This window comes from Trichosurus vulpecula, chromosome 5 (assembly GCF_011100635.1).
Source record: "Trichosurus vulpecula isolate mTriVul1 chromosome 5, mTriVul1.pri, whole genome shotgun sequence".
Classification (NCBI taxonomy): domain Eukaryota; kingdom Metazoa; phylum Chordata; class Mammalia; order Diprotodontia; family Phalangeridae; genus Trichosurus; species Trichosurus vulpecula.
This window is the reverse complement of record NC_050577.1, coordinates 54,425,222-54,569,400: the sequence shown is the minus strand read 5'-3', so window position 1 is coordinate 54,569,400 and position 144,179 is coordinate 54,425,222. Positions and strand designations below refer to the sequence as shown.

General features: G+C 40.0%; 3 protein-coding genes across 6 annotated transcripts; 2 read left to right on the top strand and 1 right to left on the bottom strand.

Moving 5' to 3' along the window:
* The first annotated feature begins 23,217 nt into the window (after window positions 1-23,217).
* NMT2 (N-myristoyltransferase 2) lies at window positions 23,218-112,687 on the top strand. 3 transcript variants are annotated; one of them, XM_036761437.1, is made up of 12 exons: window positions 23,218-23,520; window positions 60,427-60,562; window positions 70,707-70,851; window positions 76,769-76,887; window positions 76,990-77,081; window positions 77,220-77,336; window positions 80,295-80,465; window positions 85,241-85,349; window positions 103,799-103,969; window positions 109,508-109,675; window positions 111,318-111,455; window positions 112,022-112,687. In XM_036761437.1, exons 1-12 carry the CDS (start codon window positions 23,411-23,413, stop codon window positions 112,040-112,042), a joined length of 1,497 nt encoding a protein of 498 aa, XP_036617332.1. In that variant the 5' UTR covers window positions 23,218-23,410; the 3' UTR covers window positions 112,043-112,687. The 3 variants fall into 3 exon arrangements, with proteins under 3 accessions (XP_036617332.1, XP_036617333.1, XP_036617334.1); XM_036761438.1 differs by lacking the exon at window positions 23,218-23,520 and adding an exon at window positions 23,908-23,959; XM_036761439.1 differs by lacking the exon at window positions 23,218-23,520 and adding an exon at window positions 47,726-47,779.
* A 2,895-nt stretch (window positions 112,688-115,582) lies between these two features.
* RPP38 (ribonuclease P/MRP subunit p38) lies at window positions 115,583-118,692 on the bottom strand. 2 transcript variants are annotated; one of them, XM_036761687.1, is made up of 3 exons: window positions 118,596-118,692; window positions 117,910-117,994; window positions 115,584-116,793 (listed from the first exon to the last, which is right to left on the bottom strand). In XM_036761687.1, the coding sequence occupies exon 3, from the start codon at window positions 116,767-116,769 to the stop codon at window positions 115,930-115,932; it is 840 nt and encodes a 279-aa protein (XP_036617582.1). In that variant the 5' UTR covers window positions 116,770-116,793; window positions 117,910-117,994; window positions 118,596-118,692; the 3' UTR covers window positions 115,584-115,929. The 2 variants fall into 2 exon arrangements, with proteins under 2 accessions (XP_036617583.1, XP_036617582.1); XM_036761688.1 differs by lacking the exon at window positions 117,910-117,994 and having other exon boundaries at window positions 115,583-116,793; window positions 118,596-118,686.
* Window positions 118,693-128,053: 9,361 nt separating this feature from the next.
* On the top strand, window positions 128,054-143,020 carry ACBD7 (acyl-CoA binding domain containing 7). Its single transcript, XM_036761700.1, has 4 exons — window positions 128,054-128,117; window positions 142,398-142,515; window positions 142,629-142,691; window positions 142,779-143,020. The coding sequence occupies exons 1-4, from the start codon at window positions 128,106-128,108 to the stop codon at window positions 142,850-142,852; spliced, it is 267 nt and encodes an 88-aa protein (XP_036617595.1). The 5' UTR covers window positions 128,054-128,105; the 3' UTR covers window positions 142,853-143,020.
* The last annotated feature ends 1,159 nt before the right edge of the window (window positions 143,021-144,179 follow it).

Below are 144,179 nucleotides of genomic sequence, written 5' to 3'. Positions count from 1 at the left end.
GGAGTTGTGAACTGATCCAACCATTCTGGAGAGTAATTTGAAACTATGCCTAAAGGGCTATAAAACTGTGCATACCCTTTGAATCAGCAATATCACTGTTAGGTCTATATCCCAAAGATATCCCCCCAAAAAAGGAAAAGGACTTTGTGCAATATTGTGCAAAAATATTTATTGCAGCTCTTTTTGTGGTGACTAAGAATGGGAAATCAAAAGGATGCCCATCAATTGGGGAATGGCTAAACCCATATATGTGGTATATGATTATGATCTAATATTATTGTGCTGTAAGAAAAGACAAGCAGGATGATGTCAGAAAAACCTGGAAAGACTTACATGAACTGATGCATAGTGAAGTGAACAGAACCAGGAGAATGTTGTACACAGTACCAGCAATACTGTTTGATAAAGAAATGTGAATACCTTTGCTATTCTCAGGAATACAATGATCCAAGACAATACCAAAGGACTAATGATGAAGCATGCTATCCACCTCCAGAGAAAGAACTGATACTGTTTGAATACAGACTGAAGCATGCTAGTTTCACTTTTTTTCTTTCATTTTTTTCTTTTATTTGAGTCTTCTTGTTCAAAATGACTAATGTGGAAATGTTTTACATAATTGCATATGTATAATCTATATCTGATTGCTTATCGTCTCAGAGAGGAAGAAATGGGGGGTAGGGGGAGAGCTAGAATTTGGAACTCAAAACTTTAAATAGAAATGTTTAAAAAATAATAAAATGTCTAGATAAGAAAGTGAGCACTGGAAAAATATCAGCTCCCTCTTAGCAGTCATTTTACTGAGTCATATCTGCAGGATGCAAGAAATACATCTTATTGATTCCAGAGGAGCACTAATGAAGCCTGCTACCCTCATCCTGTCAGAGAGGTGATGAACCAAATATGCAGAATGGGGCATATATTTTTTGGACATGGCCAATGTGGGAATTTGATTTGCTTGACCAGGCATATTTGTTATAAGGGTTTCATTTCTGTTTCATTTAATTTTCTAAGGGAAGAAGGGGAGGAAAGAGGAAGAGAAAATAAATTCTTATTAATTGAACAATAAAATTTAATTTTAAAATGAAATGCACTTTATTTGAAGGGATACAGAAAACCCAGAATGGAAGCATAGAATTTGTTTTTAACATGCTGGCATTATGTTTCTCTAGGCCCAGTGTGACTGAGATGGGAGGCCCTGTGACAGGGGGTCCCCTGAGATTCTCAGTTGGTCCCAGATGCTTTTGAGTTTGTTTCAAGGCCAGCCAGTAATTTATCTTCATGGGCTGGAGCCTTTCCGGTTTCTCTCTCTCTCTCCCTCTCTCTCTCTCTCTCTCTCGCTCTCTCTCTCTCTCTCTCTCTCTCTCTCTCTCACTCTCTCTCTGTCTCATCTTGCTAATAAGAAAAGACAGATCGGTTTACTATATATGGATTGTGTCTGGTATAATGTTTATCAAAGATGCCCTGAGAATATAACTCTACTGTGGTGTCAAACACCAGAATTTATATTGTGTGCCAGGCAGCGTTGTACAAAAGGAAGAAACTTACACCAAGACATAAAAACACAGCATCTAAGGCAATTAGTTTATAATCCAGTCATATGAATTTGCCAGTAATGTGGCCTGGACAGGGTTGGGGTTTATCTTTTTCATTACCTATGGAGAAAAGGCTTCCCAGAATAACAGGATGGCAGGGAATATTTAACTTATGAAAAAGAACAAACCTTGACAAAGTACCCAATTCAACAAGCATCTAATTCAATTAAGCATCTGTTATATACAAGATGTTGGGTTAAGTGGGGTGAATACAACGACAAACCCAGTAAATTGTGTGACCCTAGACAAGTCACTGACATACTGTGGGAAGAGCACTGTATTTGGAGTGAGTATAGGCCCAAATCTTGGGTCTGCCACCTATGACCTTGGATAAATCATTTCACTTTCCAGGCTTCAGTTTCTTCATCCGTAAGATGATGAAGTTGGACTGGATCAAAGGATTCTTAAGCTGGGGTATGTAAACTTTTTAAAAATAGATATTTTTATAATTATTTCAATACCATTGGTTTCTTTGGTGATCCTATGTATTTTATTTTAGGCATTTAGAAACATTATTCTGAAGGATCTATGGGCTTCATTGGACTGCTGTCAAAGGAGCCCAGGAAACAAAACAGTCTAAGAATCCTTGGACCACGTGATCTCTAAGGTCGGGTCCAGCTCTATTTCTATTGTAATGGGGGTTGGGAGTGCATGCCCCCACCCCAGACACCCAGATGGTGTCCTCCATATGTGAGACCTAGGAAACTGCTTTTGGGGGAATAAAGGACTGGAGTATGTGACAATGTTCTAGATTGGCCTCCCACACGATGGGAATTTTCCATTGCCTGCAAAACTCAGCCTTGATTCTTGGATTCCTAGATCACTATGACTCAGGTTCTCAGGCCAGATCAGAAACCCTACTTCCTATATCTAGAATGGATCAATACAAACAAAAAAGTCAAGGACCCTTTTTGTTTCAAGGTCAGATGGCCTGAGGGAATGTGGGAAGAAATAGGCCCAAAAGCTTTTCCATCTTACCCCATGGTATGAGTGAAGGACACCCCTTCACCCTCAGACACAGACAATGGCCCAACGCTGAGTCTGATTGCCATAAAGCTGCTAAAAGTTTCAGCAATGCAGCCGGTGGAAAAAGGTCATCCCCAAACACATGGCAGACCAACCCAGCATGTTCACCCATGCTCCTCCAGTCCCCTCCCCAAAGCAGCTTAATTGTTATCTTCCATGTTGCCGATGCCATCTTAGGACATCGAGACATGAGACAAACCTCTGTTACATTCTGATGACAAACCCTGTGGGCCTTTGTTTTCTCATCTGTAAAATGAGAGGATTGGCCTAGATAATTCCGAAGGTCCTTTCCAGATCTAATGATCTCAGTCATGGGTTGAATTCTCTTTGGGTCCAATAAACCTTTGATCTGTTCCCTGGCCACAGACTGCATTCTTAACCCTCAGCCAGCTTTCTCAAAAATGCATTCCATTAGTCAAATGGAAAACCCTTTGAGAGAGTAGATGGATCAAGATGAATTTATCCTCACAAACAACTCAAAGCACATGCCACACTAACTAGTCATGTATAGGCATAGAACCAAAGAATGTTTGACCTCAAAATTCCCTCGGATGTCATCAGTCCAGACCTCTCATTTTATGGCTGGAGCCCAGAGATGGAGAATTGAATTGGTAGTCATAAGAGGATTCTAGCGTGAAGCAAGTCACTTATTCACTCTGGAATTCAGTTTCCTAATGTATGAAATGGGACTATTAATACCTGCCCTACCTATACTCACATGGTCGTTGTAAGGCTAAAAAGGCATAATACCTGTGACAATCACTTGAAAACCTAAAAGAATGGTGAAGTATATTATTATTGATGATAATTTTATTAATTAATATAAAGAGCTAGAATTTAAACCTAGGTCACTTGACTCCAAATTTAGTGCTATTAATATTATGAATTAATATTGATGGAGAGAAGGAAAAAATACTGTCTGCACCAGAGGATTTCTTCAAATGACATGTTAGTTAAGACCTGGATTTTTGTGTCTTTAGAAGCAGTGACAAAAATAGCACACAACTGGCCTCGTTGCTTATCTTTTAATGTAGAATTCTGCTCTGTCTACTAAATAACTGTGGGCTTCACAGGTAGTCCTTCATGACTGTTCTTCTGCCTGTGCATAAAAGAAATAAGCTTTTTGGGGAAGTAGTAAGACAAGTGAAAAGAGCATGGGATTTGGAATTGAGGATATGGATTCGAATCCTCGCTCTCCTACTTAGCGTCAGCATGACCATGGGCAAATCACCTTTTGTCTCTGGGTCACCCTTTCCTCATCTGTAAAGAAGTGGTTGGACTATCTGCCCTCTAAGGCTCTTTCCAACCTAAAATTATGACTGTGACCGATCCTGGTATTTCGGATACTCTCATTCTCTTCAGCTTATGATTTTGAGAAGAGTAAGGGGTAAAATAGATTGGGGACGAGTGCAGAGTTTTTGGTCAGTCAATAAGCATTTGATAAGTGTTTACTATGTTCCAGACACTGTGCTAAGTACTCTGGATACAAAGAAAGGCAAAAATATGGTCCCTGCCCTCAGAGTCACAGTTTCTTTAGGCTGTTTTTGAAGCTTCTTTAAAGAAGTTGATTCTTTTTAAAAGCCCAACCTGCATAAAGCAAGTTGCCAGAAAAAAAATTAAATCTGTTCTTGGCTTTTATTTATTTTCCTAAAGGAAATAAGAACCACAGAGAAAAGAAAATGAAGTTTCTAGTTCAATTACATAATTGTGCTTTTTGTGTTGTTCCCTCTCTGATTTTTCGTTGCCATACTTCAGTATTTCAAGGATTCGTGATGTTGTTGAGGTGGGAAGTCCCTCCAAGGAGATGCATTACAACTTATTACAATAATCCTTTACAACTTAGCTCTCTGTTTTTGAGAATTGCTGTGGTAAAAAAAAAAAAAACTCATGATCCCATGGACAACATGATGACGAGTCTTTCCAAATTTAGGATGAGCCCCAGATAACACACATGGTCCATTCTCAGGCTCAAAGTCTTTATAGCTTGGTGGGACCTGCTAAATGTTGAGTTCTGCCATCAGAGCCCTCTACAGAGACAACCTCCATGGGTTGGTGGCTATTGTCCAGTGGGTCAGAAACAAGCCCCTCTTCTTTGTAATTACCTTCATCTAAAACAATAAGATAATGGTCTGTCAGTCAATATACATCTACTAAGTGACTACCATGTGCCAAGCTCTATGCTAAGCACTGGGAATAGAAAGAGGCAAAAGATAGTCCCTGCCCTCAAGGAGCTCATAATCTAATGGGGAAGAAGACACCAAGCAAATAAATACAATCAATCCTCAACTTTTCAGGAGTAATGTTCCTAGAAAACAGCACAAAAGTCAAAAATGCAAATGTTGATGTGGTGACTCCAAGTGAAATAGGGAGTTAGCTTCCCATAACCATCAAAATCTGTAATCTTTTACTAGAAATTGCCAAAAATACACTTTTCTGTTTATAATTCTTTTTTATTTTATTTTTTAGTTTTCAACATTCACTTTTATAAGATTTTAACTTCAAATTTTTTTCTCCCTCCACCCATTTCCTTCCCTCTCCCCAAGATGGCAAGCAATCCTATATAGCTTATACATCATACAATTCTTTATAACAAAACATTAATTCAGATGATAGGCACTTTTCCTAACACAGTTAAATCATGAAATAACCCATAAAATGCTGGACACAAAATAAAATTAGTAACATGCAAAACATTTTTTCTCACTAGTATTTCCATAGGAGTCTGTGACCTTTTGTGCTAACATCTCAGTAAAAAACAAAAAAAACCCAAGATTTATTTCAGACAACATTCACTTTTCATAACACATGAAATCAATAGTATCATAAATACTGTACAGCAAATAAAAATTGTAAAGCTAAAACTTTTTTTTGACATGACTCTTACCTTTCACTATGTCAGATGGCGGTGTGAGGGCATTTTTCTCTCATCTGCACTTGCGAGATTACTGTAGTACTTTCTGGAGTGGGTTCACCAACACTTTTATGAACACTTTTCTCTTTTATTGCAGATGTAATGAATCTTCAATTGGTTAACACTAAACTCTCAGTAATAGCAGCTGCAGACATCTAATCTGGCCCAAAGTTTATGTGACACCTTTCTTTTCTCACTAAGCTGTACCACTTTCCTTTCACTCTTGGGCTGAGAGCCCAAAGGCCTTGTACTACATTTTAGGGATGTAATTGTAACACAAAACTTGAGTCATAAAGGCAAATAATGAAAAGCTGTAACAAATGCACTGAAAGCTTTTTACAACAATAGGGTCAACGAGACCAGCGAAGTGCCTGGTAGGACACCAGTTGCTCCACAAACTTGCCCACATGGTGCCTCTCTTTTATTTCTCTCCTGAGGATAGCTGTGAATGTGCCCTATTGCCAACCAGAAAGTTAAAGTGAGGTTACTAAAAAAATCATGCAAATGCTTAAAGTCATGAAAGTTAAACAGGCAAATGTCGAAGATTGACTGAATAGGCAAACAAACTATATCCAGGATAAATCGAAAATAGTTAGGAAAAGTAAGGCACTAGAATTAAGATAGATTGGGAAAGACTTCCTGTGGAAGATGAGATCTTAGTTGGAATTTAGAGGCAGCCAGGAAAGCCAGTAGGTGGAATAAGGAAAGAGAGCCTTCTAGGTAGGCATGGCGGACAGCCAGAGAAAATGTTCAAAGCCGAGAGATGGAGTGTCTTGTTTGTCAAACAGCCAGAAGGCCAGTGTCACTGAACTGAAGTGTATGGAGTAGGGAAAAAAGTGTAAGAAGACTGGAAAAGTAGGAGGGGGCTCATGAAGGACTTGCAACACCCAACAGAAGATTTTGTAATTGATCCTGGAGGCAATAGGAAGCCACTGGAATTTATTGAGTAGGAGATAGTGCAATGAAGGAAAGTGACTTTAGTGGCTGAATGGAGGACAGACTGGAGTGGGAAGAGACTTGAAGCAGGCAGACCCACCAGCATCTACTGCAGTAGTTCAAGTGGGAGGTGATGAGGGGCCAGCAGCAGAGGCGTGGAAGTATCAGAGGAGACAATATTGGAGAGATGTTGTAAAGGTGAAATCAGTAGGCCTTGGCAATAGGTTGGATATGGGAGAGCGAGAGATAGCAAGGAATCCAGGAATCTAGGTTGTGAGCCAGAGGGACTGCGAGGTTGGGATTGTTCTCTACAAGTAATAGAAAAGGTAGAAGGAAGAGAGGATTTTAGTGGGGCGTGGGGTGGGGGGAGGAGGAGGGATTAATGAATTTAGTTTTGGAGTTATTGAATTTAAGCTATCTGAATAATGGGGGTACAGAAACAGAGCCCATCCTCAAGGAGTTTCCAATCTACATTATAATTCTTGCAAGTAATTCAGTATGTTATTAACTTGCAGAATTTTGTTTTGTACTAAGAAGATTCCATTTAGGCTGATGTGCATGCAGTACAGTTAATTCTTAGTTCCTGGCTGCTTTTGCTTGCTGGGACTAGACTAGTAACTTGGCAACAAGGCAGAGAAAAGGTAGATTTGTAGTTCTGAAAGGTGGGGGATGTGTCAGTGCTCACAATGGAAGTAACAGCGCTCAATTCAGCTTCCTCCCCCCATTTCATCTCCTCTTTGTGTGCTGTCTTCCTCCACTAGAATGTAAGCTCCTTAAGGGCCGAGACTGTCTTTCTTTCTGCTTGTATTTGTATTTCTAGCACTTAGCACAGTGCCTGGCACATAGTAAGTAAGCTTTTAATAAATGCTGGTTGACTAGTCAAAGAAGCAAACATTACATAGTTAACAACACATTTACATGATTATTTTCAAAAAGGTCTGGTCCAGTTGTAAAATCTAGAAATACCTGCCCCAACACATTGATTCCTCCAAGGGACCACAAGGATGAGACCACCAACAAAGTTCACTAAGTGTCTTTCCAGGAGACAACAGAAGGATCAGACTTATCATACACCAGGAAGGAAGGAACATGTCTCCTCTTGGGAGGTCAGTACCACAGGGCAGTGCACTAGCCTTCCCTCTCTAGTTCTAGATTGGAGCTACAAGGGGCCCTGGGGGTCTTCTAGTCAGTCCACCTTTCTCATTTTACAGGTAAGGAAATGAGCTCCGAAAGGTCACGGGACTCAATCAACTGTCATATTAGAAGTATTTATTAAGCACTTTCTCTGTGCAAGGTATCGAGCACTGAGAAATACAGAGAAAGGCAAAGGTAGTCCCTAGCCTCAAGAAGCTCCCATTCCATTGGGGGAGACACAGAAAAAATGGATAGGAAAAAAAGATACCTTCAGTGTAAATGGACGATACTTAGAGGACAAGACTTTAACAGATGGGGGGAGGGAGGGGGAGAGAGAACCAGGAAAGGTCCTGAGTGCTAAGGGAAGCCAGGGATTTTAAGAAGTGGAGATGCATTCCATGCATGTGGAGTAACCAGTGCCAAGCCAAGGATATAGGGGGTGGCATTTGGGATGGAAGGATCCTCAATTGGATCAGCATATTTAATTACAACCACATAGGACTAAAGTGAGTAGAGAGGAGTAAAGTGTAAGAAGACTGGAAAGCTAGGAAGGGTCCAAGTTGTGAAGCCAAATGGAGGATTTTATCTTTGATCCTGGGGGTAATAGGAAGCCACTGGCATTTATAGGGGGAAGAGAATGACATGGTCAAAACTATATTTTAGGAAAATTGCTTTGGCATCTATGTGATAGACTGGAGAAGAGAGAGACAAGGCAGAAAGGTCAATTAGAAGCCTGTTACAGTAGTCCAGGTGAGCGGCCATGAGGGCCTGAACTAGGCTAGCAGCCATGGTTGTGACGAGTAGGAGGCATATACTAAAGAGATCCTGGAGTTAAAAATGATCTAATTTGGCAACAGGTTGAATTTGTGGAAAGGATGAGAGTGAGGAGTATAAGATGACACCAAAGTTGCCAGTCTTGGTGACTGGGAGGTTGCTGTCTGTCCTTTGTTCTCGAAGAGGACCATGATATCACAGCGGTGATGCTGTGACATGCAAGTGATTTGAGTGAGAAAGAGGTGTGCAAAGTCACCAGCCTCACTCTCTGCTCTGGAACCATCTGGGCCCAGTGGCCAGATATACATCAGGATGACTAGAGATGGCCCAGGATGGAGTGGAAGATGCTGGCCTTTTAGCAGGGCTCAGTTTGACTGAGAAAATGTCCATTCAGGGATTAAGGCAAGGTTAAAAAAAATTAGGCAAAGAATGGCCTTTTTAGCCTAGTCCAGAAAAAAAAATCCAACTAGGAGGGGAAGACCCACAGGGTTTCTTGGTGATGTCCTCAGTAATAATAGGGAAGTTCAGACCAGGGGAAAATAATTAACTCTGTTTTAGTTAAGTTGAATTAGAGATGTTCACAGGAAATCCAGTTCAAAATGGTCAAGAGAGAATCAGTCATATAGAACTGGAGTTCAGAAAAGAAACTAAGGCTGGATTATATAAATCTGGGAATAAGCAAAGATAATAATTGAATCCACAGGAGCTAATGAAGAAGTGGTAGAGTCGGCAATCTAAATCTTGTATACTTCCAAGAACTAAAAGGTGGGAAGAGAGAATAAGTTGGGATTCCTAAGCCAAGGTATTTGTATTCAAATAGGAACTGAAAGCAGACTTATGAAGCTACACCTTTCTTCATATCAGAATGGGAGGGGAATGGCAGAAGGGAAGAAGCTGGGAGGTATTCAAGATTCAATCCTGAAAGGTTAGACTAACATCTCTATGCCCCCTGACACCATGAGGGAATATCAGCACTCTTGTCATTTGTAAATTGAAAAGCCACTTTCAGTTTTTTTTAAAGGAACAATGTCCCAAATATCTCACCCCATTAACTTTTTTCAGGATTGTTCATAGTCCTCCTGTAGTTGGGAGAAAAGCTACAAAATCAAATCCTAGTTGGACCTGCTTACTACCTGCATAACTTGTCTGGACCTCAGTTTCCTTATCAGTTAAAAAAAAGTTAGATTACCCAGAGTTTTTAAGCCTGGGGTCCGTGAATTTGTTTTTTAAATATTTTGATAACTTGTTAATTTTGATAATTTCAATATAATTTGTTCCCTTTCTATTTTATGCATGTAATACATTATTTTTATTATGCCTTTAAAACATAGGCTTCACCAGATTGGCAAAGAAAAAAGATGGGCCCAAAAGATGCCAATCTCTAAGGTTTCTTCAAACTCTAAACCCTGCAATTGTTCTGAATTCTGTCAGTAATGCCAGGATACATGGTGCTACCATTAGATAATACTGTGTGGGCATACAGGTCCTCTCGATGTCATTGTCTCATTTGTTGTAAATCCGCCAGGGCTTCATCTCCAGAAAACAGACTCTCTCATTGCCAATAACGATGAACTATCAGGTCACTCATGGCTCTTCTCTGGAGAAGCTGCAATGTTTGGACTAGGATGGTGACAGAGAGAATGGAGAACAGGCAAGAGAAATGTTCTGAAAGAGGAAACTGATAGTACTTAATGAGCCCAATTATAGGTGATGAAGGCTATGGAAGAGGCTGTGTGGGATGGATTTTACGAATCCAAGAATTAAAAACAGATGCATCTCAAGGTGAAAGTAGAAAGGAAAATTTATTACGATCCCGCGGGAAAGGGCCACCCAGACATCGAAAGGACTGGGGGTCCTCTCAGTGTCAGAGCGCACTGGACACAGAAAATTGGGGTGTTTATATAGGTCCCTAACCGCAATTCCCCCTCCCAACCTCCTTCCTCTCAGCTTGCAGATGTAAGCTTTGAGGGTACAATCTGGACACGATAAATCTATCCCAGGGACAATGGCAAGGAACAAACAGTATGGTTATTTTTGACAAGCAGGTGATGGACATAACCTTCCCACTATTCTTATCCCATTCTCCAATCAATCTGAAGTGATAAATCTATCTTAATGACAATAACAATGAACAAATAGGTTGGTTATCTGTGACAGTTGTTGGTTACCTCATCTTCACATCTGTGGCAAACTAGCCTTTCCCATCACCCATACATCTGTGACGGATATCCCCAGCACCCTTACACCTTGTCTCCCATCATTCATACCTAACTGGTCTTGCACGTCTACATTGCACCTGGCTTTCCGGCTTTTCATCCATTTTTCTGCTGAGCTGAGGGTCCCTTATCCTGGGGTCAATGCACAGGGGGTGAGCATCCTGTGTCCTTTCCTTACTTTCAGAGGATTTTATGGTTTCTGACTTATTCACCTCAACCCTTCTTTCTTTCAGGCCTCTCACCATTAGGTAAATACACAGGATGCGAGCATCCTGTGTCCTGTTCTTAACCTCGGGGGCCTTACGGTCACTAGCTAAGCTTGTGGAGGGGAAAACATCTAAGTAGAGAAATGGCTTTACAGAAAGGAAAATATCTAAGTAGAGAAATGGGACTCACTATCCTACTTATTTCTATTTATCTAATTTGTTCCTTTTTATGAGAGGTCTTCACTCGTCCCACACAAGGCAAAGATGATTCCAGGATTATCTCTTGGTCTGTAAGAGTAGCATCATGGTGGTACCACTAACAGAAAAGAGGTCATTGACAAGGAGAACTAGTTTATCAGATAAGATAATGAGTTGAGTTTTGAGATGTGATAATGCTAATCTGCTCCTCACACATGGGGCACTAGAAACTTACCTGTAAATAAACTTTGCATACAAATGACCATGTTAGATTGATGTCTGCTCTATTACTTAACCTACTTATACCTTTGGCATTAATCAAGGCATTCAATCTATTTATGCAGCCACGCTCAAGGACACAACAAGAGGTCTGGAATTGGATATTAGACTCTTCTGGTCCTCTGGGAAACAAACTCTTATTTCAGCAGGCAATAAACATAATTTAAGATCCTTAGGCAATAAGTCAAGAGCTCCTGTCTTCTTACTCCTGCTGATTCGACTGTGGACGCATGCACATGCAAAGTCATTTAAAAGAGCATGGGCTACTTTCCAATCTAATTCAACAAGCATTTATTAAGTGCCTACTATGTGTAAAGCATCATCGGAGGCACTAGGCACTGGACACAAAAACAAATAGCAAAATAAGATGTGCCCTCAAGGGACTACTATTCAATAAACAATGTGAGTTGACCACAGATTAAGATCATACAGCTGCCAGCTTGAGGGCAAACCGACATGGAGCCAAGGGGTTTTTCTGACAATGCAGATACAAGGGGTTAATCTGGGGAGTTCCTTCATTAACTTGATGAGTTTACACGGTGGTAAACCTTTCTTTGGGACATGGATTATTGCAGGGGTTCCATTGGACTTTGGATCCATTGCAGAGGAAGAGACTTGGACCATTATAGACCAATTGGGCATGCATTAGTTGGTTCTAACTGTAGTGATCAGAGCTATTCTTTTCTGTTTATTTATAAAGTTAGTCACAGAGTCAGGCCTTTTTTCCTTTTTCTATTACAGTAAGATACAAAGGTAAAATGAACTAAGAGAACATGGAAGTGACACTAAGATCATAGGACTCTAGAGTTAGGGCTGGGAGGGACGTTAAGGCCCAGCAAGTCCAACCCCTCCCTTTTACAGATGAAGAAATGGAAGTTGAGAGACTAGTTACTAGCATAGGGTCATACATTTAGAAAGACTCTGAAACAGGATTAAAACAAAGGTCTTCCTGACTGCAAGCAAAGCAGTCATGCCACTGCACCATTTCACTGCCTCTGATGAACAGTGAGGAAAGTTCCTGAATTCCACATTCCTGGCCCCAGACTAGGAGAGACAGATGAAGAGGTGGCATTTGTGGATAAGGGAACTATGTGGCAGAGTATTGGGAATCCTTGGAAGTTAGCTTTCCAAGACAAGTGTTGAGTTCCTAAAATCCAGTATCCTGGATAGAGTTGGGTAGATTTCCCAAACAATATCTAGTGACGAATGCCGGAGTCCAGCCTTCTGAGAAGGGGAATTCCTAGGCAGCATTAGCATGTATATGTGCCTCCCTTCCCCGTCATCTCAAAGAGCATCAAGGGAAAAAAAAGATCTGGACTTTGCCCTCTCTTCTTTCATTTTATGAATTATTTTGATCATGAAGAAGATTAGCTCTCTAGCACTCTGCATGCTGGTTTTCCTCTCAAAAAAATTCAAGCCCTTAAGCTGATACTATTAGGCTAGAGACCTATATGTGTCCTAGAGGTGAAAGTGGAACTCACCAGAACGTCAGAGGGGTTACCCCTCAAACCCAAGTTTGTTCCCTTCCAAGAGGATCCAAACCAAGAGTAGCTCTATTAGTCTGGAGGACTGCATAGGACATTGGGGGAGAAAGTTGTAATCACTGGAGAAGAAAGAAAATTGTTATTAGTTATTTAGGGGCTACTGTGTAACTTGCATCTTTTCATTTTCTCTGGAGTGAAATAAAACTTATTCTGAACCTAATATCCATTGTTACTTTAAGTGCTTGTGTGGGAACTAGTGACCTTTTATCCACATCTCTAAAGACCCAGACTTTATCTATTTTTAAGCTCTCTTCTGAGATTTCCCAGAGGCAATTCTGGGTGTGTGGAAAAAAGGCCAAAGGGGTATCTTTTGGGGGACCAGACTTGCTCCATATAAGCCCTGGCTTTCATGTTAGGCCACAAGTTACATAGAGGCCATAGCTATCGATAAATTCTGCTAATGTAACACCAGTAGAGGGGATTGGTTAGGAGAGTTGCCCCAATCAACTCTGATGGACTATGTAGAAGCTTACGGGGCTATGAACCTTTATGTCTTTTGCAAACCCTTTACCAGTGGATACATGCACACTACAAGGAGAGATGTTTTCAAAGGTTCACAGTCCTGTACATTCATAGCTCATTAAGTTGAATGGGGAACTCCCATGACCAAATTCTCACATTTTAATGAATTCTTAGGCAAGGAAGATGCAGTTATCTGTGTTATACTTTGAATCTCCTCAAATGCCTAGAACTGTAGTAGATATTCAGTAAGTATTTGTTTTAATTGGAAATAAGGATCCTTTTTACATCAAGCTTTTAAAAGTATTGATTCATCTGTGGAGGTGAAGAGTCCTATGTATGAAGGAGGTTGGGAGATCATGAAGACAGGAATTCAATTCAACAAACATTTATTAAGACCTTAGCCATATTCATGGCCCTGTGCTAGATGAAAAGGACAGAGAGTTTAAACAAAACACACAGTCCTTGACCTCAAGGATCTTGCAAATTAATAGAGTATGTGCTGGTAACATGTACGGTAACAGGCAGGATGTAATGGAATAGTGGGGAAGAGGTTCTCCTAAAAATTCATGGCTGCATTTGCTGAGGGAAAGGTTTTGGTGAGATAAAAGACACCAAATAGTCAACAAGCATTTTTTAAAGTTCTCATCATGTGACAGACCTGTGCTAAACCCTGCAGATACAAAGAAAGGCAAAAATACCCTCCCTAATCTGAAGGAGGTCACATTCTAATGGAGGAAATAACATGAAGATAGCTAGGTACGAACATGATATATACAGTGTAAATGAAAGAGAATCAATTGTAAAGGGAAGGTAGTAGGTGGGTGGAGTGGGACTGAGAAAGGACTTTTACAAAAGGTGGGATATGAGTTGAGTCTTGGAGGAAGCCAGGGAAGCTAGGAGTTGGAGGTGAGGAAGCAGAGATAGGAGATAAAGTATCTTGTGTGAGAAAGTAGTTTGGTGAAAGGGACTAGAGGACTGTATACAGTTGAGAGTAAATAGACCAAGATTCAGGAAGAACTGACTTCAAATTCTGCCTCAGACACTGATTGTGTGACCCCAGCCAAGTCACTTAACCTCTGCCAGGCTCAGTTTCCTCATCTGTAAAATGGGGATGATCTTAGCATCTATCTCCAATGGTTGTTGTGGGGATAAAAATGACAATATCTGTAAAGTACTTTACAAATTTTAAAATTCCACATAAATATTAGCTGTTAGGTAGTGCAGTGGATAGAGCACAGTCCCTGGAGTCAGGAAGACTCATTTTCCTGAGTTCAAATCCTGCCTCAGGCACTTAAACTTGTTTGCCTCAGTAAGAGGCTCGTTTGCCTCAGTTTGCCTCTGTAAAATGAGCTGAAGAAGGAAAAGGTAAACCACTCCAGTATCTTTGCCAAGAAAACCCCAAATGGGATCATGAAGAGTCGGACATGACTGAAATGATTCGACAACAACAAATTGTTATATTATATTCTTATTCTTTCACTGTTATTTACCTGTTAGGTCAATACAGACATATCTCAAAGTCCTGGCTAAGAGCAGAGCCTCCCTCTGTACAACCTTCTCAGCTGTGTGTGGGAGAATAACCCAGGTGACACTCATGTTCAGTCTCTCACTGAGTAGGGAGCAGAGGAATCCTCTACATGGGGTGAAGTGGCTGGAAACTCTCTTCCTCTTCATTCTTTCTCTTCTTATCTCTTTCCTTTTCCTTCCTCCCACCTCTATTCCTTTTTTGGTCTCCCTATCCTTCCCTCTGCCTCAATATCCACTCTTCCCTTCTTCCTTGTGATGCTTCCCTTCCATTTTTCTTCAAATAGCCTTTTGCTCTCAAGAAAGGGCCAGAGAGGCACAGGCCTTAACAAATGTGGATCACATCTCCCTGACGTTCTTGTAGTCCCATTGCTGGTAACAAGGCCTCTGACAATACAGCAGGCTGTTGAAAGGCACACTCTTCATCTATAAAGTTATTATTTACTCTACTTGAGGAGGGCATGCTCCAGTGATGCACTGATTGTCCAAGAAATAGAAAAATGAGCCAAAGAGTCCTGCATTTCTTGTGGGAGCTTGGCAGGTGGTGTGTTGCCAAGGTGACCTCAAGCTGAGGATTTTTAAAGTGGTGGTGATTTCAAACCTTTCCTGGGATTGCAGACCTGGCCCTGATGTGGAAATCCCATTCATTATTGTCTTGCATAATATACATGCCTTTAAATGGCTCCACAGATTAACCAAGAATGTGTCATGTCCCTAATCCAGTGTTGGCTGCTTCAGTCCGCTTTCTTAGATGGGTGTGGAGAACGGACAGCAGGCTAGCAGAGCAGAGGAAGTGGGGAAATTGAGTGACAGTGAGAAAACCAAGGAACGGCTGCTGATGCAGAACAATGTAGCTCGCAGAAATTTGAACTGGGGAGACCTTAAAACAAACAAAAGGTCTCAAAAACATGGGGCTGAGGCCAGGCTAAGCAAACAAAAGCCTGTGATTCCAAACCAAAGGATCAGCCACCTATCCTTTGAGGAATTTGGTGATGAGCACTACAGTGGGTCCTACAGGAATCTCTTTGTATTATACTAGACATGTCTGGATAATAGTCACCATCACATCCTCCATCATATTCATCTGTGAAGAATGATGATAACATGTAGGCTTGTGTTCATTAATTCCTCTTTGACTTTTAAGAGTCCCTAATATGGCAAGGAGATCAAATCAGCCAATGCTTAAAGAAATCAATTCAGGCCGTTCAGTGGAAGGTCCACTACTGAAGCTGAAGCTTAAATAATTTGGCCGCATGATAAGAAAACAGGATTCATTGGAAAAGACCCTGATGTTGGTAAAGATTGAAGGCAAAAGAAGAGGGAGACAGCAGAGGATGAGGTGGATAGATAGTGTCATGGAGGCAACAAAGATGAGCTTGGACAGACTTTGGGAGACAGTGGATAATAGAAGGGCTTGGTGTGCTATAGCCCATAGGGTCAAAAAGAGTCAGACACAACTGAACAACTGAATAACAACAAGTCCTGGCAAAAAGATATGAAAGGACTAAAATTAGGTCACTCCAAGTTCTCTTTGGCTCAAAAAAATAAAGCAACTTATTTGTTGTTGATGTTTTTATTTTGACATTTAGATATTGCATAAATATTAGTGTTCTGGTTTTTATAACTGATTCATTTATATTCAGTTTGGCTGTATGAGATCACAAGTGGTGCTCTTGCTAGCTAGGTGATTTTTTCCCTACTGGTCTTATTTCCTTTGTCTCCTCCAGTAGACAGTTTTCTTGTCCTTTCACTTCCTGCCCCTCTGCTTGGCTTGTGCTTCATTCCTGTGTTTTCCTTTCATCTATTATTTCACCAGCAGACTGACACTCCATTGTAGGCACTTAGCCATATGAGCAGATCCCCTCTTCATGCAAGCGAAAAGGTTCTACTTCTTCCTGAAGTAAAAGCAGCATAGAAATACAAACTTATGCGCAACCCTTCATCCTATTCATTTACTCCAGTGGAGCACAACTGCAAAATTAGGAATGTGGCAAGGACCTTGTGTCATGGTTGATGAACTAAGTCTGTAAATAGGTCAGGCTTCTCATCTATCAGTGATGTTTCCTAGTTATTTAGGAGTTGAATCTGGTCTCATGTGTTTATCATATGAATAATTGAAAGGGGAGAGGGGAAGAATGGATTTTATTGTAGGTCATGAAGCACAAATAGGATTTCTTTGTCCTTCTATTCTTCTCTTACAAATGGAAAAGTTACAGATTGAAAAAACAATAACTTTCCTAGGGTTGGTTGGTTAGTCTATTTAACTGCACTATTCAAACTCATTGTTCAGATGGTTTGGGGGGTCTTCCTAATTGTGATGATCTTGCTGATGGATATCAGTCTTATTTTAGCTGATGTTTGAATAGTCCTGTTTGGAAAAACCAAAAACCATCCCCTCCTTCCTCATAATTGCCTCAGACTTTAGAAGTCATAATTTTCACTAAGAAGATATATTTAAAACCATTTCTAAACATACCAACAGAATAAAACTGTGAGTGTATCTCGGCTCAGAAAGATGCCAGCTGTTAACAATTATTATTAATTTTTTACTTGAACTGTTTTCCAAATCCCAAGCAAGGGTGGGAACTGGGAACTAGTTAGTAGGCTCTAAAACCTGGAATGGGAACTTACGGGTTCTCTTTTCTTTAAAATACCGATCAACAATATTTTATAGTATTCATTCAGGTGAGTTTCTTATTATTTGAGTAAGAGACACAATGTGGTATCTGGAGTACTGGTCTCAGAGTTGGGAAGATAGTATCTGGCACATAGTAAGAGCTTAATAAATGCTAATTGGCTGACTGATTGTGGAGTATTATTGTTATCTTATTAAACAAGAAATCAGCCAAGCCAGGGAATATTAGTTGCTCTGAAGAAATATGACTAAAAAGTCTTCGGTTACACTGTTGTCTAGTGCAGACTAAGAAAATGTCTTCCCACTCCAGTCAGACTCATATTAGAGAGAAAACTAGAACAGGAGACAAGAAGGTATATTGGATAAAGTGTTCAACTACAAGTCAGGGAGTACCTGGGCTCAGACCTATCTCTAATGAAAGCTTTTTTGTGCTATGGACCCCTTTGGCCTTCTGATAGAGCCTACGGACACCCCCTTTCACAGAATAATGTTATTAGATGCACAAAATAAAATAAATATCATTGTAAAAGAAGTAAATTATATTGAAATATGGTTCAATTTTTTTTTTAAGTATGCAGATTCCAGGTTGAGAAGTCAGGAAAACCTGAGTTCAAATCCAGCCTCAGGCACTGCCTAGCTGTGTGAACCTGGGCAAATCACTTCACCTTTCTCAGCCTCAGTTTCCTCATTTGTAAAATGGGAATAAATAATAAATAGCACCAGCCTCACAGGGTTATTGTGAGGATAAAATGAAATAACACATGTAAAGTGCTTTGCAAACCTTAAAGCATTATCTAAATGCCTGTTGTTATTGTTGTTGTTAAGAATCTTTGCTCTAATGATAACTTGCTTTGTGACTCTGGGCAAGTCACTTAAACTCCCTGAATCTTTGTTTTTTTATCTGTAACCTGGGGGTGAAAAGTAGCATCTACCTCCCAGACTTGTTATGAGGTTCAAATCAGACAACACCACACATGAAGTGCTTTGCAAACATTAAAGTATTATATAAACATTATTATTTTCAGGTGCTAATGCCAGGTCTACCATTACTTGCAAAACTGTAGGCAAACTACATCTACTCCTCCATTATCAAACTAATGAAATGATTCTGTCTCGTGGTGGGGATTCAAAGAGACACTATGTATGAAAGTACTTAGAAAGGCACAAATTTAACATGAATCTTCATATTTATGTCAACAGAAATCCTAGAATTTTGCAGCTGGAAAGGATTTCTAGAGGTATCTTATTACAGCTCCCTATTTCATGTAGTGACAAGGCCTCTGACATTGTAATAATCAAAATCAGCTGGTTGTCAGTCCAGTTTTTTGTTTGTTTATTTTTGTGGAGGCGATCAGGGTTAAGTGATTTGTGCAGGATCACAATGCTAGTAAAAGTCTGAAGTTTTAGTCCGACTCAGGTCCTCCTGACTCTAGGGCTGGTGCTCTATCTACCGTGCCACCTAGCTGCCTCTGTCTGTCCAGTTTTAAAAGATCTTTAACAATAAAGGTTCCATAACTTCCCTTCCTAAGCTGTTTGTTCTGATGTTTAATACATTTAAGAGATAACAGTTTTTTCTCTTCCCCAAGTGAACTACACCAACTACTAAATGAATTCCCTACAATATAAGTTCATTTCTCCTGTCCACTATAGAAATGGAGAACAATAGGTCAATGTCCACAATCTTGAGCTTGAAAATATTTGTCTCCCTTTAACATTCATTTGTCCAGGCAAAATTGGATGACCTCCTTCGACCTCTCCTTCTGAGTTCTATTTTCAATCTCATTTCATTGCTTCTTTCTAGACTCCTTCCCATTTCTCCATATTCTTAATATTCAGAGATCAAAACAAGACAGAAAAACCTAATGAGTGTCAATGTCAAGCAGAGTGGAAGGATGAATTTACAGTCATTTGATAGCATGCTGCTAATAATACACTGCAGAATCATGGTGGCTTTAAAAAAAAATCAGGACAAGGTTTGTCACTTCAAATTCATCTGTGTTCTTTGGAATCACCTCCAGTCTCCCTTATTGTGTTATCTGTGAGGAATGGCACATGGCCTTTCTTTGGGGGCAATTTTTTTACATATGTATTACAAGGTGCAGAAGTGCCCAGTTTAATTGTCGTTATCAAGGACTTCTAATGTTATTGTTAATATTTTGAGTTGGCAGGGTCTCTCAGAAGAATTATAAGCACAACTTCCTGATTCCCCATGGCTTCAGGCATGGCTGCATAAAATAATTTCAGTAAGACCAGACCAGTCTCCACTGCTAATGGGGTATGAGTCAGTCAGCAGGGAAGATACAAGTGTTTTTCTGTCTGTCTATACTTACTCCCCCATAAAAAACACTGAAACTAAAATCCAAGGAAATCCCACTTTGTTGCAGCATCACAAGCTTAGCACAAAAAAACCAGTAAAGGAAGAAAGAAAAAAATGCAGAGGAAGAGGAGGGAAAAGGAAAGGAGAAGGGGAAGGAGAGAAGGAAGAAGAAGAACAACAACTTTTTGAGAAATCAGGTAAATCTAGTGGTAGGGTAAAGTCTGCTTCCACAATATATAAGTGATGTAAGAGACTGGAGCCATCAGCAAACTTTTTCAGCTTTTCAATGATTAATATGATAAATACTTTATGTAATACCAACCCCAGAACCATAATACTGCTGGGTTGATTTTCTTTTCATTCTGGGGAGCATATGTTCACTATGGTTCATTGTTTTCTAGCCCTTAACTGGTTTTTCACTTTTCAAACATTTGTCTCCTAAGGTTATTTAATTTCTCAATGTCTTTTTGAGGAATCTTTAGCCAAAACTTTACGGAAATTGAGACAAATCACATCTACTGGATTCACTTTGCTCAGAGCATTTTTATCTTTTTTTTAAGAATTGAAAAATATAGGGGGGGGGAAGGGTGGGATTCAGGGTGAAATTTAGGTAATATAAAAACAAAACATGTTGATAAAAATAATTTTTTAATAGGCTGAGTGGCTATGTCTGTTTCTTCAAATTCAGTAGGGTGCTGATATGTAATGGAAGAAGACAAGGCTTGCCTTGGCTACATACTGGCAAGTCACTTAACTTCTCAGTACCCCAAGGTAACCCTGTAAGTCTAAGACTCTGAAGTTATAAGACCCTCTCTGTCCTGCATTGGTAACTGGTGAGTTCCTTACTGGGAGTTCCCTCCACCAATGAAATCAGAGGTATGGGAAAGAAAGAAAGGAAGATTGTTTAAGCCTTCTTACCACCATGGGGGAGGGGAGGCGGGTAAGAGGGAGAGAGAGAGAGAGAGTGATAGAGAGAGAGAGAGAGAGAGAGAGAGAGAGAGAGAGAGAGAGAGAGAGAGAGAAGGAAGGAAGGAAGGAAGGAAGGAAGGAAGGAAGGAAATCATGAGCTCTTGAATCCTGATGGCCTCACAAGTAGGTCTGATGCTGCTGGGTAGGTGTGATGCTGCTGGTTTATTACTCTACTGTATCAGAGCTATGCAGGTGTTTACATCAGAGAGATAAGCTCCAAATAAGTTTTCCTGAACGATAATGGCCTCTGTCTTCGGATTCGAATATGAAGGCCAGGAGTCATTTTCTCTGTCAGTTGCAACTGTGAAAGAGAGAATATTACATTTTCTTCCATGTTTTGCCACCATATTACACTTCTTTTAAAAATCTTTGGTTGGTTCCACATCCACTGATCGTAAGTGGCTGACCTTGTTCAAGGTTTGGAAATTCCTCTTTAATTTTCTTCTTTAGATACCTCTATCTCAGTCCTATTTTAAGGCTCTCTTACTGGCCCCCTTTCAAAAGCACCTGCAGAGTAGAAATATACCCAATCCCTCAGACAGGAAAGACCAATATCAAAAATTTCAGCAAGCCTTCCTTCAATCTTATTTTGTTCCTCCATACAATCTTTTTTTTTTTTTTTGCTTTTTGGCAGGGCAATTGGGGTTAAGTGACTTGCCCAAGGTCACACAGCTAGTACATGTGTCAAGTGTCTGAGGTCGGATTTGAACTCAGGTCCTCCTGACTGCACAGCTGGTGCTCTACTCACTGCGCCACCTAGCTGCCCCTCCTCCATACAATCTTGACAGCTGTGGCCCACACCTCCCTGCCTTGGAGCAAACAATCACACAACATTCTCACTGCCTGGAAGGACCTATGGACATTGTTGGTCATAGCAAAACCTAAGGGAAAATGGTGTCTAAAGGTTGAAGTAGGAAATGGCCAATGGGGATTCTGAATTCCAGACCCCCACCTTCAGCTTTCTGAGACAGTTACTAATTTCTGCTTGGGGAGGACAGGAGGCTCATGTAATAATGATGTAATAGTGATCATAATTCATGTTTTCATAGAGGCCTTATGAGGAGAGGGTAATAAAGGGGTTGCCACTCCTGAAAATTTTAGTTTTTTGGCAAATGACTTAAGGCAAGGAGGAACCTTCAAACTGAGAACCAGATGGAAAGTGCCTTCTCCAAGGTCCTATAGCTCTGAGGGCAAAACCTAAGGGGCAAATCTGGGATTTGAACCCCAGTCCCCCAGAGTTTGTTTTGTTTGTTTTATATTTTACCATCCACCTCTTCATTAACAGAACTTTTTCTTTTTCTCTTATGGAAGTTGTCCAGCCCTAACCAGATCCCACTCCTGATTTTGCCCAGGGCCACTGAGAATCACTTAAAAGATTCCAAGTGTTTCAGGCTCCCTAAGTCAATCATACTTCCCAACACCACTAGGAGGAGAAAGAGAACCCTGCTGCTGCTCTCCCAGGGTCCTTGGAATCACAGAATAGAGAGCTTACAGGTCAGCATGGTCACCAAGATTGTTCTGTGAATTTTGGATTCAGTCAAAGGGCCTCACTTGAGGTCCTAGAGAGTCACATGTGGCGTCGAGGTCGAAGGTTCCCCACTCCTAGTCAACAAGCGTTTATTAAGCGCTTACTATATGCCAAGTACCTAGGGTACTAATGAAGGCAAAAACATGGTCCCTGACCTCAAAGAGCTCAGATTCTAATGGGAGACACACGCAGATAACTATGTATATACAAGATATATTGGTACACTTACACACATATATGTAAATGGAAAGTAATTTCCGAGGGAAGGTACTAGCAGTGGTGGGGTAGTGCTGGAGCTGGAATCAGAAACTGGATTTAAGTTCTGTTTCCAGCACTAACTTCACATGGCCTCTGCTCCTGCCCTCCCTCCTAAACTGCCTGGTATTTAACTACTTTGTTTATATTTGTATTTATTCACATTATGCAGGCTGTCCCCAAAGTCTCAGCGCACTGCATTTTGAGGGATCTTATAATATGCCACACATTTATGATGTGTGTCTGTGTTGTAGAAGATAAACTCGTTGTGAGTAGGGCATTTTCATTCCGTTTGAATGTGCCTCTAAGCCTCTAGTACAGTTGGCGCCTAATAAATGCTTGTTGACTGATTGTGCTACGAGCTTCCGTTTCTTCTGGAACACAGCTGGGTTGTGAGGACTGTGCTTTGGAGCCTTTTAAATCGAATTGCGAAGATTCTCATTAGCCCACCCCCTCGCCTCATTTTTCAGACGGGAAACCGAGAGGGAGGGGTAGTTGCCTAGGGGTGCTCCCTGCGGGCTGGGCTGGCTCCAGGCCGGGGCACCTCGCTCGGGGCTGCGGGTTTCTCGGGGCCCCCCTGATCGTGCGGGCGGCGGCCCCAGACCCAGCGGTCGGCGGGAGGGGCCCGGGGGCTGCGGGGGAGCAGGGCGCGTGTGCGCGCGCTTTCTCCAGAGCTCTCCCCAAATTCGGAGGGGGGGGAAGAGAAGGGGGAGGAGGGGGAGGAGGAGGAGGAGGACGGCAGCTAGAGGGAGCTCCTGGCGGCTTCGGGCGCCCGCGCCCGGGCTGCGCTCACACTCCCACGGGCGGTGCTCCCTTCGCCGCCGCCGCCGCCTTGTCACTCTGCTCTCCTCGGCTCCACGCTCGGCTCCCCTGGCCCTAGCCCTGTCGCCCGCTCGCCGCGATGGCGGAGGACAGCGAGTCGGCCGCCAGCCAGCAGAGCCTGGAGCTGGACGACCAAGACACCTGCGGGATCGACGGAGACAATGAGGAGGAGACGGAGCACGCCCGCGGGTAGGGGAGCCGGGCGGGGCGGCCGCCGGACCTGCCAGTGCCCGTGCCCGTGCCCAGCTTGGCCAAGGCTCGGGCTGCCGGGCTGGCGGGTGTGTGCGCGTGTGTGTGCGTGTGTCTCTGTGTGTGCCCGTGCCCCACCCCCACCTCCTCCGCAGTCCCTGCTGCAGCGGCGGGGGGAGCGGGGGTGGGGTCTCGCCTCGAGCCCCCGGGCCGGGCAGAGCCCCGAGAGGCCGCCGTGGCTGTGACTGTGGCCGTGGCCAGCGCTCTGCGAACGTGTCGGCGGCGGGGGAGGGCGAGCTGTCTAATGTGCATTTGTTTGCCTGGTGCGCTGGGCTGGCCCCCGGACTATTGTGCCCAACTGGCCCTCCCGGAGCTGCCTGGCTTTCACCCCCGTGCAAGCCAATCCTCGGCTCCTGGAGGCGTGTGTATAGATGCATGTGTGAGTATGTGCATGTGTGTGTGCATGCATGGGGTGGGGTGCGGGTGGAAGACACACCGCTGTCACCCAGCTGACGGCCGAGCCTTTCTTCCTGCCTCGGCTCCAGAATAGAAGCTGCTCTGGCTGCCCCAGGGCCGGTGGGGCTCAGGTCGGGGTTCTTTCCTGCCCCTTGGGGAGGGGGGGAGGTGTCTGGCTGGGCGTCTTTATCTTATCCCCCGGGAAAGTGGGGGTTGGGGGCAAGGTTGCTTGCTGCAGTTCCCAGCATGTGATTCTGGCCGTGGGAACCGAAGGCAAAAAAGAAAGATAGAAAGGAGAAAGGAGGATGTGGGGTGTGTGTGTGTGTGTGTGTGTGTGTGTGTGTGTGTGTGTGTGAGAGAGAGAGAGAGAGAGAGAAAGAGAGAGAGAGAGAGAGAGAGAGAGAGAGAGAGAGAGAGAGAGACAGAGACAGAGAGAATATGAGAATGAATGAGAATGAATCAATCCCATTTCCTTTGTGGTCAGCCCCCATCTTCGGTTCTGCCGCAAACGCCTTATGTGTAATGGATCATCCACATACTCTTCCTCTCTGCTTTCTTCTATCCTCATGCCCCTCACCCCCAAGCCTTGGTGTCGTATTGTTTTTGGCTTTTGGCTGGAGGTGAACTATAGAAAGTTCTCCGTTTGACAATAGTGAAGTACCCCAACCCAGAAGCAGCAGCCCTAAGGGGCGTTGGAAAGATGCTGCCCGTTTCCTGGTCTAAGTCCTTGAACCAGGGGTCAGTCAGTCACCAAGCATTGAATTAAGCTTTATGTGACAGGCTTTTAATTAAGTGCTGTGGATGCAAAGAAAGCAGTGCCTGGATCCTAGGTATTTCCCTCCCAGAAAATGCTTCAATCTTTCAATTTCTCGTTCTGCCCTTCTTCCTAGGACGCTCTGAGCTTGTCCTTTGAACATAACTGGCTTGCATTGTGGAGCCTTCTTGTGCATATGTATTTAGTGTAGGCCTTTCTCACCTAATTTGAGCTGTCTTTAGAAGATGGTCTTTAGTCTTGTGGACACCACCCACAGACTTCACCTTATCCTGCTTACAAAGCTTATGTTTGATCTCAACAGTCAAAAGGTGTAAAGTATTTAATACTTGCTCAGAGCTCTGCTTTTTCCCTTTAACTTTCCTCCTGTCGCCCTGAAGATGTGATTTCCTCTTCCCTTTTCCTATGAGAGACCAAATTGTTTCAGAGTAGGCACAGACCGGATCTCTGAACAGGTCTGTTTTCTGAGGCTGGCTGATGGAGAAATTTGACGTGAAGATGGGGGGGGGGTGGGAAGGGTGGCAGTCTTAAATGTATTGCATTTCTCTGGAAGCCTACTGCGTTCAGAGAATGGACAGGCAGGGAATAATTACTGTTGCACCTAGAAGTGAGATTTTGTGAACCAATATGACTAATGTGGAAGTGGGTCAGCTTGAAAAACATGCTCCAGAAGTCTTAGTCAGAGGTGTTTTTTTCTGATTCCCCTGAACCCCGCAGGCTTCTCCAAATGTTTGATGCTTTCAAGTGTGCATGTGTGTCGGGAGGATCTCCATGCTGTCTACTGTCTCTGAGATTTGCTTAGACAAAAGTGAGGACTGAGCATTGAGATGTCTATAAAATACAAAATGAAAAACTCAGGGGAAACTGACAAGTGTATCTCACTTCTTCTTTGGGTTTTGTGTTTGGCAAGGTGGGGTCTGACTTCACTGTTACGAAGTCCATAAAATATTTTGTTTCCAAGAAAGGAAAGGAAATGCTATGATGATCCTGAGCCTGGTTATGCTTATGAAGTAATGGGAATTTGCTTATCATGGCTACCTACAAATAAATAGCCATATGGAAACAATAAGTTATGGGAGCCTAAAGTAAATGCTATGGGCTACCCTAATGCTTTGCAATAACCATTCACCAGAGACGACTTTACTTCTCTCTCTTGCTCACTTGTGGTCTCCTTTTTAATATTCTGTTCATCTCTTGGCTGTGCTTTATTTGATATTTTAGGCAGGGTGTTTGTCTGCTTTAGGATTGTTTACCTAGGTCCTCCTTTCTGCTTACACAACACTTAGCCTTGGTGCCAGGAGTGCCAAGAATTACCCGTCTGTAGGCTGATTGATAAATTACTTTGTTGCTTCCTTTCCTGCCCACCCCCACCCCAGTCCTAGAATCATTGCTATGGGCTGGAGGAGGGTCTCAGAGCAATCTATTAAACATTCTGAGTAGTTCTTCAGGCAGGGTCTTTTAATATGCCTCACTGATTAATAAAAATGAAGGAATGCCCAGGAGACTATCAACTTTTAACTGAGAGCAGTTAAGGTAGTAGCCATATCAGTCACCAGTGGAAAAAATAGAATTAGATAATTAGTTGCTGGCCTATTAAAGTGTGGGATGTTGGGTAACATTCTAAGTTATTACTCTTCTTGTATCATTTTGGGAGGGGAGTATGAAAATCCCTGGGCCTCAGTTTCCTCATTTGCAAAATAATGGGGTTGGACTAGCTGACCACAAGCACGTTGATTTATTTAGTACTTAAGGTTCACCTAGAATTTTCTTCCTCATCCTATGAGCTAGAAAATAGCACAACTATCATTTTTAACCCCTCTCCCCCCATTTTACATTTGAAGAAACTGAGGCTGTGAGAAACTGAATTGACTATATTCAGGCAGCTGGTAAAGCGTGAGATCCAGGATAGCAACATATAACAATTTATAACTTCGCATGGTGGAAGGAATGCTAGTTTGAAGTCAGAGGGCCTGGATTCAAATCCCAAAACTGCCGCCTATTCCGTCACCCTGGGCAAAGCAGTGAACTGCTCTGGGACTCAGTTTCCTCATTTGTAAAATGAGCAGATTGGCTTAGATGATATTTAAATTCCCTTCCTGATCTAAACCTGTAATCCTGTGATTCCATATGAGACTCCCAAGCAGTTCTGTGAAGGTATTATGTATTATAGGTGTTGTTATCCCCATTTTCAGTTTGAAGAGTTAAGGTGATATCTATGATCACCGAGCTAATAATAATAGCTAGTATTTATGTGGTGCTCTATGTTTACAATCTCAGTTGATGCTCACAAATGCCACATTTAACAGCTGAGGAAACTGAAGCTGAAAGATTAAGTGAAAGAAAAAGCTGTTATAATGGAAGGGAAGAGAGAGTAGGTGAAAGGGAATGAGTGAACCTTGCTCTCATCAGATTTGGTTTAAGGCGGGAATAACATACACACTCAACTGGGCATCTTACTCTACAGGAAAGTAGGGGGAAGGGGATAAGAAGGGGGGGATGATAGAAGGGAGGGCAGATCAGGGGAAGAGGTAATAAAAAGCAAACACTTTTGAAAAGGGACAGGGTCAAGGGAGAAAATTGAATAAAGGGGGACAAGTGTTTTCATAATGATAAATGTATAACCTGTATTGAATTGCTTGCCTTCTCAAGGAGGGTGGGTAGGGAAGGAAGAAGGGAGAGAATTTGGAATTCAACGGTCTAAAAACAAATATTAAAAAAAATTGTTTTTACATGCAACTGGGAAATAAGACATACAGGCAACGGGGTATGGAAATCCATCTTGCCCTACAAGAAAGTAAGGGGAAAGGGGATAGGGAAGGGTGAGGAGTGGGATGATAGAAGGGAGGGCAGACTGGGGAAAGGGGCAATCAGAATACATGCCATCTTGCTGTGGGGAAGAGGGTAGAGACAGGGAGAAAATTTGTAACTCAAAATCTTGTGGAAATGAATGATGAAAACTAAAAATAAATTAAAAAATAAAACTGAAAGATTAAGTGACTTGCCCAGGGTCACAGTGCTAGTAAATGTCTGGGTCCACATTTGAACTCAGGTCTTCCTAACTCTAGATTCTGTGTTTCTTCTACCATACCAAGCTATCTATGACATCCATGGCTCCTTCACCTATAAGAGTTTAAGTGGAAAATAGATCATTGGAGGCAGTAGTTTTCTTTCATCTGGCTATAATACATACAATATTTTTCAGTAAAAATATGATTTTCTTTCAACTTGGCTTGAGGTGTGAGGTTAAAAGATGAGACAATCGTTTACACTTACTCTCTTCACTTTCCTTCAGCTCCAGAAAGCCACAAATAGTGAGCCTTTGGGGATAATAAGAAATAAATGGTTCACCTTCTTGAGGTGAGTTCTCTGAGGCTAGTAGGCTAGCGGGGAGGAGTCATTTATTAAATGGAACCCCAGGGGCCTAGAATTATTCAGTCACCTCCTGAGCTTTATTTGCTGATACTTTATGGCATATGAAAGTAGTGCCTTAAATTAGAAGAAAATATGCAATGGAAATTTTAAATTTATACGCCACAGATGTTGCTTTTCTCCTATTTTTATAGACTTTCTGTGAGATAACTAAAAATGTATTTTTTTAAATTGTGGCTGAGGCCTAGAGTACATGAATGAATTATGAAATATTTATAGGATGTTTTCCAGTGAACAATATGGCTCTCTCCAGTAAGTTGAAACCCACTGTAGAGTTATAAAATACTTGAATTGAACTATTTCAGGGGCCTTGTTTTCCACAGAAAATGTGGTTTTACATAGCTTTGCCTATCTAAATACTATGGTAGCATACTACAATAAAATCTTGCTAATTAAAGCTAGATTGGCGACAGGCCTGTCTGAATTAGTGAACCTCAGCCCTTTGCAACTGGCTTTTGACTTCATCACTCAACTAAAACTAAAACTCTCTGCAGAAGTTCCCAATACTCTCTTAATTGTCAGATCCGATGGTTTTTTTTTTCTCAGTGCTCATCCTTCTTGACCTCAATGCAGCTTTTGACACTGATGATCCCCCTTTCCTGGATACTCTTTTCTTTTCAGGGCTCTCTCTTGGTTCTCTTTCTACCTGAGAATTCCTTCTCATTCTTCTTGGAGGGATCATTATTCATACTTTATCCCTTAACTGCATCCTTAGCATAGTACCCGGCATATAGTAGGCACTTATTAAATGCTTTTTGTCTGACTGGTATGTCCCAAGGTTTTATCTTGGGCCCTCTTTTCTTGGTGACTTCATTAGTCCCCATGGGGCCCATTATCATCTCTAGCCCATATCCTTTATACCCAGCTCTAGTCTCTTGAATGCCAATCCCACATTACCATCTCCTTGTTGGACATTTTGAACTATTTTGAAAACCCAACCTGTCCAGTCAACGAGCCTTTGTTAATCACCTACTCTGTCAGAAAGTGTTGGGATTACAAAGAAAGGTAAAAAAGAAAGGGGGCATTCTCTCAAGGAGCTCCCAGTCTAAGGAGGCAGCTGTATACAAACAAGAGGTAGCCTAAGTTAGAGATAGTCTCAGAGGGAAGGCCTAAGATTAAGGAGGACTGGGAAAGGCTTCATGCAGAATCTTGGACTCAAGCAGAGACTGGAAGGAAGCCAGGAGGCAGAGATGTCCATAACACAGCTTAGTATCCTTTCTCAACAGTTGCCCCTCTTCCACACTCCCACGTTTTTTGTCAAGCTATATCACCTAGGTTCACAACAGACTTTCCTCACTCTTGCTCAGGTGCCCAGTCTTGTTTATTCTCCTTTCATGACAAATGTTTACGTTGCCCTTCTTTCCACTCTCACAGCCACCAGCCTATCACAGTCCCTCATCATCTCTCATCTGGTCTATTGTAAACTGTCTCCTAATTGGTCTTCCTAATGTTAGTCTCTCCCTTTCTCAGTCTGTTTTCCATTTGGCTGGCAAATGATATTTCTTTTTTGTTGTTGTTGTTTGTTTTTGTTTTTTGGAGGCGGGTAGGCAGGGCAGTTGGGGTTAAGGTCACACGAGTGTCCGAGGCTGGATTTGAACTCAGGTCCTCCTGACTCCAGGGCTAGTGCTCCATTCACTGTGCCACCTAGCCGCCCCCAAAATGATATTTCTAAAGCACGGATCTAACCCTGACATCCCCTTTCTTAAAGTCCAGTGGTTCCTTCTTACCTCCGTGATCAAATAGATGCCTTTTTCAAGCCGTTGTTTCAGCCTTATCATACATGATTCCCCTCTGTGTACTTTCAAGTGGAGCCAAATGGACCCTCTTACTGCTGCTCACACACAAGATTCCATTTCTCCTCTCTGTGTCTTTGCCCAGAAATGCAATATTTCCATACCTCCATGCTGGAATACTTAGTTTTCTTCAAATGCATCCCCTCCCCCCACCTTAGTGCTTTTCTTCCTAAATTACTTTTTTTGGAATGTAAACTCTTTCAGGCATATTTTGTTTCATGTTAGCCCTTTTATCTCCTATGCCTGGAACATAGTAGTTACTTAATAAATGCTTGTTGTTAGATCTTGGGGGATGTGAGAATTAGGTTGAAGGGACCCGAGATGTATGATTAGCTTAAGATTAGGTCTGGGAAAGGGTGTATTGGCTGTCATCCCTGACCTGGAAGGTTGTCCTTTGGAAGTAAGATTGGATTTGTTTGGTTTGGAGTCTATGGGTGGAAGCAGATCTAGACCTGATGGAATAAGACTTTTCCTAACAATTAGTGTTCTCCCAAAGTGGGATGGGCTTATTCTCTCTGATCCTCACAACCACCCTGAGAGATGGGGGCTATTACTATTCCCATTTTACAGTTGAGGAAACTGAGGTTAATGATTTGCCCAGGGTCACACACAAGCATATGAATTAGGATTTGAACTTGGGTCTTCATCCACTGTGTCACCCAGCTCCCCCTTCTAGCAAAGGCTGCATTGCCATGTGCCTAGTACTTTGGAATAGGGATTATTGTTCTTATGTGCACTAGATTAGATGGCCTTTGAGGTTTCCCTTCTAGCTTGTATTTATGATGGTTAGAATTAGGTTAACAAAGTGTTGCTTGTTTTAAGAAATGGTTGGTACCCAAAATATCTATGGTTTTTGTATACTTCCTCAATATAGGTGCTTCTAAAGTCCTTGAGGGTTGCTTGAAAGCTCTTCTACAGTAACTTAGACATTTTACAGCAAGCTTGTTTGCTTGAATAATTTGATTAGCCAGTCCTTTCTCCCCAGACCATGCTGAGCTAACCTTCAGCCAAGCCCCCATCTGCATCGCTACAAATAAGGGATGAGCCTGGTCCACATGAAGGAGCTTTTTAACTAATATTAGGCCCTGAGTAGCCGAAGTGTTGATAATCCCATGGGCAGTGTTCTAAATAGTCAGGTGATTCCCTAGGTCTTCCAGGATTTGTACAAGAGAATGTACCACATTATAGGTACCAGAGTGCTCAATTCACTTTTATTTTTGTTGGTTACAAATGCCCTGCTATATTCTCCTTCTTATTGGAAAGAAAAATGTTTCTAAAATCATTAAGAAGTCAAGCTGTTTAAGAAAAGATGGAAGTTTTTAAAGAATTGATATCCTTGACCATTTCTATCTTTTCCATTTGCAAAGTATTTTATTACCTTCCTCATCTGGAACTTTTCAGTATGTAATAGTCTCATGCTTTAGACTCTTCTCCAAAATGGAGATCATGATGTTCACCCCCAAGCCCAGGCCTCTTTCCAACTTCCCTGTTTCTGTTGGACTGCAGTCAAACTGATCCACTTGCAGTACCCCAGTCATTTCTGGCCACCATACCTTTGCCTCCATGCCTATAAGGCTATTCTTTGTTATCGGTACTTCTTGGAACACTTGGCCCCTTTTAAAGGTCATCTCAACTGCTGTCTCCTTCAGCAGACTTTTCTGGATGGCCCTAGTTATTAGTGACTCCCACCCCCATGCCTGTGCATTTATTGGGCTTGTTTGTGTCCTGCTTTTACTTATTTGTGAAATGCAAGTTTTTTGAGGGCAGGATTGTTTTACTTATTTGTATCACCATTGCTCAGCAATTGATTGATCAACAGTGGATTAATTTCCTCCTATGGGCCAGTCACTGAGGATACAATAAGACAAAAATAAAATATTCCTGACTCCATGAAGCTTACATTCAACTGGGAGAATTGAACATTCACAGACAAGTAAATATGAGGTATAAATATAATAAATTCGTTGGAAGGGTGTGTGTGTGTGTGTGTGTGTGTATCTGTATACATTAACAACTGGAGCTGTCCTCAGGAAAGGCCTCCAGGAGGAGATGGCATTTGGGGCTCAACCTTGAAGAGAGGCAGAATGGAACTGCAGAGTCTCAGAGTCAGGGATGGGAACAGGAGGCAGGGAAGGTAGTACGAAGGCTAGTTTGGCTGCAGCTTAGTATGTAGGGGGTGGAGTGATGTGAAATGAACCTAGAAAGATAAGGTTTTTGGTCTAGCGCTAAAAGAGACCTCTGGTACTCCATTCCTCCCCCTCATTCCTCCCCCTCAATTTACAGGGAAGTAAATTGGAGCACAGGGCAGGCCGCTCTGGCATCCTAGGCAGGATTTGAATCCAGTCTGACTCCACAGCTAGTGCTCTTTCGTCTGTGACAAGACCTAGATTATAGCACAGAGTAAATGATTAACAAGTTTGTACTGGTTGATCTGAAAAGGCAAAGAATGAAACTAACTTACTATATGTCGAAAAGAGGAAACCAGTAACCAAGTCACTACCACAGCTCTGATCTCTTCTTGGCCCTGCCCTCAGGGGCTCCTAATTTCCTAAACAAAGTGTGTTTCTTATACCCTGGGAGTTCACTGTACTCAGCCTTCTCTTGAAAAGTTTTTTTTGGAGGCCTGGAAAGAGAAGCAGCTAACTGAAGTTTTCTGAGACTAGAAACAGTAAACATTTGAGTAAAAACACTGGTAAAATAAATTCACAGTGGCCAATAAGCAACAAAGTGTTCCCTGGGGCACTTTGATACAAGGGAGTCTGAACATTTGAGCAGTACTCCCTGTAGCTACAAGAAGCTTGTAAATCTACCATAAACATTTTTCTTAGTTCTGTCATTTGTCACAAGTGTAAGACTTGAATTTTTAAAAAAGTGAAAATAGTATGTTGACATAAGTACACATGTAATATTGTATTTATACATGATTTATATGTATGGGTTTGTATAAATCCTTGTATACATGTATTTGTGTATGTGATTTATATGTATAAATATGTATATAATGTATATGTATTGGTATGTGTGTATATAAATATAGATGTATATATACGTATGTGTGTGTGTATGTGTGTGTGTGTGTGTGTGTAGATAATCACTTAGGGCTCCTTGAATAATGTATTAGTATTAACAAGACTGTCTTTAAGTGAACTATACAGAATCTAGTTGGCTCAGCAGATTTATCTAACTACACAGAAATTCAAAGGGGCGTATCAAGCTTCCCAGGCTGAAATTTGATCTGTTAACAGCTTACCAAATTTAAATGGGTAAGTCTTGAAGGGTAGGAAGAAGGATTAATAGCCCCTTCACTCAGGGAAGCCTCTACATTCCAGATTTGCATTTTGAAAATGCCAGTGCCTCCCAGGATTTACGTGTACACTGGGATAGAGTGCTGGTGGTGGCTCATTCTAACTCACAATGAACCAGCTGTTTCTAGAGCTGGACTGGCTAGCTGAATTGGTTAGGATTTAGAAAATTGTTTTTAAATAATAATTTTTTGGGGGTGTGACGGCATTTCATCAAGGTAGGGGACTCCTAGTGTAAAATCCTCTGATTCTGTAATTTATAGCCATGGAAAGTTAACTGGGGGCACTGAGAGATTAGTTGACTTGTCTAGGGTCCTATAGGTGGTAATATGTGTCAGGAGCAGAACTTGAACCCAGGTCTCTTTTACTTCAAAGCTGGTCTTCTACTCACTACTCTATTCTGCCTCTCAAATAATACTCATATTTCTACAGGAAATATTCTTTCAAATCAAAACCATCTTTTGGTGTGGATGACTTTCTTCTTCCTGAGATATTACTCTAAGCCATTTTTAGCTAAAATGCAAACATAACACCAAAACCACCCAGTCGACTACCCTTTAGGAATCCTCCTGCATGTTGCCAGTCAGACAAGTCAACAAGCACAATTAAGCACTTGCTATATTCCAGGCACTGTGCTAAGTGCTGAGGTTACAAAGAAAGGCAAAAACAAGACCTACCCCCAAGAAATTCCTATGGTGGAAATGGGAGGTAATCTCAGAGGGAAGAAGGATTCAAGGAAGGGAGATCAGGAAAGACCTCCTGCAGAAGATGGAATTTGAGCTGAGTCTTGAAGGAAGCCAGGAGGTCATGGTGTGGAGGGAGAAGAATTCTAGGTTTGGGGGAGAACCAATGAAAAGGCACCAAGTCAGGAGATGGAGGGCCCCACGTGCAAGGAACAAGGTCTATGATGATGGATCTCAGGGTCTGTGGAAGGGAGAGGAGTGGATGTAAAAAGCCTGGAGAAATAGGAAGAGGCCATGTCTTGAAAGGCTTTACTTGTCAAACAAAAGACTATATTTCATCCTAAAGGTCACTGGGAGCCATTAGAGTTTTTTGGAGGGAGGCAGAGCTTGTGTCTTGATATTATTAGATGGCCTCAATAGCCCCATAACAGGTAGAAATTAGTCTTATTTCACAGATGGGCAAACTGAGTGACTTGCCCAATATCCCACAGCTAATCGGTGGCAGAACTGGCACTCAAGGCTCTGTCTTCTGGCTCTACATCTAAGTTTCTTTCTCTATAGTATATGCCTTGGCATCTTGAAATCATGGCCAATCCAAAGCTCTGGGCTATCAGAATATGCATAGCAACAGTGAAAGGGTTGAAATCTTTGAAGGACATAGCTGGGGACTGGAGATTAGTTTCAATGAAAACTCAAGGCAAAAAATCTTGGCGGCGGGTCAGGCCGTTGATGAAATAAGCAAAGTTTTGTTTTTAAGTGGGACCCCAAGAATGAGGCCCTGTGACTCGGAGCTTCCCCATGAGCTATTTTATTCCATTCAGATCAATACTGCCCAGAGAAAAGAAAGCTAACTAAGCATGATTAGTCAATGAGTAACCTGGGAGAAAAGGTAGCCACATCAGCCAGAACAGACTGATAAGATACACTTGTTTTTCCTCTTAAAATACCCCTCTGCCAAGTACCTTAGAACATTTGGTGAGCTAGAACCCTGCAGTGGAAAGAACATTAGCTAAGAGTCAGGAGATGTGGCATCAAGTCCTAGATGGAGAAGATTTGGGCAAGCCACTTCATCTTTCTCTGACCCTGTTTCCTTATCTAGAAAATATACAGACTGCCTTCTGTCTTGGGGGCTTCCTGCTGTGGTACACATAGTTACCCACAGGGACTGCCTCAGAGCAAGTAAATATTTGGACTTGGTTAAGAGACAAGCACTGTGTTGGCAACTAGGTGGTCTAGAAGCAAGCAGGACACTGCTGAATGTGGCCAACCAGATTAAAATGTAATTGGGAAATAGTTAATAAAATAAATAAAAATACAATAGAACATTTGTTCTTGTTTAGTCCTGTCCAATTCTTTGTGACCGCATTTGAAATTTTTCTTGGCAAAGATACTGGAGTGGTTTACCATTTCTTTCTCTAACTCATTTTGCAAATGAGGAAACTGAGGCAAACAGGGTTAGTGACTTGCCTAGGGTAAGTGTCTGAGGCAGAATTTGAACTCAGGTCTTCCTGACTCTAGGCCTGGCACTCTATCCACTGTACTGCCCGTCTATCCCTACTATTGAACATAGGTAATGTTAATACATGGTTTTCTAAGTCACTATGTGGCTAGCAGGGATCCCTATGTGTGGTTTAATGGCATCATTTCTATTTGAGTTTGATTTCACTGGTCTAGAGGACCAGGAATTCTTAATCTTTTTTGTATCGTGGATCTCTTTGGCAGTTGCCTTTGCTGAAGCCTGTAGAACCCTTCACAGAATAATGCTCTTAAATGCGTAAAATACAAAGGACTTTAGAAGAAGCTAATTTATGGAAAGAGAGTTATTAAAATGTGAAGGGAAAACAAAGGTCATGAAACCCAGGTCAAGAACCCCTGGGATAGAGCCCTGGGCTTGGAGTCAGGGAAGCCTGAGTTCAAATCCAGCATCAGGCATTTTAATAGCTGTGTGACCCTGTTTGCCTCACTTTCCTCGGCTGTAAAATGGGAATAATAAGAGCACCTTCCTCAAAGAGTTCTTTCCAGTATCTAAAGGGATGTTTGTAAAAGTGCCTAGCATGGTGCCTGGCACACAGCAGACAACTTATAACTGCTATTCTCTTCCCTCCCTCGGTAGCCATACAGAGGCACCAGAAAAATCCTTCATTTCGGGGTGGCGGGGGGGAGGGAGCTTGGGGACAGCAAAGGCATTGCACAGTTATCCAAATAGAATTCAGACTGTTCTCTTCATCCTATTCAATCCTGACATGGCTCATCACCAATCCACTGACTGTTCAAGGAATGTACCCTGATGGACCTGCTCCATGGATGCGTAGCACTGAACCAGCCTGCCATATCCCCCTCCCTCCCTTTAGCAACCTCTGAAACAAAGGGGCAAAAGTGATGAGTTGAAGCAGCTCAAAAAACCCCACTCCACAAGATGTCATGAGAGGGTCTGGTGCCAAGTGAATGGCAGTGAAAAGTTCTGATGAAGGAGGGAAATAACTTTTATTGATGCGAATCTCAGAATCGTGGAGTTAGGAGAGAGCTCAGAAGTCATTGTGCGCAGAGCCTGAATGTCCTTTGTCAAAGCTTCCAGTGATAGGGAACTCACTGCCTAATGAGGCAAAAGCTACAGTAATCATCTCATGGATCTCACTCCTTCCAATACACTCACATGAGAATGGGAAAGGGACAGGCCCTGGGATTTCCCGGGTATAAGGAACTCCAAATGAGGACACCCCCCTCTACCAAGGCAGACAGACAGGCACCTTCTCTGCAGCTTAGAGACCTCTTAGAGAGTCCCTTGGGAGCAGTGCCCAGGGACACCAAGCCACTTTATGTCAAAGGCCGTATTGGAAGCCAGATCTGTAAAGCCCTCAGGCCAGCTCTCTGTCCAGGTTGCCACTGTGTCACATGTGCAGCAGATAACAGATGGACAAGTCCATGTGTTCTACAGGTATACAAAAAGATCAAGACATCCAGAGCAGCATTTCTCTGACTTGTCAGTTTCAGAACTCCTTTACACTATTAAAAACTGTTGAGGACTTCGCCTACCCCAAGTAGTTTTTGTGTGCATCATGGAAATGAAAATACCTCATTATTATAAAAAGTTTTGATGTTGCAGACCCCTGTAAAGAGTCTCAGGGACTTTGGGGGGTCTCTCACCCCAATTTGAGAACCTCTGGTATTGAGGAAGATGCTAGGATGTTTAGTGGATCCTCAGGAAAGATTTATTGGAAGGCGTAGACAAGATGAGATCACAGATACGTAAACAAGTCCCCAAATTGTGGGAATTGCCTTGCTTTTCAATACATTTGGTAGGGGGTCTTCAAATAGGATGTGAACTTGAAGGCAGGAGCCTATCTTATTGTATCCTTTATGTACCTATCATTTACTCCCAAGACATATTTGTTGTTGGAATTCATTCATTTATCTTTCCTAATTCCAGTAAGAAATCTAATTTTGTTTCTCCCCTCCTCTCTCCCCTTGCTCTTCTTTCCCCCCTTTTCCCCTCTGTCTTGCTCTCCCCAAGGACAGACAGTGGATCGATCATTTCTAGAATGTTAAATCCAAATAGGAAGCAACTTGGTCTGCCTTGTGTTCCAACACCTCACCTAGAGCCTAGCCCTAGTAATGTGAATGCCTAAGAAATACTAATTAGGGATGACAATAACTTCAGCTCCTCTTCATCAACCCTTGTAGGAAGAGTGGCCTGCCTGATCACACAATATTTCTCTTTTGTGTTGATCGGAGTTCTTCAGTTATATTATCGTTTTGGGCTCTTCAAAGGATATAGTGCTTTTAATGATTTAATTGATACAGTTTGTAGTGGTAATTTTGTCCTTCCCTGGTCATTTCCTGGCCCTCATATCATGAGCCACGTGCAGTCCTAGGGCCATGGGTTGACCACTCTGGCTTTTGAGGAATAGAGAGTAGGAGCTCAGAAACCTTTAATAATAATTAACAACAACAACCAACACTTATAGAGCTCTTTAAGGTTTGCAGAATGCCTTGTACATATTTGTTTGAGCTTCACAATTCTAAGTGCACCAGAAGTGGTATCTCCCATTTTACAGATGAGAAATCTGAGGCTCAGAGAGGTTTTTGGATTCCCGAAGAGTCATGTTGTAGTTTGGGGTTGTTGGGAACCCTGAAATGTCAGCGTACAGGGCACCAACCCCCTAGAATGAATTCACCCACTCAAACCTTCCAGCCAAGTGACGTGGTCATTTTGCCAATAGTATCTGGCAAGATTCTTAAGGAATCTGCAACCTAATGGGGGTGAGACTGATGCTTATATATGGAAAGGACATTGAAAAGATCTGGAGGGAATTAAGGTGGGCTTAGTAGGCACCTAGATGGGATTAAGGAGTGGTCTGGGGTGGGCCTTGACTAGGTGAAAAGAAAGTCAGATAAGCTAATTAGGTGATCTAGGTGGGCTGGGGTGGGCCAGGGGCCTTGGGCGGGGGCTCCAGCTGGGCTGCTGAAATGAATGGGAAAATTCCAGAACTGGGTTGCTTTCGAAGACGTGATATTTTCCTTTTAGGGGTCCAGGTCCCATCACCCCATCAGTCGCACAGCAAGAGTCTGAAGTGGGATTTAAATCTAGGTTTTCCTGACTCCAAGGCCAGTGTCCTATCCATGCTTGCCATTTTAAGAATCCAGTCAAGGCTTGCTGAATTCCCCTATGTCAGGAACAGTTATCTTCTCACTGATAGAAGTTCTGTGTATGTCCCACCAGTAGGTGGGAGACGCCTTCCATTGGCAGTTGATCTTTCTTGTACCTTGCTTCCTTGGCTGGCTTTGCCAAGATGCCAAAGAGCTAAATCATTTGTAAAAAGTTCATCTGGCCAAGTTGGGGATCAGGGTTCTTGTTATTAAAGGTAAACCTTGTAGAGCACAGACTGCTGCCATAAGCAAAGCCTCCAAATGTGCCAGTACTGCTGAAGAGGTCAGGGAACTATGTTTTTAGGGGTGCTCAAGACTCCAAAATACTAACACGCTGGGTCCTGCTCAAATGAATTTCACTGAAGCCTTCTTACAGCCAAAGAAGAAGTTTATTACAGGTTTGCCATATCGGGTTGTTGTCTTGTTTTCACAAGCAGCCAGATTCCATCTGAGGTAGACGGAATCCAAGCACTTTCATGGAGGCAAGATGAAACTTATGCACACAAAGATTGTGAGAGGGATCTGGGGTGGTCTTAGGGTGGTGGGAGGAGGGGTTTAGGGAGGGTCTTGAGGAGGAGTCTAAGGAGGAGCCTGATGGGACTGGGATGAGGTCAGACTCTAGGAACCAAGAGAATGGATTGAGGGTGGGAACACAAAATGTAGGGCTAGACTAGTTTAAGGGTAACAGATTTGGGCATAGACACTTTGATAGGATCAAGGGTGGAAACTAGCCAGACAATGGAGGGCTAGACTTGGTTAGAGTAACCTAGTTTAGAGATTTGGGCCTAGCAATAATGAAAGGCTTATGGCCTCAGGCAAATGCCTTATCCAGTGGGAAGAGTCAAGGGGAATTCAAGGGGGCTCCCACAATCTAAACCTCACCACTGCTGCTGCTGCTCTTCTTCCTCCTCCAGTTTCAAAGTTATAGAAACAAAAACCTGCTAAATCTATTACTATTATTCTTTTGAATAGATTACAGATGTTTAGGGACAAGCAGCCTAGGGAAGGGTTCTCTTAGCCCGGTTTTTCTGGTTACTTTAACTTGGAGACCTACACCTTAACCCCGAGGCCATCGTGGTCCCATTTTCTACTTGCTCCTACACTTCATGTTTCCAACTTGCCTTGTGGTGACGTTTATTTCTTGTCAGTGGTATTTTTTATTAGTATGTGTATATGTGGCAGGGGGGGAGGTGGGGGGTGGGAACGGGACATGTGAGTGGTGGTGGTGAGGGGAATAGTTAATCTCATTTTATAGATTAAGTAACCAGCAGCCATGCTCTGGTTTCCTGACAGGTCCACAAGTGGAATGAACCTACAGAACTGGGAGTCGGACTTCCAAGCTCCTGACTTTTGTTGCATTCCCTGGGCCACACCTATCCTAGGCTTCTTTTGTAACTAAAGCCATCTGCTTTTAAAGAAAAACAAAGACAGAACTGATTAGGGAAATCTGATCTTTTAGTTTGTGTCCAACTACTGTGCCCAAGGCCTGGTATGAGCCAGGAAGGTCTTTTCCCTAAGAATCAATGTGCCAGGCACTGTGCTAAGCACTGGGGATACCAAAAGAGGTACATAATCTCAAGGAATTTGCAGTCTAATAGGGGAGATTACATGCAAACAAATATAGACAAAGCAAGCTCTATGCAAGATAAATGGGAGGGAAGGCACTAGATAAAGTAATGGTTTTTAGTTCTGGTAATTCCTGCAGTGTCTTCCTTTAAAAAGTCATGCTCTATGGGTGCACCTCTTGGCTCTTCCTGTATTTATTGATATGTCAGAGGCAAAAAAAATGAAAGCACAATTGTTATTACACTTAGAATTTCAAAACTGGTGAAATCCAACAATAAATATTTGTTGAGTTCCTTGCCTAGAATAGCTGGTTTTTATGTAGGGCTTTAAGGTTTACAAAGCATATAACAACATTGTTAAGTAGGCATTATAAAGCATTATAATCATTCCTATTTTACAGGCAAAGATACTGAAGCTTGAAGAAGTAAAGTAAGTCACATGACTAATAAGCTGCAAAGGCTAGACTTAGAGAAAGGGCTTCTGGCTCCCAGGCCAGTGCTGACCTTACTGTGCAAGGTTCTGTTCTAGACACTATGGGAGGGGTGAGGGGAAGGGGAGAGGAATAGTAGCCTAAGTCTTAGGCCCTAAGACATGGGCCCTCTCCTCAAGAAGCAATAACTTGAGTGTTAGAGAAAAAAGGTATGTGTGCAATGGGGGAACCCAGGGCAGGAACAGTCCCCAAACAGACAAATAAAGGGAAGCAACCTAGTCAAGTCAACAAGAATCTGTTAAGTACTTACTATGTGTGGGGTATTGTGCCAAGCTCTAAGCAGAGGTAAAAACAGACCCTGCCCAAAAGAAGCTGATATTCTAAGACCCAACATAAAAGGAAGCCGAAAGGGGTTGGTGTGAGAAATGAAGGTACTCACGTGGGGCATGATAGAGCCTGGAGAGGAGTGAAGATGTGCTTGGACTAGTATCCTCCTTAAAAAGGAAGGAAGATGAGAGGAACCAGCCCATTGGGGGGAGAGGCCACAGGGGGGAAGGTACCACACCCCATGTGTGAAGTCCAGGGTGGAGTGAACTTTCACAGTGAAGAGGTTCAATAGCATACTAGAGAATGTCTAGTCTGAAGTACAGACTGAAGAAGAATGAAAACAAAACAAACAAAAGAGGAATGAAAACCTAGCTGGCCTGGGCATCCTCCTTAAAATGGAGATTCTAGGAGGAACCAGCCAGAAGAACCAAAGGCACCCAAATGCAGCCAGTCTAATGATCTGTCCAAGGAAGTGTGATGGTTTTGTGGTCTGAATCTATTGGGGGGACAACCAGTAATAATGAAGTCACCAAACCATCCAAATACAGTGAGTAAAATCAAGCAAGCATTTGTTACTGTCTCCCTTGGGAGAGGTAGTGAGGTACTTCTAAATGGGATGCAAATTCAAGAGTGAAACCATCCCTGCCCTCAAGCAGCTTGTATTTTAAGAGGGGGATGTAACATATTCAGGGACCTGGTAACCAAGGAGCAGAGTTTTGGTCTAGGCCAGGACTCCTTAACAGAGGGTCCATAGGTAGGTAGTCCAGGGATAGATTTCAGGGGGGTCTGTGGATTTTTCCAGGAAAAAATAGACATACTAATTTTTACTAACCTCTTACTCAAGGCTTCTTAACTTTTTTATGTCTTGAGCCCCTCTGGCAATCTGGTGAAGCCTATGAGCTCCTTCTCAGAATAATGTTTTAAAATGAAGATAATCAAATGGAATTACAAAGGGAATGAATTGTACTGAAATACACTTATCAAAATTATTTTTTAAAATTCAAAGACCCCAGGTTAAGAGCCCCTGCCCCTTCTAAAATTGAGCATTTCCTTCAATTATTTAACAACATTATTCTGATAGGGAGGTCATGTACTTCATCAAACAAACTACTGGTCCCAGAATAAGAATGAAAGATTGAAGAAGGTCTAAAGGTTCAGGGCAGAGATGGCAAGATGTCCGTGCTGGCTATGCCTGGTAGTGGTATCCTGGAGGTTGGTTAGATGGTGATTTGTGAAGCATGGTCTGGGACTGGCTAGGTATAATGGGTTAGAATTTTCAGTCACCCACCGGTCCAAATAGCTCTGCCACAGGGGAGAGAGTTCCAAAGGGAAGTAGATTAGCTGGTCTTTGAAATGTGGTCCATCTTGGAATGTCTCTGTTCCTGGTGACAGCTGAAGGGCAGATGGGGAGATGCCTGCTCTGGGGAGGCCCTGGCTTCCTGATAGACAGCTTTGTACATCATGGTTAGCACTAAAGAGACTTCCCTGCCACAAGCTAATCACTTCTTCAGTCACTTTGTAGCGTGGTTCCTAATACTGTTACAAATGTCCAAAGGGTTTTCCCTTTTTCACTCATTTTCAGTAGATTTTTGGGTTTGTCTATATCCGTTTCAGAGGAATCTGCTGGCGTTAAGGGCCTTTTATTTTCAGGGAAGTCCCCTCCTTGAATGTTAGGAGGATATGGTTTCATAGGTGCCTTTGAGACTTCCTCTGGGACATTAGGCACAGTAGCAGGTCAGAATCACATTACAATAAACTGGGTCTAGAGCCCTGGGGGCACTGCCTTGCTACTGGCTGGAGCATTTTCCCAGGAAGTTGACTAATCCACATTTAAAGCTTTCTGGGTCTATGCCCCCCAAACTAGAAGAGGTGGCCGAGTGAGTCTAGATGAATCTTTTAACTTCTCTGAGCATTAGCTTTCTCATTTGTAAAATGAGTTGAACTTGATAACCTCTTAGGTCGCTTTTAGCGGCCTAAATCTCCAAGGTCTCTTCTAGCTCTCAATTATGATCCTATGAACAGTTCCATTTGGAGCCCACCATCTTCTTGGTATGGCAAAGCTAATAAGAGAAAATAAGCTCCATCTTATTCAATTTGGCCCACCATTCCCCTGCCAACACCTGGGACTCTCATTCTGTCATCTTACATGTTAGCTGTCACTCCCAGCTTTCTGTCAGTGAAAGTTATATGAGCGTGCCTTTTGCACACAGAAGGTGCTTAATAAATACTTATTGATTGACAGATTGATCTATATACCCTTATCTAAGTCATTGCTAAAAATGTTGAGAAAATGAGGCCATGGACAGTCTTGTGACACCACCATAGAGATGTTTCTTGATGTTGCTAGACATTGAGCCATTAATCACCGTTCTTAAGGTCTGTACCCTAAACCCATTAAAAAATCTGCTAACCATACGAAAGGTATTTTAGGAGACTTTCCCAAATGTCACATTGTAACCCAGGTATACTATGTCTGTCATATTCCCCCAAACAGTACCAGTCTGGGTGCTTTCTCTCAGAAAGGAAATGAGATTTGTCTTATTGGAAAAGAGGACTTTCTTTGAATTCAGAAGGTGTACTCCCTACTTGACCTTGGGCAACTTTCTTAAGCTCTTGGGACCCAGTTCCTCAAAGCAGAAGGTGAGGGAGTCCAACTAAAGAGTTTCCAGGTTCCCTTTCAGATCTAAATCTATGACCGTGACTCTACTGATCAGGGTGGCCCTTTCTCAATTCTCACAACCAATTCCTTTAACAAAAGCATTCTAGAATTTGCAGCGTCAGCAGCCTGTAGTTCGTGCCCCCTCCTTAAAAAGCAGAGCTGCTGAGCTGACCCCCTCGTCCTGGGGTACTCTCCAGGGTCCCAGAATGTTTCCATGAATTTTTAAAGCTCCCTTGCTTACCAGTGGTCCCGGGGTAGACAGGAGACAAAATTGATAAAATGATTTGTCATTAGTATGCTCATTGTTTGTATGGAAGCATGTGCCTGAAGAGCCGGGAGGGCTAGAAATTGCTTTCTTCAATATTTTAAGCATTCTTCCCTACAATCTGGTTTATAATCTTAATTTAGATTACCTATAAAGGGTTTACTTGGCAAAACTGAACTCTCACACGCATACACACACACCCATTCAATTATCTTTATTGAAGCTTTATTATAATTGAAACATTTAAAAAGCTCTTTCTAGTTCTTGCATCAAGTAGGCACTCCAGGGCTTTGGAGAAAATGAGATAATCTTTGGCAAAAATGGCTTCCATGATAAGATGTTCCTAAATTTTGCTTTACAGAAAAAGTTATCAACTCTTCTTTCATCATTAGCAAGACATTTTCAGACACTCAGCACTTAGCATAGTGCCTGGTGCGTAGTAGGCACTTAATACATGCTTACTGACTGACTGGCGTGATGCATTTATTTATAACAACCTAAAATTCTTGAACTGTCTTTTTTGTTCTCTTTGGGGAAGTCTATTTACACAAATTCTTCACATCCCTATTCTGTCATATTCCATAGTTCTGGATATGTTGGTACCATTTACCTAGGATTCTGAGTTGTTTTTTCTTTTAAATAATATTTAAATTTTTCCAATTACATACAAAAACAAGTTTTAACATTCATTTTTTAAAATAAAATTTTAAGTTCCAAATTTTCTACTTCCTTCCCTTCCCTCTTCCCTAAGATGGTAAGCAGGTTGATATAGGTTATATATGTGCAGTCATGTAAAACATATCTCTATATTAGTCATGTAAAAGAAAAAACAGAACAAAAGGAAAAAAATCTACAAGAAAATATGAAAATAGTAATGTTTTGATCTACATTCAGACTCTTATCAGTTCTGTCTCTGGACGTGGATAGCATTTTGTATTATGAATCTTTTGGAATTATCTTAGATTATTGCATTGCTGAAAAGAGCTAAGTTAGTCATAGTTGATTATTGTACAATGTTCTGCTGGTTCTACTCACTTTACTTTGCATCAGTTCATGCAAGTCTTTCCAGGTTTTAACAAAATCCATCTACTCATCATTTCCTATAGTATTCTATTACATCCGTATAATACAACTTGTTCAACCATTCCCTAACTGATGGATAGCCCCTCAATTTCTGATTCTTTGCCACCACAAAGAGCTTCTGCAAATATTCTTGTACATGTAAGTTCTTTTTTCCCCTTAGATTAGTGTCCTGAGGGCCTCTTTATGTTATTTCGATGGGAAAATCTCTAGTACTTTTTTTCTTTTGCTTGATGCTTAAATAATTCAGATTAGCTCAATAAAGAGCAAATATTTTGGAAACTAAGATTCAAATTTCACTGGATGTACATAAGGAGGTTTCCTGTCTTCTTGTGGGGCAAAAGCAGTGGTCCATGTGTAAGAAAAGATAGCATGGTATCTGGTTTTGCTCCCACAGAAGCTATCCATGTAGCTGAGTTAAAGTTTTCCTACCAAGACAATGGCCATCCGGGAATCAGGGAAACCAGAGAGGCTAAACTGGTTGAATTAGTCCAAGCTTATCATGTCAGTTCAAGGGTTAGGTCCTGGTCAAGTGTCCAGGTCTACTAATCTGCATAATTTGCATATGTTAAAGAGGGAAGGTAGGGAAGTAAAGAATGTAGATTAATCCTAACTTAAACAAGAAAGATAGAACTAATTAACTTCACTTTTGCTTCTGTATCCTTAGTATCCTATCTATGTAAACTGTATAACTTAAGAAAAATATGTAAAAAAGTAAAGAATGTAAACTAACCATAACTCAAACAGGGGTGGAGAAGCTGGTAACCCTGAGTCCTGCTTCTGTATCAGTGTGAGTGTTCCTAGTGAGCACTCCACTGGCTCTCTCAAGGAGTGTAATAAATGCCTTCCTCTGCCCACTCTGGTCCTGAGTTCTTTGGGTGAAAATGGTCAAATCACATGGATCTTCCTAAGGATATGCTACCCAGAAAGCAGTGAGCTCTGGAAGCATATCTCGGGCTAACTTCCTGACTGTGCCTTGTGGAATCCTGTGGTCCCCTCAGTGGTTTTAAGGGACCTACCACTTTGGACTTAACCGGGGGGAACCCTGTGGTCTGCACAGCCTTCTTAAGGGGCTGTCACTTGGGTCTTCCGGCCCTGTCTCAGGAGCCTTGTGATCTTACTGCCATTCTAAGGGGCCATCACTTGGGCCTTCCTCAGGGTCTGACCCCTAGGAAGCCCTGTGATCCCCACAGTTAGAAGCAGGGCTACCACTTGGTCTTCCTCTGGGAGTCCTGTGATCTGCACAGCCTTCCTTAGGGGTTATCACATGGTTCTTCCTCAGGGCCGACCCTGCCTAGGGAGGTCCCGTGATCCCCATAGACTAAGGGACCATGATCTGGTTCTTCCTCAGGGATTTGGCCCTGCCCAGGAAGTCCAGTGACCCCCCACCCCACCCCAAAACCACGTTTCTCACATAGGGAATTCAAGGGAGAAATGTTGACTGTGCAGTTCGTGTTGTCTAAGAACAACCCAAGCAGAAGTTCTGCTGCTAATGGAAACACTCAGACAGGAGGGACAGGCATGAACAGCCCCCTTTCATTGCAAAAGGGAGATGTATGCAATACTGTTTGAAAGGATATTTGCTTATACAGAGGCATTGTCATTGACCTTGCTAAAATTGTGAGTTTCTTTTCATGTTTACGGGCAACAAAGTATAGTTAGACTCCTTTTCCTATCCATGTTGTTATATTTTAAGTAATAATAATAATAACTTATTTCAAAGGTTAATTTCAAAGAAGGCTAAATAGGAGTTATAGGATCATTATAGCTGAACAGGATCTTAAAGGTCATCTAGTCCATTTTACAGATGATGAAACTGAGGGCCAGAGAGGTTAAATAATCTTCCCAAGGTTGAATGGGTGATAGAGCTGAGATTTTAACCCAACTCCACTTATTCCAAATCCAGGACTCTTTCTGCTTTGCCATGCTGGCTCCTTCGGTTCAAATCCCAGCTCTGCCGCTTATTACCCGTGTGCTCTTGGGTGGGTCATTGCCATTCCCTGGCCTTCACTTTGCTCCTCTACTGGGATTGAAGGAGGGAGGTTCAGACCTGGCTCTAGATCTGTGAGCCCATGTTGAAAGCAGCTTGTTAGGTGATCAAATAACCATCCATACATAACAATATCTTAAGTGGTTGCCAATTGAACTTTGTTTTTGTTTGTTTATAACTTGAATGTTGGGATTTGTTAATGCATATTCACTGATGTCTTGAGATGTTATTGTGCTTCTCTCTGAATCTTCCCCATTCTCACTTGTTGATGACTCAGTTCAAAGGCTGCCACCTGCATGTGGTGTCTCCAGACAAGCCAGCTAGGCTGAATCTCCTTCCTCTGGTCAGCTGGCAGCTGTATTTCTCTTAGGCACGTAGCATATTTTAATTTATAATAGCAAATAACAAAGTTTTTCTGTAAAGGAGTTTCTAATCTATTAGGACTGATAAAACATACAGAGATCATTGTTACTGTTATAACAACAACAATCATAAAGTTAATGATCTGCGTGTGTGTTTTATTGCCTCTAATAGATTGTAAACCTCTAAACTTTAATTTATTCCTGCATCTGCTTTAGCACCTCATGCAGTAGAGTCTGCTTAGTAGATGCTTCACAAATGTTTTTTGAGTGGATGAATAAAGGCCTCACTGTAGAGGCCATTCAGTATCTCTGGTTATAACCTGTGAAATCTAGGCTGTTCTGTTCTTCAGAATCCACACTCAGGATTGGCTAACAAAGAGGCATCAGTTGGATCTGCTCCTGGCTTCTTGCTGATCTCCCCTAGAGCAAAGGCAAGATGTTTGCTTGGCTCCAATACACTAGATTATTCTCCATGGTTTTGTTTGGCTGCCTGATATGGTGAGTGCCTCTTTTTCCTCTAGGATCATAGATTTAAAACTGCAAGAGTATTTAGTGACCTCTAATCTAGTCTTCTCAGTTTATAGATATAAAAACAGAGAAGTTAAGTGACTTGTCTAAGGTCACACAGGTAGTAGCAGAGTCAGGATTTGAATCCAGGTCCTCTGGTTCCACATTCAAAATACAATCCATTGTACCATCCTGCTTTCTCCAGTCTGGGTTTACTAATGGCTTGGCATTTTTGTAGCTGTGTTTATTTTTGAAGGCTAAATTGCTAGACAGAGGTGGCTTTATTGGTTCAAGTCTTAGCTTTGGATAAACCTTAGTATCTTCATAGATTCAGAAGCGCTATTTCTTGGATTGATTCCCCAGCGCAGAATTACATTATTAAAGCTCTTTTTTTTTGTTATTTTTTTATTTAAAATTTTTAGTTTTCAGCATTGATTTTCACAAGATTTTGAGTTACAAATTTTCTCCTCATTTCTACCCTCCCCCCAACTCCAAGATGGCATATATTCTGATTGCCCCATTCTCTAGTCAGCCCTCCCTTCTATCATCCCACTCCGCCCCCCCATCCCCTTTTCCCTTACTTTCTTGTAGGGCAAGACATATTTCTGTGCCCCATTGCCTGTATATCTTATTTCCCAGTCGCATGCAAAAACACCTTTATTTTTTAACATCTGCTTTTAAAACTTTGAGTTCCAAATTCTCTCCCCTCTTCTCTCCCCACACACCCTCCCTAAGAAGGCAAGCAATTCAACATAGGCCACACATGTATCATTATGCAAAACCCTTCCACAATACTCATGTTGTGAAAGACTAACTATATTTTGCTCCCTCCTATCCTGTCCCCTTTATTCAATTTTCTCCCTTGACCTTGTCCCATTTCTAAAGTGTTTGCTTTTGATTACCTCCTCCCCCTATCTGCCCTCCCTTCTATAATCCCCCCTTTTTTATTCCCTTCCTCCTTCTTTCCTGTGGGGTAAGATACCCAATTGAGTGTGTTATTCCCTCCTCAAGTCAAATCTGATGAGAGCAAAATTCACTCATTCCCCCTCACCTGCCCCCTCTTCTCTTCCTACAGAACTGCTTTTTCTTGCCACTTTTATGTGAGATAATTTACCCCGTTCTATCTCTCCCTTTCTCCTTGTCTCAATATATTCCTCTCTCATCTCTTAATTTGATTTTACCTTTTTACATATCATCCCTTCATATTCAATTTACCCTGTGCCCTCTGTCTATATATATGTGTATATTCCCTTCAGCTACTCTGATACTGAGGTCTCATGAATTACACACATCATCTTTTCATGTAGGAATGTAAACAAAACAGTTCAACTTTAGTAAGTCCTTTATGATTTCTCCTTGTTTACCTTTTCATGCTTCTCTTGATTCTTGTGTTTGAAAGTCAAATTTTCTATTCAGCTCTGGTCTTTTCACTGAGAAAGCTTGAAAGTTCTCTATTTTATTGAAAATCCATATTTTGCCTTGGTGCATGATACTCAGTTTTGCTGGGTAGGTGATTCTTGGTTTTAATCCTAGTTCCATTGACCTCTGGAATATCATATTCCAAGCCCTTCAATCCCTTAATGTAGAAGCTGCTAGATCTTTTGTTATCCTGATTGTATTTCCACAATACTCAAATTGTTTCTTTCTGGCTGCTTGAAGTATTTTCTCCTTGATCTGGGAGCTCTGGAATTTGGTGATAATATTCCTAGGGATTTTCTTTTGGGGATCTTTCTCAGGAGGCGATTGGTGGATTCTATTTTACCCTCTGGCTCTAGAATATCAGGACAGTTCTCCTTGATAATTTCTGGAGAGATGATATCTAGGCTCTTTTTTTGATCCTGGCTTTCAGGTAGTCCAATAATTTTTAAATTATCTCTCCTGGATCTATTTTCCAGATCAGTGGTTTGTCCAGTGAGATATTTGACATTGTCTTCCATTTTTTCATTCCTTTGGTTCTGTTTTATAATATCTTGATTTCTCATCAAGTCACTAGCTTCCACTTGCTCCAATCTAATTTTTAAGGTGGTATTTTCTTCAGTGGTCTTTTGGACCTCCTTTTCCATTTGGCTAATTTTGCCTTTCAAGGCATTCTTCTCCTCACTGGCTTTTTGGAGCTCTTTTGCCATTTGAGTTACTCTATTTTTTAAGGTGTTATTTTCTTCAGTATTTTTTGGGTCTCCTTTAGCAAGTCATTGACTTGTTTTCATGGTTTTCTCACATCACTCGCATTTCTCTTCCCAATTTTTCCTCTACTTCTCTAACTTGTAGAGAGTGATGCTTGAGATGATGGAGGAATCCAAGAGGCAGAGGTGAAGGGGGAGGGCATTTGAGCCTATCTATCTGTTCCTCTGTTGACCCAAGGCAGGTTTATTAGTTGTTCTGGGAAAGTTCAAAGAGAGAGCATGGGTCCCCAGCTAATCAACTAGTATTTATTCCCCTCCCATATGCTAGGCACTAGGGATAAAAGAAGTGAAATAGTCCTTGTCCTTGGGGGGAGGGGTTAGAATCTAATGGAGACAACACAGTAATGAAAGTATTTTAATAGATGCTTTACCAAGTGCTTTACATATAATCTCATTTGATTTATACATGTATCAGTATAAACAGAATCTCTATATAATGTTTGGGGCAATGGAAGACACTAACAGCTTGGGGGATCAGGAAAGGTTCCATGTAGAGAGTGATGCTTGAGATGATGGAGGAATCCAAGAGGCAGAGGTGAAGGGGGAGGGCATTTGAGCCATGGGGCACAGCCAGCACAAAGGCCTGGGTCTGGAAATGTTGGAAGCCTTACCTGGTGGCTCTCTACCTCACAGTTGCTTATGGCATGGCATTCTTAACTAAGCTTCCTGTGTGCCCTTATGGAAGGGGAACCTAGCTGGCAGATAAGTTCCCTCCAAGCTTTGCCTCACTCCTGATCTTAACGTTGCCAGAAAATAAAAATAATAAGTTGTGGATCCCTACTATGGACAACCTCTCACGTGCTGCAGGTGATGGAAGACAGAAGATGAGGTAAAACGTGCCTCAGCTAGTTAGCCCTATGTTCATTGCTCCCATAATTGCACCATCCTAATTTGAATGTTGGTGTGAGAGAAACAGCCAGTCATAGGGACACAAACCATAAAAATTTATTAAACTAGAATCTCAATTGATCAGAACCCTAAAAAAACCCGACTAATCCTCACTTGGAATGTTTTTTCTTCATTTACAATAGTATATAGTGAGAATTTATGTGTAGAGTGATGCCCCTAAGGTCCTGTAAGAATTAAAAGCGTTTTTTGAAGAGATTAAATTATGTTTACGTTACTAAGATGGGAAAGTGGGCCAAAGACTTTTAGAAACATTTTCCAAAAAGGTTTGGAGCATCAAGAGCTTTGTACCATTCTATACTCAAGTAACAAAACAAAGTATTCTGAGTACCCTGATCATTCTGGTGCATTAAACTTTTATTGTATAAAGATATAGAAAGTCTAAAGAATTACAGATTAAATTCAGTTCATTTTTGCCTTCTTTACATGTACTATTTCTTAACCAGTCCCAGATTGTTTTGATAATTACCACTTTATAATACAGTTTGAGATCTGGTATGGCTAGACCACCTTCTTTCGCTTTTTTTTTAATTGATTATCTTGATATCCTTTAGCTTTTGCTCTTCCAAATGAATTTTGTTATTTGTTCTATCTCTATGAAATAATTTTTTGGTAGTTTAACTGGTATGGCATTGAATAAATAGATTAACTGAGGTAGAATTGTTATTTTTATTATATTGAGTCAACCTGTCCATGAGCAATTAATGTTTTTCCAGTTGTTTAGATCTGACTTTATTTGTGTGAAAAGTGTTTTATAGTTGTGTTCATATAGTTCCTGAGGTTGTCTTGGCAGGTAGACTCCCAAGTATTTTATTTTGTCTACAGTTATTTTAAATGAAATTTCTCTTTCTAGCTCTTGCTGCTGGACTTTGTTGGTAATATATAGAAATGCTGATGATTTACAAGGGTTTTTTAGTATTCTGCAACTTTACTAAAGTTAATAATTTCAAGTAATTTTTTTAGTTGATTCTCTAGGATTTTCTAAGTGTATCATCTGCAAAGAATGATAGTTTTGTTTCCTTATTGTCTGTTCTCATTCCTTTAATTTCTTTTTCTTCTCTTATTGCTATAGTTGGCATTTCTAGTATGATATTGAATAATAGAGGTGGTAATGGGCATCATTGCTTTACCCCAATTGTACTGAGAAGGCTTCCAGCTTATGCCCATTACAGATAATGCTTGCTGATGTTTTTAGATCAATATTACTTACCATTTTAAGGTAAGCTCCATTTATTCCTATGCTCTCTAGTGTTTTTAATAGGATTGGGTGCTGTATTTTGTCAAAGGCTTTTTCCGCATCTATTGAGGTAATCATGTGATTTCTCTTGTTTTTTTTTTATTGATATGGTTAATTATGGTGATAGTTTTCCTAATATTGAACCAGACCTGCATTTTGATATAAATCTTATCTGGTCATAGTGTATGATGCTTGTGATATATTGCTGTAATCTCTTTGCTAGTATTTTAAATTTTTTGCATCACTATTCGTCAGTGAAATTGGTTTATAATTTTCTGTTTTGGCCCTTCCCGATTTAGATATCAGCACCATGATTGTGCCATAAAAGGAATTTCATTGAACTCCTTTGCCTATTTTTCCAAATAGTTTATGTAATATTGGGATTAATTGTTCTTTAAATTTTTGTTAGAATTTGCTTGTGAATCAATCTGGTCCTGAGGATCTTTTCTTAGGAAGTTCATCGATGACTTGTTCAATTTCTTTTTTTAAGGTTGGGTTATTTAAGTATTTTACTTTTTCTTTTATTAGTCTGGGTTATTTATATTTTTGTAGATATTCATCCATTTCATTTAGATTGTCAAATTTATTGGTATATACTTGGGCCAAATACCTAACAATTGTCTTCATTTCCTCTTCATTGGTGAGGAAGTGTCACCTCTTTCATTTTTGATACTAGTAACTTGGTTTTAATCTCTCCCTTGATTTTCAGGATTTCCAATTTGGTGTTTAATTGGGGATTTTTAATTTGTTCTTTTTCTAGTTTTTTTTTAGTTGCATACTCAATGCATTGATCTGCTTTTTCTCTTTATTGATATAAGCAATCAGAAATATAAATTTTCCCCTAAGTACTACTCTGGTTGCATCCCATAAATTTTGGTAGGTTGTCTTATTTTCTTTAATGAGATTAGCAATTATTTTTGTGATTTGTTCTTAACTTCTAATTAATTTTTAATCTCTCAATTGTCCATTATTGAATGTAATTTTTTGCATTGTGATCTGAAAAGTATGTGTTTACTATTTCTGTTTTTCTACATTTGGTTGTGAGGTCTCTAATGTCCTAATACATGGTCAATTTTTGTATAGATGTCGTGTACTGTTGAGGCAGTATTCCTTTCTATTCCCATTTGGTTTTCTCCAGAGATCTATCATATTAACTTTTCCAGAATTTTATTTACCTCCTTAACTTCTTTCTTGTTTATTTTTTGTTAGATTTAGCTAGTTCTGAGAGGGGAAAGCTGAGGTCCCTACTAGTACAGTTTTATTTATCTATTTCCTCCTGTAACTCATTCAACTTCTTCAAAAATTTAGATGCCACACCATTTGGTGCATATATGTTTAGTATTCATATGACTTCATTGTCTATGGTACCTTTCAGCAGGATATAGTTTCCTTCCTTATCTTTTAATTAGATCTGTTTTTGCTTTTGCTTTGTCTGAGTGCCTTGCACTTGCAACTTTCTTTGCTTCAGCTTAAGCATAATAAATTCTGTACCATCTCCTTACCTTTACTCTGTGTATATTTCTCTGCTTCAGACGTGTTTCTTGTAAACAACTTATTGTAGGATTCTGGTTTTTAATCCATTCTGCGGTCCACTTCCATTTTATGGGTGAGTTTCATCCCATTCACATTTATAACTGTGTATTTCCCTCTATGCTATTTTCCCCTTGTTTATCCCTCTCTTACCATTTACCTTTTCCCTCCTCATAAGTGTTTTACTTCTGATTACTGCCTTCCCCAATATACCTTCTCTTTTTTTAGTCCCCCCTTCTCCTTCTATTATCCCCATCCCTTTTTTAATTCCTTATGGAGTAAGATAGATTTCTATATCCAGCTGAATGTCTATGTTATGCCTCTTTGAGCCAATTTTGATGAGAGTAAGGTTTCCATTTTGCCCACCCCTATCTCCCATCTTCCCCTCCATTTTAATAGCTCTTTCAGGCCTCTTTTACATAGAATAACTTACTCCATTCAATCTCCCCCTTCCTTCTTCCAGTGTAATTTTGTTTCTTACTCCTTTATTTTGTTTTGTGTGTGTCATCAAAGTTACTTTATAGTCACATCCTCTGTCTATGTATACTCCTTCTAATTGCTCTTATAGTACTAGAGTTCTTAGGTGTTACAAATATTATCTTGACATACAGAAATATAAACAGTTTAACTTTATTGAATTTCTTATGTTTTCTCTTTCTTGTTTCTTTTTTACCTTTTTATGTTGCCCTTGAGACTTGTATTTGGAGGTCAGATTTTTAATTGAGCTCTGGTCTTTTAATTAGGAGTGTTTGAAAGTCCTCTCTTTCATTAAATGTCCATTTTTCCCCTTGAAAGATTATATTCAATTTTGCTGGATAGGTCATTCTTGGTTATAATCCTAACTCCTTTGATTTCTGGTGTATCATATTCCAAACCTTGCAGTTCTTTAATGTGGAAGCTGCCAAATCCTATGTAATCCTGATTGTAGCTCCACAATATCTGAATTGTTTCTTTTTGGCTGCTTTTGGTACTTTTTCCTTGATCTGTGAGCTCTGGAATTTGGCTATGATGTTCTTGGGAGTTTTCATTTGGGGATCCCTTTCAGGCTATTGGTAGAATCTTTCAATTTCTATTTTGCCCTCTGGTTCTGTTTATCAAGGTGTTTTTTGTTTTTTTTTTTTGACAAATTCTTGAAAGGTGGTATCCAGGCGTTTTTTTTTTTTTTTTTTTTTAAATCATGGCTTTCAGGTAGTCCAGTAATGCTTATATTATCTCTCCTGGATCTATTTTCTAGGTCAGTTGTTTTTACAATGAGGAATTTCACATTTCCTTCTACTTTTTTTTTTTTTTTTACTTTTTAAATTTTGTTTTATGGTATCTTGGTGTCTCACAATCATTAGCTTCCACTTGTTCAGTTCTAATTTTTAAGGAATTGTTTTCTTGAGTGAGCTTTTGGACTTCTTCCATTTCACCAATTTAATTTTTAGAGAATATTTTCCTTGGTAAATTTTTGAATATCTTTTTCCCATGCTATTGACTCTTTTCATGATTCTCTTGCATTACTCTTTTTTCCCCAATTTTTCTTCTACTTCTCTAATTTGCTTTTTAAAATCCTTTTAAAGCTCTTCTAGGAATTCTTTTTGGGCCAGAGACCAAATTACATTTTTCTTTGAGGCTTCACATGTAGCTATTTTGACACTAGTGTCTTCTTCTAAGTTTATGCCTTACACCTTTCTGTCACCATAGTAACTTTCTATAGTCAAGTTTTGTGTGTATGTGTGTGTATGTGTGTGTGTGTGGGGGGGGTTGCCCTTTTTTTCTACCTTTTTTTTTTATGACTTGGTGTTTTTATGTAAGAGTTGGGTTCTGGTCCTGCACTGTTCCAAGCTTATTGTGCTGGGCTCAGGGTCTTACTGCTAATTTTCACTGGGCTTCAGGGCTTAGATGCTTGCTGTCACTGGAGGGTAGGCTTTCCTTTGGGCTTGTACTAGGGAGTGGGGCCTCCCTTTTGATCTCCCCTGGCTGTGGGGGTTAGCTGTTGGCTTGCCTGAGGGGAGGAGGGGGCGTTTGCTACTGGGTTACTATGGTAACAGAATCTTTCTGGCAGCTGGCCCTGGAGGAGGGATATTGTTGGTGGTCTGCCTCAGGAGATGGACCCTGCTGCTAGGTTGCTATTTTAACAGGTCTCTGCTGGCAGTACCCAGGGGTGGTCTCTCACTGTTGGCCAGCCCCTGGGCAGGGCTTCACTACTGGTCAGCCATGGGGCTGAGGCCTTGCAGGTGGCTTGTGCTAAGGGTGGTATCGCTGGGGTGGGGCCTTGTTGTGCTGCATAGACAGCTCTCTTGCCTTGGGGGCTGCTGGTCTGTAGGAGGGTGGGGCCTAGATGATGGATTGCTCCAGGCTTGGAGCCTTGCTGAAGGCCCCCCAGCTATGAGGCTGGCTGCTGCTGCTCTTTGACCTTGTTCCCTTTTCATCCCAATGAGATAGACCTTTCCTGCTTGCTAGTGAGCTGCTTCCCTTCTCACACCAATTCTGAGGTGTTTTTCAAGTTGTCTGGAGAAGAATTCAAAGAGTTTCTTCCTCACTCTGCCATCTTAGCACCAGAAGTAATTATACTTCATTTTATATTTTAATTTATTTTTCATTCGGCAAGCATTTGTTTTCTTTCCCTTCCACCCCCACTTCCCTTAAAAAAAAAAAAAATCCCTGCAACCAATAGGCATAGTCAAGCAAAAAAAAAAAATTCCCATATTGTTTATGTCCAAAAATGCATGTCTTATTCTGCACCTTGAGCCTATCACATATGTCTCCATTAGGAGGTAGGCACCATACTTCATTTTTAGTCCTCTGGAATCATGGTTGATCATTGCATTGGTCAGAGATCTTAAGTCTTTCAAAATTGTTTGTCTTTGCAATGTTGTTATTATTGTATAAATTGGCTTTCTGGTTCTACTCACCTCTCTCTGTTAGTTGCCACTCCAAAACAAACATCTTAGCTCATTTGTTAGAAGATCCCTACCACAACTTGAAATGCTTCCTGTTTTCCATGTCAAGTATGTCCAGAAAGTGAGGGGTGCCTGCTTAGAATCTCTTACGTTGTAGACTCCTTAAAGTAGAGGCTGGCACATATGTGTCTAGAAAGACTTGTGCTGACTCTTTGAATTTGTAGGCAGCTACACTAGACTTTCGTCTCTCTAGCCACTCAATGGCTAATTACAGGATTATTGGAGATTTGGGGTTAATGGGACTATATTGTATAAATCTGGCCTCTTCATTTTGCCATAGGGAAGAGCCAGAGCTGTTGGCAGTTAGAAAGTGACTGTCAAATGATGGGAACAGGGATTATGCTGGGTTAAAACTTGGTGCTCTTTAGTTCAGGGCAGAAATGCTTCATGTCTTAATGGTCTTCTGTGATCCCTACATTATCTAATATTGTAAATATATAGCTGATGCTCTAACTCTCCTTGTTACCTAAGTAAAATGGAGTAGGGTTCCTTTTGGGATCTCTGGGACATTGTAGGTCTTGGTAGTTTTGCTGCCTATCAATAGACAGCAGGGCCAAACATCAAAAGCAAGATGTGGAATAGTCCTGTTCAATCAATTGGTCAATAAATATTTGTTAAGTACTCAGTATGTTCCAGGTCCTGGATTACATACAAAGAATGTTGTTATTCAGTTGTTTCAAGTTGTGTCTGACTGTTTGTAATTCCATTTGTGGGTTTCTTGGAAAAGATCCTGGAATGGCATGTCATTTCCTTCTCCAGCTCATTTTACAGATGAAGAAGCTGAGGTACACAGGATCAAGTGAGTGGCCTAGGGTCACACAGCTAGTGTGTGTCTGAGGTCAGATTTGAACTCAGGAGGATGAGGCTTCCTGATTCTAGGTCTAGCACCCTATCCAATGTCTTACCTGCATGCTCAGGACAAAGAATGAAACAATCCTCTCACCAGGATCTTACTTTCTAAAGGGGTAGACAATAAGTACATGTGAAAATATAGACAGCATAGACATAAAGCCAACAAGTACAGGCTAGAGGAGCCCTAGGTGTCTGGGGATAAGGAGAGGTGTTGTATAGAAGCTGGTGCTAGAGCTGTGCCTTTGGAGCAGAGACAGACTCTGCACTGCAGAGGTGAGAAGGCTCTGTGTTCTGGGGATGCAGATGACCCTGCAAAGGCGCAGAGACACCAATGATGTGTCATGCTTGAGGAACACAAAGACCAGCAGGGCTAGCTCTCTGTCAGGGAGGGAGAGGAATGTGATAAGGCTGGAAAAATTGGGTTGGGGCACTGTGAAGAAGGGCTTTCCCAGCCAAACAAAGGATTCTGTAGAAAGTCCTTGGAATTGACTGTGTGGAGCTGTTAGATGGTTCTAGCAGTGCTCAGAGAAAATGCCTTTTGACTGCAGGCGTAGGCTGGAGTGAAGAAATCTTCAAGGCACAAACATTTGGAGGCTGTTGTCATAACTTAAGTGAGGTGAGAAGGACCTGTACTCAGATGGTAGCTTCCTGAGTGGAGAGAGAAGGGGTCAGGTGGCAGATGCTGTGAAGATTCCTATACACTGTCATGCTCCTGTGAGAAATGGTGGGAGGAGTTTTGTTTCCACAGGATAGTGATAGCAGATTGTAAGTTGAAGGTGACTGGTTTTAATCAGAGATGTGATCTAGAGGAAACCAGACTTCTGATCAGGTGAAAGATTGGAGGCTTGTGTACGTGCTTAATAAGCTGTTTGAGGGAGGCATGATGTGGGCGGTTCAAGGGGTTGCTTCTGGCCAATGAAAAGTGAGGCAGGAGATTCGAATTGGAAGTCAGTAAAAGGACTGGCATTTGTCTGAGTCCTTGTACTCTCCTGAATGCCATTCAGGGGATGTACCCATTTATTCAGAATGAATAAGTGTAAAATATAATGAAAACCTCTCTGGCCTTCTAATGAGTATTATTTATTCATAGATTTAGTTTATTTCTAACACTCCCAAGCCCTAACACATGGAAAAGGCCTATTTCCAGTCGAAATCCAGTTCTGGATATAGTGGGTGGGATGCTTATTTAAACCCATCTGCCAATCAAGTATTTGCAGTGCTTAGTATTCACCCAGGTAAACTGCAAATGGCCATCCAGATCTGGCCACGGTGGTTAAAGCCCAGCTTCTTGGGCGGAAGGTTTTTAGAGCTCAAAGAAATCATCTAGAGGTGAGGAAACCACTGATGTAAATGCAGTGCATAACTCCCTTTCGGTAAGGCATGAATATTTTTAGGACTCTGGGTTATCATTCAGTGTTCTAGGAAAGGCAGTTTGATAAATAGAGTTCTAATGACTCAAAGCCTCACTTAATGCTTCTCAAACCATCATTGATTTCTACTTTAGGGTAGGATTAGGACCAATTCTATGTGGGTCTACTCTGCTTAGGCTTTTATCACAGTAGAGGAAACCATTACTTTACCAAAAAAAATAAAACAAGGAATGTCATGTTTTTCTCATGTCCTTTTATACTTACCTTACTGTAAGAATCAGTTCTACTAAATTATATCCAGAAATAGAACACAACAGGCACCTTCCTGGTCTCCATGGTTTTGAATTTATATCGGAATGAATTGTTGAGTTTTGAACAATGAAATTCTGACTGTTGTTTTATCCCACAAATAACTGAAATACAGAAGAACTCCCAGAGAAAGTAGGAATAAAGGGATGGGGCTAATACTGCTCCTCCATTTAGTCACTGAATCTAAACTCCTTGGGGTCAGGGAGTGTTCTCTCCTTGGTCTTGGCATTCCCAATACTTGGGTACTATTTGATTCATAAAATCACTGACTAAGAACTCAAGGGACTTAAGAAGTCACTGAATCCCACCTACTTATTTATAGATGAGAAAACTGAGCCCAGAGAGGTGAAATGATCTGCCCAAGGCAATAGATAACTAGCAAAGGAAGGATTTGAACTCAGGTACATGAGATGCCAGGTTTTTCTCTTAATGCATTTATGTTTCATGTTTCAGGTCACATGATTTGGCCCATGTTCTCTCCCAATTTCCTTAATAACAAGTTGTATTATGATGAGAGTCTATTGTCTCTACTTATTTACTGTTGTCTTTTTAAACCTTGGGAAATAGAGTTTACCATATCCCCACCCTAGAAGTATCAGATCCAGTGGCACAGCTGTGTTTAGTGTGGGACAGTTATATAATAAGCCAATGAAAATTTCTCCTAGATTTGAAATGCATCTTCTGGGAATTTTGCAGAAGTGTAAGGCCACATAAAGGGAAATTAAAACTCCTTTTGGATTTTTTCCCCAGGCTTTCATCAAATATGTAAAGACATAGATTCCAGACACCATACAGTTAAGCTAGTTTTTGCCATTAAAAGTTTTAAAAGTCATTATTATTATTGAATGAAAATCTTTATCAGAAATTCTATTTTCTTTTTCCAGCAGAGAAAGCCAATTTCTTTAGCTCTTGTGCATCAAGATTAGGCGTTTGTTGTGCCCAAGAGAAATGTTTATAGTAGAATTTCTTTCTACGAGTGTCTCTTCTTAAAAGGCTCTTGAAAAATTGACAAAAACTGGGTCAGTAGAGCAGTGAAGAATAAGGCTCAGAGTTGTTTACATGCATTGATAGAGTATATCCAGACTGCACAGAATGGCATTCAGACAGTCAGTTAGCAAGAGTAAATGTGGAATTGTCATATATCCCTCTTTGCTTGTTCTCCATTAATTCATTAGCCTGGCTAAATTTTATTTTCTTCTTCCTAACCTCAGTTTTCACAGTTAGAACTTACAGTTTTTCCTCAATGTTTAATTTCTTGCCCTTCAAGTTTTACAATAATGGCTTTTCTCATTTCATCTTCCAACAGAAGTCCCGGAGTGGATGTAGGAGCCAAAAAGAAAAAGAAGAAACAGAAGAGAAAAAAGGAGAAACCAAATTCTGGAGGCACAAAATCAGATTCAGCATCTGATTCCCAGGAGATTAAAATTCAACAGCCTTCCAAAGTAAGGACTTTGATTTATTTTAACTCTTGAGGTTTCCCACGCAAGGAGAGTAACTTTTGCTGTCTAGCCTAACACTGAGAAGAATCAGAAGCTTGGTTTATGGCTTTTGTCATAGCCAGATATTGAATGGTAGTAGTTAAGTGAAGGAGTCTTTATGTTCTGGGACACCTAGATAACATAAGTACATATTTCATCTATGAGGGGGCAGCATAGAGTAGTGGATATAGGAGCAATCTCGGAATCAGGAATAGCTCAACTATAGGGATCATATTGGCAGCTAGGGGGCACCATAGTGCATAGAGTGCGGGCCTGGAGTCAGGAAGACACATCTTCCTGATTTCAAATCCGGCCTCAGACACTTACTAGCTGTGTGACCCTGGGCAAGTCACTTACCCTATTGGCTTTAGTTTCTTCATCTGTGAAATGAGCTGAACAAGGAAATAGCAAACCATTTCAGTATCTTTACCAAGAAAACCCTAAATGGGATGACAAAGGGTTGGACATGACTGAAAAACGACTGAACAACAAATACATATATATGAATATGAAATATGTGCATGTATATAATGCATATGTACACATATAATATATGTTTACACATGGGAGCTATTATTCCATATGTGAATATTAGCCCACACAGTATAACATACATGTATATACATACAGGTATACGTATACACACACACGAGAATGTAAGCTACTTAGAGACCATTCCATTTGTGTCTTTGGCATTGCCTGATACAATGCCTAGCACACCTGTAGCGATTGATAAATAATGTACTTTAAGATTTGCAGAATGATCATTTGTCTCTCACAACAACCCTTTGATGGGTGCTATTATTATCTGTTTTCTAACAGAAGACTAAGACCAAGATGACTTGTTCAGGGTCACACAGCTAGTAAGTGTCTGAGGTGGGATTTGAATGCAGGTCTTCCTGAGCTGGCTAGAGTTCAGCACTCTCCCCTCTGCCATGCAGTCTCTCAGCTGGGCTCAACTCCTGACCTATAAATACTAACCATTTGACCAAAGACAAGTCATTTGATCTCTCAGTGCTCCAGGCAGCTCTCTGAGACTCCAAGTTACAGAAGAGCTGCAGTCTAACAGTGGAAGGAGTTTTCTATACTTATGCTAAGAGTTCTCTACACCAATGAAATAACAGATCCAGATCTAAAGAAGCAAACACACACACACACACACACACACACACACACACACACACACTCACACATACACACACACTGCCTTTGTACTCTTCTTTAAGGCTTTTTTTTATTCCAGAAGTTAATACTTTTCAAAAGAAAAAAGAAAGTCTCAATGTGATAGCTTGAAAGTGTTTTTGGTTTTATTTTTAAGAGTTAATTTATTAATTACTTTTAGTTTAGAAGATAGTTCCACTTTAATTTTTCTGGATGCTTGTCAAATTACCTGAATAAGCACATCCCCATCTGGCAGCAAATTTCAGCAGGTGCAGCCAAGGGGTAAATCCATACCCACTGTGAAACAGACCATTTGTCAGTGTCCAGCCTTTGAATCTCCCAAAGTGGAAAAATACTCTGGTGTTCCCACTGAAGAAGCCTTCATTTCTGGAGTAAACCAGATGTCCGGTGAAGACAGCTGCCAGAAGGGCAGAGGGTTGTACCCAGAGTGCACATGGCAGGACGGACTACAGCTGCCATGTCTTATGGACTAGTGTTTCAGGGAAACTGGGCCAGGAAGGATATTGTCCCGGTGCTCCAACAGAGGGCCCTTGCAATAAAAGGTCTATCAGCATCATACAGGTCAAATCCCATTACCAAAAAGTTCAGGATTAAAGATGGGCACATGTAGGCAAGAAAAATAGAAATGATTTTGTTGATGCTTAAACAAGGGAGTTATCAGCAGGATCTTGTGAATATTGTTCTGAGGAGGCTTTTGTTGTAAGGAGACTAGGCCTGTGTTCCATACCATGAAAAAGAATCTACAGCAGATCCCTACTTTACGCAAATAAGGATTTGGAGTTGCTGAGAAGTCCCTTTTTCGTTCACTTACTTGTTGGGGAGGAAATAAGAATTCAAGCTCTTGGTGGAGGTGTGAAGAGACAGGCTCACAGGATCATAGAGGTCATCAGAGGTCATCTAGGTCAACCCCCTTTTCTAGATGAGGAGACTTAGTCCCGGAGAAGTCAAGTGATTTGCCTAACGTCACACAGGCAGGAAGTGGAAGGGCCAGGATTCTAACTCGGGCCCTGTGATGTCAGGCTCAGCACTTCAAGTTCATCTTCCTCTCCATTGCCATATAGAAAAGATGCTTTTTCCTTGAAGGCAGTAGCAAAAGCATGAGGAGGTCAGGAATTGGTTTTATATCCTGCCTTTTAACATTTAAGACTTGTGTGACCTTTGCCAAGTTACTTAAGCTCACTGGGCCTCAGTTTCTCCACCTGTAAGAGGTGGGAATTGATCTGGATGGCCTCTGCACTGCAACCATGATCCTATGACCTTTGTTTTTGCCTTTCATCCCCCTCCTGGCTCTGATCCTGACTTCTGGACTTCAAAATGATGCCTCAGCTGGTGTCCCATCCTAAAAGTTCTTTGGCACCTGGGGTTACTTACTTACGTCCAACTACCCCTGGGGCCTTCTCCTTGGACTATCCCTCTGCCAGCCCAGCTCCCTTACTTTTTTGGTGAGTGCTTCACGAAGGCCTCTGTTTTGTGGAGGGGTCTGGGTTGGCCAGCCTTCATTCCTCTCTTGATTATGATACTGACTTTCAGACTTCCAAACTGCCCTTCTGCATGTGAGTACCTTCATCTTCCCTCAGCTCCTTGCTTTTTAGCTGCCCTCATTAGAGCTCCTCGAGGGCAGGGTCTAGCTTTCTCTTTGTTTATATTTGTGTCTTCATCACTTAGTGCAGTGCCTGGTACATAGATAGCTCTTAAATCTAGTTTACTTCCTCCCTTAGATCATTTATGGCTCCTGGGCCTCAGTTTTCTCATCTGTAAAATGAGGGATTTGGACTAGATGGCTGCTAAGTCACTTCCACCATGACATCTGTGAATCTGTAGTAGGAGAGAAGATTATGGGTGAAGATTCAGAGATGTTTTGATAGATTAAAAGAACTCATGTTGGAAAGCTTTGATTTTCTCAGCAACATGGAAAGCAATTCTGTCTGCTATGTGTATAGGGAAGTGAGATTAAGGTTGAGGGCTTAAAGAAAGAAAAACTTTCTAGAGTGACTGCTCTGGGATATATTGTAGGGTGTCACTGAGAGTTAAATGAAAAGATTGGCTGCTCAGCAGTGAGACCCCAGCACACGTTATAAAGGATGAAATGAGGGTAGTTCATGGCTTTCTGTTGTAACTCTCAAGTGTAATTGCTAGATTTCTTGCTGATGCAAGATTCAGGTGTAAAAAGATCTTCTGTATCTCAGTACTTCTCAAATTTGCTTCCCTAGTCCCTTTTTCCAGGTGTCTGGCTCTAGGCCTGTGACAGGGAAGGCAGTGGAAAGAGCACTAGATTTGAAATCAAAAGACCTAGGTACCTGTGTAACCTGCTTCAGAGGCTTGTGGTGAGAAGCGAGCGAGACAGCATTTCTAAAGAACCTTGTCAGTCTTTAAGCCTCTGTAGAAATGTCAGCAATAATTACTACCTCCTCCAGATTCAGTTTAGACATTGAGGAGTATTATTAAGTTGATTCTGAGAAATCTTCATAGGCACAACTGGAGAAACTTCATTCTGCAGTGGTGAATTACTTGCCTTCCAGGAATAGAGACTCAGCCTGTGATTTCATTACTGTAGGGGACTCCCAAGTGAATAAACTCCCTCTACCAGTGGAGGTTGGCAGTTTCTAGACAACTTCTAGTCTTAGAGCAGAGGTTTTCAACCTAAAGTCAATGGACCTTCAAGAGATCTGTGGATAAATTTCAGGGAGTCTATAGATTTGAGTGGGGGAAAAATAACATTTTTATCCCAATAGGATTGGTTTCCTTTGTGGAACTATATATTTTATGCATTTAAAAACATCATTCTGAGTGTCTATGACCAAAAAAAATGGTTTACGAACCCATCATGGAGAGTTTCCTAGAGCACTGAGAGGTTTAAAGTGACTTGGCTAGGGGCACAGTGCCCATCTGCCTCCTGAGCTGGATTTGAACCCAGGTTATCTTGCCTTGAGGCCAGCTCTCTGTCCCCTGTGCCATGCTGTAACAGAGTGGAAAACAGTGTCCAGCAAGTCAAAATTGGGCTGACCATCTGTCCACCTTACAATTTAATTCCTTTCCCCTTGGGAAGTGCTTTTGTGCTATAGATTTTCGAAGATGGATAGGTTTAAGAGTTTGTCCTAAACATATCATTCTTATTGCCACCTTCCTTGACTAATTTAAATCCTGTAGTCGACTTAGAATTCTACCTTGAGAAATGTTTTGGATGATGAGAATCAGGGCACACATGGCATTTTGTTTCTTGAATGATGATTTTGTTTTATTTAGTGAATTTTTGTTGGTCAACATGATAGAACTAAATTTAAGGTAAATTATAAATTTCCAAGAGCCCTGTCTTTTAGAGTTGTGATATTGTTAGCAACTCTTGGGACAAAGATGTTGATTCTCACTTATTTCAAAATAGTACAGCTTTGATAGATTTTGCTTAAGGGAATTTTACCTCAAAAGTCAGAGAAAAAAAGATGGCAGCAAGACAAATGCACAGCAGCAGCAACGTACACTTTGTAAAACTGGGTAGTACTTCATCTAACAGACATGTTACAGACATGACAGATATGTTACCCAGGCATGCTTTGTTGAAATGTGCCTGACTCTTTTCCAGCTAATCAATTGCATTGTAGTGGGTTGAATATTTTGCATGGCTGAAAAAGTCACCTTTTTGCATGAAGCTCAGCGAAGACCTCATACTAAAGAAGTAATTATAAGCCATAATGAATTATCTGAGCTGAAGCAATTTGTTCACTTAGCATATGTAAGATGTGACCCTTGTGAATACGATCTCATTAATCAAAATATAAACCAGGTATCTTACAAAAGCAACAGTAATCTCTAAACTGAGCTGTTAGATAAAAATAGGCATGTTTAGCTTTTGACCAGCCTCCAGTTAGACTTAGCACTGAGTTTTCTTGGATCATTTTATAAGCAGGAATCCCCAAGGTACTCAGTAACTTCAGTTGGTCCATTTTAAATAAAATTCATGAAGTGCAGTGTGTCAAATTGAACCAAGGGCATCTCAAGTTAAATAAAGTTCCTTAACTAGAAATAAAAAAATCCAAAGTTGCTCATTCCCAAACCTTATAAATGCCCCCACCCCTTCCTAGGTATATTTATGGGGTATTTGGCACTCAGACACATTGGAGGGTCTTCAGCCTGTAATACCCTCTAAAATAGAGCTCAGCAAGGATTAGTGGCATCTAAACTCAAAGAATTGGAGTTTTTTTTTCTTTTTAACCATAATTTTAAACATTTAAAAAACAATGTGGACTATTAAGTCCTATCTACTGATGTAAACTCAAAATAGGATGTTTTTTCTGTAGAGGTCAACCTTGCTTTCTCTAAGAGATATTAAAAAGGAGCTTGAAGAGTGTTTTCAGACTAAGGAACTTTGATACTTGGTGTATATTTTGCTTTAGATTGGAAAGGAGGGAATGTTACCCAGTCTTTTGGGAGTGGAGGAGGAGGAGGAGATATATGGAAGGAATTACTTGACTCTCGGACTGTTGCAGGGTTTCTGTGGAGAGAAAGAAGTAGGGAGGTTGGATTCAGGCAAGATAACATAGGGAGGAAAGCAAAGTGTGCTGGAGCTGCTGGATACATTTTTAGTGTGAGCATCTACATTTCAGAAACTGGCAAATACTAAAGATTAAGGCTTGATTTATTGTTTTGTTCACTGTTTTTACTTTCAAAAGTGATGGAGAAAATGTTAATAAGTGTGTTGTGTACACTTTTTTTTTCTCTGGAGACCTAGTTGTTAAACATTTACCAGTTATACACCTGGAAAAGAATAAGCAAGTAGGACTTTTAAAAAGTTATTTACAGTTGATTTTAAGGTTGTATAAAGAAGCTTACTTAGTCTAGAACAGGGGTTCTTAACCTGGTTTATGCGAGTTATTTTTTAAAAATAACTATTATGATGTAATTAGTTCCCTTTATAATCCTACACATTTTATTTTATGCATTTAAAAGCATTTTTTTCTGAGAAGGAATGTCCCAGGGCTTCTCCAGATTGTCAAAAGAGTCCCATGATACAACAGCAAACAAAAAAGTCCCCTGAGCAGTCTAGATAGAATTATTCATATTTTTCTTCCACTTTCAAATTTAACAAAACTTTAACCCAGCTGCCATGTTTCAGTATAGTTCATTTACTAAGCAAGATACTATGCTAAGGTATGGCATATATGCCAGAGATATAAAGATGAAAACAAGAGAATCCTGGCCTCCAGGTGCTTACAGTCATTTCTCCATGCCTAGAATACATTTCCTCCCCTCTGTGCCTCACAGAAAACACTTGTTTCCTTCAAGACTTAGCTGTTGGGACCATTTTGTACAGGAAACCATTCCTGATACCTTCAACTGCAAGTACTACTACTCCTCCCTCCCTAACTTGTTTATATTTATCTGGGTATATGGTGTATAGAATGTAAGCTGGGGGGGGGGGGGGGGGGCGGAGCCAAGATGGCGGCTGGTAAGCACGGACTAGAGTGAGCTCCGTACCCGAGTCCCTCCAAAAACCTATAAAAATGGCTCTGAACCAATTCTAGAACGGCAGAACCCACAGAACAGCAGAGGGAAGCAGGGCTCCAGCCCAGGACAGCCCGGATGGTCTCTGGGTGAGCTCTATTCCACACGGAGCTGGGAGCTGGGAGCTGGGAGCTGGGGCTGGGAACGGAGTGGAGCAGAGCCCAGCCTGAGCGGCGTGGACGATCCAGACCGGAAGCCGGGTGGAGGGGGCCCTAGCGCCCTGAATACGTGAGCAGTTACCAGACCCCTCGACCCACAAACACCAAAGACTGCGGAGAAGGTTAGTGGGAAAAGCTGCGGGAGTGGAAGGAGTTCGCGGTTCGGCTTCCAGCCCCGGGGGCAGCGGAGGTGGGGCAGCTACAGCTGTTGTTACTTCCGGCTCCAGGCCCACCTGGTGGGGGGAAATAAGTGGCGGATCACAGCAGGGGTGCACAGCCTGCCGAAGATCTGAGCCCAGTCTGGACTGGGGGTCCTTGGGGAAGGAGGAGTGCGGCTCTGACAGAGCTGGCACCTCCCCCCCAAACGTAGAACATAGAACTCTGTAATCTACAAGCAGTCATACCCCACTGAAAAGCTCAAGGGTCAAGTTAGTTGGTTGGGAATATGGCCAGGACGCGAAAACGCGCCCAGATTCAGTCTCAGACTTTGGATTCTTTCTTTGGTGACAAAGAAGACCAAAACATACAGCCTAAAGAAGACAGCAAAGTCATAGAGCCTACAACCAAAGCCTCCAAGAAAAACATGAACTGGCCCCAGACCATAGAAGAACTCAAAAAGGATTTGGAAAAGCAAGTTAGAGAAGTAGAGGAAAAATTGGGAAGAGAAATGAGAAGGATGCGAGAAAACCATGAAAAACAAGTCAATGACTTGCTAAAGGAGACCCAAAAAAATACTGAAAAATACACTGAAGAAAACAACACCTTACAAAATAGACTAACTCAAATGGCAAAAGAGCTCCAAAAAGCCAATGAGGAGAAGAATTCCTTGAAAGGCAGAATTAGCCAAATGGAAAAGGAGGTCCAAAAGACCACTGAAGAAAATACTACTTTAAAAATTAGATTGGAGCAAGTGGAAGCTAGTGACTTTATGAGAAATCAGGATATTATAAAACGGAACCAGAGGAATGAAAAAATGGAAGACAATGTGAAATATCTCCTTGGAAAAACCACTGACCTGGAAAATAGATCCAGGAGAGATAATTTAAAAATTATTGGACTACCTGAAAGCCATGATCAAAAAAAGAGCCTAGATACCATCTTTCAGGAAATTATCAAGGAGAACTGCCCTGATATTCTAGAGCCACAGGGCAAAATAGAAATTGAAAGAATCCATCGATCGCCTCCGCAAATAGATCCCAAAAAGAAATCTCCTAGGAATATTGTTGCCAAATTCCAGAGCTCCCAGATCAAGGAGAAAATACTGCAAGCAGCCAGAAAGAAACAATTTGAATATTGTGGAAACCCAATCAGAATAACCCAAGACCTGGCAGCTTCTACATTAAGAGATCGAAGGGCGTGGAATGCGATATTCCGGAGGTCAATGGAGCTAGGATTAAAACCTAGAATCACCTACCCAGCAAAACTGAGTATCATGTTCCAAGGCAAAATATGGACTTTCAATAAAATGGAGGACTTTCAAGCTTTCTCAGTGAAAAGACCAGAACTGAATAGAAAATTTGACTTTCAAACACAAGAATCAAGAGAAGCATGAAAAGGTAATCAAGAAACGGAAATTGCAAGGGACTTACTAAAGTTGAACTGTTTTGTTTACATTCCTACATGGAAAGATGATGAGTATGATTCATGAGACCTCAGTATTAGGGTAGTTGAAGGGAATATGCATATATATATATGCATATATATATGTTTATGTATATATATAAGTGAATGTGTATGTATGCATGTATCTATGTGTATATGTATGTATGTGTATGTATGTGTATATATATATATATATATATATGTAAAAGAGAGAGAGCAGACACAGGGTGAGTTGAGGATGAAGGGAAGATAGCTAAAAGGAATAAAATGAAATTAAGGGATGAGAGAGTAACTTACTGAGAGAGGGAGATAGGGAGAGATAGAATGGGGTGGATTATCTCCCAAAAGGGTGGCAAGGGGAAGCAGTTCTAGGAGAGGAGGGGAGTGGGCAGGTGAGGGGGGAATGAGTGAACCTTGCTCTCATCAGATTTGGCCTGAGGGGGAATACCATACATACTCAGTTGGGTATCTTACCCCACAGGAAAGAAGAGGGAGGAAGATAAAAAAAAAAAAATAAAATAAAAGGCAGGGGGATGATGGAGTGGAGGGCAGATGGGGGTGGAGGTAATCAAAACAAACACTTTGGAAAGGGGACAGGGTCAAGGAAGAAAATTCAATAAAGCGGGATGGGTTGGGAAGGAGCAAAATGTAGTTAGCCTTTCACAACATGAATATTGTGGAAGGGTTATACATAATAATACATGTGTGGCCTAGGTTGAATTGCTCAACTTCTTAGGGAGGGTGGGTGGGAAGGGAAGAGGGAAGGGAATTTGGAACTCAAAGTTTTAAAATCAGATGTTCAAAAACAAAAAAACTTTTTGTATGCAACTAAAAAATAAGATACACAGGCAATGGGGCGTAGAAATTTATCTTGCCCTACAAGAAAGGAAGGGAAAAGGGGATGAGAGGGGAGGGGGGGTGATAGAGGGGAGGGCTGACTGGGGAACAGGGCAACCAGAATATACGCCATCTTGGAGTGGGGGGGAGGGCAGAAATGGGGAGAAAATTTGTAATTCAAACTGTTGTGAAAATCAATGCTGAAAACCAAATATGTTAAATAAATAAATTGCATTAAAAAAAAATAATTTACTAAAAAAAAAAAAAAAAAAAAAAGAATGTAAGCTCCCTGGGCAGGTACTGTTTCTTCCTTGTCTTTATATCCCCAGTCCCTAACACAGTGTCCTAGATGGTAAGCTCATAAGAAAGGCTGGTTGCTTTGTACTTTCAACAGAACACACACACTGCTCATCTCCCACCCCCAATACACTACTTTGTAAGTTGCTGAACCAGGAAGTGGTTGACAGACTGTGATGTTATGGTATCTTTTTCACAGTAATCCTTTTTTAGTTCTCCCAATATATGACAAATAGTGTTTCCAATGTGCAAGTGAGTGGCAAACTGAAATAGAAAGTAGGTGATTTGCACAGGTTTATTAAATAACTTATTGTCATTGCTGAATTCAAAATTCTGGAACTGCTAATGTCAGCTTACATCCCAACTGTAAATAAAACTAATGTTAAAATACAAAATTCACTCAGTCGATTCGTGTTCTTAAAAGGTACGTTTCATCTGGTAGGTACCATCTTTGGAAGTACAAATGGGTATATTTGTACCCATCCTAAGACTAGTCACATCGAACTCATTGCTCTCCTGTGTTTTTGTCTACACAGAATCCGGCCATCCCAATGCAGAAGCTGCAGGATATTCAGAGGGCGATGGAACTTCTCTCTGCATGTCAGGGCCCCACCAAGAATGTTGATGATGCTACCAAGCGGAAATATCAGTTTTGGGATACACAGCCTGTACCCAAGCTTCGTAAGTTCTTTTGCTTCTTAAATAAAAGTAAGGCTAAGATAATGAACGTGAGCATTTATTTCAGCCATGAGACTTGCTCTCTTGTAAAAGACAGATTCATTTTCACCGTGATACTTTTTATCCAAATGTAGAACTGTTTCATTTGATTTTTTTTTAACCTACTTTGTGCAGTCCATGGGGCTGGGCACTGGAGGAGAGTCAAAATTTAGCCCAGACAGCATCTCTACCTTTGTGGAGCTCCTAAGTCTGGTAGGAGATAAGATACTACATAGATACCTATGTTATACAATGTTGCACGATATGATGTGATCTCTTATTAGAGAGATACAAAATATAATGCCATGTGAAACCCAAGAAGAAAGATGTTAACCACATGAATTAAGGGAGGCCTCGTGATAAAGGTAGCATTTGAATTTGATAGGAATTCTAGAGGCAAATTCTAGGCAAAGAGGGGATGGCAAATTACAGGTAAGAGGTATGCAGGTGGGAAAGCACTGGTTATGGGGGTGGTGGGGCTGAGTAGTTCACTTTGGCTGGAAGATAAAGTAATACGAGAGTCTGGCAATAGAGCTTGACGTTATATTGTAGAGGGACTTGAATGCCAGGCAAAGGAGTTTGAATTTAACGTAATGAGTAATAAGGAGCCAATTCAGAGTTTTGAACAAAGTTCTATGATGACCCCCTAAGGTCCCTTCAAGCTCAAAATCTGGGATCCAGATCTGTGATTAAAGATTAGTCTGGTTGGGTGTTGTCTTTCATTCTCGAAGGGGACCAAAATGAGATCACTATGTTAAAGTCAAGTTACAGTGCGTCCTGTGGCTGATCAGACCAATACAAGCTCAGGAGGCTCTACTGCAGGTCGGACACAAATAGTCCATGTGAACATTTGGGGTGGATTCTCTAAATTTGTGCATTTCACGTTTCTTTTGAGCTACCTGAATTCTGCTTTGCTCATAGAGCACAGCACCTTCTCTGATGAGGACACGCCATGCTGGGTGGTCCTGCGCCAGTGTCTCCCATGCCATAAAATTCCAAAGTTCTTTAGAGAGACCTTGAGAGTATCCTTGTATCACTTTTGACCACCACGTGAGCATTCGCTCTGTGTGAATTCTCCATAAAAGTCTTTTTGGCAAGCATACATTTGGCATTTGAGCAATGTGGCTAGCCCATCAGAGTTGTGCTCTCTGCAGTAGAGAGCCAGATCTGTGCTCAAGGATTAGTCTGATATCAGAGGAAATGATAGATTGGAGAAAGGGAAGAGTGGAAGTGACCATTTGTTAGGCTATTTAGAGAGGAAAGGTCAGTGAAGCAAAGGATGTTGCAGAAACTTGATAATTTGTGAACATATAAAGTAATAGAGAGGCAAATATGGAAGATTTTAAACATGGAAGCTTGAGTGGATGGTGGTGTCACTGGCAGAACAGTCCAAAGATTAAAGCGTGGACCGGTTGAAATTGAGGTTCTTATAAAATGTCTGCTAGAGATGTCTGTAGGCTGCTACAAATGTGAGTGTGAAATTGAAACATGAACTCAACACCAATGATAGAAAATGAGGAGTTATCTATATAGTGGTAGTTGCTGAAATCAAGGGAGAGAGCAGAGGGAGAAAGAAGGCTGCCAAGAGAACATCTCGCCTTAGGAGGCAAGAAGATTAGGATACAATGAAAGAATAGTTAGAAGGTAACCAAGGGAGAGTGCCGTCAAAAATATTCTGTTCTACAGAGCAGTTAGGCAGTTTTAGGAGTGAAAAAGTGCCACTGATTAGGTGACTGGTGAAATTTTGAGGAGATGTTTAGAATGAGTGCTGAAGGCAGAAGCCAGTGTGCATGGGGGTGAAAAGCTACTGATGAGGAAGGGAAAGCATTTGCTGTAGCATTTTCAGGAAGATTAACAAAGACTTTGGGCAAATAACTTCATTTCTCTGGGCCTCTGTTTCCTCATCTGGAAAATGAGTTTGAACTAGATGACTCCTGATGTAGCCATCGTAGCACTGAATCTTTTAAGGGAAGGTCACAAATTTTGGTGAGGGGGATTTGAAGGTAGGGAAACAACGATGGCTTTAAAAATAAAACAGCATCGAAGCTGTGTGTTGTTTTTGGTTTGGGATGAGTGTTTGTTGGTTTTTTTTATAGAGATGGAATGATGGGAAGTTGTGACTAGAGATAATTTCAAAGTTCAGGATATTTTTGTTCAGTCGTCTCTGACTCTTTGTGACTCCATCTGGGGTTTTCTTGGCAAGGATACTGGAGTGGTTTGCCATTCCTTCTCCAGCTTATTTGACAGGTGAGGAAGTGAGGCAAACAGAGTCAAGTGACTTGCCCAGGGTCACACAGCTAGTGTCTGAAGCTGGGTTCGAACTCAGGAAGATGTGACTCCAGGCCTGGTGCTCTATCCACTCTGCTACCTAGCTGCCCAAAAGTTGAGGATATTGAGGTCTAAGTGTGACACTGCTGGTGTGTAGCTGAACCAAGTGGAAAAGGAGCTCATTGGAGCCGAGGAGATGCAGGATTTAAGAGGAAAGAAGATAGTTACAGTAATAGTAACTTAGCATCATAGGATTTCTCATGATAAGTTCAGGAAGTGCCCACAGTCCTGAAATATCATTCTGTAAATGAATAAAGAAAAACTTCTTCTCTGTGACAGAATTTGGTAGAGTTCATTAGATGCTTGTTCTAGGCGCACTCACATTCTTAGCACTTTGTAAACTCTTTGTGAGGCAAGTTTTTTTCAACCTCAAAACACAATATAAAGGAGCTGCTTTTGTCTGTTATCAGTATGGGAGCTGCAGAGGTTATGGGTGGATGACCTGCTTCATCTGGTTGACATCCTAGAAGGGAAGGCGACTTATCTGAAAAAGATGTGTGGGTTTTAGTGGGTTGCAAGCTCAGTATGTCAGTAGTATGTGATAGGACAGTCCCCAAAGCTAATGTAATCTGTGATGGAATAGCAAAGTGATAGTCCTGCTGTCTTCTGCCCTGGTGAGACCACACCTTGAGTACTGTGTCAAGTTTGGAGTGCCACATTTTTAAATGGACATTGAAAACTTGGAAGGCAATTAAAATGGTTAAAAAAAATCCATGCCATATGGAGAACTCGGAAGCTTTAGCTTGGAGAAGAGGAGACTCAGGATGGACCTATCAGCTGCATTCAAATAGTTGAAAGGATGGAAGGAGGATTAAAATTGTTCTTTGTGACTAGAAGGCAGAACGTGGAGCAACAGATGGAAGTCCCAAAGAGGCAAATTTAGGCCTGATGTCAAGAGAAACTTTCTACAGTGGTAACTGCCTAGAAGTCCAGTGGGTTTCTATCAGATCTAGTGGGTTCCCCAGCAGTGGGGGTCTTCAAGCAAAGGCAGGAAGACTACCTGTTGTTAAAGGGTATTTTTCAGATATACCTTGGGGTTTATTCACTGGGGTCCCTTCTAACTCTGTAATCCTATGATGGGGAATAATTCCAAGGTAACTGACTGATTTCAGAGCTATTTTAAAAAGCTTAAATTGGTCCATCTGATTGCATTTATTCTTGAAGATTCTAGAAGGTAACCCTGTCCTTCACCTCTCCAAGCAGTATTAAATTACACTGACCTAAAGTTAAATTGAGTCTTTATTAGGATAGCTTTTTTTCTTCTCGTTCTGGCATTCTCTCTGGTCTGAATCTGTTGGTTTTAGCTGACCACTATTTGGCTTGCTGCATTTCGTTCCATGTCAATCACCAAGTCTCCGCTTAATAGTGAAGACAGTTTTGCCCAAAAGACACCTAGCTCCCTTGGAACTTGTTTGTTAAATAAATTTAGGTCACTCACAACTTGGTCCTAATCCTAGGGTGGTGCTGGAGGCTCTAGAACCCAAGAGATTGAGGCAGAACTAGAATAGCCCTAGGCTATCTGATGCCACTCTTGGAGATAGGAATATAAGGGTTTTAGCCTAAGCTGGCTCAAAGTCAACAAAATCCCTCATTTGGCATGTGGTCTGCCTTTTAAGAATGGGAATAAATGGCAGGTGGGAAAGGTGGCCAGTTTAATTCATGTCTGTCAGGTATGATTCAAACTTCTGTAACACAGCAGTGGGGTTGCCTCTGGATGCTGTGGCTCAAAGGTGACTTAAGATGGCAATCCATAGGTATATCCCTACTCCACACACACACCCTCTTAGCTCCTGGAGTGACAATGAGGAATTTTTAATACTGCCTCAGAGCTCAAGGGTATGGGCTGGGGATGCCCAGCAGCCAGGCAAAGCTTTATCTTTGGCCCAATGGCAATCACTTCTGGAGCCTGGGTATTGTGTTGATAGGGAATACCAAAGGCAAAGGTGCAGCAAGAGTTCAAATCAAGCTGTGATGATGAGAATGAGCAAGGTAGAAGCAACAGAGGGCTGACCTCTCCAGCCCCTCCTCACCAGCATTCCATGAGGAAGTCAAGTGGAGAGGCTGGAGAACTTTGAATTCCAGAGGTCCTTTCTGGCTCTAAATCCTGTGAATTCCACATGTATAACTTCACTTAGGGGAAGATATTCTCTGATGACGCTGAGAGACCCAGACCCAGCATGGCACTGTGTGCAGACAATGTATTCTGTGATGATTTGAGGACATCATTATTTTGCTTTGCTCCTTCGGCACTCCTGAGCACAAGCCATACAAATGAGTCCTGCTTTCTTCTCTTATCAGATAGCTAGGTGCAGTATGTTTTGAGCCTGAAAGTATAGCTGGTGTGCTCAATCTGATGTTTCCCTGTTGTGACACTCTGGGAGATAATCTTCATAATAGTTGTAATGTTTGGCATGTTAGGTTAATAGAGGATATAACTATATCTCTAAGATACATTTCTAAGGTGCAGTATGGAAGTCAGAACCTTTTTTGGGTATCTCATATTAGGCATGCATTACCAATCACAATGCTTCAGAGCATTTTCCTGGGATGAAATTTGAGGAGCTACTAAACCTGCTCCCTACTTGTAGGTTTTGACATTTCAATAGACTATGAATTCATTTAATCATAGAATCACATAGTTGTAAGGGGCCTCAGGGGTCATCTTCACATCACACATGTGAACAGGAATCTTCTCTCTTACACCATTAGTTCATACAATCAATAAACATTTATTAAGTGCCTACTATGTGCTAGGTACTATGCTAACTGCAGGGGATACAAAAAGAGACAAAAGATAGTCCCTGTCTTCAAAGAGTCAACCCATCCCACTCTAGTAAACTTCTAATTGTTGGGATTTTGATGTTGATATTTTAATTAAAGCAAACCTAAGCCTGCTTCTGCAAAATCCTATACGTTACTCTTTGTGCCCTTTGGAGACAAGCAGAACAAGTCTGATCCCTCTTGCATATGACAGTCCTTCAAATATCTGGATATAGGTGTTGTATCTGCTCTTATCCTCCTTCCCTCGTACATACACATCTTTTCTTCTCCAGGTTACACATAACTAGTTCATCAAACAATTCTTGTATGGCATAGTTTCAAGTCCCATCATCTTGCCCACCTCTGTGTGGGTGATTCCTTCTGCTGGTTTATGTAGTCACTATTCTATGCCATTATAAGGCCGCTCCCTTTCACCACAAAGGGAGCTGCATTTCAGAAAGAATAAAAGTAGATTCAAGTTGACTGCAAATATTTCTCTGCCTTTGTGTGTGTAATTATCTCCAACAACCTAGAAGGTTAAGAAAAAAAGACCCTTCTGCCTATTATTAAACTTGAACAATTAATCAACAAATATTTTTTAAGCAAGTACTACATGCCAGGAACTGTACTAGGCCACAGAGATATAGATCCAAAGAATGAAACAATCCTTACTTACAAGGAGGCTTAAAATATAATGGGGGAAAATATTAAACATTTTAAGTAGTGTTTAGCCAAAATTTTAAATGGCTAAAATGGTCCATAAAGAAAACTTTTCTTTCTCTTTTTTAAACAGATGAAGTAATTACATCTCATGGTGCAATTGAACCAGATAAGGACAACATCCGTCAGGAACCATATTCTTTACCCCAGGGTTTCACATGGGACACCTTAGACTTGAGTAATGCAGAAGTAGTGAGTAAAACAGTTATCACTTTGAACAGTCCCTGTGTATAGCAGTTGTGAGCTGACTTTGAAAGGTGGAGATGTGACACATCTTTTGTCTTCTGCTCACAGCTCAAGGAGCTATATACGTTGTTAAATGAAAATTATGTAGAAGATGATGACAACATGTTCAGGTTTGATTACTCCCCACAGTTCCTCTTATGGTGAGTAACAAGTTACATTTGCTATTCAGCAGGGCTGTGCACTTGCGTTATTATTTTGAGAGGGGAGGCCTCTCTCTCTTTTTTTTTTTAATCTGTAGACCTTAACTTGCTTTTCCTCTGTCTCTGGACTGATTTTAGGGCTCTTCGTCCTCCAGGCTGGCTGCCTCAGTGGCACTGTGGAGTTAGGGTTTCTTCAAACAAAAAACTAGTGGGGTTCATAAGTGCCATCCCAGCTAACATTCGGATTTATGACAGGTATATATCAAATTTTAAATGTGTATTTTTGTACTTTCACAAAAATGATCTGTTTACTGTGATAATTTTGACATCAAGGGCTAGGAAGTACAGGATCTACAATATTGTATCCCACCCAGTTCCTCCAAGCATTTTTGTGCAAAAATGAGGTAAAAATGAGTGTTATGGATAGCCTTGCAAGTACTGAAAGGCCACATGTTGCACAGGCATCTGAATAGAAATGGGAAGGGCAGTTCTACATAATCTGCCTTAGGGGGAGGGTGGTGGGAGTTATGTAATAATTTAGTGTGTGTAAATATGCGTACAGTTGTGTTTATATGTGTGTGAGTGTGTGTGTGTGTGTATTTATATGACACATACCTTTTGAGAGGCAGCATGAAACAAAGTATAGAAGACTGGCCTGAAATCAGCAAGACCTAGATTCTTGCCTCTGACACCCATACTGGCTTTGTGACTGACCCTGGGCAAATCACTTAACCTCTTAGGACCTTGGACAACTATGGAAGACTAGAAGTTGCTTAGCTGAAGATCTTCCTTGGTAGAGGGAGTTTCCTCACCAGGAACAAATTGATGAAACTACAAGTTTGCTATATAGAACAGTTGCAGATCTGCATTGGTAGAGACCAACGAAAAAATAGGTTTGGGCTCTTCCTTTTCTCCCCACCCCCCAAATGTGTGTGTACTTGTCCTCTACTAAATTCCTACTTCACTGCCTCATTGTGGTCTGAGAGTCTGGAGATGAACTCTCATCCAAAGACCAACAGTTAAATTTAGAGGTGTTTATCACAAAAGTTTGGTCAGAACACCTGCTGGTTTTTCATATTTAAATGTTTCCTTTGGTTTTTGTGTGCTTTTTTAATGATGGATTTTTTTTTTTGCCACAGCAATTCAGAAAATAAGGTGTAGGGGGTTTGTGATCTGTACTAGTAGGAATGCCTGCATTGATGAAATCCTGGATGTTTTGTAATGTTCAAGCATTTTCATTGTTCAGTTAAGGGAATGTGTGTGTGTCCTTGATTGAGATTAAAGTAACTGAAGGAACATACTATTGCATTTATAGCAGAAGAGAGGGAAAATCATAACTTGTAAAAAAATAATTTTATAGACAGGTGGAGGAAAATATAAACCTTACATAACTTTAAATGTGAATGGATTAAACAATATAATAAAATGAAAAAGTGTGACAGACTGCATAGGAAAACAAAATCCCACAATCCATTGCCTACAAGAAACACATTTTAAAAAACAAAGATTTACACAATATGAAACTGAGGGGATGCAAAAAAAATTTACCATGCAAATTTTAGAGCCTTTCTGAGCCTCAGGATCCTGAGCTATTAAAATAGTGATAATTCAGTACATTTCAAAAAGTATTCACTAAGAGCATACTGTGAGCTTTAGAACTATCCTGAGAACTGAGGATTTAGAGACAAAAATTAAAATAGCCTCTAGCCTGTAATATCTATAGTCCTACCTTCCAGAGTGAAGTTCAAATGTGTGAAGTTCAAATGAAATTACTATATGTAACTTGCTTTCCAATATTTGAAGAGCTATGTGTTAGCTGTTAATTATTCTTTTAAATATCCCCATGCTGGCATATAAGAAGAGATTTGGTTTTTGGAAGCAGCCAAGAATTATTTAGAGACAAATTTTATAGATGAGGTGGTGACTGAGCTGAGTAAAATTATGTTGGGTTGAAAAACAAAGTGGAGCCATAATTTTTTTTTGTAAGGCTCTGAAAGCAATTCCCAAAGATAAATTCTGGTACATGTCCTGGGTAGTCAGCATTTTAAATGTTTAGCTTCTCCAGAGGATGAGCAAGCAGAATAACTCTCATTTAGATGTCTGGTTTAGGATATGCTTATTAAGTCATCATGCTTTATCAATTTGATTAGCATTAGAAGGATATCCTAGGTCAGGAGTGGGAAACCTGTGGCACTGAGGCCACATGTGGCCCTCTAGGTCCCCAAGTACAGCCCTCTGACTGAATCCAGACTTCACAGAACAAATCCCCTTAATAAAAGGATTTGTTCTGAAAAGTTGGACTCAGTCAAAATGCTGCATCCAAGAACCTAGAAGGCCACATGTGGCCTCGCTGAAGATTCCTCATCCCTGCCCTAGGTGCTAGGCTAGGGTGTGAAAGTAGGGTTAATTCTATGGGGTTTTTGAGCCAAGTGGAAAGGAAACACAATCCAGTTTTCATCAACTCAGGAATGTGTTTTCTGAGAATTAGGGCACCAGGTAGGTTAAGACTGTTACTTGATGTCTTTCTGAACTTGAAGAGAAATGGGTTACCTAGGATTCTCAACTGCCAAAGCTTGGCATCTTTGAAGCTCTTTAAATGATCCAAACTGGGCCATATCACCATCCTAAAGACTTTGCCTTGAAGGCATTTATTACACTATTACACTACGTTCAGGCAAAAAGAATATATAACAAAGGGTTTGTAATAATTTTAAGACTTCAAAACTAGCATTATTAAACTGTGAACATTTTGCAATCAAATTTGTACAAATGTTTTGTAAAACTTAATGAATCCATATTTATTTAAAAAAAAAGGAGAAGTGATTTCCAGGAGGAATACTAAGTTAAAGAAATACTTAAAATTGTAGAATAGTTTTAAAAATGAAATTCAGCTTTATCATTTTTATGTACATTGAGTAAAGGGTTAGTAGTGTTGCTAATAAAAGCTTATTTATAATTATCATTGTATGTAACCCTTTGGTACTACTACTGAAGTTAATGAAAAGTGGTTTCCTATAACAATTTTGTGCCGTTTTGGCAAAGCTACTTTCACATAAAAGGTAAGTTTTCCTAATTGTGTCCAAATTGTTACAAATTCCAAATTGGTAGAGCCTGAGTTAATACACCTGATCCCTTAAAAAAAACCCAATTACAAAAGTTTATGCAAAAAAATTTTCTTGTATTGTCCATAACTTTTGACAATTTGTTTCTTAGTGTGAAGAAGATGGTAGAAATAAATTTTCTCTGTGTTCATAAGAAATTGAGATCAAAACGGGTAGCACCAGTGCTAATTAGAGAAATAACTAGGAGAGTCAACTTGGAGGGGATTTTTCAAGCTGTTTATACAGCAGGAGTCATACTTCCCAAGCCAGTGGCTACTTGCAGGTAAGGAGAACATTCTTTTTCGTCAATTAAAGCCACCATTCTATTTCCATTCCCATTTCCAAACTGAACACACATCTGCTATGCTCCAGAAAAGTAGTGTCTAGGCATTTTCAAGCCATGAGACTTAGTATGACATTTATTAGTGTGTCATTCCTTTGTTTCACCCATTTTCAGAAGCAAATATATGTGGGATTTTTTTTCTTTTACTATTTTCTCCTTTGTATTGTGCTTGGCAAGCAGTTCCAAGGGCCACTGAATACATGGCAACAGTGGATAAAAGAGGTATCGACAACTTTATTTAGTATAAAGGAAAAGTACGTAAGCATTATTCACAGCCTAGTCAGTTAGTAAGCATTTATTAAGTGCCTATTAATGTGCCAAGCACTGTGCTAAGTGCTAGGGATACATAAAGAAGCAAAAGACAGTCCCTTCCCTCAAGGAACCTACAATCTATGTACAGGATAATCAGGAAATAATTAAAAGAGGGAAGGCACAGTTTTTTTTTTATTATGTCGTGTAGATTTTTCCAGGTTGTTATGAAGTCCGTATCATCCCCATTTCTTATGGCACAATAGTATTCCATTACCTTCATATACCACAGCTTGTTCAGCCATTCCCCAATTGATGGGCATCCCTCTGATTTCCAATTCTTGGCTACCACAAAAAGAGCCGCTATAAATATCCTTGTACATATGGGTCCTTTTCCCGCTTGTGTGATTTCGGGAAGGCACAGTTTTTAAAGGGGCTTGGCTTCCTTTAGAAGCCATGATTGTAGTTGGGACTTGAATGAAGTTAGGGAAGCCAGGAGATATAGATGAGGAAGGAGAGCATTCCAGATGTAGGGAACAGCCAGAGAAAATGCCCAGAGCTGAGAAATTGAGTGTTCATAGAACAGCAAAAAGGCCAATGTCACTGGATCGAAGAATACATGGCAGAGAATTAATTGCAAGTAAGAAGTCTGGAAAGGTAGCACAGAGCTAGGTTATGAAGGCCTTTCAGTGCCAAACAGAGGATTTTGTATTTGATCCCGAAGGTGATAGAGAGCCATTGGAGGATGAGGGAGACATGGGCATATTTGTAGGCACTAGGAGCAGTCAGCAGACAGGGAGAGACTGAAGATAAGAGAGTGGGGATGACAGAGGGAGAAATCTGTTGGAAGAAGTGCAATGGAATGGGATCACTTGTGTGGGTGAAGGGGTTTGTGTGAGACCAGGAGTGAATGAAGAAATAGTGCAGAAGGCATATGATGTGAGCTCTGCTCTTACTAAAGCCTAAAGATATTCTTTCAGGAAGTAAATTATTTTTTCCTAGGTCCTATCTAGTCATCTCATTGCACCCCACATTTGTCTTTTCAATTTCTCTCTCTCTCTCTCTCTTTTAAAATATATAAACAAATAAGACTCATAGGTGTATAGTGCACATTCCATTAGAGTGTACATCCAGGTGCATTTTTTTTCAGGGGCATTTGGTTTAAGGGACATTTTTATTGAATGCCCAATCATAAAGGACAATATTTTTATTCATCAAAGAAACTAAAACGTAATAGAATTTTTAAAATTAAACTATACTTAAACATATTACAAAAGGCTCCTTATAATCAAATCCTTTCCCCCAACCTGAAAATATAGATCAACCTCATGAACCTTATCTTCTTAGCTAAAAAGGCATCTCTCTAACTAGACCCTGATCTCCTAGCTCTACATTTTACCATGATAGACTAGTAGTGGGGAGTTCTAAGGACTAGCATCAAAAGGTACATGCTTTTAAAATTCAAAATTTTAACTTCTTTTCTTTTTTGCCAGTCAGAATCCCAGAGCTATTTTCTGTGGGATATAACACAGAAAACAAAATAGCCAGAGGAATCAAAGTGGGGGAAATGTGTACAAAATTTCTCTTTGGCTGACTGAAGTGCCTGGCCAAGATTTGGGGTCTCTTAAGGGAAATGAGGACAAAAAACAACTTACTTGTCTCCACCAGCAAATGGAAGTTAGCAGAAAATTAAGGCAGGATAGTTTGATTTGAGAATCATCTGCATAGAGAGAATAATTAAATCCATGGGAGCTGAAGAGATTCCCAAGTACTACTTACTTGATATAGAAAGATAAGAGGAGAGGGCCTCAGGTGCCACCAAGGAAAATGCCACCAAGCAGACAAAGACAAGTTGGAGAGGGTCTGGAAGAGAGTTGGCCACGGACCACATTACTAGATATAGATCCTTCTTCCTCTCATCCCATACAGAGACTTACAAGGGTGAATGGGGAAATAAAAGAAGTAGGAGTAGCATTCATGGTAGCTACAGAAATTTGGGGAAACTACCACCATCCTAGGTTGACTCTAATTGCTGGAGGCATATTAAGTTGTGCCCAGGTTCACCCCATATGTACACCTATGATCAGAAGAGATAGTTGAGCTAAAACTATGACAAGACATTAATGGATTCAGTTTCCATTACATGAAATAAGAACAAAGCCACATTAATTTCACAAGTATATTTTAAAAACCAGCAATAAAAACCAAGTACACAAATGGAAAAGTGATTGCAAAGGGTCACCAAGAAAATAAGAAAACATAAAAAGTTTAAAATAATAAAATATTTTGGGAGCACACTTTAAAATATAAACAATTCACCTGTTTAGACTTTATAATGTCTAGCCAAAACAAACCTTGATTCTCAAGTACCTATTTTCTTGGGTAACTTGTTTAAAGATGTAACTTTGGGAAAATATTTAAAAATTTTCTAGTTTAAGGTTCTTCCACTGGGAAAGAAATTCCCCATTAAAAAAAAATGTCTGTTAGAAACTTAATAATCTCAATAGGATGAACAAAGTAAATAGTAAAAATAGTCATGAAACCATAAGCTCCAAAACATTGCTAAGTAGAAAATACATGTACACATAGATAAACTCTTATGTCAGTTTTCTGGTACCCTTTGTGTACTTACCAGACCATTGCTTTTAAAAATATAGAATGTGTTTTATTTTTACTGTTTTCTTCACTTTTCAGTCTTCATAGCTGTCATCGTTTGTCATGGTGCATTAACATACACACACATGCCACACTCTATTCAAATATTCCCTTATCATTGGACATACAGGCTGATTAGTGGGTATTTTATGAAGATAGGTAATTTTTACCTTTTAGTAACATCCTTAGGATACAGGTTTAGCAGTAGTAACTCTTACTGTAGGTTGCCAGATTGCTCTCCCAAAAGGTTCAGTTACCTTTTCCCTTAAAAATTTCTTCAGCATGGTATTTTTAACAGGTTTTACCAATTTTATGGGTATAAGATGATACTACTTTTTTTGTTGTTAACAATTCTCTTAATTTCAAGTAGGCTTTTTTGTTCCATCAACACACATGGTTCTTTACCCACTTATGTGAAATGGGTACTAGTCTTATAAATTTGTGTGCTAGGTATATGATTTTTATCAGATATATTTATTGCAGAGAGATAACATGGAATAGTCTATAAGAGGGTTAGAATCAGCATAACCTATGTTCCAATCCTACTACTAGAATATACTGGCTGTGAGACCATGGCCAAGTCACTTAACTTTGCAGTTACCCCCAAGCAATTCTTTAAGACTTAAAGCTGCAGAACAGATGCAAACCTGCACCAGTAGAAGGATTTTCCTATGACCTTAAAATCAAAGGATTGAAACAAACCAAAAAACAATCAGCAAGGATTTTTTTTCTAATCTGTTTTTTCTTTTGTGAACATATTGCTTATATTTCTACAAGCCAGATCCATCTTTATCTCCAATAATTTTTTCCTTTAGTCAGTAAATAAGAATTTTTCTTTCAAATTTGACATTAATATGCCTTTCCTTTTTCTTCAAGTGTTTTAATATTGTATTTACATTGAGGGCATTGGTGTTTTTCTAATTTGTCCAATTATTACCTCCCACTGACAAAGTAAAGTCCTATTCTGAGCTCTCATTATACGAGGGTGGTGACCCTGGGTTCCTGAAGGCTGAGTCGTTGGAATACAAGCCCCTGGTAGTTGCTATTATACTATCAAGGCTTTGAGTACAGGGCCAAGCATTTCTCACCTAAGGAGATATCTAGCCAAGTTCAGAGGCTCATCATCAGCTTAGCCATGAGGAAATTCACTTTTCAGGCACAGCAACTGAAAATGACTATGAAGATATTTGCTCTCTGAATGTGTGAAGGGAAAACTCACGTCTTTGAAATCTGAGATCCTTAAAATAAGTAATTAGGTGGTATAAGTTGTGAGTCTAAAAAACTGCTGTGCAATTTTCTCCAATATTGTTTGCTTTCTTCAGCATCTGATAGTCATGGGTTTTTCAAACACCAATCTGTTGCATACCTTTGTTTCTAAATGTTTTCTCCATTCTGTCCCATTGATTTAGTTTTTATCCACCCCCAAATCATTTTGATAATTATTGCCTTTGCTTTTCACAGGATCAGTGGTAGAGTTAAAGATCTTACTAAGCTCGGTTAATATTGATGTTCCTTCTATAACTTCAAGATTTACTTTTACAAAAGAAAGGAAGGCCAAAATAAATATATGTATGTATATAAACATGTATATACATACATATGTATATGGATACTGGGAAGAATTTAGAGGGAAAAAGTGAATGAAAAATAACTTTCTGATGTCTATAGATTTTAGTAATATACTGTTGAACAGCTTAACTAGAAGGCTTAAAAAAACTTAGTGAAAGCTTTAGAAGAAGCATTGGACAAGAATAATTTATAATGATATGAGAAAATCAGATTTAAAAGTCTTTATTGCACTGTGTTTCCAGATACTGGCATCGATCACTAAATCCCAGAAAATTGGTAGAAGTGAAATTTTCTCACTTGAGTAGAAATATGACTTTACAGAGAACAATGAAGCTATACAGACTTCCTGATGTAAGTAAGAACAATTTGCAATTCTTCTGAGCTCAAACTAATGAAGCTTTGAGCTTAGAAAAAGGAATATTTATAGGGGTATAAAAACATACCGAATGTTTGTGAAGGTGACATAGCGACAAGACCACAGAGGACACCCATGCTAGCAGAGGTTGGCAAGTTTATTTTGAAATACCAGAGATTTTTAATAGCTTGATTATTCAGTCTGTGGTTGGACAGGACCAAACTCAGGAAACAGAAGTCTTTCAGGGTATGAATTTGACTACTGGAAAAGCAAAAGGGTGGAAAAGTCCAGGATCCTGCTATTTTAACTTCTTGGAATAAAAAATAAACCTTTTTTACAAGAGGCCTCTAGGAAGAAATATTTTATCACTCATATCAATAAAACAGCAATGTTCTTAGGGTTAAACTGTTAAGAACTGTTCTCCTGACAATCACTCATACATCCAGGGTTGTGAGCCTTGGCTTTGTGTTCTGGCATTTTGGTCCTTGAGTATGCTTCTTACACAACTATCCTCTTTTAGGTTATTACAAAGTATCCAAGTATTGTGATTTTTATTGGATGGTAAGTGTAAATATAGCCCCTTTCACCTTGAAAATGGTGAGGAATCTTTCTGTTCTTTGCAGTTTCTTTTGTTTTGGGGTGGCAATGACTCACATGTATGCAGCTTTTTTTTTTTTTTTTTTACAATCTATAGAGCCCTCTCCTTACAATAAATAGTCTTATGACGTCGGTAGTACAAACATTATGTATCCATTTTATATACTTGGAAACAGGGGCCCAAAGGAGGCAAGAAGTGACTGGCCTAAGGTCACAAAGCTAGATTTGGACCCAGCCCAGATCTTTGTACTACACCAGGCAGTATCTTGTTTATCGGATAACAGAATTCCCAACTTCTGGGGGAAATGACTAACTAGAGGAGAAGGGATCTAAGTAGTTGGAGAATATGGAAAGTTTGTCACTTTTAGGCCACTTAGCCTATCAAAGGGAAAGGATATTTACTTTTCAGTTAATTCTGTTGCTGGAAGCAGTGGAATGAAAAATGTTGATTCACTGTCTCTGAGTGAGCTGAAGAACAACGGGGGAACTGAGAGAAAAAGAAACCAGCCAGGGATAGGGAAAGTCTCTAAGGCCAGGGAAGGGAGGCAGGGCAAAAACATGAAGGCTTGGGAAGACAAAAATTGAGGTAGAGACAAAGGGACTTCGAAGCAGAAAGAGAAAGACACAAGAAAAGTGAACAGATAAACCCACTAACAGAAGCCATACTTTCATTACTAATCTGATAAGTTTCTCATTGGTCTTCTTTGTAGCTATTTATACACTACTAGACTGTAAGCTTCAGGAGGGTAAAGATGTGATTTTATCTGAAGTTTGTATAGTGCCTCACACTTTGCAGGCAGTTAGTCTACTAAGAGAGTCACAAGGAAACCCTAATGTTGCAAGTTATCAAGGCATTTCACAGAATGCAGAAGGGAAAATCCCCTCTTAATGTATCATTTGTTCTTAGTTACTGTTGTGACCAGCTGTGCTCCCAGACCTTTAGTTCCATTGTGACCGTCAAGGTCTTAGAAGTAATACGTGGGGATACCTGGAATTTTCTAAGTAATTTATTGATAGTACCCAGCTGTTGTGCAATAGGGCTGATCTGCCCCACTTCTGTTCTTGGTTTAGCATCTCCTATTCAGTAACTCCTTTCCTCCCATTTCTGTGACCCTGAAAGATGACTCACTTTCTCTCTCCCACCAGACTCATCACTGTAACATCAGACCTGGAAGTCCTACTTCTGTTGTTCTTCTTTGGGGTTTCTAGTTCATGTGCCGGTTTGGGTTTGGGAGTGAGAAGTATCTAGTCTATTGTTACCAAGAGAAACCTTGTAGCAGTCCCAATTACACTGGTTTATTAGTTCTTAGTTCATCCCCTAGTTATTCTGACAATCTAGCTTGCTTCTGCACTCCTGTGGTCTTCTTGTGGCTAACTCTTCCTTCTATTAATTTGTGATAGCTCTCAGGGGCCATCCATTTCATCTTTTTAGTGTCCTGTCCTTCAGATAACATCTTGTGGCATCAAATTCTTAAAATAAAGCTTACAAAGTTTCCCTTGCCTTTGTTCACATAACCAAGTTAAAGGCATTTTAATGAATAATAATAACTATAACTTCATTTGTATTATGGTATCATTTTTATCATGACCATAAGTTAGTAATCTTGGGTTCTTTCTCACCTTTACCACTCACTGTGTGATTGGGTAAAGTCCCTAAATCTCTTGGGTCCTACTTTGTTCATCTGTAAAATAAGGAAGTTGAACTAGATGGTTCCTAAGAGTTGTTTGGATTTGAGTCCTGCCCTTGCTATTCACTACCTAGGTCCTGCAGCAGGTTACTTCCCCTTTCTAATGTGTCAGATGGGAGGGTTGGACTAGATAAGGTCTCTTACAGTTTTCAGCCCTATGATCACCCCATTTTCCTTCCTCTTCCTTGACCTTACTGCCATTCATCACTTTCTTGAATAGTCACCCCGAGATCCAAGTGACTCAAATAATACAAGCTTAGAAAACATCAAAATCCTATTGGACAGGAGAATAGACAGGACAGAGGAAAAAAGCCACAGGAAGTAAAACCCTCCCCACCCCACCAAGAGAGAGCAGCTCTTGGTCAAGTTTTGCCTGTAAGCTTCCAGTTTCCAGCACTACTTACTGGCAGATAAGCCTAGTCTCAGTCGTGTAATTCGGCCTTTGGTCTGTTTTTAATGAACTTAATAAATTTTAAAATAGATAATAAAAAAACACATACAAAATAAAGAATAAAAATCTTACACAGAACCTTTAGCATTTAGTAAAGTAGAACCAGATAAATTAAAAGCAAGCTACAAATATTTTGTCATAGGTCACTTCCAAGTCTGTCTGTAGGTCCATTCCATTTGTAAACAGGTACATATCATTCTCTGATTTTGCATCACATCATATAGGCCTGTCCATACTTACTTTTTATATACTTTCCATACTTGTATACTTAACTATTTATCTTCTTACTATACAATAATGTTCCAGCATATTAATATGCCATTTATGCAGCCATGCTTCAATTGTCAGACATATAGATTGATTCCAATTTTTTAATTTTTTCCAAATAGAGCCACTCTAAGTATTTTTACACAGATAGGTGCTCTTTTCCTAGTACCAAAAACAGTGGGTCAAAAGACATGGTCATTTATTTTACTTGTAGTGTATATTGCCACGCTGTTCTCCAAACTTTTGTCTGATACATACATCCCCACCTACAGTGCATTATTTAGAGTGCCTATTTCTACATAGTCTTGTCTATTTTTGTCCTTCTGGTGGGTGATATTTAAGGTAAGCTTGATTTGCATTTGTTGAATCACTAAGGAATTTGAACATCTCCTAGTTATTTTTTTTTTTGCGGGGGGAAGGCAGGGCAATTGGGGTTAAGTGACTTGCCCAAGGTCATACAGCTAGTGTGTCAAGTGTCTGGAGCCGAATTTGAACTCAGGTCCTCCTGACTCCAGGGCTGGTGCTCTACTCACTGCGCCCTAGCTGCCCCATATCTCTTAGTTATTAAAAGTTTGTATTTTGTCCTTCTAAAATTGTCTATTCTTGCCCCTTGATTATTGCTCCACTAGGGCATGTGTATTAATAGTCATGAATAGGTATCTTTTTTGTATAGCTTCTGCATATCAGACCTTTGATATATTTAAAGCAAAACATTTTTCCAACCTGCTGGTGAGGGTTGTGCTTTTATTTTTGCATAATAAAACTTGTCAATTTTGTCTCTGATAATTTCTCATATTTGTTTGATTAAAATATCCTTCCTTTCCATATAGAGTTGAGACAACACTTTTTGTCTTCATTTGTTATGGCTTTTCTATGTATATGTGAATCATTGATCTAATTTAGAATTTAGTTTGGTGTGAGATGTGGATCTCAAACCATTTTTTAAAAAATAACATAGCTATCCAGTTTTTTCTAGCAGATTTTATTGAATTCATTTTATTCCCTATTTTTTAAAACGTGGATTTATCAAATACTAATCTTGATAGATTGACACACACGCAGAATTCGGTTCTTGGGTTCTCTGTATTGTTCCATTCATCTATTTCTCTAATCTTTATCAAGTATGCAACTATTTTATAACTGCCTTATTAAGACATTTTGTGATCTGATAATGCTAGAACACTCTTTTCCTTCCTTTTTCATAATTCTTCTTGTATATTTTTACCTGCCTATTTTTCCACAGGAATTTTACTATGACTATCAAAACTGATGAGATAACCTTGTGGTATTTTTATTAATAATGCATTTAACTCTAAGACAGTTTGGGATGTACTGACATTCTTACTGTGCCCTAGTGAACCTGAGCAAGGAATATCCTTTTACATTTCTTTAGTTATTTGATTTCTGTCAAAATCATTTAAAAGTTTTCTTTATATAGATCTTTGTAGGCCGTAATAAATTAATGTATAAGTCTCAGATGCAATATGTTATCATATACTTCTCTATCAATTTGCCTTGCTTTTTGGTTAGGTATAGGGAATGATAATTTTGGTGGGGTTGTTTTGTATCTTCTATAATAAGTCATTTATTGACTGAGTTTTTCTTTAATAGCTAGTCTTTATCTGCAAATAGATAATTTAAGCTCTTTGCTGATGCTTATTCCTTTAATTTCTTTTTTATGTCTTAATGCTATTTCTTAATATTTCTAAAGCAGCACTGGTGATAAAACATCTGCCTTTAAAGGGACTATTTTTAGTGTTTTTCTATTATATATAATATTTGGTGGTTTCAAATAAATCATTTTTCTCTAATGATGGAAATATCCTTATAATCCTACATTTATTGGCTTATTTAAAAAATTAATATAAATGATGACTAAGGTTTTCCCAAAAGCTTTCTATGTATCTAACAATATGTTCACGTGGCACTTGTTTTCATCTTCTTTGAATGATTTATGTTTTTCTGGTAGTAAACCATCCTTGCTTCCGTTTAACTTCTTAATGTGTTAATGTATTCCATTTGTGAGCAGTTTTTTTAAGGTATTTTTTGCATGAACATTCTTTAATGATATTGGTCAACAGTCTTCTTTTTCAGGTTTGTCTTTGTTCAGTTTAAGGATCAGTCAGCATTTATTTTGTGCACTCTATGTACCTGGCACAGTACTAAGTGCTAGGGCTACCAAAAACCCTCAAGGAACTTACAGTCTAAGGAAAGAGAAAACATTAAAACAGATACATTCAGGATAAACTGGATATAATTAAGAGGTAAGGGAGTGGAATTAAGAGGGGTTGGGGAAGGCTTCCTGTAGAAGGTAGGATTTTAGTGGGGACTCAAAAGAAACCTCGGTCAGTAATTGAAGGGAAAACATTCCAGGCATAGAGGACAGACAGAAAAGAATACCCAGAGCCAAGAGATGGAGTATCTGTGTATGAAGTAACCAGGAGGCCAATGGTACTCGATCAAGGACTATGTGGCATGGAGTAAGATGTAAGAAGACAGGAAAAGTAGGAAAGGAGAAGGGGCAGGTTATAATGTGCTTTGAATACCAAACAAAGCAGTTTGTATTTACTCCTGGAGGCAATGGGAATATAAGGAAGAGAGAGAGGCAGAGAGAGACTTGATTGGATCTGACCTTTAGGAAAATCACTTTAGTGACTGAATGGGGAATGGATGGAAGAGGGGAGGACCTGAGGCCAGCAGAGCCACCAGCTGCCGCTATTGTGCTGATGAGGTCCTGCACTAGGAAGCATATTGGAGAAAGGTAAAATTGAGAGGCTTTGGTAACACCTGGGATGGGGTGGGGAGGAGGTAAGAAATTGTGAGGCATTTAGGTTGACTCCTGGGCTACAAGTTTGAGTGACTGGGACTGTGGAGTTGTTCTCTACCATAATAAGGAAGGTAGGGGTGGTGGGAAAGGTTAGGAGGAAAGATAAGTTGTTTTGGACATTCGGTTTGAAATGTCTGAAAGGAGGTCAAGTTTGGAGGTGGACAGAGATAGGTAGGATAAGTAGATTGGACAATCATCAGCATAAAGATGGTAGTTAAATCTGTGGGAGTGATGAGATCACCAAGTGAAGTATTGAAAAGAAGAGGGCCTAAGACAGAACCCTGAGAGACATCTTCCATTAGAGGGTGTGATCCACAGGAGATCCCAGCAAAGGTGACAGAGAAGGAGCAGTCAGAAAGGTAGGAGGAAAACCAGGAGAGAACGATGTTCTGAAAACCTACAGAGAAGATACAAAGTCAGAAATGGAACAGTCAAGAATAGAGGAAAACAACACGTCCACATATGTATAGCCAAAACACAAGGATGAAAACCATCTTTACCTCATCTCCCCCCACTGGAAATGTGAGCTCTTTGAGGGGGGAGACTTTTTTTTTTTTGCCTTTCTTTATATCCTCAGCACTCAGCACAGTGCCTGGCACAGAGGGAATAAATGTAGTAAATCATTGCTAACTGAAGGAAATGGGCAGTTGATGCTTTTTCTTTCTTTAAGCTGTAAGCCTACTTGTTAAAACTTCCGGCTGAGAAGCTCTTTATTGGCCTGTCTTATTTCTCTTTCCAAGACTAGTCCATTCAGGTCATCTACTGCTTGTTTTGTTATTTTGTACATTTTTAGAGAATTGTTTAGTTTTCAGTTTTATATTGTTAGCACACAACTATATATAGTAATCTGATAGTTTTCTTCACTCCCCTCCCTCCATTGTGATCTCTTCTTTCTCACTTTTAAATTTTGGAGACTTGACTTTGCTTTTCAAATATATGAGCCTTGTTAACTGTTTATTCTTTTTACTTGTCTTTTTAAAAAAATAATTCTGGAGCAGCTAGGTGGCACAGTGAGTAGAGCACCAACCCTGGGGTCAGGAGGACCTCAGTTCAAATGTGCCCTCAGACCCTTGACACTTACTAGCTGTGTGACCTTGGGCAAGTCACTTAACCCCAATTGCCCTGCCTTCCCCCCTCCGAAAAAAAAAATTAGTTCTGGGTTTAATCTACACATTTTTTTTTTCTAATTTGCAGTTATTTTTCCCTGCTGGTCTTGGTTATATCTTTTTTCTGTTGGCTTGTTGTTATATTTGCTGTTTTTTTAAAGGATACACTTAATTTGTGCCCCTATTGATAGAAGCATTCCCTGATAAAAATTTGACCTTTGAGAATACTTGAGCCATGTTCCATGGATTTTCATAAGTAGAATTTTTATTGCTATTACCGTTGATGTAATTTGCTCATTTTCTTTTCCACCAAGTCATCATTAGATGAGTAATTTTTTTTTTTTTAATATCCTCACGGACCTACACTCTATTCACTGCATGCATTATTGTTAGTAAATATGACATACAAAATACCTGCTTTCTTTATCTTTCTTAGAGCCCTGCACATTAGTGTTTGTGTCAACTCCATGAATGCTGGAAAAAGCACCATTAAGGTTCCCCTCCCGCCGCATCTGAAACACTCTGCCCCCCATCTCTACCTCTTCATTTCCATCTCATTTGTCTGCAGGTGGCCTTTCCTGACCTTCCCCTCCCCCACCAAATCTTAGTGCCTTCCCCTTGGAGGTTACCTTCCTATATGCTTATTGTATATATCTAAATATTTTGTATATTTTCTCCCTTTATTAGGAAGTATACTATTTAAGAGACTGTCTACACACTTGAGGTCACTAACACACACAACTGCTTTTCTGTATATCCCCAGCACTTAGCATAGTACCTGGCAAGTAGTAAATGCCTAATAAATGCTTGTGGTCTTTCTGACTATAATTTCCTTTCGTATTGATCACATTCTGATAGTCGGTTGTTAAAATATTTCATTATTTTTTTAGTTAGCTATTATTACAAAACTACGAAGTTTTACTTTATTTAGATGTAGTATTATCAGGTACAAAATTTAAAGTTGATAAACTTTTTTTTAAGACTTTTAGCATGAAATAATGCCTTCATATAACCCTTCTAATATTTTTCCAGTTTAGACTAAGTTTTATCTATCATCATTAGTGAGTGCCCCTTCTGCTTTTCATGATTTGGCCGTAGCAAGGTAAAATTCTGCCCACTCTTCCATTTCAGGTTGTTCTCAATTAGATGTCTTTCCTATACTCACTAAGCATTTTAAATGCTTACTATGTGGCAGGCACTAGTGATATAAAGGTAAACAATGAAATAAAGCAACAAATGTTGGGTTATGCTTTCTAATCCATTCTGTGGTCATCACATGTCATTAGAGAATTTACTTCATTTATATTCTTAGCGTTAGAGTTGTCAGATTTGTCTTTGGGGTGTGGTACAGTGGAAAGACCCTTGGCTCTAGGTCAGGGGACCTAAGGTCAAACAGTGCCTTTCTGACCTTGGGCAAGTCACTTAACCCTCATGGATCTCACTCTCCTCATCTGTAAAATGAAGGTGACTAGAAGGCTTCTGAAGTCCTATCCAACTAAGTCCTTTCATCCTCTGTATTTCTAGGTGTTTAGAGTCAAGAATAATTTATTTTTCTAAAGTAGTATGTCTACTTGTGATTGTTTCTATGGATTTTTTCAGGTTTTCTATGATATCTTCCATATTGGTTGTTTTAATTATTTTCTCCTCTTATTCTTAGCATCTTCATTCTCGGGATATCTTACTATCTTCAAACTTTTCTCTTCTTTGATCTTGTAACTTCCCTAGCAGTGCTGATTCTGGCTTAATTTCTTTGACTGTGTCATTTATCCATTTGAGGATGTCTTTTGGGATATCTTGTGGAGTTGGTTTTCCGATCAGTGTTGTTTCAGGCCTTTTAGCTGCTTCAGTTGCTCCATGTTTTGTTTTGCTTTTAATTATATTGGCACTCTGCTTTACTCTGTTAATTTTTTTTGGTTGGCTTTTACTTTCTTGAATGGTTTTAAAGCCATTGTTGGTTTTTTTTTTTTTTTTGCTGGTTTTTATTTGGAGGGATATAAGGAACCTGGCCTTATTCAATTCCTTCACTCTCCCATCTTGACAAGTCAGAACTCAATTAACCATTGTTGAGGGATACTATCCATGAGAGCTGTTTCTTGTGTGTTTGTATATTATCAGATAAAACAGCACCATAGTAAGTTGGATCTGGGGCTTGGTATGCATGGCCTCTTTCAAGACAACCCTTCACCTACGTCACTGAACTCTAGTCTCACCTCCCCCAACGCAGCCCAATGCTGGATAGACTTTTTGCTGTGCTTTAATTCAATAAGACTTAATAGACAGTATGTTCCTATCACATACTGGTAATGCTCACTATAGAATGACTTAAGTCAGGAACAAGCAACCTCTTAAACTCTTCACTGCCACCAGCAGTTGAACAGGGTGGTCTTTGATAGGTTTAAGGTATAAACAGGGAAGAAAGATGAAAGGGAATAAGGTAAGAAAAAAAGTGAATCTGAAAAAGGGAAGAGTAAATTCTACTTAGTATGTTCTCCAGGACTATGAGAAGAGCTGTCACACAAACTTGGATTTCATAAGAACTTAGCAAAAAAAAATGATGCTTAATGTCCTAAATAAAAAGGCTCAAGCCATTATTTACCAGTTGTAAAGAGGCCATGATAAAATACTTTCTCATTTGGCCACTCTTTTAGAATCAAGACATACCAGTGTGGGGTAGCAGAAAAAGTACTGGGCTTGGAGTTGTGAAAGGCCCAGCAGGTTCCAGTCCCAATTCTGACAGTAAATGTATAACTATAAGTCAGTCATTTAATCCTCAATTTTCTCATCTGCAAAATGGTGATAAATAATACTTAGAATATTTGTTTTGGGGGGTAGTTTTAAGGATCAAATGAGATGTTTAAAGTGTTTTATAAACTTAAAGCACTATATAAATGTCAGCTATTATTAATAGGTATTAATCCAGCATTGCTTTATTCTTGCCATGAAGATAACTGTCAAATGTTACATTTCTAGCCTTTTCAGATCTGATGTGATTTTTTACTTCCTAGAGAAGGTTGCCCACTAGAACCCTGAAACAGCCTTCAAAAATAAGCCATTGAAACTCTGGGCACTTATTATGGAGAAAACACTGACTCTAGAGTCAGAAGACAAATCTTTTCTGTCACTTAATTTCTCAGAACCTCAGTTTCCTCACCTGTTAAATAAGGGTTTTGGACTAGAAAGCACGTAAGGTCTTTTTCAGCTCTAAATTTGCGTTCCAAGCTCTAAACTTGTCTGGCTTTTCCTGGGTCAAATTCAATTGAGCAAAAGTACTGAAGTACCTATGTGAAATTCTCTGCTATAGGAACTGGGGCACAGAGATGAAGATGGCACAATGTTTGCCCTCAGAGAGCTTGCATTCTCCTCGGGGGATGGGACAGAATACAGTAATAGGTATAGAAATAATACAAGATCAGTTATGATAATTGCAAGTGATTAAACAGGCAATAAGGAGAGAATGGCAGAATCACTTCAACGAGTGTCTAATGAGGGAGACATTCCATAATGTGAAAGGATACAAAGATGAAAATAAAACAGTCCTTCAAGGAGTTTACATCCCTCAAGGGGGAGATAGGTACTTATGTAAGTATATGCAGAAAAATACAAAGGAATCAAGTGGGAATGGGGAGGTTTTAACAAGAAAGATTAGGAAAGGCACCAAAGGTGCCTTTGGGGGTGTTTTGGCTGAACTTTAAAGGAAACTAGGGATTCTAACAAGTGGAGGTGAAGAGGAAGTACATTCCAGACATGGGGGACAACCTGTGTATAAAGATGGAACATCATGTGTAAAGTATGACATGAAAGTCAATTTGGCTGGAGTAAAGAGTACATGAAGTAATGTGTGATATGGTTAGAAAGATATGTTGGAGCCAAGTTATGAAGGTCTTTTAAATGCTAGACAGAGGAATTTGTATTTTAGTGTAGAAGCAATAGCGAGAAACTTAAGCTTTTTGAGCAGGGGAATTAGAGGGTCACACTTATGCTTTAGGTGTATCATTTTGGTAAGGTATGGAAGAGGGATTGGAGAGGAGGCAGAAAGACCAATTAGGAGTCTTTTTTTGGTAGAACAAACAAGAGGTGATGAGGACCTGGTTTGGGGCAGTAGGTATGTGACTGGAAAAAAAGAGGATGGTTGGCAGAGACAGAATAAAAGTAGAAACATGGAGTAAGGGACAAGGTTCTTTTATTTCATCTTACGTCAGTGATAGCGTTCAAACAATTGCATGGCCAATATTATGGTGTACTGTAGAATATCGTTTACAAAACCTGCCTATTCCTTTCTAACGCTTTCAACAAGGAGGTCTTTGATATGTATATAAATTCTTAAGATTTCATGAAAACTGGAAAGTAGGCATTTGGTGATTATTATTTTTAATTGCCTATCCTTCCCTCTTTCTCATACCTTTGACATCCCTCCATCCCCTGAGAAATATGTCTTCTCTAGCACATTACCACTTCTGGGCCTGCTTAGTCCAGTCCAGCTGCTCTTCCCAATGTTGACTTTAGTGTCATCTCAACATCATATATCATATGGTTGTCATCTATATATGATATATATTAGGGGTGATAAAATGTTGTTAACACAGTAGCCTGAAAGATGCAGAGAACAGAAATAGGCAGACTTCTTACTGCTGATGTCACTGTTGTTATAGAAATCCTGGTAGATCTTCATTTTTCACCTTTATTGTCCCCCATATTTGCTTTCCTGATCTCCTCAGCTATGAGTACCTCTCCCCTGCAACTATCTTTTGGTATTATAGATATCGTGTAGATAGGTATTTTCTCTTCTAATGAATTCAAGCCCCTTTAGACCAGGAAGTGTTTTATTTTTGTGTCTGTATCCCCAGAACCACAGTGTCCTGCATATAGTAGGATTTAATACATACATATGTATTGATTCATAAAGCAGCACAGTACAATGGAAAGAACACTGGCTTTGGAGTCAGAGGATGTGGGTTATATTTCCACCCATGTGATAGTCCCTTAACCTCTCCAGATTACAGTTTTCATAAATAAATATAAAAACATATGTATGATATGTAAACATTTTCTATATGTATATGCATACATATATATACATATATAAACATAATAATTCTTGGTCTTTTGGCTAAGATCAAGCTCTTGTAAACCTTAGACACCATCTAGTTCAATCTTTTTATCACATGTTGTCTTCTGGTGTCAGTATCCTCCACAGGGAGACATACAAAGTACTTGCTTTCAGAAAAAAAGCTGGAGAAGAAAAGCCAACAGAATATAAATATTGCCTTGGGGACCACTGTCTAATAAGTCTTTTTCTGAGCTATGTATAACAGTAGATTCTTTTTCTTGCGCTTCATTTTTATCTTCACAGACTTCTGAAAACCGAAAGACTGTCTGGCTTAATTTATTTATTGATTTGATGAGAACATTTCCAAGCATAGACTAGTTTCCTTCACAGATAGTAGATAGGAATCTGAAGTAGTAGGTGATAAGCAAGAGACAGATGTGTCATACCAAAGCTCGGTGGTGGTGGTGGTGGGGGGCCGCGGGTGTGCTGGGCAGAATCCTAGCCTCCATTTCTGGACCAACATCCTTTATATATTCTATATTCTGCAGAATTTTAAAGTCCCTTTCCTAAGGGTACAATTCGTTTTATATCTAGTCAAATATGGTAGCAGCTTTATCATTATTTACATTTCTGCCTTTGATTCCTGTATCTAGGTTTCAAGAAGTATAATTTGGCCAATGACAAAATTCTTCCTGTTTTTCAGCAGCTTTTTTTAAACTTTATTTTATTCTGTAATTGTAATAAAAATATACACAAATTTTTAAGAATAATTTTTATCTTGTCATTTGATAAGGAATGTTGATAAGACTGCACTCTTATTTAAATGTGGTGACTGTAAAGAAATGGAAAATTACAACAGTGGAAACCAGAAGATGTAATGTCTTATATTCACAAGAATATTATTTCATTGGACCCCATCAGATATGTCTTCTTCTCCCCCATTTTACAGATGAGGGAAACAAATTCAGAACAGTTAACTTGGCAAAGATCACGCAGCTCATGAGTGACAATCCTGGGTTGGGGCTCAAAGCAGGATTGTCTGACTGATGTTAAGTCCAGTGTTCTTTCCACAACACTGTACTTTCTTAAACAAAATGGAGATACTGGAGAGAGTGAAAGGAACACAAGCTAAGTGGGAGAGTCCATAGTAGAGCATCATGTTTTACAAAAGTTCTACCACTAAGCTAGTGTCTTCCTTGAACTTTTGGATACAAGATGTGGCACAGAGTGTGTGCTTAATAAATACAAAATGTTTGTTGAAGGGATAAGTGAATGAATTCTCTTCAAGTAACTTCCCCCTTTCTCTGCTCACTCACCTGTAATATGAGGGAGATACACTGCCAAAGGCCTTTTCAGCTCTAAATTTTAAAACTAGGACTAGAGATTCTTAACTATTACTGCTCCTTAAAAAGCTTTGGTGATCTTTTAAAAGACACTCCCACTTTATACTATCAAATGTTAATACTATTTGTCCTTTATCTTCTTGAAGATAGCAGCTAATGAGTCCTTGGATATGCTTTATAATTTCCATGCCTAGAGATCTTTCAGAGGCTGTCCAACTTAACGATAGCATTAAGGAGGAAGTTTAGGCCATGAAATACCTACTTGTGCCCACACTCTTCAGCAGATAAGTATCCATTATGATCTTCAGGTATTTTCCCATCGACAGACTGAGTCTCAGAGTTGCAAGAGACTTCAGGAGTCATCTCAACTAATGTGTATCTGAACAGGAATTCACTCAGTAACACACCTAACAAGTGGTCACCCAGCTTTGGAGGCCTAGTGAGTGGAAGCCAGTCCCAGGGAGTGAGGCTTTGCTTAGTCCATTCCACTTTTAGATATCTCTAATTGCTGAAAAAAATTCCCTTTATGTTAGAAGTTCTTGGAATGGGGCAGGGTGCGGCACTGTACACTTGGAAGGGAAAAAAATAACATCTTTATTTTCACTAACCCCTGATATTTAGCATTTCCTTCAATCGTGAATAAAGCAAACAAAAAATTGTTCTGGGAAGAGGCCCTATGGGCTTCAAGAGTGCCACAGGAGTCCACAATACAAAAAGGTTACCAACTCCACCTATCTTACATCACACTTAAATGTCATGCAACTGAATTGAATTCAACCACAATTTGTTAAGTGCCCATTATGTGTCAGACACTGCTGATACAAAACTGAAAAGTCCCTGCCCTCCTTTTGCTCAATGGAGCCAGTCAGCACAAGTCTGATCCCTTTTCTCCAAGGCAGCTGAAAACAACTACTCCATCCCTCTACCAACCCCCCTCCCCCCCATCCCTCCTCGGATCTTGTTCTTTCTCTAGGCTAAACATCACCTTATTTGGCACCCTGATCTCCGGGGCCTCTTAACTTACTGTTTGCCATCTTCTGGATATGTTCCAGTTTCTCTGTCTTTTCAAAAAAACAAACAAACCAAACACCAAAACGCGGTATCTGGCACTGAAAATGGCACTCCAGATTTGGCCTAATGAAGAAAGCATGTGGAAACTATATTCTGGACCTTAGGTTTTTCTTAATGCAGTGTAGGAGAACATTAGCTTTTTTCGGCTCCCGTTTTAGACTTCTCAGCCATTGAGCTTATAGTTCAATAAACCCCTTACGCTTTCCCCCAGGAATTACTGTCTAGGCTAGTCTTCCCTCACCCATCCCATATTTGTGAGTTTTGAACTCCTGCTCTTTAGATTCTGTAGTAAACAAGCACAGTGAATCCTACTTAGGTGATATTACCCTATTGTAGTCTCCTTGGAGGTTCTCAAAAATGACTACTGTGAAAACAGTAAGATGGCCTTAGTAATTAAAAACCTTGCTAGCACTATACATTAAAAGTTACTGATGGGAGTATTCTAGAAAACTATTTTGCCCTTGCCAGAATAAATCAATTTTCCCTGATGTTCAAGTATCATTTTGTAACTTAAGTCATCACAAGTTTCAAATTGCTAGAAGTTTGATTATTCAAGAATGTGATGATACTCATCTGATAGGAAGAGAGTATCTTGAGTAAGGATGTTCAAGTCACTTACACAATCTTAACATGGATTTTTTCCACCCATGAAATGAAAGTTTTTTAAAAACATCCAGCAGGATGCATTTGGCTGGTCACTACCTCAAGCCTCTCTGCAGTTCAACTCATCCTCCACTCAGCTGTCAAACTGATTTCCTTAAGTTCAGGTCTGACCACATCACACCCCACCACAACCACCTCCTCCACTTCAGTGAACACTGGAAGCTCCCTATTACCCCCAGAATCACATACAAAATTCTCTGTTGGCATTCAAAGCCCCTCATTCCTTTCTAGTCTTCTAACAGTACCTTACTCCCCAGTCATACACTGTGATCCAGTGATAAGATACTTTATCTTCCTAAGTCATGCATTTCAACTGGCTATGCCTCATAACAGGATGATTCTCCCTCCTTACCTGTCTCTTCACTTCCTTGGCTTCAACTTAAATTCTATCTTCTACAAGAAGTCTTTCCCCCCTTTAATGTTCTGGTTATCTCAAATGGATCATATACACATACAAATATATGTGTGTATGTGAGTGAAATATCTTGTTTGTATATACTTGTTTGCAAGGATTTTCCAAATTAAACTATGAGCTTCTTGAAGGCAGGGACTGTTTTTTGCCCTTCTTTGTATCATTAGTGCTTAGCACAGTACCTGCCATATAATAGAGGCTTATCAAATGTTTTTTTGACTTACTAGTAGCATTTGGATATAGATACACAATATTTCATGTGACAATATTTGCAAATCTATAGGTTTTTTTCTTAAACCAATTTAGAGTGTGAAAATGTTTTAGTATTTTAAAAGTTGGTCTCACTCTCAAAAGCAAAGATGACCAAATTGTCTTAGAGGTACTTATAAATGACTTTCCAGAACAAAGATGGATAGTAATGTCACAAAATATCAACTCCATAAGAACTGATATTCTTACATCGAATACATAATCATACAATTCTTTATAGCCTATAAAAATCAGCCTGTGGCTTAAAATTTTGAATTCAAATTAAATTACTGTTTTTCAACAAAGAAATACTTTAAACTTTAATAGCTTAAAACTAGATGAAGATTTTTGGGACATCCTATATAGTCTCTTTCAGCTCTTTTATGGGTTTATGGGTCTCAAGGTTATAGAGCCAGGAAGAGCCACAGTCTGGGTTCAATATGTCCTTAATCCTTTTTGTTCTAAGCCTTTCAAAAGAGTAAGCTCCTAGTTTTTAGTATCTTCAGGAAAAATGAGGCTACTCTAAGAATCCAGTTTACACTCCTCCTTTGGGGCATTAAATCAAAGGACAAGAACACAGCTACCAGCCTTTGATCAAAAGTTCACCAGAGGGAGCCTGCAAGCAAAGAATACGCTGAATCCTTCGATGTTCTCTGGTGAAAATCGCATGTCAACTTTTGTGGGGCAGGAACACATCTTGGTCTTATATTTAAGAAGCAGTAGTCCCCAACTTATAAAAGGCTTATGTTCAAAAAGTTAGTTTTTGAAACACAGAATAAATTCACCACAGAAACCAAGTTATAAATGCTAGTTAGGTTGCTAGGCCAGACTTCAGAAGCCTTTTTAACCCATAATGTATAGAAACTTCAGTAATAACCTGAAATATGAGTCTTTGTAGTAAGAGTCCACGTGATACCATGAGAGGAAAATGCAGGATATTCATCCCCCTTCCTAGAGAAAGCCAACTAGGCCAAATTTTAAAATAAGATGAAGCCTAGCTTCAACACTCTCCCACCTCCTACATTTGCCCCTCCCCCCCCACTCAGAACCTTCATTTTCCTACTTAAATTCCCCACCGTGACCCACCCGCCTCCTGCTTCAAACACAACTCTTAATTCTCTAGAGTGGTTCTCAGACGTCAGGTAGAAATGACTCAAGTTCTTGGGTTGTAGCCCCCTAAATACCTCCCAGATTATTTGTATTACAAAAAGATTTTAGTTGATCCAAACGAATCTTTAACTTTTAGAATTGCAGGCAAGTTACATGGAACAAATTCAGGCAATATAACAAAAGATATTTTTCAAGCTGGCACATAGCACTCAAGGAGGTGAGTTCTACCCTGGAGTTCAGCTCCGCCAAACTATTCCTATGTCGCATAGTTTCTTCCTACCCTCCAATTCTCTAAAAGGTAGCCTCCTGTTCCCTCCCTCTCCTTTAGCAGTGATAACTCTAGCAATGGGAAGGAGCTAGGGAGCTGGAAGATAGGTGGAAAGAAGCTGCTCACAAATAATGAATGGGTTGTTTGTGAAGTCAAGGGCTGTCTATGATAATGGTAATGAAAATGTGCATAGTACTTTAAGATTCACAAAATGCTTTCCTTATGACAACACTGTGAAGTAGCTTGTACAAGTATTATCTCCAGTTTACTGATAAGGAAACTGAGGCAGAGATAAAATGACATCTATAGTCACCCAATAAGTTTCAGAACCAGAAGTCAAACTCAGTGTCTCTTAACCATAGATCAGTACCGCATGCCATGCTACATTGTGTTATGTACCTTCTGTGCCTGACATAGGGTAGGCACTTAATGTTTACTGAATTAAATTTTATGACACTTATGCTGATCAACATAACCTCTAGTTTTACATAAAACAATCCTATTACCTAGTTTTGATGCCATTGAGTAAAGGTTGGATTGCAATACAATACAATACCTTGAATATATTATTTGATATTCCAAAATAATTCAGAATCTAAGTCCTTGGAATTTTTCAAGAGAAGAGGGGGAGATAGTATTGGAACTGTTCGGGGTGGGGGTAGGGGCTTGGGAGAAGACCTTATTTCTGTATTAATTAGAAACTCAGACACTGTGGAATGTGATTCCTACCCTGACATCCATTCTCAGCTGTTTTCCTCCCTGAAAAAGTCTGTAGGCCCAGAAGCTTGTTCAAATAATTAGCTACCAATAGACCTAAGAGGCAGACTGTGTAAATTCTGTGCTTCAGTTTCTGTTGGGTGAGTTTGGATTTTCCAGGAATCCAAAACGAATCATGCATTTTTCTTCCCTCCTCTAGATTCTCCTCCTTCCTTTATGCAACTCACAGTCCTGCCTCTTATGAGGCAGTCTGCTTCAAACAATGCTTAGCAGTCAGTGAATGTGAATTTTTTCCCAAAAGTAGAGTAGCAGTACGGGAACATTTAGAGGAATGTCCTAGAATTGAATTAATGGCTGCCTATCGGTGGCTTTTTCCAATCTACTATTAATATTCTTGGCATCTGGTTCCATTCAACTTGGAATATCCCCTTTGGATACGTGTTAACATTTGAGTAACTGGGTCATAGGGATTACTGACTGAAGGCTATCTACAGGGAGATAAGGAATAAGGCAGCTTTGTGTGTCCCCTGCTCCAGAACTGAACAGATTACCCAGTGTGTGCTCTAGCCTACTTTTATCCCTCTTGAATTTAACATTTGATCATTTCTTTTTGTTGTCACAATAACAAGGTCACAAAGACTTCGGGTTTGAGACCGATGGAGCCGAAAGATATCAAAGCTGTGCAAGAGTTAATTAACAACTATCTGAAGCAGTTTCATCTTGCCCCAGTGATGAATGAAGAGGAAGTGGCCCATTGGTTTCTGCCTCAGGATCACATTATCGACACATTTGTAGTAGAGGTAAAGATAAGGTGATTAGCAGAAGTTTGAACATCCTAAAAGCTTCAGAGCAAGAAGGGACCTTCAAGGCCATTCTAAGCTAACCCCTACCCAAAGCAAGAAAACCCTCCACAACATGTGAAGTGGTCATCTAGCCTCTGCTTCAAGACTTCCTGGTATAGGGAAACTCAATGCCTCTATGCCAGTTTTATTACTGGATAGCTCTAATTGGTAGGAAGGTATTCTCCTTATCTTGAGGTAAAATCTGCCTCCCTGGAATCTGTTGGTCCACATATTGGTCAATCTTCTATATAACTGTCCTTCAAATATCTGAAGATAAATATCATGTTCCCCATAAGTATGAAGACTTCTTTATGATCCTTAGCTAGAAGGAAGCTTAGAGGTCCAACCCCCTTCGTTTCCAAATGAAGAAACTGAAGCTAGAGGTTAAATGACTTGCCTAAGGTCTATGTCACCTTTAGACCCTAGTTAACTTCCTCTCAACATAATCAATGTCCTTGCTGAGATATACATCATCTGACCCGAGCTGAGGAGATAAAACTATTACTACCTTCATTCTGTTATTGAAGCCTCACATCCCATTAGTATTTTTGGCTGCCATGTCACATAGCCACCTGAGGCTTGAAGTCTCAGAATCTCAGAGTTGGAATGGGACCTCAGAGAACATCTAGTCCAATGCAAACCTAAATAAGAGTCCTCCATGGAGGGGAAACCCATACTACCTTCTCAGGAGCCCACTGCATTTCTGGATAGCTCTAATTGTTAGGGAGTTTAATCAAACCTGAAGGTGCACTGTTCTTCTAACCACTGCTTCTCTAATTCTGCCCTCCCACACAACAACCCTGAAATACTGGAGGACAGCTTTGATGTCAACATTCATCTCCAGGCTAAACATCCCTTTCTTCCTCTTCCGAATTCTATACGGCATCATCTCAAGGTCCTTTACCATGTTGGTCATGTTCCACTGGACATTTTAATGCCCTCCCTAAAATATAGTACATAGAACTGAATACAACATGGTCTGAACAGGACCATCATCTCCCTACTACTGGACACCATGTTTCTATTAAATACCGCTGGGAGAATACATGAAAACATACATACATACATACACACACACAGGCTGCAATATCACATTGCCATAGATTGAGCATGCAAGTCACTAAAAACCCTGGATCTTTTTGAGAGATGAGCTTATCTAGACACCCCTCTCCATTTTGTACTTGTTGAGATCAAATGAGATGTTTATAAAAACACACAGCACAATACCTGGCACATAGCAGGTTCTTAATAAATGCTTGTTCCTTTCCCTATTACCCTGACTATGAAATTGGCAACAACAATTGTCTTTGCTTATAATGCTCTTAAAATTCATTTGCCAAATTTGTTTTCTTCCACAAAAAAATAAATTCCTAAAAGTATTTCAATATTTTTTAAAAAAAAATTTACTAGGAAACTATTTTGGCAAAAGTTTATGTCATAATGGTTATGTAGTTTTTGGGCCTAAACATAAAACTTAACACTTATTCTTTTTATTAAATTTGGCTCAATCTTCCAGCTAATAAAAATCGCTTTAGTGCCTATCATCTTAGCTATCTCCTCCAAGCATGGAGTCCCATATAGGTAAAGCTGTAGCTTTAGCCGAGTTTTTAATAAAAATATTACATAGCAAAAGACTAAGCCAAGATCCTTGGGGCACTCCAGTCAAGAACCCCTTCTAGCTGATACTGAACTATTGATGAACTCTTTAGGGCATGACTTTTCACAAATTTTGAATATAATTATACTAGGTGTAGTAAGATCTGAGTTCAAATCCAGCCTCTAATACTTTTTAGCTGTGTGACCCTGAGCAAATCACTTAACTTGTTTGCCTCAGCATGAAATGGATATTATCCATCTATATATTTTCATCAATTTAAAGACATTGTATGAACCTACAAAATACCTATGTTGTATATCTATAAGAAGATATAAATTTGCATGAAAAGACTATCTTTTGTAAATTCTGCAGACTACCACTTGAACAAGCTTTTACTATACTAATTATACAAGCTTTTTACCATACTATACTACACACTATAGTGCTTACTATATGCAGAGTGTTGGGGATTGAAGATGAAAAGTGGTTCCTGGCCTCAGCTGGGTAACATGGTGGCTATAGTGCTGAGTTCAAATACGGCCTCAGACACTAGCTGTGTGATCCTGGGCAAGTCACTCCATCGCAGTTTGCATAATTCCTCATCTGTAGAACAGGGATAACAGCAGCCACCTTGCAGGAGATATTTATAAAGCACTTAGCACAGTGCCTGGCCCCTAGGAGGTGCTATGTCAGCTATTACTGTTATTGTTAAATATTAGTACTGTTGTCTGGACTATATCACTCTATTCTGTCCACAAGAACAGTTTGGCTAAAATTCACATAAACTATTTATCCATAGTAGTTCTTAACCTTTCTCATGTCGTAGGCCCTTTTGCCTGTCTGGTAAAACTTATGGACACATTCTCAGAATAACATTTTTAAATACTTGAAGGAAATACTAAGTTTCAGTTGGGTACTAGTGAAAAAAGATATGTCATTTTTTCCCCCTGAGCTCAAGAACCCCATGAAAATAAATCACCCTGATCTATAGCCTGATTCACTAGTCAAGTACTCCTGTCAGACAAAAAAAGAGGAAATGAAGTTACCATGGAACTCAAGGGAGAACTCAAGAGTTTGGCTGGAATATAGATTGCATGAAGGAAAATAGCTTCCCCTTCCTAATAATCTTTCTTGGACTTTTGACTTCTAGATCTGACTTGTAGTGCTAGTTCTGCCATTCATGAGTGTGATCTCAGGCAAGTGACGTCACCTCCTTTTTCTACGTATAAAACAAAGAAAGTTTACTAGATGATGATTCTTTCCACCTCTAATTCTCTGAATCTGGAGTCTCTACCTCCAATCAAAGACAGGATACTTTGAATTTAATAGCTTTCCTTTCCAAACTTCAGGGAAGCATTTAATAAAACAAAGAGGTTGAAAGACAGTAAAGAAGAAAAAAAAAAGGATACTCTCTAAACTGGGTTAATCAGATCCTGACTAATTCTGTTTCCTATATAAAACATTAGCAAAGTTTTTTCCTAATCATCAGGAAAAAAAAAATGTAACTGTCCAAATATCTCTGAATTCCTTGCTGTTATACCGTTTTGTGGCATTTCATGGAAAATCAGGAGATGACAGGAAAATGATGTATCTTCAAATTGGGTTTTGGGGTATTTCCCCACCCCTTGGCAAACACTTTCTAAATGAGTGCCTTTCGTGGTAGCAGTTATACCATACCAGAACAACAACAACAACAAAAAACCTATGCACAGAACTTAAGAATCTGAAGCCAAATTTACTGGAATTGGACCTTTGGGTTCATGAAGATGGGTGGACACTTGGTCTTAAAGGGGCAAAAACAATGTTTCTGAGGATGGGCCTCCCCAGCACTTCTTAGTTCAGGACAGGTACACCCAGTTTTGTTTGGGTGATGGGGGCTTTGTTCTTTCCTTATTTATAGAAGACACTCACTTCCTAAGACTAATATACCAAGCAGGACTCAGAGTCAGAGAGAAAACTCAAAATGTAATTTTATAACAGTCTTTGGTTGTGAATGTGAAAGACACACTTACCTGCTATTAAGCACAAAACAGGGAGGAGGGATTTTTCAGATGTTCACTTTTACCTATGAGTTCATAGCTTTTGTCAATCTTAGGAATTCATAGTCAAAAGTTAAAAAAGAAATGACTGGGAGCATTTTTTTTAAAAAACAAAAACCAATTTCCCAATCCTTATAGAATGTTTTTCTAAAATCATATAATAAAACATACGCAAAGGGTGTACAAAAAATTCATCGGCATAATACTTACACCAACCAAATAATCTTTCTTCTTTTAGTAATTGCTAGTAAAATATGGGGCAACTAGGTGGCGCAGTGTATAGGGCACCAGGTCTGGAGTCAGGAAGACCACAGTTCAAATCCCGCCTTACTGGTTGTGTGACCCTAGGCAAGTCACTTCACCCTGTTTGCCTCAGTTTCCTCATCTGTAAAATGAGCTGGAGAAGGAAATGGCAAACCACTCCAGTATTTTTGCCAAGATTACTCCAAATGGGGTCCCAAAGAACTGGACATGACTGAAACCACTGAACAACAGTAAAATGTCTCTGTTAAGAAGAATTATGAATTTTGCTTTCCTTGAGCTTGATGTTTAGGCTTATTTAACAAAAAGCAAAAGAAAATCTCTAACAAAACAAAGTAGGAAAGGTTGGGGAGAGGCATGAGTCAGTGTCGCACTGCCTAGTACACCTAGAGAAATTTTAAGAAGTGCTCTCTTAAATAGAGCTCTCATTCTAAGCTATACAGTGAAGGTTTTCATCGGTAGTTCCTGTGCTCTTATCAGTGCTGCTGATCTACAAATCATTCCCAGAAAGTTTTCACTTCAAAAGTTTTACCTCCCTGAACATCTTATATAAATTCCAGTTTTAAGTTGGCAATGAAGTCAACCCCACATCCTACAAAAGATGTAGCGGACCCTCCTAATCTCGGCTGGCAAATAGTGTTGTATGAATCCTACCTTTACTGGTGTCTCATCCTAAAGTAGTAACGCAAATTAAACCTGGACATTCATGAAAAAACAGGGAACAAAATAAGTCCCCTTCACACAGGTAGAGTGGCATGGGCATGCAGGACTTGGGAGTCAGAAGACCCTGGTTCAAATCCTGTCTCGGGTGCTTAGTATCTGTGTGATCATGGACAATCAATAAATATTTAAGTGTCAGATACTGGAAATATGAAGAAAAAAATAAAACAGTCCCTGCCTGCTCATGTAGGCAATCAAACAGCATAGTAGAGAGTGCTGGACCTGGAGTCAGGAAAACATGAATTCAAATGCAGCTTCAACACTTACTAGCTGTGTGGCCCAGGGTAAGTCACTTAACCTCTATGATTTAATTTCTTCATCTGTAAAATAGGGATAATAGCACCTACCTCACGGGATTGTTGTAAGGATCAGTTAACATACACAAAGCATTTTGTAAACCTTAAGGCGCTACATAAATGCTTATTATTAATTCTACTATCTATTCTGCTGAGGATAGGAATGTGTAGTCAACACAGCAAAAACAGTTTCTGTCTCAAAGAGCAGGATTTTGTGAAGAACTTCATCCTGGAACTGAGGAATTTTAAGATGCAGAAGGGAGAAAGAATGACCATTCCAAACATGGAAAACAGCCAGTGTCACATATCAGAGGCAGCAGAAGGAGGGTCACTTATAAGGCATAGCCAGGCCAGTCTGGTGAGATGGTAAAAAGAAGGAGTAATGTAAAATCAGCCTGGCAAGGTAGAAAGAGTCTAGGATATGATGGGCAAGTCACTTATCTTCTTAAAGCCTGTCTCCTCATTACAAAATGGGGGTTCTTATCTCAGGTTTATGTGCCAAAAGCACTCATCAGACTTAAATTGTTACATTAGTGTGTGGCGGGGGTCATACTTCACAGCTCACATCTGTTTTGTTTTTTAGTGCTCAAGTGGTACATTAACTGACTTCCTGAGCTTCTACACACTGCCTTCCACTGTCATGCATCACCCTGTTCATAAAAGCCTAAAAGCTGCTTATTCCTTCTACAACATTCATACTGAGACTCCACTACTGGACCTAATGAATGATGCACTCATTATAGCTAAATTGGTAAGCAACTTTTTCTTCAAAATTTATTTGCCAAAAACTTTCTTACACAGATGGTTAAACTCTAAAAACATCTCAATATTTTGATCATGAATCAAAGGACAAGAGTTTGACAAGAGTTTCCCCAGAACCTTTAGTGGTTGGTATCTTTCTAAACATCACAAACATTCCTATTACCTTAAAAGAAAAATCTCAGCATGGTTATTTGTCTCTGATTTATGAAATAGCACAGAGTCAAAGCAGTGGGATATTAACAAAGCTAGAAAATTAAGAGGATTTGTAAAAAGAAGCTCCTTGTGTCAGTTAAATATCTGATCAAATGAGGAAAATCTTAATTTACCTGATCATATTGTGTTAGCACTTCTCAAGCCAGAAGCTAGGCTAACTCTTGGTAACTTGCTTCAGACAACAGGCACATGCCCCTAATACCTGCTACTGGGGGAGGCTGAGGGAAAACTTGACTTAAGAGTTCTGAGCTGCAGTTGAGCAAAAGCCAATTGGGGGTCCTCACTAAATCTGGCACTGATGTGCTGATCCTCCAGGAGTAGAGGGGCAGGCTGGCCCATCATCTGAAATGCAGCAGATCCAATCTCCTGTGCTGATAAGTAGGAGGCTCAGGCCTGAGAGTAACTGTTCACTTCCACCCAGGGGGAGATAGGGAGACATAGTCTTCTAAACAAAACAACCAAGCCCTAAATCACTGTGATAGAATGAGTGAATATGGCAAAACAGTTTATGGTGACAGCGTGTCCAAACAGAATTCCATGAGTTTTTCTGAGCTTCGGTAATAAAGTTTTGTGTTTCTTGACCCAAACAAAAACAGAGCTAAAAAGAGCCCAGCCAATCAACATCGCTCATGATTATATTCTGATTTCAGTTGCTGCAGTGTCAGAAAAAAATAGTCATTCATGTAATGACACGGAATTGGAAAATTAAGTATTTCATCCAAGCCCTAAGTCACTTAATTTTGATCTATCTAGATGTGGTTAATATCCTAAAGTTTAATTTTTTAAACAAGAATTCAACTTCAATACACCAATCTACATGAAATTGTTAGAACTCTGTATTCCTTTCTGATGGTCAGAACCCAGAGTTCAATAGTTAGAAATCCCAAGAATGAGCAACCACACTGGTCCAAATATGAGCCACCTTTGATTGTCTCTCTAAAATGACATGTCCTTGAAAGAGAAAAGTATGTACACATAGGCATGCATTGAAAAAATCCAAAGTAACATTCTTCTATAGACCAGATTTTGGGGACAGGGAAAGGCAACCTACATTTGGACCAATGCAGTATGTAGACATCATTCTCCTAAAAACACACTTTCACAAATGACTCTATCATGTCAATTTTGATCTAAAAAGCAGTCTGCTGGTCTAATTTTTCTGGCTCACTAGTCCTGGAGATTCTTGCTGTATCCTCTTAGTAAAGAGCATTTAAGGCATTAGGCATGATGACTCAACTACTGACAGTTTTGAATAAAATATTTTTAACTTCAGACTTGGAAATCTTATTATGGATATCACTGTGTATTTAGAATTGTAAATGCAAATCCAAAGTAAGGAATTTATTACGATATCGTATCTTAACATGTTAAGCTCTAATACTTTGAAAATGTTAATTTAATTTTTTTTTAATTGGCAGAAAGGATTTGATGTGTTCAATGCACTAGATTTGATGGAAAATAAAACATTCCTAGAAAAACTCAAGTTTGGTATAGGAGATGGTAATTTGCAATATTATTTGTATAACTGGCGGTGTCCAGGAACAGAATCTGAAAAGGTAAGTGGCAACTAGGATAAATTTCAATGAATTTAAGTTAATAAAATGTCCTAGATTTTTTCTTAAAGGCATTTTTTTTGAAGGGATAGGGCAGAGCAATTGGGATTAAGTAATTTGCCCAAGGTCACACAGCTAGCGTGTCCAGTGTCTGAGCGCATTTGAACTCAGGTCCTCCTGACTCCAGGGCCAGTGCTCTACTCACTGCGCCACCTACCTGCCCCTAAAGGTATTTTTTAATACTGAGTTTTACATACCTTTAAAAATGAAATACTTTCACCTTCTGCTGTAAATACTCGTTTGCTTACAGACACTTGTGCAGTTAGGTGGGCTTAGTGGATAGAATGCTGAGCCTGAGTTCAAATAGACATTTACTAGCATTGTGACCCTGGACAAGTCACTTAACTTCTGTCTCAGTTTCAGCTGTAACAAGTATTGAGAAGATGGACTGAGATACTAGACTGTGCTTTAGCACAGAGCCTGACACATAGTTAAGCGCTATGTAAATGCTGCTGCTGTTCTTATTAGTGTCCCATGTTCTGACTACTCCATTTCTTCCCCTCCTTTAGGTTGGTCTTGTTTTACAGTAGGAGGACGTTTTCCCTTCTAGAACTCTGCAGTCATCATTTGAGTTGATGTTGTATTAAACAAAGTCCCGGAACCGCTGTTCCAAAGAATAAAAGCACAACTTAAGTGAAATCACAGTGATCTATAAAATCTGAAGAAAATCCATACCTGACCAATTTTGCTTATTTTGGGCTATTTTCAAATGAAAAATTCATCCAACTTTAACAGTCCATTGCTGGGAGGGAGCAGGGGAAGAAAGGTACAAAGAGCACATTCCTCTTATTTTCAGACCTTTGATTGCCTCTTAACAAAGAGAAGGTATTTTTCCACTGTAGAAAATGAACTGTTTTTATACAACCTGAACTGCAGCAATGGATTAATGTAAGAAAATCTTTGCTAATACACAGATAAACTGCTGCATTTCTATTTATTAAGTAGTAATGTCTGTCAGTGTTACAGGATGAAGGATTCATTCTGAATATTTTTGCTTATTCATTTCACATGGCTATTATTTGAACAGATTTATGGAGGCCAATACTTTTGTAGCTCAAGTGAGAAGTCTTGGTAATTAAGTGTGGAGCGGTATAAAATGTACCAGGTTGACTGGTCCATTTATTTATCCAAAAAGCAATGCTGCCAAGTCAATAAAAACACAGATTTGTACTTTATTCTTCGAAAGACCAGTGCATTGGCTCAGTAGCACTGAACTGTTTGGTGCAGTCATTACATGTGCTGTCTGAAAGATTATACACTCATTACTCTATGTTACAGCTGCTGTCCCATTTTAGATTTTTTCCTCAAAGCAACGTGAGGGAAGGATCTCAAACTAAAAGAAAATACCCCGTGGAATTTACTAATGCTATCAGGGCATTGATAATTCAAATGTTTCCATTGCTTATGCAAAATTGCACAAGTTCCTTTATACCAACTTTATCATGACATCTGTCATCCTAATGAAAATATCTTATTTGTAAATAAGTATTCATAATTTTGTTACCGATGGTGTTTTTATCCAGAGTTTGAAGCAAGGTTTCACTGTATAATATATATGTGTATATAATATATATATATATATATATATATAGCTAATATTCAGAAAAGAGAGGGAGCTGCTAAATGATTTGAGGCCTTGTAACTGGCCATGACTTAAATACCACAAAAGTACATTCTTTCACCTCTTTACAGTAAGTGTAGTTTCTAAAAGCTCTTCATTTCACAATTATTCACAACCATGTGATGGCATTTCTCTTGATAAAAATAAAAGAAATTAAAATATCTTTTCCACTTGGTAAGGTATAAAAACAAACTGACGGGCAGGCCTGAAGCTCTCATCCTAGTTGAGAACTGACCAGAAGAACATGTGATCTCTAAACCTGCCACTAGAGGGGCTTATTGGGCTATTGGGTCAGTACAGGCAGAGGTGTCAAGACATCACTGCCAGCAACACTCTTGCCTGTGGCCAGAAGTGGATTAAAATGTAATTGGGAAACATCTAACAAAATAAATAAAAATACAATAGAGGACAGGTAATGTTAATGAGGTTTTCTAAGTCAACCAGAGGCCCACAGGGATGCTTATGTACAGTTTAGTTGCCGACAGGGTGTTCCAAAAGTTTTAGTGCCATTTTAAACTATCAAAGTTCATTATACATGGTGTCCCAAAAGTCTCAATGCAGTTTAGAACTTTTAGCTTAATTCTGCACTAAAACTTTTTGGCACAGTCTTATTATCATTGGAACTGCATTTTTCTCAAATGCTACTCCCAAGGGATTCTTTTGTTTTTGCTGGAGGGAAGGGGCTTCAAAAAGCCAAAGAGAAGCAACCAATAAAAAAAAAAAAAGTTTTTTCCAACAACCACTTTAACCTTAAAATATTTTAATTTAGGGAAAAGATTTTATTGAGAATCCTGTAAGCTGGGGAAAAAGTTATTTTTGAGGACTTCAAAAAAATCTATGACATTGTGGAGTTTTGGCATTAAAGTAAAACTACTTTTACCCACTCAGTTACAGTATTTTGATCCTCTTTTAACTTTATCCAGATGGGGTTTCAAAATCAACCACTTATTCTACCCTTTTCAATAGGACATTCATGTCTATCCCATGTACAATTTAAATATATTACCAGTAAACATGTCAAAACAAACTTTGTGTAAAACTACCCACGTTGGGTAAAAAAAAAATTAGACTGGAAATCAGGGAACTTTAGACCTAGAGTCAGCATCTAATACAACTCCTTCAACCAATGCAGAGACTAAGAGGTTAAGTGACCTACCATGGTCACACAGTTGATCGGTGAGAGCCAGGCCTGAAAGTATTGTGTTATTACCATGTATTTTATACAATTTAAGAAACTACCACACTATCCTGAAAACACATATAATTCCAAAATGTTCTGCTCTATTAAAACCAAAAATTATTTCTAGCTAAAAAGCACCTTTGAGACTTACTATTAATAAACCCTCTCCAAGTAGAACATCAAAATTCAAACTATTTGCGTTTTATGTGCTTCCTTCTGTATTCACCTGTGTATTTAGTTTTGTGGCCTTTCAGGTTTTTTTTTTCTCAATACAGTTGTAGAACATTAGTTTGTCAACTGACATTTGCCTCACCTCATTTATCTTTGTATTTGTCATTTATTTGGCATAGTATTTCATTATATTAATATTCCATGATTTATTCAGCCATTTATCCAAATGTCATTGGACATTTCAGTTTTTCACTATTGAAAATAAACCAACTACAAGAAAATAGTATCAGCTCCCTTTTTAGAATCCTTAAAGCAGGGTGTTCTTAACCTTTGTGTCATGGACCCCTCTGGGAGTGTGATAAAGCTTATGGGACCCCTTCTCACAATGTTTTTAAATGTGTAGAATAAAATATACAGGATTACAAAGGAAATAAATTACATTTAAAGTTAGCAAAACTTTTTTTTTAAATAAGTATACAGACCCAGGATTAAGAACCCCTGCTCCAGAGATCGCTGCAGCAACAAAAACATTCTTGGAACCTTTTTTTAAAATCACTGTCTCCTGAATACCATGGGAAATGTGCTTTTCACATATTTAAGATTATGGGAACCTTTCGTTTTCTTTTTTAATTTCCTATTATTCCTATTTTAAAGTATTAATTCCTCTCCCATCTAATCTAGAATATACAGAGGTGCCATATTTTGTGTAAAATGACTAGAATTAGGCCAAGAAATTAGCTCTGGCACTATGAAGCGTAGCTTTCCCATCCCTTCTTGCATTATATGATACAAACCCACTGTCTCTCAGAGAATCATTACAGAGTAGTACGTGTTTTTCTTTCCCCAAGTCCTTGATGAAATGTAAGCCTAAATCAGCCAAAATGAGTCCACCTCAAGATGTGTAATAGAGGGAGAAAAGGGCAACCACTTTAAGACATTTGTGTACAAAGCATGAATTATCGAGTTAAACTCGATATAAACTGATACTCCAAATTTCAAGATTTAGTGGATTGTTTCCAGAAGACCATTTGTAGTCCAGTTTTCTCTGGCTGAATATATTAGATAAGAATGCAGCTATAATCCAATTTCATCTGTACTATCATTAAGAATGAATGTCTGCTGTGGCAGAACGATTTTGATAGGAATATAGTTATGATGAAAAAGTGTTCTCACAAACCAGCATCTTACTGGCCTCTTTAATGAATTTATATCAGTTTGAACATTTATTTTAATAAACTTTTGTTTTTATACTCAGGTTTTCTAATAACTGATACATTTAAATATTGGTTTAAACCTAGATATGTTTTGTGCCCTAAAGTTACCTTTTTTTTTTTTACAAGGAACATTTAACGAGCTATATATAGCAAGGACACATGTAAAAGTAATTCATTTTCAGAAATTAGTTTTAATTATGGAAAAATGTGTTACAAGTTATGTTTCACATGTTATTTTAAAGTAGTTTTTTTATTTTTTGGTGGTTTCCTTATCTTGTTGGGATTTGGAATCAGTTTCTTTATTTTTAGGGGCTGTAAAGTTACAGCAGAAGTATCTTGCTGACATTCAACAAGTTTTCGCTTATTTTTAGTAAGCTCTTCAAAGGAGGTTTCTAAAACACTTTCATCTTGCTTTTCTAAAGTTTCACATGCTGTATCTTCCAGGGAATCTTTAGTTTTGTCTTGAAGCCATGGCACATGTAAACTAGGTACCCTGGGAATTATAGCTTTTAGTTCATCAACAAAAGCTTGGGTATTTTTTTTGAAACCCAGAGCTAGAACACACTTTAAACCAATAACAGGTGCAATGCTATCACTAAGGCGAGGAACCTGGCAAGCTGGTACAGCTCTGCTGACACTCAACTGAATCAGGTGGGAAGTCATCATAGCAGGTTTGACAGATTTGCACACTAGGACTAAAAGAAGTTCATTTTTCTCTAGAGCTCTGGTAACTTCATTAATCCCAATAGCAAGTTGTTTCCTGATATGTACAGGAGTCCATCCTGGTACTTTCTGGCTAATTTCTGTTTCTTTTTTCTTTGGAACTTCATCATTATCAACAGTATCCTTTTCTTTGCTTTGCCTTTTTGGAAAAGGCCTTTTTTTCTTCTTTGGAGTCTCAATCTTTTGAAGTCCAACATGTTTAAATCTTTCTTCCAGTGTCTGTAATATGAAGTGCATATCATCTCTTTCCAGAGTACTCCAGTTGATAGCATATGGATTATTTAACGATGTCTTTACAGTAAATGATTTTGCTTTTCGTAATGATCCCTTCCCTGATGCTGCAGCCATCTCGAATGTTCCTTGACACCAAAACTATTAAAGAAAATTAACATTGAGAGCCCTTATTTAAAATAAATGTTTTCAGCAAATATATCTGGTTTGTTGTCTTATTCTGGAATCACCAAATTTTTAAAAGTCCCATCTTTATAAGCATTCCACTAATCTGCTGAAGGCTTCTCCTCTAAAGCAATATGGTATCACTCAGTCACAATGAAAACTGTAACCAGTATCACCAGTCACAGAAAATAGGTGATTTGAAATCTTAATTATAAACTGCCATGTGCTACACAAATTTATGAGCAAAATTAAAAATGTTTGCTTCTCTCCATAAATACCTAGCACTACTCCAGATATTTCTAATAAAAGCAGTAGACATTTAACTCCTTTTTATTCTTTCTTTCCATTAATTTCCTGAAAGGGGTTGTTTTTGCCCCTTTGTATCACCAAAGCCTAGCACTTGATACAGAATAGATGTTTAATAAATACTTGCTGACTACCAGAAAGATATTGAACTGTATCAGAAATTATTCTAGACTAGGGAAGACATGTGAAACCTGTTTTCTGGCCAGCCCTACTATTTATACGTGTGAACGTATATGCATATGTACACATATGTGTATGTATGTATGTATGTGTGTGCGTGTTCTTCCAAGTAAAATTTATCACAGGGCCCTTGATTTCAAACAAGATATCAAGAAGTAGCCTGCATGGGACTTGAGAAACCTGGCCACACACACACAGAGCTTTCCTTCTCTCACCTTAGTTTTTTTAATTTGGGAAAAGAATATAGAACGGTATACACAGCACCTACTCTCAGCGAATAACCCCGTGCTATGTCAAACTAGGGAATAGCTCTGGGGAAAAACTGAACGCTGGGAGGGCGGGATTAAATCTGATACCACAAAGGTTAAGAAAACCCGAGCTGACTTTAACTCACTCCAGGTGAAAGTAATCTCTACCTCCACCTTCTAGTAACAATTTGCCTGGATTATCTCTGACACTTCTCTCCCAGGAAAAACTAGTCTCTCTCTCTAGTGCAAGACTTCTTAAACTTTTCCCACTGGCGACCCCTTCGTCACTTCTTAAACTGTGGGTCGCGACCCCACGTGCACCGCTTCCCAACCCCCCCCCCCCCCATCACAAACTCACCTTCTACGAAAAGTGCCCTTAATCCAAACAGCTTCCTTCTGTTGCTTACGGTCAATACAAACACACAGACACACACGCTCTAATTCTAGAGAAGACGTGGAAAAAACCACAATTATGAGTGTGTGTATACATATACACAAACACATACATATTTATATAGACGATAAGCAACAGATAGAAGCCACACATTTGTCTAGTTTATACATTAAGCAATAATGGAGCAATAGTTTGTACACAGGGTTCCCCCCTCTCCGGGTTCTCCCCCACCCCACCCCCATGTTGTCTCCTAAGCAAGTGGTCGTAGGGCATGGACTGTTTTTGCATTTCTTCCCACGCCCCTAGTTTAGTACAGTGCCTGGCACACAACAGGCGCTTAATTAATGCTCGTTGACTCGTTCCCCACTCCCCTCACACAGAAAGCGCATTATTAAGTGCTAAACGAACACACAAAGGCCTAGCGGGAAGGACTCCGTGCGGGGCCGCATGCCCAGTCGGCTTGGGAAGCGCGGGTGGACCAGGCAGGCCCGCAAGCCAGGGGGGTTGCCGGTCACGAGGCCGCCCTAGGCCGGGTGAAAACGAACCCCGGGCCTGAACCACACGGCAGTCGAAGACAACGACAGCCACCGCCTATCCTGGTCCCCTTCTCCCCATACCGGCAGCCCCGCAGGCGCCGGGTGCCGACTCACAGTCCAGGGTTGTTCCCGTTCCTGAGGTTTCCCCACAAGCCGGGTTTCAGCTTCCAGGTCGCCTCGTACCGAGCATGCGCACGACCCGCCCCTTCCTGAAAGAGAAAGGGAAAGAACTCACAAAGCTTGAGACCGAAGCTCTCGCGCGGCGTGCAGCACGAAGACCCGCCTCTCCCCGCCTCCAGCCAATAAGAAAGCCAAGCTCGCGCCGGGTGTGCTGTTTTCCCAGGGTAAAGAGCGGAAGACAAGATAGGCGGAGGAATTTCCTTCCGGGCGCTGGGCGCTTGAAGAGTAGGTTGCCATGGTAACCAACCTGCGCCAATCTCCATGGAGACCGCCACCTTCTGATGTATTCTGTGACTCTCTACTTGGTTCTGGCCCCGCCTACTCCTCGGGGCTTCAAATTTAAAGGGCCCAGTGATTAATTGGCGCTGCCAGCTTTCGCCCCTTAACGTCAGGGGCCTTCTTGACCCCCGTAGATTGGTTTGCAGTTCTTTTAGGAACCGTTTGTTCTCATCTTTTGACTCCTTTTCTATGGGGAATAGCTTCAGGTCTTACCTATTTAGGATAGTTGTCTGTATATCTTAGATATTCAATTCAATACACATTTGTTAAACGCCATACTATGTGCCAGACACCGGGCTGAGCGCTTGGGATACAAAAAGAGGCCGACAGCGCCTGCCCTCAAGAAGCTTGCTATCTAACGGAGGAGACTACGTGCAAACAAATCTGTACAAGACAAGCTTTCTGCAGGATAAACTGGACCTAATTAAAAGAGGGGGAGCCCTGGAATTAAGAGGGGTTAGGGAAGGCTTTCTGCAGAAAGAGGAGTTTTAGCTGGGACTTAAAAGAAGCCTAAAATGCATTGCCTTCCCCTTGAGATTACCTCCCATTTAAAACGTATATACCTTTTTTTGAACCTATTTACCCAATGAGCTTCTTGAGACCAGAAACTTTTAGCTTTTCTTTGTACCCCAACCACTTAGCACAGTATGTGGCACAGAGTAGGTGCTTATTAAATGCTTATTTATTTGACTTCTCAGAGACATTTGATGGAAATATTTTTGCCCAGTTAATTGTGTTACTTTTCAAGTTGCAATGCTAGAATGTATCTAGCATTTTTCCGGTTATCCTTAAATTGTTTCCCTCAGTGATCTCTAAATTGTCATGAAACTTTAAATCTGTGATCCTACAAATAGTTCCCTAATAGGGCAAGAGGGTATTGGTGTCTTGAAAGTGTTTGGGACAGGATTTTCAAATAATAGGAGAGACATCCTTAGGAGAAACAAAGTAAATTTATTTTACAAACCTTGCAAGATTTGGGCATACCTCTATAATGGAGGAGGCAAGGTAAAAGGGAACCTGCCTTAATTTATACTCTTTAATGAAAAGATTCCCACCCACCTCTATCCCTTCTCACCATTGGCTGGAAGGTGGGCTTATAGTCTAGGCGCAAAAACTACACAGAGGACCAAGGTTGATCTGGTGCATTCAGGTTTTTCCCTATCAGAACTCAACTGCCAGGGTGGCGTCTGAAAGTCTAGAAGAAGAAATGGGGTGGGGGGGGGGGGGGACACCTTCCTGGAGCAGAAAACAAACAGCTCACAGGAAGGTCATTATCTTCTAACATCTGAGAGAGGGGGAAGGGCCACAGTTCCAGGCCCTGACCTTCCAAAATCACAAAGCCAAATCCCAAAACCTCTCCTACTCCATTAGACATACATTGTGAAGTCTTCACAATTATCCATCCCATTCAAAAGTGTCATGAGTTGCCCCAGCCAGGTGTGCTCTATGCCCATAGCCTTTCATACATGTTCTCTGGCCACCTTTGTTCCCTACGTGTGTGACCCTCTGCAAATGTTTTCTGGTCACTTAAGTTCCCTGCCCCAGTCCTTTCCCCACTAGTAATACAGGAACTTGTGGGTGGATGGTAATACCCTTGTGGGCAAGGAAGAGATCTTTCTTGTCACTTGTTTTGACATGCCATTTGATTAAACAAATTGTATTTCAGTTGGAGCTAAAGCATTCTCAGTCCTATCTTCACAGGGTTGTTGTGAAGCTCTAATGAGATAATATATGTAAAATACTCTATAAAGCACTCCATTAATGTGCTTTACAAATATTATTTAGTAGTAGGAGGAGGGCAAAGAAGAGGAGAATAGCTGATAAAAATAAAGCTATAGCTTTGTGTAAATGCTGATCTATAAAATACTAGGAGTAGTTTTCTAGGGCCCAAACTCAAGGGGTCTCCCCTGAATCATTCCTTTCACTGTGATCAGGGAAGTGGTAAAGTCGTTTCTGGACACTTTTTTTTTTATATGCATGTAAGGTGCTCCCAATGTGGTAGTTAGGTGGCACAGTGGATAGAATTGTGAGGATCTGAGTTTGAATCCTGCCTCAGATAATTACCAACTGTGTGGCCCTGGACAAGTCACTTAACCACTCAGCCTAAGTTTCTTCATCTGAAAAATGAGGTTAATAATAGCACCTCCCAGAGTTGTCAATTGTGAAATGAGATAACATATATGCACTTTGTAAACCTTAATATGCTACATAAATGCTAGCTGTTGTTATTATATACAGCACATAAATACATGGGCTATCCATAATCAGAGCAGGCTCCGTGGCTAGAAGGATTCATGAAAGAAGGTATAGACCAGCCAACCCTTCTATACAGTAGAAGTGCTAATTGTGTTTAACTTTCATAATACAACAGGTGGATCTTCAATAAACACACCAGCCAACTTTCCGTCATTGAGGGCTATATCATCTGATTATCAGTCCATCAGTCAATAAGTTGGGTCTTGAAGGCAGGGAAGCCAGGAGGCTAACATGATGAGGGAGAGCATTCCAGACCAGGATGATAACCAGTGAGGAGACCGGGAGTCAGGAGATGGTCGGTCCTGGGGATCCGCTAGAAGGCCAGTGTCATTGGATGGTAAATTTCTTAGAAGGGAGTTAAAGCATAAGACCGGGGAAGTAGGACGGGGCTAGGATTTGAAGGGCTTTACAAACGTCTGGCTCTCCTCTTCCTCCAGGACAAACTTGGCCAAGTTACTACTCACAGATATTCTACAAGAGAGGATACAAAGGAGCAGGGGAAAGAAAAGGAGATCTAATTCAAGTTCATTTATTTATGGACTTCGAGAACATGAGCCCTTAAAAGATCCCCAATCAATCTATATTATTGAACACTTCCATTTTATAGATGAAAAAACAGAGACCAAGGGAAGGGAAATTACTTTTCCAAGGTCATAAAACAAACAAGTAGCATTGACTCCACTAAAACCACATTTTCTTGACTCTCCCGGTCCTGAGCTCTTTAAATGACAGGATTCCACTTCTCCAGTTTGGTAAATGATTCAGTTGGGAAGGAGAATAATTCAGGCTGGAGGGATTGGGGAAAGGGTGGCAGATCTCTGTGGATTTCATTTTTTCTTTGCTCTACCTGTTCACTGAGTTGGTTAATTGGCCAGGCATACATTCTCCTTGCTGGGGTGGGAGGGGGGGGGGAGAGGAAGGGGGAGAGGAAGCAGTTTTCTTCTAGGCTCTGGGAATAAGAAAGTGTTTACCAGCTTCACTTTCTCCCATTTTCCTGAGGGCTTTTACCAGCAGATGGAAGCAGAGCATCAGGACTGAAGATCTGCATGTGAGAACTTGAGCCTGCCTCCCAGCTATGCTCAGTTCCTCTGGAGAAGTTTCAGTACAACGTCATGAACAGGAACATGTATGTGGTTCTCATAGTTGTGGTGTTGGAGAAGGGACACTGCCCTCTATCTTAGACTTTTTGTTTGTATAACTGTACAATGTTTGGGTGGCATTCAGCCAGTGGTCTAACTCCTTCTGTGTAAAAATAACTCATGCTCAAATAATGATCATTTCCATTTCTACAGCACTTTATGGTTATCTCAATTCTCACAACTGCTCTATAAGGATACTCTGTCCACCAGCCACCTGTCAGTCTTTATCTCCATTCCAAACTCAGTCCTTCTACTTAGAAGCTTCAATATCCATATCTATGTCCTCTTAAATACCCTAGCCTCCCAGTTAATCAGCGTTCTGAACTCTCCCAACCTTCCTTTTCACTCTACCTCAGTCACACAAGGATGGTCACAACTGGGTTCCTGATTGACATGATATCATATCCCCCACACCTGTTCCAAATCTTCTTATCTCCTCAAGTCACCTGTACTGCTACCAACTGCTTCCCTCCCCTCTTATTGTAGAAAAAATAGAGCCCCCTACCCCCATATTTTCTGCTCAGTTTTCTACTCTACCTTGAACCCCTCAGTATCACCTCCCTATTCTCTCCTCCTTTTGTCCAGTCTGTGATGAAGAGGTGGACACTCTTCTTGCTAAAGCCAACCCCCTCTTCTTGTGCCCTTGATGCAAATCCCCTTTGTTTCTTTTGGGATCTTGGCACATTGGTTGATCATCCCCCTCCCAAACTTTCATCACTTCTTATCTACGAACTGCCTCACTGCTGCCATCAAATATGCTTAGGTGGCCCCTGGCCTTAAAAAAAAAACCTTCCCTTGACCCTGCTCCTCACCTCAAGCTATCCATCCTATGTCTCTTCTACCTTTCAACTGACTACTAGAAAAAGCTGTCCACAGAGAAACCAAGGGGAAAAACTGTAAAGGAAAAAAGCAGTGTCAGACCTTAAATTATATTATAAGGCAAGAGCATTGTTGAAGTGTAAAATGGATATTTTTGGTTATTTTAAATTAAAAATTTCTTGTATAAACAAAACCAATGTATCCAAGTTTAGGGGGAATACAGAAAACTGGGAGGGGAGACTTTCATAGACAATCTCTCAGGATGTGATTATGTTGAAATACTGCGGTGGTGTAGGATATGATGAGCTGGTTTATTTAGATGAACACAGAAAGACTTGGACATACAAAGGAAGATACTATCCACCTCCAGAGAAAAAGATGTCAAGTGTAAATGTGCATACTATGGTTTTACATATATGTATATGAGTGTATATGTATACATATATATATATATATACATGTGTGTGTGTATGTTTATACACGCATACACATATATCTGAGTTTAACTGAAGCCTTCTTTAGGGAGAGAGGAGTAAATAAAGTAGAAAGTGCACAGCAGAAAACAAAAGAAAACCTAGAAGGAAGTAAATCTGGTAGCTTTGAAAATGATGTGTAGTGTTTATTATGTAGGTTTTCTTGAAAAGGAATGCTACTGTTTTATATTGAATCCTCTCTTATGTTCTGCTGTATACATGGAATGGAAATATTCTCTTTTTTCTTTTCTTGTTTGCATTTAGGTTTAAAATCAATAAAAAATTTACAAAAAAGAAAAAAGAAAGGAAAAAGCTGTCCACATCCACTTTTTCACCTCCCATTTGCTCCCCAGCAAGTTACAATCTGACCTCTGACCTCACCACTTGACTAAAATCTCTTCTTTTAAACTCACCAACAATCTCTTAATTACTAAATCTAATAGCCTTTTCACATCCCTTCTCCTGTGCTGGATCATCATCCACGTCCCACTTGACTCTGAGGTTGGAACCTGAGAGGTGATTGGAGAAATGACAGTGCCCTCAACAGAAGCAGGGAAGTTAAGCAATGAGATGGTTTTAGGGGTAAAAATATAAATTTAGTCTTAGACATGTTGAATTTATAATGCCCACGGGGTATCCAGGTGGGACTATATAACAGAGCAGGCAGCTGGTAAGATGGGAGTAGAAGGTGAAGAGAGATGAGAGCTGGACATGTAGATATGGAAGTAATCTGTATAGGGATAATTACTACTCATGTGAGTTGATGAAATTACCAATGGAGAGTGTATATAGAGAGGAGGGCTCAGGGCAGAGCCTCAGAGAATAATAAGACATGGGAGGATGGAGAAATGTAGTAGTTCACAAATGAGATAGCAGTGGTTACACAGGGTGGAGGAGAAACAATAGAGCACTGTCGAATGAAAAGAGAAGTTGGAGGAGGAGGGAGCCAGTAGGGTAAAAAACAAACAAAGTGCAGAGCAGACAAGTAGAGGATTGGGGAAAAGCCATGCAATGAGTGGTGGAGAGCATTGCTAAACCTGTAAAGAGAAATTTCACTGAAGTGATGGGATCAAAAGCTAGGTTGTTAGAGATTGAGAAGTGGGAAGTGAGGAAAAGCAAGCAATGAGCACAATCTTTTAAGGGGTTGACTATGAAAGGGAGACGAGATAAAGGTTGGTAGCTGCTGGTGGTTAGATTGCCAGTTTTGTCCATGTCTTTCCCAATGAGAAGGGCAAATACAGACACAATGGATATCACCTTTAAATAAGAAAGGAAATGAGAGGGAATCAGGCAGGAAAAAAGGAACCCTTGGCTGAACTCTGTATCTTCTATCCCAGTTCTTTCCCAGTACACAACAACTGATTATAAAGAGACATCTGTGCCAAGGATTTTCTTGCTACAGAGCAGAAGCAAAGAACTCTCTGCTGGGAGCCTAATTTATTGAAGGTGACTCAAATACTCAGGACAAAAAAATCAAGCTCTTATACTACCAGAGGACACTCTCATACTAACATTAATAAATGATAGTTATTTAGCAAGTGAAAGTTTTCATAATACTTCACCTAGCTAGTAGTGTAATGGCAATGTGCTGATGAACAGGAGTTTGCCATTTACTCTGATCACTCCCTAATCTTCCAGTGGATGGGCTATTCCTTCCCTTGGGCTTGACTTTCTCTGGCTATTCACTTAATTGCTTTCCTCTAGAAATGATTTTTCTCTTGAACCAAGCCCAGGTAACAAAGATGGTGGAGGTCCTACCTCAGTGATGCCCAGACAGTTGGGCCATCCAAATCATTGTTTGTCCTTCCCCTCCTAAACTCCCCCTGCCACTTTCCCTATTACTGTAGAAGACAGCACCATCCTTCCACTCCCTCAGGCTAGCATTTTCTATTCAGCCACTAAAGTGATTTTCCTAAAGCATAGGTCTGACCATGTCACTCTCCCTGCTACTCAATAAACTCCAGTTGGCTCAAATATAAGATCCTCTGCTTGATGTTAAAAATCCTTCATAAATATCTGCCTCTTACCTTTCCAGTCTTCTTATACCTTACTCCTCAACATACCATACTCTTTGGTTCAGTGACACTGACCTCTTTGCTGTTCCAGGAACAAGGCACAGCATCCTTCAGTTCCCAGCATTCTCTGGCTGTTCCTCATGCCTGGAATGCTCTCCCTCTTCATCTCCCCCTACTGACTTCCTTTAAATCCCAATTAAGATCCCTTCTTCTATAGGAAACTTTTCTTAAACACTCAGTTCTGGTGCCTTCCCTCTCTTATTATTTCCTATTTATCCTGTATATAGTTTGTATATATTTGTTTGTTTGTTGTCTCCCTCATTTCATGGTGAGCCCCTTGAGGAAAGGGACTGTCTTTAGCCTCCTTTTGTATACCCAGTGCTTAGGACAATGCCTGGCACATAGGTGCTTAATAAGTGTTTGTTGATTGGTTGGTTCGTTGTTTAAAGGATTCTTGGCATAAGAATATTTATTCCAAGTTACTCAAACCCTCAGGAAGAAATCAAGCTTTCATACTGCCTATTTCATACTGCCTTTTTGGATACTATCTCTGACCTGGGAAATTGTAACCAAGAATTAACAGTTTTCTTCTAGAGCTTTGATCCCCCAGTCAGTGGAATCCTGGCAAAAAGTACTTACAGTTTTAAATCTCTATCTTTCCCTTCCTTACAAAGCCACAATTGCCCCTCTCCACTGCTTTCCAAGCAATAACACATATAAATTAGTAATGCAGTAGTTAACAGCTTTTATCACAGTTGCTAGTATAAGAGACAAAACAGTAAGGTAACTAAACTTCCCATAAACAGAGAGAGGTTAGCCTTCCACAAAGACAGAGGGAGGGGTATCAGGCTGGGAGAGAGAGAAAAGAATAGATTCTAGGTATGATGGATCACTGGCTCCAGTCTCTGGAGTCCCAATGGTTGTAGCAACACAGTACTTAGCTGTGTCTCCTCTGCATAATTTTGTCACACCATCTCAGCCTAAGGGATTCTTTGCTAGTGATTCAAAGTGGCCACTTTTCTCCTCATCGCTTTCTCTTTCTTGTTCCAAGGCCTTCCTTTGGCTTCCAGTTCTCTTACTCTGTCATTCTTCTTTCAACAGTCCCTTAGCATGAGACAGGTTTGCTGGTCAAAAGTCCCTCAAGCAATGTGTCCATTCATTGTCCACATTGGATGTCACATTTGTAGTACATTCAAATTTGTTAATAATCTAAAAACTGATTCTTAGTACTTTTGTATCCTTCCCTCCCAATTTGCCACCATTACTTCAGAAACAGAAAGGAGTTACATTGCACTGAGGGCCATTTAAAAAAAACAACAACAACACATTTTTCCATGATTCATGGGTGGCCATGGCCAAAAATGTTTCATCCCCAAGGGGCCAGGCTACTGATGATGTTCCCTTTTTGTGGTCCTAGTTTGTTTATTATAGTGGCTTGGCAAGTTTGAGATTATTGAGATGTATTTCATAGATAGTTCTTCATTCTTCAGCTTTAAAATTTGAGGTTGCATTTGACCTGCCTAGTTCTTGTTACAACTCTAGCTTGACTTCTCCAAAGGCTACCTGACGTCTTGGATTTAGAGTTGGGAGGGCCCATTCAGAGATCATCTAGTCCTAGGCTCATAATGTGGGATCAGAGGGCTGCCAGTAGACCTCAGAGGGTCTGTGGATGGGGGCGTGGACATGGGGCATTCATCTTCTCCCCTTTCAATCTCTAACTGAAATTTAACATTCCCCTCAATTACTGAAAAACAATACTTAGAAGAGTCTGTAAGCTTCACAAGACTGCTAAGAGTCCAGTACACAAAAGGGTAAAAACACCTTACCTAGTCGTACTCCATCATTTTGGAGATAAGACAACTGAGGCTTAAAGTAGTGAAATTATTGTGTGTAAGGCCACAGGGTGGCAAGTGGCAGAACTGAGATTTCAGTCCAGGTCTCTTGACTCTTGGTCTATTTTGAGGAACCTCCCAGGTGAAAAGATAATTAAAAAAAGGAGAGAGCCCAAGTGAGGTCAGTGCCCCTGGTCTTCCAGCCCGCAAACCCTTGAGAAGTTCGAGGATGGAAGCCAAGAATAGAGAGACATTCACAGACTCGCTGAGCTTCTTCCCCGCGGTCCCTACAGCTTTTCTGTTGTTGCCACTGGCACAGCTGGCAGCCTGAGGTTCCTTCTCCTTCCAGCCCCAAGAGACCGAAGGATAGCGGCGGCAACAGCAGCGCCCAGTGTCCCTAGCAGGTGGGGGGGGGGGCGGGTGCTGATGTCATTCAGCTCCCTCCGGCACCGAGTCACAAGCCTCCGGGCCAATCGGAGGCCCGGGGCCGTGCCTCCCAGGGTAACCTCGGGGCTTTAAGAAGGGGCTGGGAAGCCAGGGGGGATGGGGGAGAGCTGTCCATCCAGGACCGCGTAAGCAGCCGCTGCCTCGGGAGCCGAAGCCTGGTGCTTGGGGAAGTAGCGCCGAAGTCATGTCTCTGCAGGTAAAACTGGCGGCCCGGGAGGCTGTCAGTGCCCTCTATGGATGCGCATCTGCTACGAACCATATGGAAGGCAGAATGGGGGGTCGGCGGGATCTGGCCCCTCCTGGGTCGCTATCTTCCGTCAGGACCTTGTATTCTGGAGCTTCAGGGGCCCTGCCCTGCTCTGGCCCAGTTCCCAGCCTTGTTTCACCTGCGAGATGCCGGGATGCCCGAGATGCCAGGATGCCCGGGATGCCCGGAATACTTTATCAGGCCCGCTAGCAGGAGTCCATCGACTTCAGACATCTAGGACAGCGCAGGCTTCTGGAGCTGTGCCAACCCAAACCCACAACTCTTAAAGGGGGTGGGCTGCAGCTCCGAGTTCCCCTATGCTCTCTACTGCCAACTGGGTACTTGGGGAGGGGAGGGAGAGGGAAGGGAGAGGGGAGGAAGGATCTTTAAACCCTAGTTTCAATTAATGTAAGGGACATTTGAAAGGCATTTATATGTGGCTTTCTAAAGGGAGACTAGGAGGGATGAGGAGGGCTTTAATTCCTCTCTGCTCAGGCTGACCTTGAGAGAGAGAGAGAGAGACAGAGAGAGACAGAGAGACAGAGAGAGACAGAGAGAGAGACAGAGACAGAGAGAGAGACAGACAGACAGACGGAGACAGAGACAGACAGAGAGAGACAGAGAGAGAGAGACAGAGACAGAAAGAGAGGGAGAGAGCAACAGAGAGACAGAGACATAGAGACAGAGACACAGAGACAGAGAGTCAGAGTCCTAGGCCTCAGCAGTTGTGAAGGGATGCCTTCCAATGTACTCTTGTTTTGACTGGATGCCTTAAATTGGCCTCTGAACTCTAGTGCCTGCCTACTTCTCCCTCCCCCATTATGGTGCTACCAGTTCCTGCAGGAAAACAAGGGAATAAGTGTTTTCCAGACAAAGCAATACCAAGCAAATTAATTTCTCTCTGAGATTATGCAATTGTCTTCATCACTCATTTCCTAGTCTGCATACATTCACCCTTTCCCCACTTCAGTAAATTCCCACCCAAAAAAACCCAAGTCCTGCAGAAAGTGCCTCCATTTTACAATGTCGAAGCAAGTGTCTTTTACTGCAATCTCTACTTTTTTTTGGAGGCCAATTTGCTTGGATTCCATTTGAAAATTGATCATAATTCCATTTACTTAGATCACTTTTACCATAGAATATCAAAGACCATTAGCACTACAGAAAAGAAAGGTACACACACAAACTGGTAACTGGGATCATAGGATTTTGAGCTAAAAAAGAAGGTACCTTAGAGACAATTTGAACCAACAAGCTCCTTTGCAAATTAAGCATGAGAGAGAAGGCAGTAATATAGACAGTAACAGACAAGATTAAGGCTTGGTCTTCTGATTCCAAATTCAGTTATTTTTTTCATTATCCTCAGGTGCCTCTATTACACTGTTTTTCACCTTTAATAAGCCATTTAAGTATTAGGAATATCTATGAACATAATATTCAAAAAGAGTCTTTCTAGAGTTGATTTTGGCTAAGCAGTTTCCATTGAAACCTTATCCTCCCCTTTTACCTTCCCATCGGCATAATTGCAGAGTTGCAATCAATTTGTTGATTTTCTGCTAGTTAATTGCCAAGGTGAATATGATCACTTAGTGAGAATTGAAGAAGATGGTTTGAATTGTTCCTCTAGAGTGTTTCTTTCTATAATCTGCTCTTTAGAATAACCCATATGTGGAGATGAGAAGGAATAACTCAACACAGTCGTGACCCCAAATTCCACCTTAGTTCAAACGATAGTTTCTGTCTTCTCTCTTACCAAGTCTTTTATAAACTCTGTTAACGAGGTAGTGAAGTTGGATGAATTACTGATTTTCCTGTTGGAAGATGATGCCATCCTGGATGACTGCTTGTTTGAGTACATAGCTGATAAGATGAGTTTTAGGTTCATCTGTGTTTCCCTCTACCCAACCTCCATGTAAATTGCTAATGAACAAAAGGTATCTCTTTGTCCGACATAAATTAAAGAGAATTCCAAAAACCCTGAATTATCACACATAACCTGTAAAAGCAACCCTTGATTTTACCAAGACTGATGGGAAGAGATGAATTTTTTTGAACATCTTCCTGCCAGTTAGAATATAGCTGCAAACCCCAACATGGGTAATGAAAGCAAACACCCCAGAGGACATAGGAACTCAGGAAAACAGTAACAGATTGTTAGGTTGAAAACAGAGCTGGCAGCATAAGCCCAATTTGCTCATTGGTATGCTCCAGCAGACACTGGGTAAGCTTCTCCTACCTCCCTTCTTTGAGCTGTCCCAAAATGGACTGAACTGCCTTGGAAGCTGGTGACTTCCCCCATCAGAGAGTCTCAGTTGGAAGAGCTTTTAGAGGGAATCTATTTCGATCCATATCTGAACAAGATTCCTCTCTACAATAAACCTGACAAGAAGTTCATTTGAAAACCTCCAAGGAGGCGGAGCTCACTATCCCCACTTTTGGATAGCTCAAAGCATTAGGCAGTTTTCCTTATGGAAAGCCTAAATTTGCTTTTTCAAAACTTTCATGCATTGTTCCTAGTTCCTTTTGTAGCCAACAAGGTTAAGTCAGATACCCTTTTCACATGGCAACCTTTCAAATACTGTACTTGAAGTTAGCTTCCATATTCTTCCTAAATCTTCTCCTGGCTAAACATCCCTAGTTCCTTCAATGTAGCTTCATATGAAATGATCTCAAAGCTTTTCATCACTCTGGTCCTCCCTCCTCTGCATATTTCTGCAGCTTCTTGAAACATGGTATCCAGAATTGAACACAATATCCTACATATGTTCCAACTAGGGTAGCATAGAGCAGAGTCCTGGCCTCCCTAATCCTGGACATCATACTTCCAACCTAAGTCAGCCAATCATTGCCACTATTGGCTTATATTGAAATTGCAGTCCCCTAAGACCCCCAGATCATTTTCATTTTTAAATTTTTTTGACTTAATTTGTTTTTTAAATTTTTTCTTTTTAATTTATGGAATAAAATAAGCATTTCCATAACAGTACAATTAAAAGAAAGATGATTGCACATGAAACTGCAAATCTACTATGTATAACTTGCAACTCCTTTCAAATATACCACAAAATTATCATGTAAATGTTCTCTAATCACACCTCTGCCATCTTGTACATATGAAGTTCATGAAAGTAGCCTCAGAAGCCTTGTAGCTCAGCCTCTCCTCCCTCCATATTTTGATATAAGGAAATTGAGGCCCAGAGAGATCACTTGCCTAAGGTCACAATGGTAGTAAGTGGCAGAGCTGGGATTTAAATTCAGGTCCTCCAACTCAAAATCGAGAATCACTCTACTGTACTGTAGTACCCCCAGTTAATCTTCATTAACTCGGATGTATGACTATATTTATCCCTATTAAATTTCATCTCACATCCAGCCTACTATTCTAACCTGCCAAGATCTTTTAGATCCTGACTCCGCCATCCAATATTTTATTATCCCTCCTAACTTTCTTTCCCAGCCTTTGAAAAGATGAATTTCTGGTCACAGCAATTTTGAAGATCAGGGTTTGAGATTGGCATTGGTCCCAAGCATACTTATACCAACAAAATCACGGTTCTTTAAAATAACTAAGTAATCCTTACTTTATGTCACATGGCAAGAGATTCTCCTTCCACCACAACACAGAAGTACTTTCTCCCCAGGCAGCTCATGGTTGTTACAGTGGTTGGGAAGGAAGATTCCTTTCTTGCAGGCAGCCAAGCTCTCCCTTGACTATAATGCTGCTGGGAGGGGTACATTTCTGTGTACTGAGTCCCTATAAAAATAATGAGAACTGAAAACTAGTTTCCTAGCCTGTCCCGTACAAGACATTAAAACTCACAACATAGTACAATTCCAGTTATTCATGTTTCAGCACTTCAAGGATCTGTGATTTTGTCCAGACATGTATTCTCTCCACTAATTCAGGTGGCAACAACCCTAGTACAACTCAGTATATGGTATTTTCAGTTACATGGGCAAAGATAAGCCACACTTACATTTCACCTGGGAAATGTGGTTGGGGTCCCAAATAAGTGATTTACCAACTTTCGGAAGACAAGCTGTTGGTAAATTGGGAACTGTCTGAAGTTTTAGAGTGCCTCTTTCCTGTTGAGAGAGATTTGCAGACAAAAAACAGGTGTTAGAAGAGATGAAGGGGAGGAAAAGAAAAAAGGGACAGTCCATAGACTGAGTAATCATATTCATTATGTGGTATTTTTAAAAATTTATTTACTTGTTTTCACTACATACTACATTATGCACTTCAAAAAAGACATTTAAAAATTCATGTAGAAAAAAATAATCAAAAGGGCAGCTTTTACTTGGCACTTAAAATGAGCTACCTACTACAGCTGAATGCCAAATTTAGCCTCAAATTTCCTGGCAGTTAATTTGAAGACAGGAACTTGTTATATTTTATCATTCTTAATTACAGACAAACTTGCATGTTTTCTTTTATCAGAGATAAATTTTTTCTTGGAACTGGATTCAAAGAAGAATATTCTTATATAGGGGCATTAGGTAATGTGATAGACAATCACCTCCAAGCACCGTTCCATAGAAGGTGCACAAATATTGCTTACATGTTCTTGTATCAATATTCTGGATAATCACTTTGCCTTTTATGGAGCATAACCCAGAATATCAGTGAAGTCATTTCTATTGGGCACTAAGTTAACCTGTTCTAAAGCCATTGATTTCTGATGATGATCTAGGAATTTTAAGACATGAATAATGTGTTTATTAGAATGGCTCTCTCAAATATTAAATTTCTCATTCAAGCCTTTGGCAAGGATTAGATTGCCACTGACCAACTCATAGCCGAATTCTCTGAGAAGGACCCAGTTGGCCAGGTGTGGTGACATGTATCTGTATTCTCTGCATCTGGGGGATGCTGGTGCTGATTGGTCATCTGAGATAGAAAATTCTGGCTGCAATGGAGTTAAAAGCAGGCCATCAGACTGCCCGAGGAGGGCCAAACTGGCTAGTCTAGGCCAATAAAACAGACCTGTGCTGTTCAGTTTGGGGATCAGGCTGTAAGTGGCCACTGAACTTCCAGTCTGGGAGAGGGAGATACAGTTTTTTTTTAAAAAAGGGCCTTAAAGTGCCCAGATACTGAATTGTTAATTAAAAAGGCATCCCATATACTCTTGGTCCTAAATGCATAGAAGACAAAACTGCCAGTTCCTATTGTGAAGGATCAAGAAATTGACTTGTAATTTTTGCTCACACGAGGGCTACCTCAGACCCAGGCCACAAAAGGTGCTTGTGGATGGAGTCAACATTCCTTAAAAAGGAGCTTGTGGTGAGGTAAAAATAATAGGTAAGGTTCTGGACTTGGAGTTCGGGATGGCCTGAGTTCAAACCTTGCCTTAAACATTTATTAGCAGTGTGACCCTGGACAAGTCACTTAACCTCTGTGCTTCAATTTCCTCATGTGCAAAATGAGGGGGGTTGAATTCAGTGCCCTCCAAGGTAGGTGGCACAGCATATAACCAGCTGGATCTGGCATTAAGAAGATATGAGTTCAAATCTGTCCTCAGACATTTATTAGCTTTGTTACCCTGGGCAAGTCATTTTACCTTTGTCTGCCTCAGTTTTCTCAACTGTAAAATGAAGATAATAATAGCACCCACATCCCAGGGTTGTTATGAGAATAAAATAATACTTGTAAAAAGCTTGGTAAACGTTAATGCACTATATAAATATAAGTCATCAACATCCTCTTCCAACACCCTTTCTAGCTCTAACTCAATGAACTTATGAGTCTGTGCTTATGCATTTGGATACATACTTGGATAAAACCCCTGAATTCCATATTGTGGAATAGGAAAAATGTAATTTTGGTCTGACAAATTTGAAAGTCAAGCCCTTGAAAGGGCAATTAGCTCTGTTGGGCCTAAAAGAATCTCAGTATGGCCCTGTAGAACATCTGATTTTAAGTATTAATAGTGATTATAATAATAGCATTTATGTAGTACTTTAAGGCTTGCAAAGCAGTCTTATAAATATTATCTTATTTTACCCTCATAGCAACCATGGGAGGTTATTATCCTCATTTAGCAAATGAGGAAATTGAGGCAAACAGATTAAGAGCTAAGCTATAACTTGATGAGCTTGTTAGAATAAGTTAGCTACAAAGTGTATCCCAAAGTGGATGAATGAATTTAGTTGCTTAATGGAATTATTTACTCTTACCCGTTTGAATGCTGGGGATTGTCTGCCAAATATGATTTTAGCTTTTGTTTAATTGATGTTTTAGCTGGGGCGGGGTGGGGAGACAGGAATAAATATGGTTCCCCAGCTTCTTCCTTTTTTATATAGGGAAAGATCCATCTCTGACATGTGTCAGTAATGTTTAAATGTTTTCCCCTATTTCCCTGGGGCTTTAGGGGAGTGACTGGTGAGGCCACAAATTGTTAACTGTTAATTCCTTTTCTAGGTCTATGCTGTAGCATCCTTGAGCATTACAATCCACTGAGTGAGCAAAGGAGGGAGATAAGGAATTGGGAGGAAGTCTGACTCATCCCATGCTGATTTTGTACATTTGTTGGATATATTCTCATGGCTTTGTCTGGATTCTAGGGCTTCTTCCCGTAAAGGTTGAACATGAGCCCACAAGGGACTTCACGGCAAAACAGAGAATAAAGTTGCCATTACTATGCTCACAGATTACATTTCTCATTTAACTCATTTCTCCTGAGCCAGTCACCAGACTCAAGGGCATGCTAACGATGCAGTAAGCAGTCCAATATTCACTAAGGGCTTTTGGTTTAGTACTGAATATATTGGGGTCTTCAGCATCTTTGGGACAGAGCAGCAAATCATTAGTGCTGGCTAGAATAGACCCTAACATAGCTCCTCCAACTTAGCCTTGGAAATGAGTAGTAGCCATGCTGGTATAAGGGTCTGAGTCTAGCTTTGGGTATGTGTGGTCCTGAGTTTAAATCCCATATGATTTTGCTTACTTTTTTACCATGCTATGCAAGGACTGCTTGAAGGAAATAGGAAAGCTTAGCTTGGAGAAGAAAAGATTTGAGGATAGAAGTGGAACATGATAGACAGAGCACTGGGTCTGGAGTCAGAAAGATCAGAGTTCAAATCTTGCCTCAGATACTTACTAGCTGTTTGACCCTGGGCACATCACCTAACCTCTATCTGCCTCAGTTTCCTCATTTGCTAAACAGAGATAATAATATACCTACCTCCCACGGTTATGCTTTGTATATAGTAAGTACTTAATAAATGCTTTTTTACCATTCATCAAAAGCATTTCACAAATTTTAAAGTACCACGTACATGCTATTATTAATATTGTCGTTATTATAATCATCAAACTTATTTTTCTTGGCTCCAAAAGGCACAGCTAGGAATGATGGATAGAAGTTGCAGATAGGTCAATTTAGGTGTCTTATAAGGAAGGACCTCCTGCAGGCTCTATTCAAAAGTAAAATTGGTTGACTCAGGAGGTAGTTGGTTCTTCCTCACTCAAGAAATTTAAGCAAAGGCTAGATGACCATTTATTGGAACAGGTTGTAAAGAAGATTCTTATATAAGTATGGGTTGGCCTAGATGAACAGTCAAGGCTAAGATTCTGTGATTCTGTGACAACACACATATGGTCTATTATCAGGCCTGAGCCTGCTGCTTTTCCAGTTTTGTAGGGCCTGTTAGAGCTTGAATTCCTCTGGGCATAGATTTGAAGAACTCAGTATCACCTCCACACCCCCGTGAGTCATGGAATTCAACCTTTAATAGTAGAATAATAACACCAATTATTTTAACATACTGTTAAGAATGCTGATTTATGGACTCCATCAGGAGAAAAAACAGATAAGAAAGCATTGTTAATGTGTGATGATTGTAAATAGCATTTGGACATAACATTGGTTACATATACATTTCAAAAGACAAGTGGGGAAGCCTAGGACATAGCCAATTCTTAGATATTATTTGGAATTGAAATTTATCATAAAGGTATTCCTAATCGTTGTGATAGAAACAGCAATATTATTATTCAGGAGAGGCTGCATGGCACAGTGGATAGGGAATGGCCTTGGAATCAGGAAAACTTATATTGAAATCCAGCCTTTGGTAAAAATCTGGGTGTTGAATCTGAGACAACTCAGTATTCTCAGGGAACCTCTTTAAGACTATAAAATGGAAAGCAGTTGCTGATTTGTATTTATTGAGGGGGTTTTCTTAACACAGAATTTTCTATTCTGAAGAAATTGTAGGAATTACAGATTAGACTCTCCCTCCCCCCAAGTTAGGATCCAACCTGGGGTTTAGATTTCAAAGTGAATGAGAGGCTGGTGACCACTACAAAAAGTTTTATACTGTTTTCTCAATGAAACGAAACTTAAACCGTTTGGGCAGGTTTCTTAATGAAAAGAAACAGTCAGTAATGACAGCTGTGCCTTGCTCCTTTTCTCTATCCCTTAATTTGTTGGATAAAAAAAGCAAGTACAGTGTGTGAAGGATATCCAACAGGCTAAACTAGAGCGACTCAGAGTTTTGCCTTGTGAAGATAGACAAGCCAACAGTTTGAATTCATCCTGTGGAAAGAAGCGAGACCTGGAGAATTCATTAGAGCAGGGTTGGGGACCCTTAGGCCTCGAGGCCACATGTGGCCCTCTGAACACAGCGGATTCAGTCAAAGGGCTGCACCTGAGGACCTAGAGAGCCACATGTGGCCTCGAGGCCACAGGCGTCCCACCACTGAATTAGCATAAGTAGTTTGGCCCACAATTGAGTACATGATCTTTTAAAAAAAAAATCTGACATCAAGAAATCCTCAGGAGACTTTTTCATCTTTAGTACTTGATCATATGTTTTAAAGTGGGTAAACATCTCAGCTGAACTATATATTTGATTCCCTGTTTTTTTTTTTTATCTGATGCTTCACGTCTGAGCTAGGCAACCGCATATCAACTATAAGGTATATTACCCCTGGCTTCAGGCTTAGCTGATGCCTTTGGCTAAAAGTAGTGTTTTATTTAGGTAGCTAACCACAAATTAATGATCCATCATGATGTAATCTTCACATTCTATATTTCCTGTGGCTGAAGATTTAACAGAACAATTTCCACTTCTATCAATGTTTATTAAAATAAACCTGAGGGGTCAGGGTATATATTAAAGTATGCCAGTCAGTCTACAAGCATTTGTTAAGCATTCACTACGTGCCAGGCACCTTGTTAAATGTTGGGGATACAAAGACAAAATATCATTCCTTTAATTTTTGGCTTCCTGGTATTTTTTGTTGCATTCCCAGTTCATTGATCTGTCCCATCTCCTTTTGTCAATGAAAGGGTTTTGAGATATGAATTTTCCTTTAAGGATTGCTTTGGCTGAATCCCCAACATTTTGGTATGTTGTCTCATTCTTGTCATCATCTTTAATAAAATTATCTGTTAGTGCTAGCATCTTTCCTTTGACCTACCAATTTATTAGGAATAAGTTATTTAGTTTTCAAAATATTTTCAATATTTTTTTCAGAGGACCTTAATTTAATTTTATTGCATTTTGCTCATTGACGCACAATATTTCTGCTTTGCTGCCTTTCTTTGTGAGCTTTTTATATCCTAAGCCATGACCGATTTTTGTAAAAAACGTCTTTAGCCCTAGGACATAGAGGGAATCCTTTCCTAAAACCAGGTCACAAGTCAAGCCAATAAGCATGTGTTATATACCTACCATATTCCAGAAATTGTGCAAAGTTCTGGGGACACAACGAAAGACAAGAATAGCCCCTGCTCTCAAGGAGCTCACAGTCTAATGGAGATAGCGTTCAAACAAAGAAGTACCAACAAGATATGGATGGGATGTGTTGGAGAAAATTGTACAGGGAAGACACTAACATTAAGGGAGAATCTCTGGTCTCTTATAAATGGATGATCGAAGTCTACACAGTTCAAAGATTCCAGAGCCCTTGCTTTTTCCACTGTGTCATGCTAAGGGACTCTAAAGAAGCAATCCCTCTTGTCTGCGTTCAAGCTTTGCACAAATTATCATCTGCCCCAACTTATATGGGCATTTCCTAGACCCCATTAAAGAGAAAAAATTTAAAGTGGAAATAATATAAGTGACATAATATCATCCAACGTATAGTTTAAAAAGGCATGTACATATATGTTTATATTATATTTATATTTTATATTGTGTACTTATGTAATTATATCATATATGATAAAAATTAAGTAATATCACTAAGAGGCTAAGACCTAAACTAAAAGAGCTAAAAGCTACATTGGGCAAATGGGAGTCACCTAAGGGAAACTGAAGTTAGATTTTCTTCTAAGGAGTTGAACCCAAAACTAAGTACTGGAATTAGTCACTGGCAGATAACCCTTTAGAGCGTGTCTTTAGGCAGAGGGTTACAAATTACACAGAGAAGAGGAGAAAGATTGACTGCAATTAGTGAGGGCAAGGCTGAACTCATATATGGATAAATTGTTTCCTATTGACTTCTAACTTCAAAGGTCAATAAGTTCATTTCTGTGGGCTTCCCTTGATGCAGATCAGAGCCCCTCTGTGAGGGAACAGACAATCTTCACAAGTCCCTATTGTAAATTAAGTCTATTTCTGGAGGCTAATGTTTGGGAGGAGCTTCTCTTCACTTAGTTGTGCTGGTCTCCAGATGCAGGCATGATGCATTGCTGGGCTCTTCCAGTTTACCATGACTTGTTGGAGCTTGTCATAGCCTTCAGGAATTCAAGGTCACCTCGATTCCATGAGGAGGCAAGGGAAGATGATTTCAAGATTCGCATATTCTAATTAGACATTGGATCAGAAATAATATCAGTTGGTTACTAAGTATACTGAATTTCCAGGAATCTTCCTGGGTCCAGGAAGTGGACTGAGCAGTAGTCCTATATGTCTTCCCTTTTCTTTTTTCTTCATATTATGGAGAAATTCCCAGTGTATGTGCAAATGCTTTTTCTAGGCTGCTTCTTCTTCTTCTTCTTCTTCTTCTTCTTCTTCTTCTTCTTCTTCTTCTTCTTCTTCTTCTTCTTCTTCTTCTTCTTCTTCCTCTTCTTCTTCTCCTCTTCTGCTCCTTCTCCTCCTCCACTTCTTCTTCCTCCTCCTCCTCTTCCTTCCCTCCTCCTCCTCTCCCCACAAGCATAAACATTCATTTCTACGCAGTGACACCTATATTCTGGTGATCTTCCCCATCCCTCCCCTATTGGAGCTTGGACTCTACAAAAGCCTTGATAGGTAACCTTTTGCCTCTTCTTGCTCAAAATCAGGCTACAGTTCCCAGCCATTTCCATAGGCAACCCAGTGCATACCCCCAGTTCCTTTTTAGCTCCCTTTTTATACATCGTCTTCTCTCTTAGAACTGAAGTTCCTTCCAGGTAGGGACTGATAGTTCTTGCTTACATTTGCATCCCCAGCACTTAGTATAGTGCCAGGCACATAATAAGCACTTAATAAATACCTCTTCATTAATTCATTTCATTTATTTCTCATTAATTCAAATAAGAATAGAAAAAAGGAGCTGATATACAAAACAATGAACTTATATTGTACATGGACACACAGGCCGTGCCCTCTTCTGAAGTTTCTTCTCCCTTCTGCTTATTTTATAATGTGTCATTTTGCTTAATTCTTTCCTTTTTGTGTCATTTTCTAAATGTTTTTTTTTATCTTCTTGAGATAGGAGTAGTGGACAGCAAGTTTTGAGGGCAAGGTCAGAATCTTTGTGGGACTAGTTATTTTTGAAAGCTTTTTGCAAAGTTGACATAAAAATATTTCTCATTTTTCCTTATGCATTTGTGAGGCAGATAGAAAATTACTTCCTATGTCCTTTTAAATTTAAGATTACATTTCCTCGGGGCAGCTAGATGGTGCAGTGAGTAGAACACCGGCCCTGGAGTCAGGAGGACCTCAGTTCAAATCTGGCCTCAGACACTTGACATGTATACTAGCTGTGTGACCTTGGGCAAGTTACTTAACCCCAATTGCCCTGCCAAAAAAAAAAAGATTACATTTCCTAACAAAGTAAATAGCAGAAGGCATCTAGAGATTGGTAACTAGGCTTGATCTGGAAATCATGTCATAAAAGAAATACTAAAAGGAAGTAGCAACATTTATGAACTTCACATATGCCCTCTTCTTTCCTCTACTCCTGCCATCACTCTGGTATAGACCCTTATCACTATCACTTCAGGCAATAGCCTGATAATTAATCTTCCTTTCGTCTGCTCCAGTCAAATCCTCCAGTCAGCTAACAAAGTCATCTTCTTAAAACATAGGTCTAACCATATTTGTTATCTGTTCAATAGATTCCAGTGGTACCCTACTATATCCAGGATCAAATACACAATTTTTGTTTGGCATTTAAAGTCCTTTATAACCTGTCTTCTTCCTGTTTTTTCTGCTCTTATACCATACTCCTCCACTTCTCACCCCCACATGTGTTGTTATCTAGTGAGACTGGAATAGCATACTGGGCTGGACCGTTATAAGTAATGAGCTCTCCTTGAGAGAGTGGCCAAGCATAGCCATTTTTCAGGGAAGGTAGAAGGAATTCCTATATTGGATGGAGCTTGTACTAAATGACAGTGAAGGTTCCTTCCTATTCTAGGAATCTACTTACTAAGCTTTTCAATAAAAAAATTAAAAATCTTTATACAAGGATGATTATTAAAAGTCTTTGGACTAGTTTGAAGGCTAACTACATTTAAGAAATGGATCAGTTTCTTTCTTTAGAATATCTTGAGGGAAGGGTAAGGATAGTATCTTTTTTTGTCCTACATCTCAACTAAACCTCAAATTTTAGATCTTTTATCAAAACTAATTTATTCACTTAAGGAGAATGGCTCTAGGAAAATTGAGGCTACCAGGGAGATATTTGTTAATTTAATTATGGGAAATGTTACTAGTTTCAGATGTTATAATAATTTTCCCACTTATAACACTCGTGGACATTTTGTATTCAAGCATATCCTCATTATTTACAAAGAACGGCTGTTTACATTGAGGTGCTGCAACTTTGTGTTGAATGCTCTCCCCTTTTTTCTTGTTCCTTGCTTTTAAGATTGCAGTAAAGAAAATTCAGATATTTCTCAGTGTTCTTTTAATAAACCAAACTTTCAAATGAGGGCACCAGAATTTACTTTTAAGGAGATCATAGAACATAGAAGATAAGGGTTTAGAGCAATCAGTTCTAAATAAACATGAACCTAATGAAAACAATTTCATCCTATCCCTATCTTTGCGAAAGAATATACTGTACCAATAATGCATATCTAACCCATAAACATGTAAAAGATGCCTAATTTCCTTTTGTAAAGGAAATAAGGGAAAAATTATCTGGACAATAACTATATATTATATAATAAATTATTATTATCACTTACATATGCTTTAAAGTTTGCAAAGTGCTTTCCTTATAAGAGGCCTGTATTGCAAGTATTCTTCTCCCTTTACAGATGAGGAAGTGAAGGCTCAGAGAAGCCAAATAATTAGTCAGCTAGTTACCTTCAAAACCAAGTCTCTCCCAATTCCCAATCATTCCATTGTTCTTGCCACTCAGACAGAAAGAGCATTTATTATTATTAAGTTATTTATTATTATTATGTAATACATAATATTAATATTATATTATTATTTATAATTATTAAGTCCTTACTATATGCCAGTTACTGTTTATGCGCAATTTTATTTATGCACAGTACAAAGTGCTGGGGATGTAAAGGCAGGCCGAGAAGCCAGTCCCTACCTTCAAGAAGCTCAGATTCTAATGGGAGACCATATAGAGAGGGGAGCTAGAAAGGGGATCAGAAGGGAATCAACAACGCAAGATGGTTGACTCCACAGTGGAGGGATAGAAGGGTGAAGAAAGGAAGATCAGTGCCTATAATGAGGTTTACTTGAAGGTTATAGTTTTCCTTAATTTGGCCCAGGCTTTAGCAGCAGAGGGGCTTAGTATCACTCGTCCCTTCGTTTTTTTTTTTATCAATATAAGGGATAATAATAACAGTAATGTGCTTTATATGGCACTTTAACGTTTGCAAAGCAGACAGCAGCAGGTACATAATTAGGTAGAATTAGACAGAATACTTCCTTAACATGGATACTTTAGAGTTTAATTAAAGAGCCAGTTAAGCATTTGAGTCCATTTTCCTTGAGTCCAATGTTTCCTTGCATCTGCATTTCATTAGGCTCATACAAATGATACCATGCTCTGCCTAGAGACAGAAAATGTACCACTGGGTGATTTTCTTTCCCCTCTCTTTTCAGAATGATTTTCATAACACTGCTGAAGATGTCAGGAAGCTAAAAACCAGGCCAAATGATGAAGAACTCAAAGAACTCTATGGACTCTACAAACAATCAATTGTTGGAGACATTGACATCGGTATGGTACCTACACATTTCTTAATTGGGCAACATTTGGGATTTTGAACAACAGTGATGATACCATCTAATAAAAATGTAAACTTAAAAAAACCTCTGTGTTTGTTTTGGCAGAGTGTCCAGGAATGCTAGATTTAAAGGGCAAAGCCAAGTGGGAAGCATGGAACCTCCAAAAAGGTGCTTAATTGTTAAATTGGGAAACATATACTTCTTGTTTGGTATACCAGAAGATTAGCAAAGGTAATCTGTTTCTTTCCTTTTCAGGTCTCTCAAAGGAAGATGCCATGAATGCCTATATTTCTAAAGCAAAAGAGCTGATAGAAAAATATGGAATTTAGAATCATGCTTGCCAGAATTCTTTTTCATTATGAAACTTTCTTATGATGTGAAATAAATTAACATTTAAGGGAAAAGGTAATATTAACTCTTCATATTTCACCTCACTCCTTAATATGAGTTGAAATATTGAACTGTAGTGCGCAGAAAAAAACTTAAATAAATTTTTACTTTCTTTAACCACATAGAAATTTGTGGCTTTTTTAAGAAAAAAAAAAGGATTGGTTTGTGTGAAGACTGGGCAAAAATGAGAAAATAGCTTCATGCTTACCTGGTCTGAAAACATGACACTGATATTTCTACACTCTTATTTTAAAGTAAATCCAGCTGGGGCTTCCACAATAGAAATAATTCACAGTAAGACAGTTCGATTAATAAGCAGATGAAGTACAATTCAAGGCTGCAAGTGGAAGAAAGAGGTTTCAGAATAAAGAGGTGATAGTGCCACCATATTGCACCCCAATCAGATCACATCTAGAGGACCGTATTCAGGTCTGGAAAAGGATGGTCAGAAGTGGGGAGTAGCTAAAAGAAGGCAACCAGGGATGGAGAAGGGTCTCGATTCAGTGACATATGAGGGTCTCTTGAAGGAACTAGGAACATTTAGTCTAGGGAAGAGAAAACTTGGTGGGGGGAGATGCAGAATTATAGATTTAGAGTTAGAAGGAATCATTTTATAAGCCACATAATAGCCCAACTTTCTTATTGAAGAAATGAGAACAAAGACAAGAATTGAGGACAAAAAAGATGACATGGTCTCCCCAGGGTCACACAACTACTTAGTGTCTGGGGTAGAATTTGAGCCCAAGTACTCCTGACTTTGAGTCTAGCAAATATTTGAATTGTCTGTCATAGGGAACAGGATTAGATTTATTCTAGTTGGCTTCAGAGGACAGAGTTAGGAGAAATGGGCAGAAGTTGAAAAAAAGAAAAATTTAGACATGAGGTGAGAAAATTTTCCTTACAATTAAAGTAATCTAAAAGGTTAGAGGTTCAGTCTCACTTGTAGGGATTCCTTTTTCAGGGGTATAGATTGAACTAGATGACCACCAAGGTGTCTTTCAATTCCAAAATTCTATGATCAGCAATGAGCAGGCCTCTCAAGATCTTCTATGGCTGGGATTTTTAACTTGGTGTGCATGAACTCAGTTTAAACACACACACACACACAGTAATAATTTGTATTGCATTTTGTAAACTGAATGTTGGTATAATTAGTTTCCTTTGTAATATTACATATTTTATTTTATGCATTTAGATGCATTGCTCTAAGGCTTCACCAAATTATCAAAGGAGTCCATAGCATATTTTAAAAAAGATTAAGAACTC

Coding starts and splice junctions, on each gene's coding strand:
- RPP38 (XM_036761687.1), bottom strand. CDS start 116,769: ATGGCTGCAGCATCAGGGAAGGGATCATTACGAAAAGCAAAATCATTT.
- ACBD7 (XM_036761700.1), top strand. Junction 142,516..142,628: donor TGTTGGAGACATTGACATCG/GTATGGTACCTA, acceptor TTGTTTTGGCAG/AGTGTCCAGGAATGCTAGAT. Junction 142,692..142,778: donor AGCATGGAACCTCCAAAAAG/GTGCTTAATTGT, acceptor TTTCCTTTTCAG/GTCTCTCAAAGGAAGATGCC.
- NMT2 (XM_036761437.1), top strand. CDS start 23,411: ATGGCGGAGGACAGCGAGTCGGCCGCCAGCCAGCAGAGCCTGGAGCTG. Junction 23,521..60,426: donor GAGACGGAGCACGCCCGCGG/GTAGGGGAGCCG, acceptor ATCTTCCAACAG/AAGTCCCGGAGTGGATGTAG. Junction 60,563..70,706: donor AAATTCAACAGCCTTCCAAA/GTAAGGACTTTG, acceptor TTGTCTACACAG/AATCCGGCCATCCCAATGCA.